Below are 144,179 nucleotides of genomic sequence, written 5' to 3'. Positions count from 1 at the left end.
CATTCTCTGCTGACCACTGCCTGATGACTTTGTGGTTAAATGTGTTTGTCTATGAAACCGTTCCCAGAAGGTGAAGGGCAAAGTCCTGCTGACTGGAACATTGTGCAGCACCAGGGCCAGGCCAATCTTTCGCAACACCTGAGCCAGGTAGAACCTCAGCACATAGCAGCATTTGGTGCCCTTGCACTTTGGTTGCAAGCACAGCCACACACAATTATGGCCATGCTGGTTACACCCTTGTCCCCATTGATTGACGATGTACACGGTCCTTCTCCAGACTCTGTCCATTTTGGACCCCCACATGAATAGAAATTTGTTTTGGGAATTGACAGGGTTGTGGTGTGGGGATGGGCCAAACCTGGCCCAAGTGCAGCAGGACCGAAATTTCCTTGCACATTGCACCTGATAATCAGGTTTTACCCGAATGACAGAGATGGGTATCTCTGTGGTTCTCCGGTCTCCTGGACCTGGGGGTCTTTGTACTGCTCCCCATCTCCTTAAGATGGTGCTTTGTTCTCCACCACCCCCACAAGAAATCCAAGACCCCTGGATGGAGGGGAGAGGCGCAGAGAGATCAGTGAGAACACGGGCAATTTCACAGGGTAGGGTACATCCAGGCGCCTGATAACAGGAAGAACCAAGTGGGAAGGAGGATGCAGGGCATTCGATAGCAGGACATTGCGAGAGAGTGGATTCCTCGAACTCTTGAGGGAGAAGGCGCTGGTCCGATCCATCGGTTTAGGTGGGGCAGGGTATAGACATGGCAGCTGACTGGAATTGTCAGCGGGTTACTGAGACCTGGGAAAGGAGGGGAAGGAGGGTGCAGTAGTGTTCTGAGAGTGCTGAGGGAGAGGCAACATGGGTGCCACCTCAAGGCAACGGTCCCCTGATTGTTTGCAGGGATGGGCTCTGTAAATAGACTCATAGATATCCAGCACAGAGCATCTTTGTCGCCCTGCCATCAGGAAGGAGATATGGAGGAATAAAGCAGAGCAGCCAGGGAGGGAAATAGCTTCTTCCCACAGGCCGTGCGATTGACAAGGCAACATGAGCTGTATGGGAGCTAAGAATGAAAAGGGTGAGAGGAATATGGACTGATTACAACAGCTCAGCTAGCAGGAGAGAGGGGCTGAAGGGCCTGTTTCTGTTTTGTTTATCTGCGCCAGCCTTTTGAGTTCAAGCTTTAAAAAACCCAATCATTTTAAAATTAATATCAATGGTACAGAATGAATCAAGAGACAAGATGTCTGTCCAGCAGCAAGCGTCGAAGGCACTTCCTGAAACGGAGGCTCTGAAACCACAGGGAGGTTCTGGACGGAAAGAGGCCCAGCTTCTTCTGGAAGGAGGAGAGGAGAGGCAGGGGAAATGCAGGGGAAGGGAAGGGGAGGGGAGGGGCTAGGGATGCCGTCCACCGTTCACCTCCCTTTCCTCTACCCCGTTCCCCTCCCCTTTCCACTGCCCGTTCCCCTCCCACATCCCCTCTCCCTTCCCTTCCTCAGTTCCCGTCCCCGCTCTCCTCACCCATTCCCCTCCCCCTTCCCTTCCTCCTACTCCTAACCCTAACCCCTAACAAAATCCTAAACCTAACCTTAACACTACCGATACCCCTACCACCACTCCACATCCCCTAAATCTACCCCACCCCATCCACTAACACTAACTTTATCCCTACCCCTATGCCGTCCCCTAACCCAACCCTAATGCTACCCACCATCCCCTAGCCCCAAACCTCACTCCTCCTCTACCTCCCTGCTCCTACCCCCTTCCCCTATACCTAACTCAAGCCCACTTCCCCGAACTATAAACCTAACCATAAACCAAGATATAGCCCTACCCATGTCTCCTAACACTAACCCTAATGCTACCTCTACAATGCTCCTAACCCTAACACTAACTCTACCCAACTTCCCCAACCCTAAACTAAACCCTACCCCTATCCCTTACAACCTACCCCCTTCCCCTAACCCTACCTCCTACCCCTTCCCCATACCCGCACCCCCTACCACTACCCCCTACCCTACCCCTTACCCTTCCACTACCCCCTTTCTCCTACCCCCTTCCCCTCCCCCTCCTTCCCCTAGGTTAGGGGTAGGAAGGGGAAAGGGAAGGGGGAGGGGAAGGGGAGGAAGAGAAGGGGAGGGGAAGGGGAAGGGTTAGGGGAGGGGAAGGGGAGGGGAAGGGGAGGGGTTAAGGGGAAGGGAAGGGGAGAGGGGAAGGGGGAGGTGAAGGGTGGAGGGCTGGGGTTAGGGCATAGGTATGAGGGCAGGGGAAGGGGAAGGTGAGCGGGAGGGTGTTGGGATGGAGGAGGGGTAGAAGAGAAGAGGGGAAGTGGGTGAAGGGACATGGAAAAGGCAGTGAATGGGGTTGGCAGGGCCAGAGGGAGAAGAAGGGGAGGGATTCAGGCCATCATGATGTTGTCCATCCTCTGTTCAGCTGGGATGCGAGGTTCTTCTGGACTCGTGTCTTGTCTCTGAGATTGCTCCTTCTCCTGGGAAGAGAAATACGAGTGATAGAGATACTGTCTCTGAGGCCTGATCACAATGACTTTGGAGGGTCCCAACTCTTCCCCCATCATCCCCACTACCCCTGAACACTGGAGCCTTTCCCCTTCCTCTGCTTTACCTGAGGAAGTGTGTTTTGGCGAAAACCACAATCTCTCTCTGCAGAGGTCAGAGCAACGTGTCTCCATCAGGCAACACCCTGGTTCTCCACGATATGGCAGCAAGATGCTAGACAAATCATGGATGGATCGGTCGAGACCGTTCAGTTGATCCATCTGAACCTACCCCACAACAATGTTACCCTCCCCTCCCTCACACCAGTACCCTCCATTTTTCTTTTATTCCTGTCCATATTAAAATCCTTTTCATGCCTTTTTTGGACCAGACTCCGCTACTACCCCGGCAATGCATTCCAGCCATCCACTACATTCTGTGTGAATAAAATGTACCTCTCACGTCTTGCCTAAAGTTCCCTCAGCTCACCTTATTTAGACGTCCTCTGGTATTCTCGCCCTAGGAATGCACACAATATTCCAAGTGTGGTCTGACGAGAATTTTATACATCTGCAACGTTACCTCTCGGTTCTTGAACTCAATCCCCTGACTCCTGAAGGCCAGCACACAATACACCATCTTAAACTCCCTCTCAATTTGCACAGGAACCTTGAGTGATAATGGCAAACCCCCTGAGGATGGATGTAGGCCAGGCTCTGCTACAGCTGGTACATGAACATCTGGCAACACAACGATATAACATGATCCACTCTGCCTCCACACTGGCCGGGTCTGGATCCTGAGGGTAAGGGGAGGTGGGTGAAGGGCCCCTCCCTGCCAATCAACATCCATCCTCATCATCCTCTCCACCCCTCTCCCCTCACTACCCTTTCTCTCCTCACCAATACCCATTGAGACCCTCATGCACCCTTCATCGATATCCAGTCCCCAGTGAGACTCAGCCAGTAAACCCCTTCATATCCTCCAACCCCACCATCCAAGCTTGCCCCAGTGGACAACTTGACCACCCAGACCCACAACCACCTTGATGTAGATCATGGGAATGGGCTGCTTGGCCTTGTTGAAGTGCTGGGCCATGCAGTGAACCGTCTCAGGAACATAGTCCAGACCCAGATTCAAATAAACCTCCTCTTTCTCTTGGACACAATACAAACATGTCAGCTGGATTTACCCTCCAACACCCAGAGCCTCTCCCAACAGGAGTGCCAGCCCCTCCTGATATCTGTAGGCCTGATGCCCCCAGTGCTCAACACAACGTGGCATGAATCCAAGGGCTCAGCGAGCAGAGCGTCAACAGGCCGTAGTGGACCTGTCCGCTACCCCATCATTCGGCTTCTGGTGAGACTGCACAAAATGTGCGGCTCTGACCGCCCTCCCTCATGAGGCAAGGATTCAGCGGGAGAGAAAAACCATTGACGTTTCGAGATGGGAAATGTTTGCAGCCGGGTGTTGGCTGGGGTCGAACATGTGGAGGCTGAGTTGTTGGGATGATTCAGAGCAGGCGTTGATTTGGAAGGGCACCAAAAGGTTCTGGGGAAGTGAGTTATGGGGGAAAATACATTCTTGAAATGATTTGTGGAAACAGACTGGAGGGGCTGAGTGGCCGAATTTGGTGACCTTTTCTTGTGGTCTTGGCTGCTGCTGTCTGGAGTTGAAATGGCAAGAGGTCATGAGTTAATGGGTGAGGAGCAGGGCAGCCAGCGTCAAGGAGTCGGCACTGGTCAGAGGGGCAGGATGGAGGCAACAGAGAGGCTGCAGCGAGACAGATCGATTGAAGGAATGGGGAAGGTAGCAGCAAATGATATGCATCAGAGTGGGGGTGGGGTGGGTGCAGGTGGATCTTACCTTGACTACAGAGGAGTAGAAGTTGAGAAGAGGGTCGATGATGGTGTGATCCAACTTTCGCACGATCTGCAGTTTGCGGTTCTATGGCGAGAGAGGAACATCAGCAAAGCTGGGCGATGGGTCGGGGACCTGAGGGGCAACTTGTCCAAGTTGAGTGGGGAGGCGGGGAGGAGATTCGTCAAGAGGTCAGAGGTGGGGAACTCCTAGGGAGGCTGAAGTGGGGGACTCATCGAGAGTCGGTGGGGGGGACTTTTCGTGTCGCTACAGCGGGGACTCGTCAGGGGGTTCAATGAAGTATCACTTCAGTTTTTATGATTGTTTTCCCAGCTTCTACTAAACAATGAATTTGCAGAAAATCTCTGATATTTGCCAGGTGTGTGTGTGTGTGTGTGTGTGTGTGTGTGTGTGTGTGTGTGTGTGTGTGTGTGTGTGTGTGTGTGTGTGTGTGTGTGTGTGTGTGTGTGTGTGTGGGGTGGGGGGTGTGTGTGGCGAGTGGGGGGGGCTGTTGTGGGTTTGTGTGACTTTCTCTGTTTCCAAACCCCATGGCTGCCTTGGTCTCTGTCAGATGCTCCTCTGTCCACCCACCCTTCAAAAATGTGTTTGGGGTGTTTGTTAATTGGGTGAAATGGGCTCATGTGTCGCAAGGGCCTGTGAACGTGCTGTAGGCCTAAAGTTAAATATCAGGGTTTTCCATTTCCACACAACTGCTCCTCCCCCTCACCTTGAATCTCTTGTCCTGCAAGATCTTCTTGATGGCAATCAGCTCTCCGGAGTCCACCAGCCTTGCCTGGTACACCACACCGAAAGATCCATTGTCGATGATTTTATCATCTGTGCAGGACACCACCTTGGGGACGTTGGGTCCATGACACGGTGTGGCCACCTCTGTTGTGACCTTATTGCCATGTCCTCTGGGGCAGAAGCAGCAGCATTTACACACCCAGAGGGTACACAACAGGTCATTTATCCCAACCCAGCCTTGCTGTCCAAGTTAGTCTCTACCCCTCCCTCTAACTCCCTTCCAAGGGTCACCTAAATGTCAGAATTGATCCTCTGGTGGTTCGTTCCAGCCTCTCAGTAGAAATATTGCCACCCCAGGTCCTTCTTTGATCACTCTCCTCAGACTGAGGCCAGTTCCGCAGCCGTTCGCTTTGTCTACAACCCTCCCTCCATGAGAGGATCGGGACATCCTTGACCTTCAGCATGTCCCGGGGAGATGAACCACTCTGAACCCTACCACGGGTTTAGCAGAAGCCCTCCACATTCCCAGAAGCTCAGCAACATCGTGATCTTCCATGATGCAAGCGAGACCTCGTCGCCTGAGGGAGCAGGTGGTGCGGAGAGAGCCCCATGCTTCACCGCTCAACTCTGCTGGGTCCGCCGCAGCAGAAACACTTTCTAGCACCTTGATCCAGGTCCACTGGGGGAAAGAATCCTATCCCGGTTGGGGGGGGTGTGGGGGTCTATGCAAGGGTGGAAGGGATCTTGTAACCCGGGGGTGGGCGGGTGGAGGAGCGGTCCTGTCTCTCAGTGGACAGATCCCATTCCAGGTGGAGGGGGAGCTCTGTCCCATTTCTGTTGAAAGGTCTGCCTTCCATCCCCCTCGCAACTTCTCTTCTCCCTCAGACACCTCACACTCTCCCCTGCCCCGAATCTTCTACCACACTCTCATCCCCCACCCAACACCACCCCCATGGTTTCCCCAGTGCTTTCTGTCCCCTCGCACCCCATCCCCCCAGCTCAACCCTATGTCCCCTATCTCTGATCCAATCTCCCTTGACATTAGCCTGTGGTGCTACCCCGTTCCTTTGTTCTCCCCTCCTGTCCTACAGACCCCATCCCTTTATCCCCTCACATGCCATTGTTCTCCCCTCCCCAGTCCCCTCCAGCTGCCTCATAAAGTGACCTGCACTCAGGATGGGGAGAGGGGATTAAATGTAGCCTCCATTCTCTCCGCCCACACTGGGTAAAGGATGGTGCCAGAGGAAGCTCTGTCCCAGTAGGGGAGCCTGTAACAGGCTCTTTATCTCACCCATGGGCGCAGGGTGCTTCCAAACACCACCCTGTAGATCAGAGGGTCCCTGGGTTGAGACAGCGTCCTACTCCGACATGCGGGCCAGAATCCCCTTCCAGGAGAGGCATCTTTCTCGTGTTGCTGTGCCATGGCACGACTCAGCTATGGCTGCCCCATGCAGTGACATCATCACCCCCTCTGTGTCATCATCTCCCCCCTCTGTGACACCTCCCCTCTCTGTGACACCACTAGTGTAATGGGCAGGGACATCCAACCATTTAAATCCTCCTCAATTTCCCCAAGCAAGGGGAGAATAATTCAGCTGGTCTAAATTACTCGTTGTTATCTATTCTAACTCCTAGATATTTGATTCCATTTTGCCGCCACATTTGTTGACTATTTTCTTGACATTGGCTCTAATCCCCCTTCCTAAGTGACATGATTTTGCACATATCCCAAAAGAATTTATACCCAGAGATCTCCCCATAGTCCTCCAGGGTGGAGCACAACTTGGGCAATGAGTGTGTCGGGTCTGTCAGATATATCAGAACAACTTCTGCAAATAAATTGATTTCATGCTCTTCCTGACCTGTTCTGAAACCTTTAATGCCTGAATCCTGGCAAATGGCCTCAGCTAATCGCTCCATGGCCACTACAAACTCACTCACTGGGGATGTGGGGGGGGGGGGGAGTCTGACCTTGATTGGCATGCCTGTTGGCTACCTCTGTCCCTCTCATCTCGACATCAGTGGCTCAGGTTGGGGGAGTCTGTGCTGCCTCCTGCAGTGCACAGCAGCACTGCTGGACCACCTTTATCTCCTTATTTTCCTGGGCCCTCTCCAAATCTTTCCTTTCTATGATCTCACATTGGTTTCTAAGGAGAAACACTGGCAGCCAAAAGGCACCCTCTGATTCCCCTTAGATTTTGGGAACCCCGACTTCTTGAAGTGGGACAACACATGGTGACCTATTTTCTCAAGATGTGGATCCAGGAGCTTGGACCAGTCTACCAGTTTGCCGTGGTCCGCCAGCATGCTTGCCAAGCTCCCGAACCCTGCACTCTCGTCAGTCCACCCCCAGATCTTGTTCTCCCTGCCTGCACTAGATTTCCTGCCCCGATTCCAAAGCATCTCCACTGCAGCTGTGTTCAGTCGGAACTCGAAGGACCCTGCTCACTGCACCAATTATTATGTGTGTGAAACTGATTCGAGGGGTCCCAAGGGTGGCGAATTTGAACACAGTTGTCTTTTATTGACACATGTAGTGAAGTCGCATGAGGAATAAAAGTCACACACAGACACAAACTCGCCGGATTAATCGATACACTTGCAACCACTCGTGGATAGAAGACTTGACAATCAACTTGTCACATACGATACCTTGAACAGGTCATTCATTCACTCATTGATCTTGGATGCCTCTGGGTGGTAGGGGATATGCAGGTGGCCCCAAATACTTGGCATCACCACCCATTGCTGGTTGGACGTTACCCGATAGGGCATTCCACATATCTTTTCTTTCTTTGGCTTGGCTTCGCGGACGAAGATTTATGGAGGGGGTAAAAAGTCCACGTCAGCTGCAGGCTCGTTTGTGGCTGACAAGTCCGATGCGGGACAGGCAGACACGATTGCAGCGGTTGCAAGGGAAAATTGGTTGGTTGGGGTTGGGTGTTGGGTTTTTCCTCCTTTGCGTTTTGTCAGTGAGGTGGGCTCTGCGGTCTTCTTGAAAGGAGGTTGCTGCCCGCCAAACTGTGAGGCGCCAAGATTCCACATATGGAGCATGCTTAAATGGTGCTTGATCGGCCCGCTGGCAGGACATCCGAGTATGTGCTGACCATCGTGAGAACATATCACTTTTTATTTTGACAGGGGAGAGGCCTGATATGGTCAATTTATCAGACTTGGCCAGCTCCCGAACTCCAGCGAATGTGGCCCTTGGTTTTAATTGCTGACAAATAGGGCATTTGGCCATCACAGTTCTTGCAACATCATGAGACCCCCAGATCCTCTGTCCATCATAGTGCCCCCATATGCCCACATTTATGATGCACCAATGCTGCCAAGGCTCCAGGGTCTTTCTGCTTGGGGAAAATAGTGGCAGAGCATATTTGAGCAGCTCAGTCCACAGTGGCATTGCGTCAGCTTCAGCGGTTTTCCTGGAGGTGTGTCCATCCACGTGGTGGACCCTGACTATTCTTTTGTTGTTCCACCTCTCAGAAGATCTGCCAGTGCTGTTGTCCTCAGAGCAGGCAGCCATGGATCTACCTCCCTGTCTCCTGACGCCGACCCATCCACACTGACCTGCTGTTTGGCACAGCCCAGAAATCCTGTTGCACTGATCGGAAAAGAGGCTCCTGGGCCCGCCTGGTTGTCCCTTTTCGTATCAGTGCCACAGCTGCCAGCTTGGACATTTGGCTCTCCCTTCCACCACACCCTCTTCTGTCAGTACTTTATCTGTGGTGGGCTGGAGCGCTCCCACCTTACACCGCTGTTTTCTGCACCTCCACCAGCCCGAGCCGTCAGTAAACCAAGCTTTTTCCTGCTGTCCAGCATCAAGGGTGATGAACGGTTTGCCCCAGGCCATGGTGCCAAGCTCTTCTCGGGGGTCATTCAGGTGGGAGGCTGTCACTTTCGGGCAGGACATGATCTGTTCTTGCAAGTGGCTCAGCCCTTCGGGCCCGGCCTCTGTGTGGTCTGCCATGTACCACTTCTTCGGTCCGCTGTGAGTGGCATCCGCAGATTTAACCCATCACATGTTGGGGAGGTGTGGCTGGAGTGTGACTGTCTCTGCTGTCATCTGGTTCTCTGTGGTGAGCAGGCGAGCATCTGACACTCAGATGGGGAGTCGCGTGAGGCAGCTTCCAGGAGGGAATTGAACCAGAAGCTGTGGGGACTCGGCAACCTTGCCTCTTTCGCTCGAGGCTCCACTAGGCCATTTTCTTCATGGCAGAGACAAGTAATTCAAAGGGTGTTCCAGTTTTGAGGGGTTGGGGGGTGCTTGTGTTCAGTGGCAGTGGTGTTCAACAGTGTGTTTTGCCATTTAAGAAGCCATTTGTTGTTCAGGTCATCAATGAAGCGGAGATTTTTTTTTCTGGGCAACATTGTACAGTAGATGGAGGGGCTGGGTGAGATGGGGAATATGTTGGCACCAGTAACCCAAAAGACCCACAAAACTTTGTGCCTCAACTTGTTGGTGGGCACCGCAATGAGGATTTTGCATTGAGCAACCATTGATATTTCTCTGCTGCCTGGATGCTCAGGAAAAGGACTGTTGGACTAGGACCCTGGACCTTTTCCAGGTGGTGCCTCCCTGGTGCCAGTGTCTGGGGTGTTGCTGCTGGTGTCCAAGACATCCTAAAGTGGGCCAGAGGGTGTTGTACATGGAGATACCAATGACATAGGGAGGAAGAGGGACGAGTTCCTGAAAAGTGGGTCCAGGGCGATGGTGAGAGCTGAAAAGAAATAGCACGAAGGGAGTCATGTTGGGATGACTGTCTGGGCCATGCGACAGTGAGAGCAGGAACAGAATGAGGTGGAGGATGAAGGCGTGGCTGATGTCGGAAGTCGATGAGCCTTGTTTCATGAGATACATTCTCCAATCCAGGAAAGCTCCTCTGTACCCGTTCAAATTTAACCTGAGGAAACTGTGTTCATGGTGGAAATCTCTGCAAACACACAACCGGTGTCCTGATGAGCAAGAACATCATGGAGGAGTAATGGATGTCATCAGCGGTGATCTCTTGGAGGTGGAACTGTTCCTTGGCCTGTTTGAACCCCACGTGTGGCTGCGACATCCAGAACGTTGACAGCTTCAACCAAACCATCTGAAGAGCCACCTGGACCGTGATCTTCATGTCCAACTGAAGGGCTGGGTCTTGCTGAGGTCACCACTGTAGCAGGCGTGCTCCCGCGAAGTCTGGAAAGAATGACATGCACCCAAGTAGTGGAAGTGGAAGATAAGTTGCTTGAACATGCAGCTCCAGCCTTGGGTCGGAAGGCGATCCTCCTGTTGCTCATTGTTTCCCACCATGTGGGTCATCCCCTGGGATGAAGGGCATTGGCCCCAACGAGGTCTGCGCTGTCAGTGTGTTTGTCGGCTCTCTAGTGTAGTGGCTCATGTCTCGGTTAACAGGCCACTCCAACTCGATATGTCAGAAGAATATGGAGCCCATATTTACCAAGGGTGGGTGTGCATATTTACATGAAACCCTGACACTCCCTTTCACCTGAAGGCCTCTGTTAATTCAATGAAACTTTAAAGTAACAGACACTTCTGTTGAGGCGAGAAGGGGAGGGGTTAGGATATTGGGAATGGGGGTGGGGGGTGGTTTGTTTATTCTTTCTTTTATAGATGCCACACATTAGATGAGCATTATTATTAATTGTGTGAATTTGTTGTGGTTTTAAGTTTATAAATATATTTTAAAATGATCGGCAGGACCACGAGTAGCAGATAGGATCATGGGGACTCTCTCCCCCCAACCCACCCACCCAAAATATCAACCGGGTTCATTGTCGTTGTCAACGTCGTCGAGGATCCATTCCACCTGCCCACAGCATTTGGCAGCTCTTATCATTAGGAAAGAGGTCGATGAATTTCGGAGCCAGTAGCACCAGGCCCAGAAACAGATTCTTCCTGCGAGCTGTGAGAATGGAGAATGATGGATGACCGGCTCAGACAAAGACTCCATGACTCTGCGATTGATTCAACAGAATTTATTTCTTTTTTGGGAGGGACTGCACGTGTATCATTTGTCTCTCTGTGCGTAGGTCCCGTTGTGTGTTTGCAGAGGTTTCCACCATGAATACAGTTTCCTTGGGTTAAATTTGAATGGGTACAGAGGAGCTTTCCTGTATTGGAGAATGTATCTCATGAAACAAAGTTGACTGAGTTCGGGCTTTTCTCTTTTTCACCCCAAAATTAACTTTATTCTAAAATTATTGACCAAGAGGACAACTGTTCCATGTCTTTTCTCATCCTCGTGTTGCATGCCTATATTCCCTTCACTGCTCATGTTCTCTGTTTAACATCATTCAAGCACTTTGACACCTTGTGGTTACTCCCTGCACTCTGTGGTTGAAGGGGTTCCCCTTAGTTTCCGCCCCTCAAGACCCGGAGGATTAGAGTCCTTCCCCACAGCGCCCTCGTGTTGGCTGCGCCAAGCCTCAGTGCATCTCTCAGCAACCTGGAATAGGCTGGTGGGCAGCGTTCCCTCACCCACATCTCCATGTGGTAAAAGACCAGCAGGTTAACGTCGAACAGTTATGCCCTTCGGACCTCGATGTTGTGCTGACCTATCAATTCCAAGCAAAATAAAAACTAGACCCTTCCTCCTTCATAACCCTCCATTCTTGCAATGGAGGGAGTGCAGAGGCAATTCACCAGGCTGATACCTGGAATGGCAGGAATGACTTATGAGGAAAGATTGCACAAATTGGGATTGTACTCGCTGGAGTTTAGAAGATTGAGAGGGGATCTCATAGAGACATATAAAATTCTGGCAGGACTGGACAGAATGGATGCAGATGGGATGTTTCCAATGGTGGGAAAATCCAGAACCCGGGGCCATGGTTTGAGGACAAGAGGCAAACCATTTAGGACCGAGATGAGGAGGAATTTCTTTACCCAGAGGGTGGTGAATCTGTGGAATTCATTGCCACAGAGGGCAGTAGAGGCAGGTTCATTAAATATATTTAAGAGGGAATTAGATCTATTTCTTCAGTATAAGGGTATTAAAGGTTACAGAGAGAAGGCGGGGACGGGGTACTGAACTTTAAAATCAGCCATGATCTCGTTGAATGGCAGAGCAGGCTCGAAGGGTCGAATGACCTACTCCTGTTCCTATCTTCCATGTTTCCTTCATTCATGTGTCCAAGAAGCCCTTAAATGCCGCTAATATTTCAGCCTGCACCACCATTCCTGGCAAGGCAGTCCTGGCACCCACAACTCTGTGTAAAAACAAGTACCCCTGATATTGCCCCTAAACATTTCTCCCTTTGCTTTGGGCTTCTAGTGTTTGCTTCTCTTATCTGGGTTTCAGGCAGACCAAAGGGCATCTTTCACTGAGATTCTGGTCTTCCAGCAGTTCTGGATGTCTGTCTCTGGATGCTCTGCTCAGGGGACCACCCCACAGTATCTCATCAAGTCCTAGTCTCTGTGTCAGCAGGAATTCCATGCTGACCACTGCCTGATGGCCCTGTGGTCAATAGTGTTTGTCTATGCAACCATTCCCATGAAGGTGATGGGGCAAAGTCCTGCTGACTAGGACATTGTGTGGCATCAGGGCCAGACCAATCTTTCGCAACACCTGAGCCAGGTAGAACCTCAGCAAATAGTGGCTTTTCATGCCCTTGCACGTTGTTTCCAAGCACAGCCACACACAATAGCCATGCTGGTTAGGGTTATGCCCCCATTGATTGACGACGTACATGGTCCTCCATACTCTATCCATTTTGGACCCCCACATGAATAGGAAATGTGTTTTGGGAATTGACAGGGTGGAGGTGTGGGGATGGGCCACACCTGCCTCACGTGCAGCAGTACCAAGAGCTCCTTGCACCTGATTACCAGGTTCTACCGGATTGAGAGAGTTGGGCATCTCTGTGGTTCTCCCTGTCTCCTGGAACTGGGGGTCTCCTTACTGCTCCCCATCTCCTTGAGTTGGTACTTTGTTCTCCACCATCACCACAAGACAACCAAGACCCCTGGATGGAGGGCAGACGTGCAGAGAGATCAGTGAGAATACGGGTAGTTTCAACAGGGTGCGGTCCATCCTGATGCCTGATAACAGGAGGAAACCAACGGGGAAGGAGGATGCAGGGCATTCGATAGCAGGTGGGGCAGGGTGTAGACATGGCAGCTGACTGGAATTGTCAGGGGGATACTGCGACCTGGGAGAGGAGGGGAAGGAGGGTGCAGTTGTGTTCTAACGAGAGAGTGCTGAGGGAGAGGCAACATGGGTGGAACCTCAAGGCAGGGGACCACTCAATTTTTTGCAGGGATGGGCTCTGTAAATAGAATCACAGGTATCCAGCAAAGACCATCTTTGTTCCCCTGCCATCAGGAAAGAGATATAGAGGAATAAAAGCAGAGAAGCCAGGGAGGGAAATAGCTTCTTCCCACAGGCCATGAGATTGACAAGGCAACATGAGCTGGATGGGAGCTAAGAATGAAAAGGTGGAGAGGAATATGGACTGATTACAACAGCACAGCCAGCAGGAGAGTGGGGCTGAAGGGCCTGTTTCTGTGTTGTCTATCTGGACCAGCCTTTTGAGTTCAGCTTTAAAAGACCAAACCATTTTTAAATTTAATATCAACGGTATAGAATGAATCAAGAGACAAGATGTATGTCCAGCGGCAAGCGTCGAAGGCACTTCCTGAAACGGAGGCTCTGAAACCACAGGGAGGTTCTAGCCGGAATGATGCCTGGCTTCCTCTGGAAGGAGGAGAGGAGGCAGGGATAATGTGGAGGAAGGGGTGGGGAGGGGAGGGGGTAGGGATGCCTGCCTCCGTTCACCTCCCATTTCCTCTACACTGTACCCCTCCTAATTCCCCTGCCCATTCCCCTCCCCCATCACCTCCCCATTTCCCGTGCCCCGCTCGCCTCCCCCGCTCCCCTCCCCAACCTAACCCTAACAAACCCTAACCTTAACGTTAACACTACCGATACCCTTAAACACTACACCACGTCCCCAACCCTAACTCTTATTTCCACCCTGTCCCCTAAACCTATACCTACGCTGTCCCCTAAACCCAGCCCTAATCCTACCCACCTTCCCCAAACCCCAACTCACACCCCACCTCTACCTCCTACTCCTACCCCCTTCCCCTAAACCTAAAACAAGCCCACTTCCCCAAACTCTAAACCTAACCCTAAACCTCGACCTAACCCGAGCCCACATCTCCTAACTCTAAACCTAACTGTACCTCTACCCGTCCCTGACCCTTATCTTAGTTCTACCCACCTTCCCCAACCTTAAACTAAACCCTACCCCTATCCTCTATACCTACCCCCTTCCCCTAACCCTACCCCATACCCGCACCCCATACCACTACCCCATTACCTACCCCTACCCTCTCACTACCCACTTTCTCCTACCCCCATCCCCTATCCCTCCTTCCCCTAAGTTAGGGGTAGGAAGGGAAGGGGATGGGAAGGGGAGGAGGGGAAGGGGAGGAGGGGAAGGGTAGGAGGTGAAGGGGAGGAGGCGAAGGGGAGGGGGAAAGGAGAGGGGAAGGGGAGGTGCAGGGAGGAGGGCTGAGTTTAGGGCATAGGTGTGAGGGTAGGTGAAGGGGAAGGTGAGTGGGAGGGGGTTGGAATGGAGGAGAGGTAGGGGAGAAATGGGGGCTGGGGGGGAAGTGGGTGAAAGGATATGGAAGAGGTGGGGAATGGAGTTGGCAGTGTCAGAGGGAGAAGGGGAGGGGTTCAGGCCATCATGATGTTGTCCGTCCTCTGTTCAGCTGGGATGTAATGTTCTTCTGGACTCGTGTCTTGTCTCTGAGATCGCTCCTTCTCCTGGGAAGAGAAATACGAGTGATAGAGATGCCGTCTCCGAGGCCTGATCACGATGACTTTGGAGGGCCCCAACTCTTCCCCCATCACCCCCCTCCCTACCCCTGCACACTAGGGCCTTTCTCTTCCTCTGCTTCACCTAAGGAAGTGTGTTATGGAGAAAACCACAATCTATATCTGCAGAGCTCAGAGTACCGTGTCTCCATCAGGCAACACCCTGGTTCACCATGACATGGCAGCAAGATGCTGGACAAATCATGGATGGATCAGTTGAGTCCCTTCAGCTGACCCATCTGAACCTACCCCACAACAATATTACTCTTCCCTCCCTCTCACCAGTACCTTCTGTTTTTCTTTTATTCCTGTCCCTATATTAAAATCTTTTTTGTGCCTTTTTTGGATGAGCCTCCAGTACCACCCCTGGCAATGTATTCCAGCCACCCACTACATTCTGTGTGAATAAAATATCCCCCTCACATCTTGTCTAAAGTTCCCTCATCTCACCTTATTTAGACGTCCTCTGGTATTCTCGCCCCAGGAATGCACAAATATTCCAAGTGTGGTCTGACTAGAATTTTATACATCTGCAACATTACATCTCAGTTCTTGAACTCAATTCCCTGACTCCTGAAGGCCAGCACACAATACACCATCTTAAACTCCCTCTCAATTTGCACAGCAACCTTGAGCGATTTATGGCGCAGGATCTAAATATATCTCAGTCCTGCACACTGTTCATAATCCTGCCATTAACCAAGTGCTCTGCCCTCACGTTCTTGTAATCCGCATTCAATAAAGATATTGGTCTATTTGAAGCTAAGTTTAATGGGTCTCCAACCTTCTTTGGAATAACTTTTATTCATGCCCTTGAAAATGACTATGGAAATAAACCTGTACCAGTTGCTTGTTTAAGTACATCTGTATTTACAGGATTCAACTCTATCTGTCACTTCTCTGCAAACTGGATGACCTATGACAACCTTCTACACTGTCTACAACATCTCTACCTCTGTGTCATCCCCTGACGTACCCACCCTTCCACTCCCATCATCATTCATAAAAATCACAAAGAGCAGGGGTCCCAGAGCAGATCCCTTTGGAGCGCCACTAGTCATTGTTCCATCTACTACTACCCTCTGTTTTCTGCAGACAAGCCAATTCTGAATCCACACAGCCAAGGCTCCATGGATCCCATGCCTCCTGACGTTCTAAATGAGGCCACTGTGACGACCTTGTCAAGCACCTTACTAAAATCCACGTGCAGCACATACAGACCTTGACCTTCATCTATTTCCTTTGACACCTTCTCGAAATACTCAATTTGACTCGTGATGCAGGATCTGCTCCTCACAAAACTATTCATGAGTTTCCCCAGCATGTTTGTGCATTGCCCTCGGACCCAGCATCTGCAGACTTCCTGGCCAGTCCCTCCCTTACCCCTTCCCAGAGCTTCCGCATCCATTACAACATTAAGCATTGCTGCCCAGTATTGCCCAGTACAGACCTTTGTTAACGTTCTCCACAACCAACTAACCCTTACCCGTACCACACCCATAACTATGGGTGGATTAAATATCCAATTAACTTCTTTCTGAATTAATGCATCAGGAATTTGATGTTGATTCCAATTTTGAATAACTTTTCATAATTCTCGTTCAGCTCCTTTCAATTTAGATCCATTATCAGAACATAATTCTTTTACTTGACCACGTCTAGGAATAAAACACCAAAGAACATTAATAAAAGAGTCTGTATCAAGCAATGACGCTACTTCAATATGAATTGCTCTCATAGTCAAACAAGTGAAAATAACTCCATATCGTTTTTCAACACTTCGTCCTCACTTTACTTGCAAAGGACCAAAATAATCAATGTCCACGGATGTAAATGGGAATTCATCAGGTGAAACTCTGTCCTGTGGTAAATCTGCCATTTGTTGTTGTCCAGGTTTTCATTCTCTCTGTTAGTCACAAAGAGATGAAACCTCATGATTTCATTATTAATATATTTAAGCACTGATGTTCTATCAGTCCAAAACACAGGATCTGCTAACTCCATCTGTAATTCTCTTCTTAACATAGCGTCCATTTTGCTCACCACAGTAGCAACAGTCAATTCCATTCAAGGTCTTGTGACTGACTTTAATGGAGCCACTCTGGCTTTTCCCTTTACAAATCCACCATCTACTCGCACCTGGTTATTTCACAGGACTCAGTAACTGACAGGATCAAAACCATCTTCACTTACATCAGAAAAATGGTGTAACTGAGCAAATGTGGCCACTCCAAAGTCTGTTGACGTCAAAACTTCCAAGTATTTGAAGACGCTCAATCTAATTTTTCCAATCTTGTGTAATGGATTCTGGATTAGTTTCATCCCATCCAAATTTTCTTCTGCAGAAAACTGGTATTTGGCAAGGCTGATCATTAGGCTGAATTCGGCCAGTCGGGAGAAGAAGGTGTGCAGGTGAGACTTGTGTTGTGCCCAGTCTCTGCTGGCGACAAGAATGTCATCCAGATAAATGAACACGAAATTCAAATCCCTGCGCACCGTATTCATGAGGTGCTGGAAGGTCTGGGCGGTGTTCTTGAGCCTGAAAGGCATGCATAAAAATTCGAACAAGCCAAAGGGGGTGATGATGGCCGTTTTGGGGATGTCCTCGGGGTGCAATGGGATTTGATGATACACGCACACCAGATCGACCTTGGAGAATACTCTCACACCATGCAGATTGGCCATAAAGTCCTGAATGTGAGGGATGGGGTAACGGTCAGGTACTGTCGTGTCATTAAGCCGTCGATAATCTATGCAGGGTCGCCAGCCATCGGAGGCTTTTGGGAAAAGGTGGAGCAGCGAGGCCCAAGGACTGTCGGAGCGACGAATGATCCCCAGTTCCTGCAGATGCGAGAACTCCTCTTTCGCTATCTGGAGCTTATCTGGCGGGTTCAACAGTAATGTACGATAAACTGTATCAGACACTGTTACACCAGGTTCACAGTTGGGAGAATATTTAACGGTGATATACAGTAGACTTTGGTAGATACTGTGACACCAAGTTTTCAGTAGTGAGAAGGTTTAACAGTGATGTACAATAAACTGTGGAATATACTGTGATTCCAAGTTTACAGCGGGGAGAAGGCTGAACTGTGATGTACGATAAATGGTGGCAAAAATAGTGATGTACAGTTGACTTTGGCAGATACTATGACACTGTGTTCACAGTCCTGAGAAGGTTAAACAGAGATGTATGGTAGAATAAGGCAGATTCTGTGACTCCAGGTTTACAGTGGTGAGAAGGTTTAAAAATGATGTACAATAAACTGTGGCAGATACTGTGAAACCTGGTTCACAGTGGGGAGGAGGTTAATGGTGATGTACAGGAGACTACGTAGATACATTGATATTGGGCTCAGAGTGGGAAAAAAAAGCTTTATTGGCGATGTATGGGAAACTGAGACAGTTACTGTACACCGGGTTCATAGTGGGGAAAATATTTAACAGAGTTGTACGATAACCTTTGGCGAATAAAGTGACACCAGCTTCATATTGGGGAGAATTTTTAATGATGATGTACACTAAACAGTGGCAGATACAGTAACACCAGGCTCACATTGAGGAGAAGGTTTACTGGTGATGTACGGGAGACTGGCAGGCTCTGTAACACTGAGTTCACAGTAGTGAGAAGGTATAATAGTGATGTACGATAAACTGTGGCAGATACAGTAAAACTGGACTCACAATGGGGAGAAGGTTTAATGGTGATGTGTGGTAAACTTAGGCTGATACTTTAACACCAAGTTAACAGGGGGAGAAGGTTTAACGTTGATGAACGCTAGATTGAGGCATAAGCTAAGAGACAGCATTCACAGTAATGTGAAGGTTTAACAGTGATTTACTATAAACTGTGTCAGATACTGTGACAAGATGGCGCAGAGGGTAGACGTGTGGTTCCACCCATCCCCAGTTAGACTATTAAATGCTCGATTTTAAAAGTTGTAAAAGTGATTAAAAATACTGTTTATAGGCTTTGGAATTGTGGAGGATCAAAATAGCTACAAATGTGAAAAAATCGAAAACTCAGTTCCAGAAGAAATTACCTTACAAAAGAGTTGAAGAATTGAGGCCGAATTCAAGTTGAAGCAACGGAGTTGTCGACTGGAGTCCCCAAGCCTCAGACGACTCCTGCCCGGCTAAGTATTTCGTCGGCGCCAGCTTAGCGATGAGTTCAGCGGTTTCGACTTGTGCACTCGTGAACACAGGCGTGAGGGCGAGCCAGCTGAATGAGGACAGGCACGTGAGCCTGCAGCATTGCCTGGTGGTCAGGAGAGGTACAGTGTAACATCAGAAGACGCACCTGTGCAGTCGGTGGCCCTACCGGGCATGCACAGTGTGTCGAGGGTCCACAAACCTTTGGAGAAGGTGTGGGATGTGGGGGAGCCTGAGCGACGGTGAACTGACGAGGTCGGCACACTGTGCCAGGTGTCCAGACCTGCAGCAGCTCCAGAAGAGGACCTATTGCTATGGAGGAAGAAGATGCTCAACTTCATTAGAATTTGAAGAACTGGGGACTGTGGCAAAAGAAGGTCAGCCTCAAATGGAGGTGATGGATCCTGGACTGGATTCTGTGTTTCCAATTCTGGAAGGGATTGCTCAGCTCATGGAAGATATGTCAAATATATCAATGCAAATGACTCATCAGATGACTCAAGGATTTTCAGAAATGAAAACTAAAATGAACACTGTGTGTGAAGAAATAACTTTTATGAAGCAAGATATTAATGTAGTTAAGAGTGATGTTACGAGATGGACACGATCAGTGGATACTGTGCAAAATCATTTTAAAAAGATTGAGGAGGCTTTCTTGAATGCAAGAGTCAAGTGGAGCGTAATAGAGAAAAAATGGAAATAGTGGAAGATCCTTTTGTAGATTGGGGGATTCAGAAGAAGGAATTATTGAAGAAGTTTGACTCATTAGAAAACCAAAGTCGTAGAAATAATGTTAAGATAGTAGGTTTTCCAGAAGATATGGAAGGTTCGGATCCAGTGAAGGTTTTGAAGAAATGGATCCCAGAAGTGTAGGGCAGCTAATTTGTTCCAGATGGACTGGAATTAGATCGAGCGAACAGAGAGTTAAGGAAGAAACCGTTTCCAGGCCAATTACCACGAGCAGTTTAGATTCGCTGTTTTAAATATCAAGACAGAGAGATGATCCTCCGATTGGTGGTGCAGAAAACACGGCAAAATCAGGCTCCAATAATGGTTCAAAATAATAGGGTTTTTTTAATGCAGATCTGAGTCAAGAAATTATCAGAAGAGATTGAGAATTTAATTCAGCCTCAGAAGAATTGTGGCAAAAGGGATAAAAATTTGCTTTTCGTTATGCGGCAGTATTGAAAGATTTTTATGGGAATTTTCAATCTCTGTTTTTTGATGATGACCATGATCCTTTAATATTTGCTAATTCATTGTCAGATGTTCGAGGAAATGGGTGATCGTCACCATTGTCACCGAAGAGAAGGGTCAATGGGAATGAAAATGGAAAGATTGGAAAATATGGAAAGAATGGGAAAAAAGTTGAATTGACGCAAAGTCTTCTCGATATTGAAGATCCTGAACAATCAGTGGGACTGGAATCACTGGGTTGAATGTTTTTGTTTCAGGACTTTGTGAAAGTCTGACTGGGGGTGGGTGACACTGAGTCCTTTAGTCACCTGCCACTTGTGGACTTTACCATACCCAGATTTTTAGGGGGCTACTACTTTTGAGTAATTTGTTTTGGGATTGATTTTTCTCTTTTTTTTGGAATTTTTAAAATAGGTGGGATTTGAATACAGCGAGACTTAGAAGGGGTGCATTATTTTATAGTAGGATTCACAATTGTGAGAAGGTTTTACAGTGATATACTATGAACTGTGTCAGATACTGTGACACCAGGTTCACATGAGAATAAGGTTTAATGGTGATGTACGGTATGTTGAGGTAGATAAAGTGATACCAGGTGCACAATGGGGATAATGTTTAACGGTGATGTATGGTAGACTGAGGCAGATACAGTGACACCAGGTTCACATTGGGGAGAAGGTTTAATGGTGATATACGGGAGACTGAGGCAGATACTCTGCCACCAGGTTCACAGCTGGAGAATGATCAACAATGATGTATGGTAGACTGAGACAGTTACTGTGACTCTGGGTTCACAGAAGTGAGAAAGTTGAAAAGTAATGTCCGATAAACTGTGTCAGATACTGTGATACCAGGTTCACATGGGGAGAAGGTTTAACGGTGATCTACGGTATGTTGAAGTAGATAATGTGACACCAGGTGCATAGTGGGGATAAAGTTCAACGATGATGTACGGTAGACTGAGACAGTTACTGTGACGCTGGGTTCACAGCAGTGAAAAGGTTTAACAGTAATCTACGATAAACTGTGTCAGATACAGTGACACCCATTCACAGATGTGTAAAGGTTTAACGATGATGTATGGTAGACTGATAAGAGATAATGAGACAATGGGTTCACAACATTAACAAGGTTCAACAGTCATGTACGATAAACTGTGTGAGATACTGCGACACCAGGTTCAGAGTGGGGAGATGTTTTAACGGTAAAGTACAGTTGACTTTGGCATATACTGTGACACTGAGTTCAGGGCAGTAAGAAGGCTTAATGGTCATGTACATTAAACTGAGGGAGATACTTTAACACCAGGTTCACAGGAGGAAAAGGTTTAATGTTTATGAACGGTAGACTGAGGCAGAAAATGTGAGATGGATTCCACAGGAGTAAGAAGGTTTAACAGTGATTGACTTAAAACTGTGTCAGATACTGTGACATCATGTTCACATTGGGGAGAATGTTTAACAGTGATGTACGGTAAATTGAGATGGATACGGTGACACCGGGTGCACAGTGGGGAAGAGGTTTATCAGTGATATACGATAGACTGAGATCAATACTGTGACACCAAGTTCACAATAGTGAGAAGGTTTAACGGTGATGTACGGTAGACTGAGGCAGATACTGTGACACCAGGTTTACGGGGAGAATGTTTAATGGTGATATACTGTAAATTGAGATATATACCGTGACACCAGGTTCACAGTGGGGAGAAGGTTTAACGGTGATGGACTGTAGACTGAGGCAGATTCTATTACACCAGGTTCACAGGGGGGAGAAGGTTTAACGGTGATATACTGTAAATTCAGATATATACCGTGACACCAGGTTCACAGTGGGGAGAAGGTTTAACGGTGATGGACGGTAGACTGAGGCAGATTCTATTACACCAGGTTCACAGGGGGGAGAAAGTTTAACAGTGATGTACGATAGACTGAGGCAGAAACTTTGAGACAGGATTCACATTCGTGAGAAGGTTTAACATTGATGTACGATTAACAGTGTCAGATACTTTGACATCAGGTTCATATTGGGGAGAAGGTTTAACGGTGATGTACAGTAGAGAGAGGCAGATACTGTTATACCAGGCTCATTGATTTGTTCATTTATCGTAATTATAAACATTAACTTCCAAACATTCCATAAACTTCAATTCTAATCAGATTTTGTTCATTTAAATAGGTCACCACTAAAAGCCCAAATCGTTTGGTCTCTTAAGTAGACTGCACAAAATGAAATTCTTTACCTGGGTTTGGTTCAACAGCACTTCAGTCTGCTTCATTATTTTTTCAGCCCCTCGTTTTGTGTTTAATGCTTTGCCCACCCGATTCGCCAAATGGGCATCCAACTCTGTCTTCTCAGCTTGACCCAACGTCTCCTCTGTAAACTTAAGCAAACCAAGGAGACCAAAGTTAAAATTTTCACATTGGCATTTTTAAACACAAAAATGACGCTGTGAGTTGCAATTTCACATCAAAATCCCACTTGCTAAACTTGCAAGCAACTGAATTGCATCGAACAGCTGGAAAATTGCAAGAGAACTGCTTGGTTAAAGCAAAAATTCCACCCAGTCACCCCATTAAAGGCCTCCAAGTTAACAACAGATAGCAACCTGAAAGTTAAATACAAAGATCTGTATCAGGAATATTAACAGGCTTTTAAAAAAAAATCATTTCCACTATTGAAAGAAAACTCCTCAGGGAACACCAGGCTCTTGTTGAACAATTCCTGTTGTATTCCTCAAAATGGTTTGAATCTTGATTTCAAGCAGAGTCATTTGGTGAGATTGTTGGTCCAGAACAAACCCTGCCCACACACTCCCTTAAATACCTGCAAAGTCGTGGCTCAGCTCTGCTCCATGCTAAAGCTATCAAGCTTTTCTGAAGAGATAACAGACTTCAGATGCTGGTACGTTGAATCACAAAAACATTAATTCTTCCCTGAACAACAAACCTCTATCTGAAAACCAACAAGAACCTTCCCGAGTGGTAAATATCAACAAGACATAATATCATGTAACCGTACATGTCTTTGACTGTACTAGTTGGAGTACAGAAGGATAAGGGGGACCTCAGAGGCATTTAAAATGCTGGAAGGCCTGGACAGAGTACATATGGCAAAGATGTTTCCATTGGTAGGGGATTCTAGGACAGGAGAGCATAATTTCTGGATAAAAGGGTGTCAATTTAAAATAAATGTGGAAAAATTGATTTTGTCAATGGGTCGTGAAACCCATGTGAGGTCATTGGATGTATTTAAGGCAGAGATTAACAGGTATTTGATATGTCAAAGAATTAAGGGTAACGGGGAGAGAGCTGGGCAGTGGGGCTGAGTGGAAGAATGGTGGAACAGACTCAACGGGCCTACTTCTGCTCCTATATCTTGTGATCTATATCCTGCTGGAGACCTAGACAACCCTCCTCTTGCATTCCATTCTTAGAAAACAGTCTGCATCTTGGTTTTATGTCACATGAACCCATTTCCGATTGAATCCCATGTTACAAATAACCCAATGGAAATTCTGCATTGAGAGGACTGCAGCTTCCTCATTTTAAAAATTGTTATGGAGCAGCTCAAATGAGATTTCTTGCTTCTTTATTTGAAAGGGTTAAAATAGAATCAAATAAAATAGGAGAGGGAAAAGCAGAAGAATTTATGTACAACTGGGAATCAAAATTAATGGTTGGTGATAAAGATACACAATTGTTGAAACATTTGATTAATATATGGAATAAAATAAATGATGTAATTGGTGTAAGTGGATGTACATCACCCAGAATTGCTTTGATTCAAAATCCTCATTTCTTTTTCAAAGGATCATCAATTTCTGGATAGCGGGTTTCGTAAGGGAATTATAAATGTTGAAGATTGTTATGAAAGGGGTCAATTAATGTCATTTGAGCAACTGAGAAATAAATATCGTATACTCATCGCAAGTTTTTTTGCTATTTCCAACTTAGAGCATATTTGAAGGATAAGTTAGGACCAACCATGTTGTACTGAAATAGAAATTCTTTATAAGAGGAATTGTTAAAAAAAAATATTTGATGATGTCATCTTTATTACAAGTAGGAACTTTTAAATGAGGAGTTCATAAGTTGAGACAAAGGTGGGAAATGGATCTGAATAATTTAATTGATTGGCAAATATGGGGACATCCGTATAAGGATCTCAATGCAAGACATAAATTAGTTCAGTATAATTGTTTTTACATCAGTCATGTCAGCAGATGTCAGCAAGGATTTTATCTGAAAGCTGCACCTCGAGTCAGGTGATTCAGGCTATTGGATTTGAAAAGCTCCTCAGGAAGCTGATTTCCAATAGAGATCACATGATCCAGGGGAGTTGCATTAATTCACTTCAACTCAGCAGTCTGGAACTATTGACCAGAGTTCCACACTGCAGCAGTGAGGAAGGAATTCACAACTAGTTTTTTTTCCACAGTTACTTCTTTCACCAGTGAAATTGAATAGAATAAAATCAGAATTATCAGATCAATGTTTTAGGTGTGGTGAAGATGTTGCAACTTTCTTGCATTCAACTTATCTTTGTCCTAATGCAAGATCTTTTTGGGGAGAATTACAATATTAATGGAACAAGTTATAGGAGATATTTTTCCGCAGAATCTGACCTTATTTTTATTCGGAAATATTGAAGGAACAAGGTTCATCAGTGATGTACGATATACTGTGGCAGATACTGTAACACTGGGTTCACAGCAATGAGAAAGGTTAACAGTGATGTACAATAAACAACAGCAGATGCTGTGGCATCAAGTCAACAATGGGGAAAAGGTTTAATGGTGATGTACGATATAATATGGCAAATACAGTGTCACTGGATTAACAGTTGAGAGATAGATCAACGGTGATGTACGGTAGACTGAGCCAGATACTGTGACACCAGTTACACAGTGGGGAGAAAGTTTAACAGTGATATACAGTAGACAGAGGCAGGTACTGTGACACCGAGTTCACAGTAGTGAGAAGGTTTAAGAGTGATGTACAATAAACTGTGGCAGATACTGTGACAACAGGTTCACAGTGGGGAAGAAGTTTAACGATGATTCACGTCACACTGTTGCATATTCAGTGACACTGTGTTCACAGTGTGGAGAACGTTTAATGGTGATGTACGGTAGACTGGGACAGAAACTGTGACACTGGGTTCAGAGCAGTTAAAAAGTTTAACAGTGATGTATATACAGGATCACAGTGAGGTGTAGGTATAATGGGGATAGAAACATAGAAACATAGAAGATAGGAGCAGGAGTAGGTCATTCGACCCTTCAAGCCTGCTCCGCCATTCAACGAGATCATGGCTGATCTTAAAGTTCTGTACCCCGTCCCCGCTTTCTCTCCGTAACCTTTAATACCCTTATACTGAAGAAATATATCTAATTCCCTCTTAAATATATTTAATGAACCTGCCTCTACTGCCCTCTGTGGCAATGAATTCTACAGATTCACCACCATCTGGGTAAAGAAATTCCTCCTCATCTCGGTCCTAAATGGTTTGCCTATTATCCTCAAACCATGGCCCCGGGTTCTGGATTTTCCCATCCTTGGAAACATCCCATCTGCATCCATTCTGTCCGGTCCTGCCAGAATTTTATATGTCTCTATGAGATCCCCTCTCAATCTTCTAAACTCCAGCAAGTACAATCTCAATTTGCTCAATCTTTCCTCATAAGTCTTTCCTGCCATTCCAGGAATCAGCCTGGTGAATCGCCTCTGCACTCCCTCCATTGCAAGAACATCCTTCCTTAGATAAGGTGACCAAAACTGCACACATTACTCCAGGTGGGGTATCACCAAGGCCCTGTACAGCTGCAGTAAGGTATCCTTGTTCCTGTACTCAAACCCTCTTTATATGAAGGCCACATACCATTTGCCTTTTTAACCGCCTGCTGTACCTGCATGCTCGCCTTCAGAGACTGGTGTACAAGTACCCCTAGGTCTCTCTGCACTTCCCCATCTCTTAATCTATTGCCATTCAAATAGTAATCTGTCCTCCGGTTTGTATTACCAAAGTGGATAACCTCACATTTATCCACATTATAGTGCATTTGCCATGTATCTGCCCAGTCCCTCAATTTATCCAAATCACACTGGAGCTTCCTGACCCCCTCTTCCGTGCACACAACCCCTCCTAGCTTAGTGTCATCTGCAAATTTGGAGATATTAAAACCAATCCCCTCATCCAGATCATTAATGTAAATTGTGAACAGCTGGGGTCCCAGTACAGATCCCTGTGGCACCCCACTGGTCACCGCCTGCCACTCAGAAAACAAGCCATTTATCCCAACTCTCTGTCTTCTACCTGCCAGCCAGTTCTCAATCCACATCAATACTTTGCCCCCAATCCCATGAGCCTTGATTTTGGAAGCCAGTCGTTTATGCGGGACCTTATTGAAGGCCTTTTGGAAGTCCAGGTACACCACATCCACTGGCTCTCCCCCATCTATTTTACCTGTCACCATCTCAAAGAATTCCAATAGATTTGTCAAACACGATTTACCTTTTGTAAATCCATGTTGACTCTGTCCGATCCCTTCTCTGCTAGTCATATGCTCCGCTATTACCTCCTTAATAATGGATTCCATAATTTTGCTCACTACTGAAGTAAGGCTCTACGGCCTATAATTCCCTGCTTTTTCTCTACCCCCCTTTTTAAATAGTGGGGTAACATTAGCTACCCTCCAATCCATGGGTACTGATCCTGAGTCTATTGAGTTCTGGAAAATAATTCTTAAAGCATCTGCTATCTGAATGGCCACTTCCTTAAGTACCCTAGGATGTAGATTATCAGGCCCTTGGGATTTATCTGCCTTCAATCCCATCAATTTCCCCAAGACCATGTCCTTAGAGATACTGATTTCTTTCAGTTCCTCCCTTGCATTAGTCTCTATGTTTCCCAACATCCTTGGGAGATTATTTGTATCCTCTCTTGTGAAAACAGAATGATTTCTAGAATTGATTATTTTTTAATTTCAGCACATTTGCAGGATAGGGTTACATCTGTGGATTATAAGGCAAGACTGGTTTCGGACCATTCATTATTATTATTAGAATATCAGAGTTGACAGGATGTTCAGAGAGCTCCAAGATGGAGATTCAATACTATGTTACTGCAAAAAACGGAATTTATTAGTTATTTAAAACAACAAATTGAGGTTTTTATTAGTAATAATACTAATTCTGTTTCTAGTCAATTTGTTTTATAGGATGCAATGAAAGCTTTTTTACGAGGTCAAATTATTAGTTATGCTTCTAAAGTAAAGAAAGAGAGAATTAAAGAGATTGAAGATTTAGAGAAAAAGATAACTGTTACCTAAAAAGAATTTCAAAAAAAATGCTACTGAAACGCAAAAGAATCAGTTAACTAATTTAAAATTTAAATATAATGAATTACAAACTTATCGGTTTGAATGTTTAATGAACCGAACTAAACATAAATTTTATGAATGGGGTGAGAAATCTTATAAAGTTTTGTCATGGCAGTTAAAAAAGGAACAATTATGTAGAATTATACCAGTAATTAGAAAGAAATCGGGTATTAATTTTAGTCAAAAGGAAATTAATGAGGAATTTTGTAATTTTTATTAAAAATTATGTACTTCAGAATGTAAAGATGTAACTGAGGATGCTATAGATTCTTTTTTGAAAAATATTAAATTGCCACAATTGAATCAAGAAGACAGACAGGAGTTAGATAAATCCTTTACAGAAAAGGAAATAGAAACGGCCATAAGAGATATGCCAAATGGAAAGGCACCTGGTGAAGATGGGTTTTCTATAGAGTTTTATAAATCTTTTTATGCTGATATATTTCCTATATATAAGGATGTTTTACAACAAATTTATGACACTTTTCGATTACCCAAGTCTTGTTCCAATGCAATAATTACAGTTATACCAAAAAAAGATAAAGTTCCTTTACAGGTTTCTTCTTAGTTTTGCCAGGGTGGGGTCCATACAGGAGCCTGATAACAGCAGGGAACCCGTGGAAGGGGATGGAGGGCATTCGATTGTGCACCAGCAGGACACTGCTGAGGGTACGGATTCCCTCGGGCTCTCGAGGGTAGAAGGCGCTGGTTATTCCAATGGTTTAGGTGAGGCAGGGTCCAAATTAGAGCTGGCGCAGGTCATCAAGGGTCGACATAACAGGTGCCTGGAACTGTCATGAGGATACTAAGGGCTGGTAGAGGTAGGTAAGGAGGGGGTAGTTGTGTTCCGACGAGGGATTGCTGAGTGAGAGGCCACATGGATGGGACTTTGAGACAAGGGGCCTCTGACTGTCCAGGGATGGGGCCTGTAATTAGACCCGCAGACATCCAGCACACAGCATCTTTGACCCACTACCATCAGGAAGGAGATATGGAGGAACAAAATCAGGCTGACAGGCAGGGAAATAATTTCTTCCCACAGGCCGTGAGATTGACAAAGCAATGCGAGTTGAATGGGTCCGTGGAATGAAAAGGTTGAGAGGGATATGGACTGTTTGCAAGCAGCTTGGCCATCAGAAAAGATGGGCTAAAAGGACTGTTTCGGAGTTGTCTATCTGGACCAGTCTTTTGAATTGAATATTTAAAAAATTCATGACAGGCTGGACTATCATTTTAGATGGTGATTTTAGATTGACACATGCAGCCCGGAAACAGGCCTTTTCAGCCTATGAGCCACAACCACTCAATTACACCAATGACCTACAACCCCCGGTACATTTTAAATGGTGGAAGGACCAGGAGCAACTGGTGGAAATGCACGCAGACACAGGAAGAATGTAGAACTCCCCAGAGACAGTGTCAAATTTGAACCCGGCTTGCTGCCCCCTTAACAGCGTTGTTCTAACCGCGACGCTAACCTTGCCACACTCAATGATTCCCAGGATTCTTCCTCCTACTTTCCATGAGCTGTGATTGCTACCAAATCCAGGGCCCTTGTTTCCCTGAGGCTCTGACCCCTCCCCAGTGACTCTGTCCCCAATGCCTCTCATTGGCCGGATGATCATCACTCTCTTTCCTGGCTCTCACCCAAACTTTTTCACCCCAATTCCACCACCTACAACTCCCTTGTCATGTTCCACCCATTTACCCATAGGACCAAGTGTAACGAGGTGGGGGCAGGTCCAGGCTGTAGTCACATAGCTTGTCGAAGGACAAGTGAGAGCAGGAGTCCTGAGGCAAGAGGTGGAGAGCAGTGTGTACTGTGGCAGCCAGCTGTACAGGGGCACAGTCTCCAGGGTGTGGGGAGAGAGAGAGGACTCGCTCAGATGGGACAGATGTCCCAGTGCAAAGGTTTAGGGAACTCCCCAGCTCGGTGAAGGACTGGGATGCTGCCACTGGCAAGGAGATTGGACCTCTGCCCTCTCCATATCTCCACCGTCTTGGGGTCCTAGGAGTAGCACAGGTTCTAAGGCCTGTCGGTGGGGGAAGGGGAGGTGCAGGAACTGGGGTGAGGCAGTTCTGATGCGTGATCGATTTGAGATGGGCCAAGTGAGAGTATCGGTTCAGTGGGAGGACAGACATGATGGGGAATGGGCCTTTGGGACAGGCCCAGGGGAGGGCTGGGGCTTCAGGATGAGTCTTGTGGGGAGGCGGGGGCTTTGGGGACCAGCCAGTGAAGGACAATGGCTTTGGGAATGGACCTGGCGGGGGTCAGGGGCTTTGGGGAGGGAAAAGTGGGGAATAGGGTTTGTGGGAGGACCTGTTGGACAAAAGAATTAGTGACAGACCGAGTTGGGAATGGTATTGTGGACGGACTCAGAGGGAGATTGGATTTTGTTTGGACCCGGTGGTGATGCGATTGGTAACGGATCCAATGGGGGATGGTATTGGGGACTGATCCGGCGGTGGACGGTATTGGGGTTGGACCCAGTGGGGGAAGAGATTAGGGATGGATGCAGCGGGGGAATGGATTGGGGATGGACTTGTCGGGTGACGGGATTTTGGATGGACCCAGCGAGGACAGGATTGGGGATGGACCCGGCAGGGAACGGTATTTGGGACAGATCCGGCAGGGGACGGTATTGGGGTTGGACCCAGTGCAGACATGATTGTGGATGGTCCCGGCGAGGGATAATATTGAGGATCGACCTGGTGGAGAGTTTTGGAGATGGACCCGGTGGGGAATGGACCCGGCAGGGGACTGCATTGACTCCGTCTTCAATGCCTGACACAATCTTTACCGGATGATCACAGCCGGCTGATCACCGCTCTCTTTCCCAGGTTTCACCCAAACTTTCTTACCCCAATTCCATGACCTACAACCCCCTCGTCATGTCCCACCCACTTACCCACAGGGCCAAGGGTAATGAGGAGGGAGAAGCTCCTGGCTGTAGTCACACAGCTCATTGAAGGACAAGTGGGAGCAGGAGTCCTGGGACAAGAGTTGAAGGGCAGTGTGTACTGTAGCAGCCAACTGAATTGGGCCACATTCTCCAGGGTGGGGGGAGAGAGAGGCCTGGCTCAGATGGGTCAATTGACCCAGTGCCAAGGGTCAGGGGATTCCCCAATTTGGTGAAGGTATGGAATGCTGCCACCAGGAAGGAGATGGATCACTGCCCTCCCCACATCTCCACTGTCTGGGTGTCCCAGGAGCAGCTCTGATTCCAAGGCCTGTGGGTGGGGAAGGGGGAGGTTCAAGAACTGGGGTGGGGTAGTTGTGATGGGTGATCGATTGGAGAGGGTCCCAGTGAGGGAACCGGTCTGGTGGGAGGACAGACCTGATGGCGATGGGCCTTTGGTTGCAGATCAATTGGGGTGGGGGTGCGGGGACGGGCTGGGAATGTTGAGGAACAGTGGCTTGTTTAAGGTCTTGGTGGGAGACAGGAGCTCTGGGGACAGTCCAAGCAATGGGCGGAGCATTGGGGACAGGCCCAGTGGGGGACAGAGGCTTTGGGGACGGGACTGGTGGGGGATAGGGACTTTATTGACAGGATCGGGGGTGAACAGGGTTTTGGGGACGATCTCAGCAGGGGAGGGGTTTGGGGATGGGCCTGGTGGGAGATGGGGGCTTTGGGGATGGGCCTGGTGGGTGACAGGGGACAGTATTGAGGATGGACCCAGAGGACGGAGACCACCCCTGGATCTCCAGTTCACCATCGGGTCACTCATCTTGGCCCACGAACCTGCTTTGATCTGCGGGAACCTGAATTCGATGCAGTTGAGGTTCATCTCCCAGATATGCTCCTCGGCTGAGAAACCACCTTCACCTCTGGCTCGGGGTGGGGGCAGCAGGAGGGTGACAAGGGGAGGGGATACAGTGTATGCCTACCAGGTCAGGGACATAGGATGAGCCCAAGAACTGGGGTGGTGGTGAAGGCTGAAACCTTCGGGGCATTTAAGAGTCTCTGAGTCACATGGATGAAAGAAGAATGGAGGGTTATGAGGGAGGAAGGGGTTAGTTATTTTTATTTTGGTTGGAATACATCGGTCGGCACAACATCGAGGGCCGAAATGCTTGTACTGTGCTCTCGTGTTCTACGTTAAACCTGTCAGTCTTTCAGCAAGCGGAGATGTTGGGGAGGGAACGCTGCCAACTGGCACATTCCAGGCTGCAGGAGTACATGCTGAGGGATGGATGGAGGCTTGGCACAGCCAAAACGAAGGCACTATGGGGATGGATCATAACCCTCTCATTACCGGGGCATTGAGAGGCTGAGACCAAGGGGAACTCCTCCAACAGCAGAGGGGAGCTGTAACCACACGGTATCAAAGTGGTGGCAATGAAGGTAAACAGAGACGTATGCAGCAATATGTAGTGAAGGGAATATCTGGATACAACAGGAGGAGGAGAAAAGACTTGGAACAGCCTTCCTCTTTGGAAATAATTTGTGAATAAAGTCAATTTCGCTGAGTGGTGGGGGGTGGGTGGTGGTAGTGGGATGAGAAAAGCCCTACTCAGTCAACTTTACTTCATGAGATACTTTCTCCGATCCAGGAAATCTCTTCTGCACCCACTCCAAAGTACAACCTCAAATTTATTACCCTTGGATAGCACAAGTACGACCTGATAAAACAGAGTTCTTGGGGTAAACACACGCAAACACACAACCAAGCCCTCACACAACAGACAAATAATACATGTGGAGCATGTCCAGAAAAATAACTCACTATTGTTGAATATATAGCAGAGTGGAGGAGTATTTGTATGAGCAGCTCATCAATTGTTCCACGTTCTCCCTGTTTGGAGGAAGCAGCTGTTCCTGGGCCTCGTGGTACCGGCTCTAAAATTCCTGGATCTCTTTCCCAACAGGAATAGCTGGATGATGCTGTTGGCCGGGTGAAGGGGTCCTCGATGATTTTGTCAATGATCGTAGTGGATCACATTGATATTTGGGGTGGTGGGGGGGTGGGCGGCAGGAGGGTGTCCCCAGTGTTGCTCTAGGCCTCTTTAGGTCCAGTGGAATGTCTTCTGATCATTTAAAAAAAATATTTGTAAATCCACAAAGAATTCACACAATTAATAATAATACAAATCAAATATAAATACATGTTAAAAGAAAGAATAAAGAAATCCCCCCCCCCCATAAACCACCCCATCCCCCCTCTATCCCCGTGCCAAAAGAAAAAAAGAAGAAAAATGAGGACAAGGGACCCCCCAAACAGGAGCGCCGATTACTTTAATGTTCCTTTTCATAAACTGAGGCCTTAAGGAGAAAGGGAATGTCAGAGTTTCATTTAAATATTCACACCCACCCTTTGTAAATATGGGCTCCATATTCTTCCACAATATATGGTTGTTGCGGCTCACTAACCGGGATGCAAACCAGTACACAAGATGGCTGACGAACGCAGTGACTGAGCAGATCCCACGAGAACCAACAACCTTCGTCCCAGGTGACATCCTGCACGGCGGGAAGCAATGAGCATTGGTGGGAACACCCACCAATCCGAGGCTGGCTCTGCCGTCTCAAAAGACCTGTCCTCAGCAGTGGGAGAGTATATAAGCAGAGCTGCCAGTTCAACAAACCAGTCTTTGACTTCGACTTCTTGGGTGTGTATCGTTCATTCCACACTTCACGGTAAGTGTGCTGGATATTGTTGCGAAGCAAGAGACTTTAACCATCGACCACCTCAAGCCAGCAAATTGGTCTCCACTCAGCCCCCATGACGCAGATATAGGCGATCAAAAGCAGCGAACAGCGCTCCAATCACTGGTTCTGGGGAGGTGGGGGATCATGCTAACTGGGATCCCCCCTGTGCACAAGATGACTGACGAACCTGATGACCACGCAGAGTCAACAGGGACCAACAACTTTCGACCCAGGGGACAACCCGCACAACAGTAATCAACAAGGACAGGAATACTGACTAATTGGAGGCCGGCGCTGATATGACATAATTCCAGTCGACAGCAGCAGGGAGAGAATAGAAGTAGAGCTGCCAGTGTAATAAAGGAGTCTTTAACTTTGATTTCTTGAGTGTGTGTCCTTCTTTCCACCCTTCACAGTAGCGCGCACACTCCAATTTCACATCGAATGGTCTTGCTCATCTTACATCGGGAGTCATGTGTCCAGTTTCCTTATCTGAAGAATGAGAAGTGCACAAAAATTATCAGATTTGTTTCTGGGATGTTTTAACCGGGTGATAGGAGGAACGTTTGAATATGGATCTCTTTCTCATTGGAAAAAAAGAAGATGGCCTTACAACATTATGAGGGGACACAGCAGCACGGATCGAGAGAGGATAATGCAAAGGAGCTGAACACCAAGTGTCACAATTTCCCAATAACTGATCAGCTGCTTGGACTTTAAGAAATGTCTTTAATGAAAATGTAATATCCTTGGAATTCTCTACCCTGTTGAAGGTTCATTTAAAATTGGGATCCATGGACATGTGATGAGTTTACTGTCATACACATTCGTAGAGGGATCAGATGCATCGAACTGAGATGCAGATACTTTGAAAAAAGTAACAGACATTAAATTGGAAGCGGTAATTAATTTGAAGGAAAGATTGAGAATAAATAGTCTCCCTTGTATTTCTTCAGATCAGAGGAATCCTGGAGCCAGGACAAAGTGATCTTATGAAATCTAAGGTTTTGATTGTTGTTGGGGTAGTTGTAAATGGATGGGCTGAAGGGGCTCCTGCTCCTTCGACTGCCTGTTTTCTGTCTTGCGAAGCTGATTGGGTGCACCTGTGTGTTCGCTCGCTCACTGATTGGTTGCTTCAGTTGCGCCAGCCAATGGGATGATTCGGAGGGGCTGCTATCTGATTGGACGCTGAAGTCGGGTTGGATTGATGGGCAGGTTCGCGGGTTGATTGGCTCGTGCAGTGGGGAGGCGGGACGTTGGCGGCGTCGTCGTCTGCTCGGGATCCATCGCGTCTCCGCGGGCGCTAAAGAGAAGTTGGCGACGGCGCCGGGATCATCCTCAGCCGCGCGGTCCAGGGAAAACGGGCAACCAGCAGCCCGCTGGGCCCCACCTGGGAGTGGCCGGTACCGGCCAGGTGTTTGAGTGGAGCCGAGGCGTCGGTGCGAGGCCTGATGGCGCCGACAGGGCGAGGCCGGAGTCCGCGAGGTAACTTGCAGAGGGAGGGGGCGGGGGCAGGAGCTTGGCAAGTCTGGTTGGCGCATGCGTGGTGAGTTCGCGCATGTGCGGCTGATTTGCATGTGCCGACGGGGCAACTCAGCGAACCGTTTGCGCAAGCGCATGCGCACAGAAATTAAGATGGTTGCCCCCAGCAGATGGACCCCGAAGCGTTGAGTCGATCCGCACATTTTGGGTCTTTCGTGTCCTGTGTCTCTGTTCTCGTTTGTCAAATCATTTGATTTTAAAAATAGGCTCTAAGACTTCAGGGCTCCTCGCACTGGGTCAAAACCCCGACTTGCGACCATTGTGGAATCTGATGATCATTTGGACTCCACTACGGTCGCAGGTCGGGGAGGACTTGTCGGGGGCATTGGGTCGCTAAGGAAGGGATGAAAAACCAATCTATTTTTCTTTGCTTCCCAATGCTCATAGAATGTGTCTGATTCCATCCGTTTTTCCTGTTGTAGCATCACATTCTTCATCAAGTTAGATGTTATTTTTTTTAAGTTGTGTCACTTGAACAATAATGCTCCAACCCTTATGATCCTGACGTACCATGTGTCTAAAATGTAATGTTTCTCAGTTACTTGTCCGAATGCCTTGAAAAATATAGGGACTTTGGTGTTAATAATACAGAGTCAAGATTTCACCAATCCTTTTGAATTTATGATCTCTGGGATTTCTGGTCATGTTTTCTGTTTAGTTTGGTGTATCTTGCAGACCTGTTTGGTTGCAGCAATAAGAAGTTATCGATTTGTAGCGTCCGCTGCAGCAGTGCTACCAAATAAAGAGACGTCCACACAAGGTGAGTGTAAAACAAAGACTGGGTTTACTGTTTTAAATTCCCTACGTCTGCTCGCTGGCCCGGCCACTTCTGGTGACGTACCCCTGACTTCCAGCAGTGACGTTGTTGCATCATTCTCTGGCCAGCTGGCAGCTACGCAGAAGTGAAGGGCTCCTAAGCCCATACATGGTGCTGGGCATGGGGTCCTTCTCGGTAGTGAAGGGGAGTGCGTGCCATCTTGGACTGTCCAAGTGTTGCAGTGATTTGGCTTTTTTTCCTCGCCCCGTCACTTGGTACACTACAATCTCAATGTTTTAAAGGGGGAAATTCTTTCAATGTTTCATTCACCTTTATTACAGAATTCTTCCTTGATTATCTGTGTAACATTGAATGTTAGGGTTTTCATGAACAGGGATCATGATTTTACTCATAAGTTGGTGAGCAAATTGATGGGACATTTTTTACTAATGCCCCATGGGAATCAAAATAAAAATGAAGTTATATAATTAGGAAGGTTTGTTGACTCTTTTTTTTAAGCAGGATGTCAGAATGATTTTCATCTTGCTTGCTTAATTAAAATGTGATTTGTCAGTTCTTAATGGCAACTGCCATATTGGCATTGCAAGGAGAGATGGGAAATGGGTCAGGTCCTTGTTGGTCCCAGTAATGCAACGTAGAAAGATGTCATGGGACTGAATGTGGTTTAGGGAGGGAGAGGGCATTAATTTTTAGGAAATGTATGTGGCCAGCCACCTATCAATATTTTCCTGAAATAGAAACTCCTGCTGGTAGAAGCCATTTCCTACTTTGAACAGGCCCAATGTCATTATCCACGAAGATATTGTTACGAGTCCAAAGGTTCCCAAAACCGAGAAGCAATATTCATTCATCAAGAAAATTGGTTTTTAAAACAGAAGATATTTTTAATCAAATTTAATCATGAAAATAGAATCAAACTTTAACTTAACTCTATATTTAACAAACCCAAATTAACCCCCTTCTAATTGTAAGTGCACAGGTTTGTAATGTGTTTAAATTTAAGAAAAGTTCTTTGGTTCACAGTTCAATCTCACTTCTCCTGCTTCCAAGTTTTCTGGATGCAGGCAATTCTGCTGTGCACAGAATGGAATGTGTATAAATTTCACCAGGATTTGGTGCTCGAAAGGTAAATGTTTACCACTCAGAATGGTTATTGTAGGGTTTTTAGAGAGAGATTTGTTGTTCCAGGATTTCCACAACTGAAGAACCACCATTAGTCACCTCAGTGTCTCACTGATGAACCTTGCCCCGTTAGGGTTTTCCAGATGGTAACTTCTTTCTCAAAGCTACTACAGAGTTCTATTTCTCTTATTCGAAACAACAGGAGTTCTTTCTTCTGCTCAAGCTATTGTTAGATAAACAAAACCTAGGTATAACTTTCCTGTAAGCACCCTGCAGATATGCACTTGTAGTCATCGTGGCTCCATTTACAAACAATGGTCATTCATTTTATGACATCAGTTTGATTAACACCTACTTGTGAATGTGAATAACATTCTCCAGAGATCTTCAATATTTCTTCAGTCTTTCAAATAAGATGGTTTAAAATGTATGTGTGTATGTATGTAACCTACTCTAAATCTTACTAAAATCCCAAATATTACCAAATTCTCCAAATATATTTATCTATTACAATATCACGAAATGAGCATTTAAGAGACTCTGAGACAGGCATACAAGGGTGAAAGAAAAACAGGGTTGTAGCGAACGCATAGCGCGGTATTACGAACCACCACCATCAGTTCACAGACTTACCTGACACATCACGGGCTAACAATGCTGGGCCCAAAAGTACAGTCAATGGACAAGATGAAGCCCCTGCTGAAAGGCACGGGGCGCTATTGGCTCGTAGCTTTAACCAGCTGGTCCTGTGGACCAGAAAGTTTTCACTAATATTCTCATTGACAGGCAGGGAATAAAAGGTCTGTGTATGTCTGCAATAAACCAGCCTTGAGTTGACTACCTTTGTGTGTGTTTGCCTTTATTGAGTAGCATCTACTGCAGTAGCTGCTACAGGGTATTATTTTTTTCTTAGAAATATCAAGATCAACACATTGTAGGCCAAAGGGCTTGTACCGTGCTGTAATATCCTGTTATTTCTGTTATTGCTTGACTTTGAATATCTCTTGTAAGCTCTGTGAAACTTCAATAATGTAGCAAATGTGCACAGCAACATTGCAGTCAGGAGTTTGTATCTCCTGGTTGACTTGAGCTTTTCTCTTTTTTACACAATGCTTTATAGTTCTGGTCAGTAAGAAAAGAAATATTGTGCATGTTGAATATGTCATTATGTCTGCAAGTAACACTGGAAAAGAGTCAGTAACACCAAGGTAAATAGCACCCTGAAGTGGCTGGTGCAATTTTCTGATGGGCACAAGTTATCATTCAGTGGCTACAGTGATGTGAAAATGTGGGTAAATTATTTTGTATATGATTTATACATGGAAAAATTAGCTGTTGTTTCTTCCAATTTCAGGTAGGTGTAGTTGCAAAGTGGGTAAGGATAGAAAATAGTTGGGGATCAACAACTGGGGCTTGCATTTGATTGTGTGAAAGTAGAAATGGAAACTCAGAATAAGGCTAATCTGATTTAGCAAGCCATTGGCTCTTATATTTCCACCAGAAGTGAATTTCGAATTGAATTTTGAGTCATCTACACTGGTTAACTTCAAAGTCTTTTGATTGTAAGACTAAATTAAGAGCCCTTTTGCCTCTGGCTGTACTGAAAGATTGTTTTGTTTATGACATAAATCTTTCTGAGAGGGAGAATAGACTGAAGCTGCTTTCCTCGTCATTGGTGATGAATCTTGCAGTAAGATCTTTCAAATAATTACAGACTCCTAATTCCTCCCCATCCTCGGGCATTTTCTCCTGCAATCTACATCAGTTAACACCATCCAGGGATTCTCATGCAGGGTAAAGTTTCGAAGTCTCCTACTCCAACCATGTCCGTGCCCTCTGTGGCAAGAAACCCAATGCAGAGTAAATGACAGATTGGCTGAGCACCTCCACTTTGATCACAATGGCCATCTTGGCTCATGGTCACAAGCTGTTTTAAGTTCCATTCCATTCCCACACTGACCTTTGTCTTCTGCCTCCTCCATTGTCTGGGTGAGGTCAAATCCAGAGGATCCATCTCTTATTGCATTTGTGACTCGATGGTATGAATATGGAATTTTCCAAGTTCATGTAACCTGCCCACACCCCACCCCCCAAGTTTTTCTCTCTGACCTGTTGATCCACCCAGTTCCCCTCATATTATCCCTTCCAAACCAGATGACTTATAAATGTGGGCAGAAAAATGGCAGATGGAGTTTAATCTGGACAAGTGTCTTGCACTTTGAGAGGACTTGTAGTTGTGTTGCAATGAGGGATCTTGGGGTGCAAGCGCGAGCTCCTTGAAAATGGCAATTTCGATAGTTTTCTCTGGAGCTTTGGAGGCTGAGGGATGACCTGGTTGAAATTTATCCAATTATTGTAGTCCTGGAGAAGGTCAATGTCTTCTCCCCCCACCCCCATAGGAAATGTAAAAATACTATGATACTTATATTGAACATGAGAGGGGAAAAGGAGAGAAGTGAGGCAGGTTTTTGCACAGTGCGGTGGGGGTCTGGCCCACGCTGCCAGGATAGTGGTGAAATCGCCACGATTTAAGAGGCATTTGTTTGGGCACATGAACAAGAGGGAATAGGTGATGTGTATGGACCATGTGCTGACAGATGGGATTAATTTAATGAGTATCATGGTCACCCCAGACATTGTTCACCAAATGGCCTATTCCTGGGCTGCTCTATGGGTGATGATTCATCTCTTTTCAAGGATTGTTGCCGATGGGCAGTAAACTTTTCACAGAGGTCTATCTCCAATGAATGTATTTAGAACATTTCCATGAGGTAATTCCCTGTAGAAACACCAGTTTATCATTCAAGCAGTGTAGCCATAGCAATAATGAAAAATTTGAAGGCCATCGTTACTGAATCCACTTTAATCAGCCTTCACCTTGTACAATGTTCAGTTGAGACAAGAAAATCAAAATGCAACTTTTAACCTCTAGGAAAGATGAGTAATCTTCTGTACCACAGAATTATTGCTGAAAAAATATTTGGAAAATTTTGTGAATTCAACTTGCAAAGAGGGGATGAAGAGGAGCCACAACGAGATTTTAAAAAATTAAATCCAGAACATTTATTAGAAGATGTTTACCACAATAAACATGTTCAGGTTCAGTAATGATCAATTTTAGAATGGCATGTGGCCGTAATAAAAGGAATTCAGGATAGATATATTGCCAGGAAATATAAATTAATGATTTGGATTGTGGTTTAAATGGTTTTGTGGCGAAATTTGCGGAGGTCACCAAGATAGGGGACAAAGTAGGAAGTGTAGAAACTGTAAAGTTGCAAAAGGATATTGACAGATAAGGAAACTGGGTAAAATTATGGCAGATGAGATTTAACATTGAGAAATGCTTAGTTGTACATTTTGGCAGTGGAAATAAACAGGAAGCATACAATTTGGATGGGATGAAAATTCAGACCTTGGATGTGCAAAGGGACTTGGGTGTCCTTGTGCAAGGAAACCTAAAAGTTAATGACCAGGTGAAATTGGTAGTGAAGAATTCAGTGGAGTACAGGAAATTAAAGAAGTAATTTCATGGAGGCATTTTGTATATTGAAAGGTTTAGATAGGGTGGATGCGGGTAAGATGGTTCCCTTGGTGGGTGAATCGAGGACAAGAAAATTAGAGGTTATCCATATAAAACAGAGATTAGGAAGAACTTCTTTAGCCAGAGGGTCGTGGATCTGTGGAACCGCTGCCGCATACAGCAGTGGAAGCCAGATCACTGGGCATATTTAAACAAGAAATAGACAAGTATCTCATTAGTAAGGGCATTAAGGGATATGGGAAAAGTCCGGAAATTGGAAGGAGTGCAGAGTGGTTTCGTGTTGGTTTATGGAGCAGACTAGACGGGACTTGTGGCCTGGTTCTGTCCTTTGTCTTGAGATCTTGTTCTCATTTGAGAGAGTTTATTGAACGCAACTGAGAAAAATGGAAAAAATCTTGGCAGTTGTTAGAGTAGGTTATTAGTTTGACATCTCTATGTAAAACTCCAAAACTATCTGTCACTTTGGAGTGGTGCCTGTCCCTCCAACCCATGAGGAACATAGACTTTCTAATATGTCATGTGTTCTTTCAGTGACAAATGATTCTCTTATTCAAACATGGCCAGAGGTCACTCGCATTTCATTTCAGCTTCACAATCGTTTTGGGTGGGTTTTCAGTTGTAAATGTGGCAAATTCCTTTTCTTGTCACATTTTTCAGTGATGTATTTGGAAAAAAATGCTGTTGTGTGGACTGCAGCTCTTGAATGCAAGTGAGCTGCATTTGTTGTCCTTCCAATGCCATCTGCTGCTTGACAAGCCTTCAACCTGGCTCCTGCCCTTTCCAAGCCTTGCTCAAGTGTTTTCCTCACCTCGTGACCCCATCATAATGGTGTGCAGACATGCAATAAGCCACCATTTAAAGGCAGGGTCCATAAGACGCAGGCTTGTAAAACCCCCGGATTATCTTAAAATCGCAAAATTGGAATGGCAAGAATTGGGCATAGCCCACAGATCTGATGGCTGCTGGGCTTCAAGGTTGTAAATGGTTCTGAAAAAAACTAGGGATTGGCGGCCTTGCAGAGATAATTGTGCCCTGAACAATTCCACCATGCCTGACTGATACAATATTTCAAATTTACAAGACTTCTCAGCCAACCTCCACGGCAAATATGCATTTGTCAAAATAGATCTAGTACATGCTTACTATTAGATTCCATTTGAGTCTTCGGATGTCACGAAGACAGCAGTGATGCTCCCGTTCGGCATGTTTGAGTTTCTGAGAATACCATTCGGTCTATGGAATGCAGCTCAGACATTCCAGTGGTTCATGGACCACGAACTCACTGGCCTTGGATTTTTTAGTACTTAAGTTCATCCAGGAGATTCTGGTTGTAAGTGTGGATGAAGAGAAGCACAAGAGCCACCTTATCTCATTGTTTCCGAGGCTTGAGGAATGTGGCATCGTGATCAATCCCAGGAAAGTGTTTCTGGTGCTTCTGATCTTGTATTTTTGGGACCTAGAGTTATGCAACATGGTATTTTGCCTGTTGAATGGAAAGTGCATGGAATTTGATAATTTCCTCCCCGCGTTAGGAACGTTTGGCCAGTTGTGATGGTTTTTAGGTACGAGGAATTTTATTGTTATTCCCTGGTGAATACCGCAGCATCTCTATTACCTCTTGCTGAACGACTCAAAGGATATGATGTCTGCTTCAAAAAGACATTAACTTTGGGAGATGATGCTGTGTGAGCTTTCCATGATGTGAACACTGTTCTTACAAATGCTACTAAGCTTGTACATCAAATGCCCAAGGCCTTGCTCTCTTACCACAGATGCATCTTTCAGTGATGTGGGGACCAGTGTTCGAACAACGAGTCTGTGGGCAATTAGAACCTCTGGCATTTTTTTTTTAAGCCAAGCGGTCACCGGCTCATGCAAAGTATAGTACAATTGGGCAAGAACTCTTAGCTATCTATCTCGCAGTGAAACATTTCAGCATTTAAAAAAAATATTTATAGTTTTGTATACAGTTCAATATAATAATAGAATCATATCCAAATGATACATACAATTATCAAAATAGAATAAAAAATAAATGTTGTACTGTACATAAAAGTGAGAAGAGAAAAAAGTATAAAAGAAAAAAATACAGATCTAGGTGCAAAGCTCCTGTGATAACTATTCCTTCCCAAAAGGAAAGGCAGGATATTAATAAAATATTAGAATTAGACCAACATGATAAGGTTCAACCATTAAGATTAATGAAAAGTGGTGGTGGGGTGGAGAAGTGAATACATTAGATATAGAAACCTATTTTTAAATATGGTTTCCATATTTTGAATTATGTAACATACCCAGTTCTAATATTATTAGTCACTTTTGCTAAGGGAATACAATTTTGCATTTCCCCACGATCAATTTTAAAATGGGATTCAGATTTCCATGGAATTGTTATACATCTCCAGGCCATTTCCAATGCAATTTATAAAAATAATTAATGTTTTTTTTTAAGAACTTGAATTCGGCTTCCAAATCATATACATTTCCCAAAAGTAAAAGCTCAGGTGTTAATGATAAACATTATTATAATTTGTTCCAAAAACTTGGTCACATCTTTCCAAAATGATGTCATCTTGAGACATCTCCAGAGACAATGTATAAATGTACCAATTTCTGTGCCACATCTAAAACATGAATTTGAAAAATTAGGAATAAATTAATTGATGTTGCATTAAATATAATTGATGAATAAATTTGTAATTAACTAATCTATTGAAAACATTAATTACTGTCCCAACAAATGTCAGACAAGCAAAAAGGGTCAATTTCAGTTCCCAAATCCAATTCCCATCTTTCTTTTGATTTATTCAAGTCTGGGTTTGGAGATTCCTCTTGAAATAGAAGATACAATTTTGAAATAAATTTCTTTGTAATTCTCTCATGAATCCCAATTTCCAATTCGATATTTCAGCTTTTTATTGGAAGGTCAATCTTTGACCATTTGTACAGACCACCAGCCTCTTCTGCATACTGCAAGTAGAAGCACACATCTCTACTTGCCCAGAGAGATTCAGCACTTGGACTTCATCCTACAATTTTCATCAGACACACAGCACATCTGAGGATGCTGTGGCTGGTGCCCTATTCAGGCTCGACATTACATACAACTACTGCCATCGATTTCAGTGCCATGGCTCATGCACGGCACATTGATCCCGATTTCATCCGGTGAAAACAGATCAACTCTGGTCTCCATCTTCAAGTTGTGACGCTGGATGAATCGGGTGAAAAGTTGGTCTGTGATGTTTTTCCCCCAACAGGAAGGACTTGGCCGTTTGTGTGGTGGCTATGAGGCAGGAGATTTTCTCTTCACAATCTATCTCTTCCTGGTAGAAGAACATCAATCAAACTGGTTAAGGAACATTTTACCTGGCTTTATGTTAAACAGAATGTTGGAATATCGGCAAGGACTCGCTTGCTGGTTCAATGGCCTAAAGTCTCCAGGCACATGAAATTCAAGCTGGGGGATTTTGTTGTTTTGGATTCCCATTTCCAGCACGTGCACCTTGTGGCTTGCAAGGTCCACTTCCGCCATCTCGGCAATGTACAAATCTGCTCACGTGTGAGGACTGGACTACCAGGTGGCAGGATGAAATTCCTAACATTGGCATCTCTGCGGAGACAAATGCCTGTGCTTTTGTGGATTCCATCTTTTGGTGTTCTGGGCACTATTACAACAGATCGAAGGTCTCAGTTCGAGTCGGTATAGGTCCGAGCTCTCACTGATCCTCTTGGCACAACCTGAATTACCGCTGAGCATTTCAGGCGAACAGCTTCTTTGAGCGTTTCCATTGACAATCGAAAGCAGGTGGTGATGCATCTCCATGGAGCGAACATTTGGCCATGGTTCTCCTTTGCATGCCTACTGCTGTTAGGGCAGATCTTGGATGTTTAGTGGTAGAGCTTGTCTATGGCTGTATGCTGACCTTGCCAGATGAGTTTGTGAATCTGAGTCCAGGCACAGTGCTCCATGAACAGGTTAGTTATCTTGATTGTCTTCAAGAAAATGACGTGGCAGAGAATGATTCCAACTGAAACGGTACCTTCTTATGAACCAAAGTAGCAACACCTCGAGCTTTTGAATTAAATGAAGATGAAAAACATGTCCGACCCAATCTCTTTTCAATGTCATATGTTCTTTCTCAGACAAATGAGTTTGTTGCAAAAAAGCAAGATCAACCTTCATTTTCTTTAATATTTCCTTCCTTTCAATCGGATTATTAAGTTGTTTAACATTAAAGATCACAAAATTTAAATGAGCCATAACTTAATTTCCTCCTGAGATTGACACTTCTCACAGCAATTACAACTATATATATAAAAAAATCCCAACATCCCCCCCCCACCTTTGAAACAATAAGAAAACACTATAAAAACAAGAGTACAAGAGTCAGACCCCCCCTCTGTGAACCAGGTGCAGTTAATTCCACAAGTGGCAGATGACTTTAGAAGTAGCAGAGACGACCATCACCCCCCAACCGATTATTAAAACCCATCAGTCATCCCAGTGATAACACCCACATTGAGCTTGAGCTTGATCTTCAACATCAATCACCGATTCTGATTCCAATTCTTTTCCCCGTTCCCTTCCCAATCTTAACCTCAGGCATTTTCCCCATCGATTCCTTCAAATCAGGGAAGGAATTCACAAAAGTTAATACACCATAAGGACTCTCAAAACATTGAGACTGATCTGGCCCATAAATCACCTTAAATACCGAAAGTAAACTTATACCCTTTCTTCCACAGCACTGCTTTGACCAGATTAAACTCTTTCCATCACTTAATAATCTCCTGACTTAAATCAGCATAAAATAAAACCCTATTTCCTTGATACATCGTAGGGCTTTGATCAAGGCGAGCTTTCTGAACCACAAGCCGCAAATTCATTTCTCTATCCTGATATTGCAAACATCTTAAAAGAACCGCTCTTGGCATTTGACCTGGAAAAGGTTTTCTCCTTAAAGCCCTCTGAGCCCGATCTAAAAAAATTCAACTCCCAATATCTCTGGAATCCATTTCCAAAAATAATTTTACAGGATATGAACCTTCAATATCTTCCGGCAGACCAACTCTCTTAATGTTATTACGACAAATTTGATTTTCCAACGAATCAATGTTTATAACAAATCTCTCTTCTGGACATCCCAGCCTTGAAATAAATCCTCAATATGATCCATTCTCTCCGCATAATGGTCCTCACAGTCAATAAAAACTTCTATTCTCTTAAATTGAACTTGTTCAGTGTCTACTGCTGTTAAGCTCTTATTAATATCAACTTGAATAAATGTAATTTCTTCACACATACCAGCCATTTATTTCCTCCATAACAGCAAATTGATCATTTAAAGTTTCAAAACCTTAGTTCACAGAAGACATCATCTTTTCATTTGGTTGGATCAGTTCTATAGGCATGAGGTTGACTTCCATCCCTGTTACAGGTGCCTTGAAGTCTGGAGAAGGTGTCTGTGGTGAAACAACAGCTTTCATTGGAGAAGGAGATGTTCTTCAAGCCTTAGGCCTCCCTTCATTGAGTCCAACTGCAGCAAGTAGTAATTCTTGCTCTTCTTCTTCTTGAACCTCTAAGTTGTCCTCCTCCACCTCTTCTCTTCCACATCATACCTGGCAGCCGGACTGTAGATCGGATCCAGAATTTCCTGAAAGTGAGAACATCTCCAGATGCTCCGCTGCATACAGGCAGTCCCCTTCCCAGAAACGTGCTCGCATTCGGGCACTCACCCCCCCCCCCCCACACTCTCCTTCGTCAAGCCCGGCTGGTGTCGAATTCCATGCTTGCACTCCTTCTGGCCCGGCCAAAGATCTCGGCACTATCTTGCATCTCCAGATTTGCAGAAAATGCAGACGTTTATTCCAGCTGGTCCTGACTGACATGTTGAGGCTTCAGATCCATGTCTAACTGATCCCGAGGTTCCTTCTGGGAGGTTGGCCTTGCTTCTTCTGCACTTTTCACAGGTTGAAAAACTAGGTTTTTTCTAAGTTGCTTGTTTTGATATGGTGTTGTATGTACTGACCAGTACAGGCATGGGCTGATCCCCCCCCCACCCCCTGATGTCATCCTCTCCTGGACTCCTCCCCTGTGACCCAGGCCATGAAGGTCGAGCCACATCTTCCATCCCTTCACTTCCCTCACTTGGACCCAGGTGCCTGCACTGTTGTGTTTAATAAAGCCTATCGTTCCCCTCAGTCTTTGTCTCCGTGATTATTGGGCCTTTGTCTCTGTGATTTTTGGGCCACCTGGTCGTGCCCAACACTGTTTTTTCCCTTTCTTCATTTCCAGAATCCTACTGTAGTAAATTACTGTTCAAAACATTGATAAAGTCAAAGAAGTCACTACAGTTCGAGTATTGAACAGTTCAGTCAGGGAAAGATGTCTTCTCATGTCTTTTTCCTACGCCATCTTGCCACAACCACCCTCCCTCCCCCCTCTCAGTTGACTCCTTGAACACCATCCAATCCACGGACTCTAGGCAGCCCTGCAGCTGTCTTCCCTCACGTGACCACCTTCTGGTTGTCCTGATCTCGTAAGTGTTGTGAGCAATTTTAGGCCCCATTTCTAAGAGAGGATGTGATGGCCCAGAGGTGGTTTACAAGAATGATCCTGGGGATGAGCGGAATAATGTTTGAGGAGCATTTGAAGGCTCTGGGCCTGTACTCACTTGAGTTTAGAATGATGACCTCATTGAAATCTGATGAATAGTGAAAGGACTGGATAGAGAGGATGTTGCCAGTAGTGGAAGAGTTTAGGACCAGTGGGCACAACCTCATAATAAAAGGATGTCTGCTTAAAACGGAGATGGAGAAACCTTTTCATCCAGAGCAGTGATTTTCAAACTCCTCCTCAACACCCCACTCCCACCCCCCGGATCATATTCTACTTAATCCCTGTGCCAGAAGTGCTCTGTTAGTAAGGGATTACTTGAGGTGGAATGTGATTGGAAAGAAAAAGTTTGAAAACCTCTGTTTTAATTGTACGTCATTGATATGTTCTGTGCGTGGTTTCAAAACTCCAGAGGAAATGGACCATTGACAGTTTTTCTCAGGCAAAATATTTCCTTCACATTTGGGTCGACTGCAGTCTTTCTCAGCCTTTTTTCCCATTCATATGCCACTTTAAGCAATCTCTTACTCTTTTTCGACTCTCCAAGGAATAAAGTCCCAACCTGTTCAACCTTTCCCTGCAGCTCAACTCCTGAAGACCTGGCAGTGTCTAAGTAAATCTTCTCTGCACTCTTTCAATCTTACTAATACCCTTCCTGTAGCTAGGTGACCAGAACTGCACACAATACTCCAAATTTGGCCTGACCAACATCTTATTCAACCTCACCATAACTTCCCAACTCCTATTTTCTTTTTGTTAATTAATGAAGGCCAAGATGACAAAAGCTGTCTTTAGAACCTTGTCTTCCTGTGACACCACTTTCATGGAATTATGTAACTGTGTTTTATCTCTTGGTGCCGATTTCTATAACTTGGCTGTTCAATTTCATAATGTTGGCTTCTGGACTATTTTATTGTGCCCCTTGATCTAGAGAGTTCTGGCAGAGCAAAGCAATTTTGTTTTCTTTTGTCAGGTCAAATTTTGATCCAAAATTGATCCAAAAACAAGTATTGATCCAAAAACAAGTATTTTCACCATACCTTCATTTCAGATTCTCTGCAGCTGTCGTATTGAACCTCACAGTGACGGCATCATGTTTGTCTTGTTTATCCTTTACCCCTCCATCCAGACAGATGTGCTGATCAACGAGTCGACTCCACTCATCCAGCACCACTGCCATTTCTGCTGCTCGGGCTTTTCATCCCACGTAGTCAGTTTGTTATTTCTCCTCTTCTTTTTCTTAGCAAAGAGAATCAGGTTTGTTAGATCATCTTTCTGAATCCCAGTGAAAGGTTATCGACCTGAAGGTTTTAACTCCGATTATTTTTCCAGTAGATGACCTGCTGAGTATTTCCAGCATTGAGTTTTTATTTTATTGCCTTGATGTATTACTGAGTGCTTTGAATGGGAGAAGAAATGTGGGTTGGGTTAAGTTGAGATGTCTCGATCATGGAGTGAATTTAGAAAAATAGACGTAAAAGTGGAGGGTGCATGGAAATTGTTAATTCATCTTTTGAAATTGTTTTCTGATGTACGCGCAGTGTTCAGAATTAAAAATTTATTTTGATGAACATGTCTCAAAATTTGTCATATTGTGGCAACAAAGCAGGTGCAAATATTGTTCTAAATTACATTTTTAAAAAAGAAATCAATTTGTGCAAAATGAAGAGTAAGTGAGAGTGACTGTGGTTCCTTGTCCATTTGGAAATCTGATGGCAGAGGGGGAGAAGCTGTGTTTGTACCATTGGGTGTTATCTTCAGGCTCCTGGATCTGTTTCCCTGGTGATAGCAGTGTGAAAAAGGCCTGGCCGAGGTGGTGAGGGTCCTTGAGGATAGAGGTTGTTTTCTTGAGACTCCGCCTCTTCGAGAAGTCCTTGATGCATGGGCCAGAAAGCGCGGGATACTCACATGGCTTAATTTAAACCTGCTGGCAGCAAACTCTTAATGATGTCCCACCTTTTCCCGTGGAGCCTGGCACACTATACACATATGACAGTTTACAGCACGGTAGCAGGCCATATCGGCCCTTCGAGTCCGTGCCAGTTCACATGAACAACTCCACTAGTTTCCCCCCTCCCACACTCCGCCCATATCCCTCCAACCCCCTCATAGACATGTACACATCCATCCTTCTCTTAAGTGACAGAATGGACACTGCTGCAATTATCTCTTCTGGAAGATCATTCCATTTTGCCACCACTCTCTGAGTGAAGAAGCATTCTCCAACATTTCTCCTAAAGCTTTACCCCTTACCCTTAACTCATGCCCTCTTGTTCCAACCTCCCCTGCCCTCAGGGGAAAGACTCTACTCATATCTAGTCTATCTATTCCCTTCAAAATGTTAAATACCTCTATCATAACCCCCTTCAACTGTCTACATTCTAATGAATAAAGTCGCAATCTCCTTAATCTTTCTCTGTGCTCTTGATGTTGTAAGTCAGGCAACATTTTTGTAAATCTTCTCTGCACCCTCTCCACCTTATCTATATCCTTCCAATAAATGGAGATCAGAACTAAACACAATTCTCCAAACCTGGCCTCACCAATGCCTTAAACAGCTATACTCTAGTCGATGCTATGATTTATGAAGGCCAGCATGCCATATGCCTTCTTAACTACCCTGTCAACATGGGAATTCACCTTCAAGGAACTCAGTACCATAACTCCAAGATCCCTGTTCCTCTTCATTCCTCGACGCCCTCCCCTTAACTGCATAGGTCATATTTTGATTATTTTTTCCGGAATGCAGCACCTCACACTTGTCAAAATTAAATTCCATCTGGCATCTTTCAGTCGACTATTCCAAACAAACCAAGTCCTGTAATCCAAGAAAACCTTCCTCACTATTTTCGTATCTTCTGCATATTTTCTCACCCAGTTAACCACCCCCTCATCCAAATCATGAATATAAATGATAAACAACAGGGGACTCAGCACCGATCCCTGAGGCACCCCGCTAGTCACAGGCTTGTATCCTGACAAGACAATTGTCCACCATGACTCTCTGCTGTCTGTTTCACAGCCACCTCTGTACCCATCTCACTATCTATTAATCCGTAGTGACTTAACCTTCCTAACTAACTTTACATGCGGAACATTATCAAAAGCCTTACTAAAATTCAAATAGATCTTGTCACCTGATCTACTTTTCTCATCACCTCTTCAAAAAATTCAACAAGATTCATCGAACATGATTTTCCCTTCACAAACCCATGCTGGGTGCCCGTGATCCATCCCTGCCTATCCAGATATTTGTACATACTATCTCGAAGAGTACCCTCCATAACTTTTGCCACCACCAAACTCAAACTTATTTGCTGATAATTACTTGGCCTACACCTTGTGCTCTTTTTAAAACAGCGGAACTACATTTGCAACTCTCCAATCCCACAACACCACACCTTATTCCTGTGATCTTTGTAAAATCACCGTCAGAGCCCCGGATATTTGCTCCCTGACCTCCTTTAATGTCCTGAGAAAAGTACCATCAGGACCAGGAGACTTATCCACCTCCATTGACCCTGGAAGATCCAAAACCCTCTCTTTAATAATCCTTATCCTTTCCATAACTAAAGCATTCATCTCATTTATCTCACGTAGTCCAGTGTCCCTTTCCCTCGTGAATACAGAAGAGAAAAAAATTGTTCAATATCTCCCCCATCTCATACAGCTCCTCACATACACATCGTCCACCGTTACCATTTTCCAGTGGACCTACTCTATCCTTCAACCTCCTTTTACTGTTCATGTATCTGTAAAAACCCTCAGAATTCACATTCACCTTATTAGCTATTGACACCTCATACCATCTTTTTGCCTTTCTATTTCCCTCTTGAGGTTCTTTCTGCAATCTAAGTAAGGATCAATCTTTTGCTTCTTGTATTTAGCATGGGCCTCCCCCTTATCATGAACCGTTCCTAATATTTCTAGAAAACCACGGCTTCCTTGAATTTTGAGTCTTGCCTTTCGGCCGATCTGTGACATAAAGATGCCTTACTCTCAAAATCTCACTTTTAAATACCCTCCAATTTTATTCTAGATCATTTTCGGCTAAAGAATCAGCCCACACAACTCTCTGCAAATCTCTTCTCATTTCTTCAAATCTGGCCTTCCCCCACTCGAAGATCTTCAACTTTGAACTCGACCTATCCCCTTCCATAATTAAGTTAATCTAAAGGACCCATGATCACTGGATCTGAAGTTCTCCCGAACGCTCACCTCTGCCACCTGCCCCATTTCATTCCCTTCCCACAGATCGAACACTGACCTCATCTCCTGGGCATCTCCACATACTGCTGCAAAAAGCAGTCCTGAACACGTTATCTAAAGTCTAAACCATCCTGACCTCTCACTGACTCTGTTTCCCAATCGATGTTAGGACTTCACTTGCCTCCTTTCTGGACCCATCAACCTTGCGTATGACTTAATCAGGCTGAAACCTAGTTTTGTGTTGTGGCATAATGGCAGAGGACATGACATTCTGGTACATAGTAGGTGCATTGGATGCTGCTACAGCATCTCAAGTAAGAGAATTTGTTGCCAATCCCCTGGCGGAAAACCAGTACACCAGGTTTAGCCAATTTCTCCTGGACACACTGGAATTGATTAGACATGAGCGCAGCTTGCGGCTTTTAAATATGGAGGGCTCGGGTGAGAGGAATCTATCTGATCTAATGAATGAGATGGTTGCATTAGCAGATGGTCATTCTCATTGTATACTTTTTGAGACTCTATTCCTGTCCAAACTCCCAGGTCATGTCGCAATACCAATCATTAACATGGATTTCCATGTAGCGCGGGAGGCTGATAGACTCCATCATACTCCAATGCAAGAGTCTGCTCACGTCCAGACTGTTTTTGCAGCAGATCTATATCCCGTGTCCTATGAGCCTCCTGTATCTGCAGTTCAGTCAAAGAAGGATGAACACACTGACGGGCGGCAAGAATGCTGTTTTTACCATCGCCAATGGGGATAAAGGCCCATAAATGTGTCCTGCATGTACCTATTACAGAAAAAAGGTAGGAAATGAAAAACCCGGCTCCCATTAATGGCCTCGGCATCTGGCACAAGTACGGGCCCATTGTGTCTTCAAGACGACACTGGTAAGCACAAGTTTCTTGTAGACACGAGTGCTGAGGTCCGTTTGCTCCCACCCAACCTATTTTGAAATAAGAACCACGTAAATAACAACACCTGGCTCTTCAAACAGCAAATGGGATGAAAATTCCCTGCTTTGGCACATGACGAGTCACAATTTGGATAGGAGGTGTGACATTCCATTGGAATTGTGTATTGGCTTCCGTTACACGGCCCATTATGGGTGCAGATTTTTTAAGGTCCCATGACTTTCTAGTGGACGTGAGGTGGAGGAAATTGGTTCATGTTACCACTTTTCAAACATACCCACTGGTCTGCAGCAAAGGGAGTGTTTCCCATCTCGGGGTCCAGACCCTGCACAAAGATGCACATGCTGCTCTCCTCAATGAATTTCCCTGTACTCTCTCCCCAAATTCCAATCCCTCCTAAATGGCCCAGGGTGTGTCCCATTACAGAGACACTTCAGGCCTGCCGAGTTACACCAGGACTCGCCCTCTTCCACCTGATAAACTGCGCAGGCTTTTTGAATTTCATAGGATGCCACTTGGGTTGAAGAATGCCGTTCAAACCTGCCAGCAGCTGATAGGCACTTTGGGCAGAGATTTAGAGTTCCCTGACATCTACTTGGATAATGTCCTCATAGCCAGTCAGGATATCACCAACTGCATTTACTCCGTCTGTTCCAAGGGCTGGGGGAATTTGGTCTTCCCATCAACCCTAGCATATGTCAATTTGGCAAATCCACCATCAGCTTCCTGGGACACAAGATCACAGCCAATGGTGTCTTTCCCTTATCCAGCAAGGTAAAGGCAGTCCCTGCTTTTCCAACACCTACCACGGATCAGGGCCTGCAGAAATTCTTGGGCAGGAGAAACTTCCATCACCGGTTCATTCCAGCAGCTGCTGACATTCTTTGCCCACGGTTTCCGATCCTCACCACAAAGCACAGGGACATTCCCTGGACAACAGAGGTTGAATTTGTGATGCTCAAGATGCTTTAGTCAATGCAGCAACGCTCCCCCATCCTAACCCCGACATTTCCTTGACATTTAGTTCTGATGCCTCGAGTACGGCCCTGGGTGTGGTTGTTGAGCAGTACGTCGATGGCCATTGCCAACCCCTCGCATTCTTTAGCCGACATCTATAGCCATTGGAGATGAAATACAATGCATTGTATCAAGCGACACGGCACTTCCGATTTGTTTTGGAGGGTCAGTATTTCACTGTGTTCACAGACCACCAGCCACTCATTTTTGCCTTCATCAAAATAACGGATCCATGGTCGGCAAGACAGCAGGGTCACTGTCATACAATTCAGAATTTACCATGGATGTGCACTATATTTCTGGTAAAAACAATGGCGTCACGAATATGCTGATCAGACTGACTGTAAATCATATTCAGGGTGACGTTGATATTCCGGAATTAGCCAGTGTCCAGGCAATGGACCCCGATGTTCAGGCATAGAGTACGGCCATGACTAACCTGGACATACAGCAGGTGGCAGCACAACTGGGCTGCCAACCTTACTTTGTGACATGTCTTTGGGCTACACTAGACCAGTGATTCCGCCATCTTGGAGGCAATGCCTTTTTGACCAGATACACAGCTTGTCTCATCCGTCCATCAGAACATCTGTCAAGCTCATGTCAAATAAATATTTATGGCATGGTCTGAAAAAAGGCATTGCGCAATGTGTCTGCACATGTACCTCCTGCCAGACTGTCAAAATTCAGTGCCACACTAAGGCACCTCTTCAACCTTTCCTGGCGGTACACAGGTTGTTGTAACACGTGCAAGTGAACCTGCTCGGGCCATTGCCAGTATCTCAAAACATGAGATAGATTCTAACAGTCATAGAACGTTTCACGCGCTGGTCAGAGGCCATCCCATTGCCATCCAGTGTCACTGAGACAAGGGCCAGAACATTCATCATCAATTGGATGTCGAGATTTGGTTTCCCGACCCACAATTACATCAGTCCGCAGAACACAATTTACCCACAGTACCTTGTGGAACATTTCCACCGGCAACTGAAGGCCCAATTCACCGGTCTAAATTAGGTCGATGAGTTGCCATGGGTCCCATTGGGAGTGCTCCCGGCTCCAAAGGAAGACATGTCTGCATTGTCCAAAGAGTTGGTTTATGGTACTGTCCTTACAGTTTCTTGGGACATTCATTTCACAACCAACTCTGATCTGAACGTTCTTCAGCAGCTTCGACGTGGTGTCGCGATCACCTTTTCCTACCCACTGGAATGGAACCTCTAAACAGAATGTGCCCCCATCACTCCTGGACACTGATTTTGTTTTTGTGTGCAGACAGGTCCCACGAATGCCGTTACGACCGTATGAGGGCCATTGTCGTGTGGTGAAGAAGGATGGGGTTGTGCATTGGGGGACATTGTAGCTGTTTCATGTGGACAGACTCAAGCCTGCCCATGTGGATCCCACTTCACCCATTCAGTGCCCCCTGCGCAGACGGCGAGGGCGTCCACCTAAGGTGCATGCAACAGGTGCTTTAGTTTCTGGTAACGGTTCTTGGGGGGCGGGTAGTAGCTGTATAATGGGCTGAGTGGGAACTGTTCTTTGGCGGGCATGTGAAATAATAAGACAAACAGGCGTCCATTTAATTGACCATCCTCGCATGGTGCTGCGTGCCGAGGAACGACACGTTGATCTGTGGATTCTCCTGACAGAAGGCGCGGGACACTCACAGGTCTTAATATAAACCTGCGGTCCCGTGGATCGGCAGCAAACACATAATGATGTCCCATGGAGCCCGGGACATGCTGTAAATAAAATAAGCCTGTAAAGTCTGAATAAAGCAATCTTGTGTTGACTAACCTGGTGTGTGTGTGTGTGTGTGTGTGTGTGTGTGTGTGTGTGTGTGTGTGTGTGTGTGTGTGTGTGTGTGTGTGTGTGTGTGTGTGTGTGTGTGTGTGTGTGTGTGTGTGTGTGTGTGTGTGTCTTGCTTTAGTAGCTCTATGGAAGTAGCTGCTACATATATAAATATTTTGGATGATTATTGCACTTACAGCATACTTTTCATCCATCTCACAGCCTGTGGGAAGAAACAATTACCCAGCATGGCGGTCCTGATTTTGATGAAGGACCTGGTACAAGATGCTGTGCATTGGATGGAAATGGTCTTTTTACAATTCCTTGAACCCTATTTGAACAACACTCCCAGTAAATGTCACATACAGGAGAAAGGGAGACCCCAGTGATACTCACAACTCTTTGCATCATTCCTGTCTGATGCTTGCCAGCTACTAGACCATCGAATGATGCAGCCAGACAGGAGACTCAACTGCACTCCTGTAAAATCTCAGGAATAGAGCTGTTGGCCTTGACCTCCTCAGCCTCCTTTGGAAGTGTAGGCACTTCCTGACCAATAAGGAGGTGTGCTGTATGGATGGGAATTTTATGTGATTATATTGTCTATTCTTGCTCTTTAACAATCTTTAGTGGATAGAAGTAGTCATTGTACTTTAGGATGTACAATCATGTACAGATTGTCCTTAAATAGCCATTTGGCCCAGATGTCTATTCAGTCCAAGAATACTTTCGATCACAGGCAGATTTTGAACAATAACACCATTCATTTTGCAACAACTGCCACTTAATTTTGCCAGTTGTTCAATGGTATGGGGAAAACACCACTGTCAACTCTTCTACCTTAAAGGAGTAATTATATTCAAATGGGCAGTAGATCAATAGATGGAAACAGTGAAATCAGACAGAGGTGAGTGGCTGCTTAAAATTAGAAACATTTGTGTTCATGCTATAGAGTTTAAGGCTGCCCAGGAGGAATATAATGTGTTTTCTTTAAGATTGTTTGCCCTCACCCTGGCGAAGGATGGTGCCAACAGATATGTTGCTGGAAGGGTTCGAGAATTGATATGGTAGGTCACAGGAAGCTCAAGTTTAGATCCACAGAGCGCATGTGTTTAGCAAAATGGCCACCCAGTCTGTATTGGTCTTGCTGATAATGAGGTCAGCTGAGTCTACCAAATGTAGTAGATTAGGTTGGATGGGGTGCATGTGAAACACTGCCTCACCTGGAAGGTCTGATTGTAGCCTTGGATAGAGGTGCCAGGAGATGTAGGGACAAGTTTGGCAATATCTGCAGTTCCAGTGGGGCTACATGAGGTGGTGATGGGTGGAGAGGGAAGTGCCATCGATGGAGTCACAGAAAGACGTGTCCCTGTGAAAAGAGGATATGAGTGGAGCGGGTTAGATGTAACAGGTTAGAGGATGGTGCTGAAGTTGGAAGTATTCAAGGATAATATGTCAGATGTGGCAGCTGATGGGTGGTAAGTGAGAAACCTGAGGGATTCTGTCCTTGTTCTGCCAGTGAGGAGGTGGGGGAAGGGCAGAAAAAGAATTGGAGATAAGGGTGTAGGCTTTATCAAAGACAGTATGGGGGAATCTGCATTTATTGAAGAAATAAGACATTTTGGGTATCCTGGAGTAGAAGACCTCATCCTGGGACTGTTACAGGCCCTGAGGACCCCAAACCTTAGCAGCAATAGTAAATCATCAAGACAAATGGTTATTTAAACAAACGTTGTTTTTAAATTTCTTTAACCAAAAAAATAGATTCAAACTTTAACTTATCACTATTAACTTAACAGCCTTACATTGCCCCATTCCAATTCTAAGCACAGGTTTATTTAATATGTATAAAGTTCTTTGACACAACTCCAAGTTCACCGGTGTCTATCAATTCTTATACTGTGCACAGATTCAACATTTATGAATTTTCACCAAGCTCTGGTGCTTAAAAGTAAATGTTTACCCTCCAGGAAGGTGCTTGTTGGTTTCAGAGAGGGATTTATTGCTCATTGGACACACAAAATCTCATTCCCTCTGATCATTCACTTTGGAGTCTTGCCAAAGAAACTAGCCCCATCAGGGTTTTCCAAATGATAACCTCTTCTGCATGTCACCATTGAGTTCCTTTTTTTTCCCTTATTTCAGGTGAAACACCATTTCTAGCCAGCCATCTCCTCTTGTATGGGCCACAAGGTTTTTCAACAGGCTGAACTGAGAACTCACAACCCGTCTTCAAAATGGGGTTTCAACAAGATGTCAGCTTGCCATCTCTCCCTCTCTCTTTTAGAAAAAAAGCCTATTTGGCCTCTCCTCTCTGCTTGCAAAACCACATGACCTTCTTAGAACAGCAAACTGGAACCAGCCAGATGACTGCACCTGACCCAAACTTCTGAGTCCATTCATCTGTTGCTTTAAAAACAATAATCCATTTTTACCTAATTTTGAAATTATAGCAAAGCAGTCTCCTTGTTTTGTCTTTGCAAAGGCTCTCGGTGCCTGCATGACTCACTCTCAGCAAAGCTCTTGCAATTTAAATAAGAGCTGTTTTGTGAAGTGTTTGTGTTTGTTTGTGACCTCCATGACTCCTACAATCCATCTCTTTCAAAAACATATCTATATACAATGTAAAATATATAATCTGTCACAGGACAGATGCAGCAGAGGAGTTGTGATAAAATCAATGGTGTCCTTGCAAAAAAAAATGGGAAGAGGTATAATCCAGGTAGCTCTGGTGAGTGGAGTTTGTAATAGTTTGAAAGTTGAACCTCTCTATTTCAGGAGACAATTTACTGTCATGTAATTTAAAAGTGTCATATCACACAAAATTGTTTTTTTCCTGCTTTAAGGCAGACATTCGCCATTGGTAGGAATTGCCTGAAATGCCTCTTGCAGTGAGAGAAAGAAGCAAAAGAGAGTCGTGCTCTCTCTCTCCCAACCCCATCATCCCAAACCCTGGGCCAAGTCACTGAGGGTCTGTGGATTCTCTTTCAATGGTCACAGACCATCCAATTCATTGGCAATGTGAGCTCCAGTTTTGAACCTCTGACACAATTAGGAACCATTTAGCACCCATTTATCCCAAGTCTGATACCTGATACCCTTTTAGCCAGTTTTGAACCTGTCTCTAGCAATCCACAGCCTAGTGTGAGTTCCTTGACTGCTTTCTCCAGAAGCCCACAGCCTGCGTGGGTTTCTCTCCTCAAATTACCAACAGCCTATCAGATATGTGGGTCCTACAGATGCAGGACCCCTCACTGTTCTGCTTTCATGGTTACTGACCCGTGGAATGAATCCTCTGCTTCTCAGATGTTGATGGTGTGTGGTCTTCCTGTTTTCTGGTCCCCTGTGTTAGTCCTCCGCTTCACCAGAGTTCGTGGTGGCAAGGAAATCTAACACACCTAATTAAAAAATTTACAAATTAGAGGAGAATCTCGCATGTCTTGAGGGATGGAAAGGGCATTTTTACAAATTGAAGCCTAATATTTGAAAATTCAGGCGCCAAATTTGCAAAAGCAGAGAGTATATATTTCTCAAGCTTTAAGTAATTTTTTCTAAAGGAATACAACTTTGAATTTTTGCATGTCATCTTGGCATCCCTAAAATTATATCTGATATCCAATAAGTGCAATACATTTCCTCATCACCACTAACATTAATTAAACAAATTTCAATTGATACTTTAATAGTTTTAATTTGGGCCTTGTTCCTTCAATATTTCCTAATAAAATTAAGGTTGGATTTTATGGAAAAACAGCTCCTATAACTTGTTCCAAAAAAATTGTAATTCTCCCCAAAAAGATCTTGCATTAAGACAAACCTAAGTTGTATGCAAGAAAGTTGCTACATCTTCACCACACCTCAAACATTGATCTGATAATTCTGATTTTATTCTATTCAATTTCTCTGGTGTAAGAAGTAACTGCAGAAGAAAAACCAGTTGTGAATTCCTTCCTCACTGCTGCTGCAGTGGGGAACTCTGGTCAATCGATCCAAAATACTGAGTTGAAGTGAATTAATACAACTCCCCTGGATCACGTGATCTCTATTCCCAAATCAGCTACCTGTTGAGCTTTTTAAATCCAACTGCCTGAGTCACCTGACTCCAGATGCAGCTTTCCGATACAATCCTTTCTGACATATGCTACATTACGGATGTAAAGAGAATTATACTGAACTAATTTATATCTTACATTGAAATCCTTATATGGACCTGCCCTTATTTGCCAATCAATTAAAATATTCAGATCCATTTCCCACCTTTGTCTCGACTTCTGAACTCCTCGTTTAAAAGTTCCTACTTGTAATAAAGAGGACATCATCGAAGTAAATTTTTTAACAGTTCCTCTTGATAAGGAATTACTATTTCAGTACTACATTGATCCTAACTTATCCTTCAAATATGCTCTTAGTTGGAAATAGCAAAAAAGATTGCGATGAGTTATACGATATTTATTTCTCAGTTGCTCAAATGACATTAATTGACCCCTTTTATAACAATCTTCAACATTTATCATTCCCTTACGAAACCAGCTGTCCAGAAATTGATGATCCTTGGAAAAAGATACGAAGATTTTGAATCAAAGCCATTCTGGGTGATGTACATCCACTTACACCAATTTCATCATTTATTTTATTCCATATATTAATCATATGTTTCAACAATGGTGTATTTTTATCACCAAACTTTAATTTTGAATCCCACGTATAGAAATTCATCTGCTTTCTCTCTCCTATTTTATTTGATGGCAATTTGTCCCTTTCAAAAAAAGAAGCAAGCAATCTTATTTGAGCTGCTTGATAACAATTTTTAAAATGAGGAAGCTGTAGTCCTCTCAATGCAGAGTTTGCATTGGGTCACTTGTATCATGGGATTCAATAATAAATGGGTTCACATGACATAAGCTCATGATGCAGACTGTTTTCTGATAATGGAATACAAGAGGAGGGTTGTCTTGGTCTTCCACAGGATATAGATCACAAGATACAGGGGCAGGTAGGCCCATTGACTCTGTTCAACCATTCTTCCACTCATCCCCACTGCCCAGCTCTCTCCCCTTAACCCTTGATTCCTTGACTAATCAAATGTCTGTCAATCTCTGCATTAAATACACCCAATGACCTCAGTTCCACAGATTGACGACCCACTGAGAAAATAAATTTTTCCACATCTGTTTTAAATTGACACCCTTTTATCCTGAAATTATGTCCCTTGTTCTAGAATCTCCTACCATGGGAAATATCTTTGCCATATGTACTATGTCCAGGCCTTCCAGCATTTGAAATACCGCTGAGGTCCCCCTTATCCTTCTGTACTCCAACTAGTACAGTCGAAGAATCGACAATTGTTCCTCATACACGAACCCTTTCATTCCTGATATCATTCCAGTAAATGATCTCTGACCTTCTACAACACCAGCACATCTTTTCTGAAATACGGCATCCAAAACTGTAATTCTGATTGAATGGAAAGGGAATTCTCCAATGACACAAACACAACAGTGGAATGATATTATGTCTTGTTAATATTTACAATAATTATTGAAGAGTCAATTAATAATTTTCAAAAGATGCCGGGTCCCTTTTTTGGACTATTATCATAACCTGAAGCTTGGTGCTGTGTTACGAGACCAGAGGATCCCAAAACACAGCAGCAATAGACATTCACCAAGACAAATGGTGACTTAAACAAAAGCTGATTTTAATTCTCTTTAAACATGAACACGGATTTGCACTTTAACTTATCACTATTTTACTACTTTAACTTAATTTACTTAACTTACCCCCCTTCTAATTCTAAGTGCATGTGTGTTTAATGTGTGTGTAAGTTCAGAAAAGTTCTTTGGTTCACAGTCCAATCTCACTTCTCATTCCTCCAAGTTCACTGGTTGCAGGCCATTCTTATACTGTGTACAGAATTTAACATATATATATATATATATATATATATATAGATATATTTATATATAAAAATATATGTATAAAGTTCACCAGGCTTTGGTGCTTGAAAGGTAAATGAGCACTGCTCAGGGAGGTTCTTTTTGTTTTTCAGAGAGAGGTGTGTTGTTCAGTGAAGCATTAGGGTGTTTTTGACTCAATATACCAGGATCTGAAGTCCGTTATCTCTTCAGAAAAGTTCAGATAGCTTTAGCATGGAGCAAAGCTGAGCCAGGACTTTGCAAGTATTTAAGGGAGTGTACGGGCAGGCTTTGTTCTGGACCAAAAATCTCACCAAATGACTCTGCTTGAAATCAAGATTCAAACCATTTTGAGGAATACAACAGGAATTGTTCAACAAGAGCCTGGTGTTCCCTGAGGAGTTTTCTTTCAATAGTGGAAATGATTTTTTTTTAAACCCTGTTAATATTCCTGATACAGATCTTTGTATTTAACTTTCAGGTTGCTATCTGTTGTTAACTTTAATGGGGTGACTGGATGGCATCTTTGCTTTAACCAAGCAGTTCTCTTGAAATTTCCAGCTGTAGGATGCGGTGCAGTTGCTTGCAAGTTTAGCAAGTGGGATTATGATGTGAAACTGCAAGTCACAGTGTCATTTTGGTGTTTGAAAATGCAAATGTGAAAATTTTAACTTGTGTCTCCTTGGTTTGTTTAAGTTTACAGAGAAGACAGATTTGGATGCTCATTTGGCGAATCGGCTGGGCAAAGCAGAAAGCACAAAATGAGGGACTGAAAAAATAATGAAACAGACTGAAGTGCCGTTGAACCCAAACCCAGGTAAAGAATTTAATTTTGTGCAGTGTACTTTAGATACCAAACAATTTGGGATTTTAGTGGTGACCTATTTAAATGAACAAAATCTGATTAGAATAGAAGTTTATGGAATGTTTGGGAGTTGCCACAAAAAAAAATGGAGATATAAATTAGATGTTGTTATTAAGATAAATGAACAATACAATGAGCTTGGTGTCACAGTATATGCCTCTCTCTACCGTACATCACCGTTAAACCTTCTCCCCAATATGAACCTGATGTCAAAGTATCTGACACAGTTCATCGTACATCACTGTTAAACCTTCTCACGAATGTGAATCCTGTCTCATAGTTTCTGCCTCAGTCTATAGTACATCAGTGTTAGACCTTCTCCCCACTGTGAACCTGGAGTAATAGTATTTGCTTCAATCTACCGTCCAGCACCGTTTAATTCTCCCCACTGTAAACCTAGTGTCACAGTATCTACCTCAGTCTCCCATACATCACCCTTAAATCTCCTCCCTACTCTGAACCCAGGGTAAATGTATCTGCAATAGTGTAATGTGGATCACTTTTAAACATTCTTCCCCCTGTGAACTTGGTTTCACAATATCTGCCACATTTTATTGTACATCACTTTTAAACATTCCCTGTACTGTAAACCCAGGGTCACAGTACCTGCCTCAGTCTACTGTACATCACCATTAAACTTTCTACGCACTGTGAACCTGGTGTAACAGCACGTGCCAGAGTTTATTGTACATCACTGTTAAACATTCTCACTAATGTGAACTCAGTGTCACAGTATCTTCCACAGTTTAGCGTACACCACTGATAAACTTTCTCCCCTTTGTGAATCCAATGTCACAGTATCCGCCTCAGTCTTCGTACATCACCGTTAAATATTCTCCCCACTGTGATCCTGGTGTTACAGTACCTGCCACAGTTTATTGTACATTCTTTGGCTTGGCTTCGTGGATGAAGATTTATGGAGGGGTATGTCCACATCAGATGCTCGTTTGTGACTGACAAGTCCGAAGCAGGACAGTCAGACACGGTTGCAGCGGTTGCAAGGGAAAATTGGTTGGTTGGGGTTGGGTGTTGGGTTTTTCCTCCTTTGTCTTTTGTCAGTGAAGTGGGCTCTGCGGTCTTCTTCAACGGAGGTTGCTGCCCGCCGAACTGTGAGGCGCCAAGATGCACGGTTTGAGGCGATATCAGCCCACTGGCAGTGGTCAATGTGGCAGGCACCAAGAGATTTCTTTAGGCAGTCCTTGTACCTCTTCTTTAGTGCACCTCTGTCTCAGTGGCCAGTGGAGAGCTCGCCATATAATACGACCTTGGGAAGGCGATGGACCTCCATTCTGGAGACGTGACCTATCCAGCGCAGTTGGATCTTCAGCAGCGTGGATTCAATGCTTTCGGATTCTGCCACCTCGAGTGCTTCGATGTTGGTGATGAAGTCACTCCAATGAATGTTGAGGATGGAGCGGAGACAATGATTATGGAAGCGTTCTAGGATCCGTAGGTGATGCCGGTAGAGGACCCATGATTTGGAGCCGAACAGGAGTGTGAGTATGACAACGGCACTGTACATGCTGATCTTTGTGGGGTTTTTCAGGTGGTTGTTTTTCCATACTCTTTTGTGTAGTCTTTCAAAGGCGCTATTTGCCTTGGCGATTCTGTTGTCTATCTCGTTGTTGATCCTTGCATCGGATGAAATGGTGCAGCCGAGATAAGTAAACTTGTTGACTGTTTTGAGTTCTGTGTACCTGATGGAGATGTGGGGAGGGGTGGGGGCTGGTAGTCATGGTGGGGAGCTGGGTGATGGAGGACCTCAGTTTTCTTCAGGCTGACTTTCAGGACAAACATTTTGTCAGTTTCCGCAAAACAGGACGTCATGCGCTGGAGACCTGGCTCTGAAAGGGCAACTAAAGCAGCATCGTCTGCAAACAGTAGTTTATGGAGAAGTTGCTCTTGTGTCTTGTTGTGAGCTTGCAGGTGCCTCAGATTGAAGAGACTGCCATCCGTGCGGTACCGGATGTAATCAGCGTCTTCGTTGTTGAGGTCTTTCATGGCTTGTTTCAGCATCATGTTGAAGAAGATAGTAAAGAGGGTTGGTGCAAGGACGCAGCCTTGCTTCACGCCGATGTCAACGGAGAAGGGTTCGGAGAGCTCATTGCTGTATCTGACCCGACCTTGTTGGTTTTTGTGCAGTTGGATAACCATGTTGAGGAACTTAGGGGGGCATCCGAGGCGCTCTAGTATTTGCCAAAGCCCTTACCTACTCATGGTGTCGAATGCTTTGATGAGGTCAATGAAGGTGATGTAGATTCCTTTGTTTTGTTCTCTGCACATTTCTTGGAGCTGTCTGAGGGCAAAGACCATGTCAGTCGTTCCTCTGTTTGTGCGAAAGCCACACTGTGATTCTGGGAGGACATTTTTGGCGAGACTGGGTATTATTCTATTAAGGAGAATCCTAGCGAAGATTTTGCCTGCAATGGAGAGCAGCGTGATTCCCCTGTAGTTTGAGCAGTCTGATTTCTCACCTTTGTTTTTGTACAGGGTGATGATGATGGCATCACGAAGGTCCTGGGGAAGCTTTCCTTGATCCCAGCCGAGCTTGAAAAACTCATGCAGTTTGGCATGCAGGGTTTTGCCGCCAGCCTTCCAGACCTCTGGGGGGATTCCGTCCATACCTGCACCTTTGCCACTTTTCAGTTTTTCAATTGCCTTACATGTCTCTTCCCGGGTAGGGACGTCATCCAGCTCTAGCCTTAAGGGCTGTTGAGGGAGCTGGAGCAGGGCAGATTCTTGGACTGAGTGGTTGGCACTGAAAAGAGATTGGAAATGTTCTGACCATCGGTTGAGGATGGAGATCTTGTCACTGAGGAGGACTTTGCCGTCTGAACTGCACAGTGGGCTTTGGGGTGAGGGGCCATACACAGCTTTAGAGCCTCATAAAAACCCCTGACGTTGCCAATGTCAGCGCTAAGCTGGGTTCGTTTCGCGAGGCTAGTCCACCACTCATTTTGGATCTCCTGGAGTTTGCGCTGAAGATGGCTGCATGCGAGACAGAAGGCTCATTTTTTCTCTGGCCAGGATGGCTTTGCAAGGTGAGTCTGTTGGGCAGCTCGCTTCTTTGCCAGCAGCTCCAGGATTTCCTGGTTGTTTTCGTCAAACCAGTCCTTGTTTTTCCTGGAGGAGAAGCCCAGTACCTCTTCAGTGGATTGCAGTATGGCCGTTTTCAGCTGATCCCAGAGGGTTTCAGGGGACGTGTCCGTGAGGCAGTTTGCACCCTCTAGCTTTGCTTGGAGGTTTGCCTGGAAGTTTCCTCTCACCTCGTCTGACTTCAGGTTTCCAACATTGAACCTCTTTCTGGGGGCTCTACTCTTCCTGAACTTTGGCTTGAAGCGAAGGTTGAGCTTGCAGCGGACAAGCCGGTGGTCAGTGTGACATTCCGTGCTGAGCATGACCCTGGTGTGGAGCACATCTTGTTTATCTCTTTCTCGCACCAGGACGTAGTCCAGGAGGTGCCAGTGTTTGGATCGGGGATGCATCCAGGTAGACTTCAGGCTGTCCCTCTGCTGGAAAAGGGTGTTTGTAATGACAAGCCACTGTTCTGCGCAGAGCTCCAACAGGAGGCGCTCGTTGTCATTGCACTTGACGACACTATGCTTGCCAAGGATTCCTGGCCAGGTTTCTGAGTCTTTGCCGATTCGAGCGTTGAAGTCGCCAAGGATGACAACCTTGTCGGCTGTCGGGGTGTGTTGGATGAGGTTGCGCAGATCAGTGTAGAACTTGTCCTTTTCTACTGGCTCCGCCTGGAGGGTTGGGGCATAGACCCCGATGAGGGTGATGCGTCACTTGTTTTGAAGGGGGAGTCGCATGGACCTGATCCAGTCAGAGTGGCCTGTCGGGAGGTTTTTGAGTTTGGAGGCAATGGAGTTCTTGACCATGAAGCCTACACCAGATAGGCGTCATTCAGCCATAGGCTTGCCTGACCAGTAGAGCGTGTAGCCCGTGCCGCGTTCTTGGAGGCTGCCTGCATCTGCAAGGCGGACTTCGCAAAGAGCGGCTATGTCAATGCCAAGTCTGAGGAGTTCTTGAGCGATGAGGGCAGACTGACATTCAGGTCGGTGGCTGTCAGCCTTGTCTAGCATGGTTCTGATGTTCCAGCATGCTAGCTTGAGCTTGTGTGCATCTTTTGAGGGGGAGGATGTGGACATGTCCTCGGGACTGCGCAAAAGAGCTTTTAGGTGGAGTGCAGTGTGCGCAATACTGGCCCCACCCTTTACACCCATGGTTCGATGGCGGCGCCCGTGCGGCCGTCCGTGCAGGTAAAGCAGTTTGTATGGCCTTAAAACCTTCCCTGTGCCGGGAAGGAGGCGACGGCCCCGGTCCGGGCGAAGAGTAGGAGGCGGCGGCCCCAGTCCGGGCACAGGGAAGGTGGCGGCCCCAGTCTGGGAAGAGGGGAGGAGGAGGCGGCGGCCCTGGCCTCGGCAGAGGGAAAGCTGGCAGAGGCCCCGGTTCAGGCAGAGGGAAAGAGGCGGCAACCTTGGTCAGGGCAGAGGAAAGGCGGCGGCCGCAGTCCGGGCTGAGGGAAGGCGGCGGCCCTGGTCCAGGAAAAGGGGAGGAGGAGGCGACGGCCCCGGCCCCAGCAGAGAGGAAACAGGCGGAGGCCCCGGTCTGGGTGCAGTGAAAGGCGGCGGCCCAGGTCCGGGCAGAGGGAAGGTGGCGGCCCCAGTCCAGGCAGATGGGAGGTGGAGGCGGTGGCCTCGGCAGAGAAGCAGGCGGAGGCCCCGGTCCGGGCAAAGAGAAGGAGGTGGCCCTGGTCCGGGTAGAGGGGAGGAGGAGGCGACGGCCCCGGCCTCGGCAGAGAGGAAACAGGCGGAGGCCCCGGTCCGGGTGCAGTGAAAAGCGGCGGCCCTGGTCCAGGCGCAGGGAAAGGCGCCGGCCCCGGTCCGGGTAGAGGGAAGGCAGCGGCCCCGGTCCAGGCAGAGGGGAGGTGGAGGCGGTGGCCTCGGCCTCGGCAGAGAGAAGCAGGCAGAGGCCCCGGTCCGGGTGCAGTGAAAAGCGGCGGCCCTGGTCCAGGCGCAGGGAAAGGCGCCGGCCCCGGTCCGGGTAGAGGGAAGGCAGCGGCCCCGGTCCAGGCAGAGGGGAGGTGGAGGCGGTGGCCTCGGCCTCGGCAGAGAGAAGCAGGCAGAGGCCCCGGTCCGGGTGCAGTGAAAAGCGGCGGCCCTGGTCCAGGCGCAGGGAAAGGCGCCGGCCCCGGTCCGGGTAGAGGGAAGGCAGCGGCCCCGGTCCAGGCAGAGGGGAGGTGGAGGCGGTGGCCTCGGCCTCGGCAGAGAGAAGCAGGCGGAGGCCCCGGTCCGGTCAAAGAGAAGGAGGTGGCCCCGGTCCGGGTAGAGGGGAGGAGGAGGCGGTGGCCCCGGCCTCGGCAGAGAGAAGCAGGCGAGGCCCCAGTCCGGGCAGAGAGAAGGAGGCGGCAGCCCCGGCCCTGCCATCTTGCTCATTTAATTCCTGGAACACGAAGCAGAGCCAATATAGATTGGAAGCATAGAGCAATCAGGCTGAGCCCAGGGCGCTCCACCCCATGACTGAGGATAGCGGCCGTGGATCTCCAGGTATGGTTCAGCCTAAGAGGGGAGGCAGGCCTCTCCAGCCCGGTCAAGCAACCTGCATAGGAGAAGGATACTCCGATATAAAACCTACGACCCAAGGATTGTACATTAATGTTAAACCTTCTCAGTGCTGTGTGCCCAGTGTCACAGTATCTTCCACAGTTTATTGTACATTACTGTTAAAACTTCTCACTGTTGTGAAGCCATTATCTTAGTATCTGCCTCAGTCTACCATACATCATTGTTAAACCTTCTCCCCCTTTAAACCACTAAACCTGGTGTCACAGTATCAAACAGCTTATCGTATATTACTGTTCAAATATCACAATATCTGACACAGTTTATCGTTCATCACTGTTAAACCTTATCCCCACTGTGAACCGTGTATAAGTGTATATGCCAGAGTTTATTTTGTATCACTGATAAACCTTCTCCCCATTTTAAACTGGTTTCACAGTATCTGCCACAGTTTATCGTACATCACTGTTAAACCTTTTCTTTGCACTGAACCCGGTGTCACAGTATTTGTCTCAGGACATAACGTTAAACCCTCTCCCCACTGTGAACCCGATGTAACTCTTTCAGCCTCAGTCCCCACTTTGATCCTGGTGTCACAGTATATGCCAAAGTTTTATGTTCATCACTGTTTAACCTTTGTATTGCTCTGAACCCGGTGTCACAGTTTCTGTCTCACTCTACCGTAAATCACTGATAAACCTTCTCCCCACTGTGAACACGGTGTAACAGTATCTGCCTCAGTCTGCCGTACATCACCATTTAACCATCTCCCCACCATGAACCTGAGTGTATCGTATCTGACACAGTTTTTCGTCAATTACTATTAAACCTTTCATTACTGTGAACCCAGGGTCACATTACCTGTCTCAGTCTACCGTATATCACCATTAAACCTTCTCTCCACTGTGTACCTGTTTTCACAGTATCTGATATAGTTTCTCATACAGCAATGTTATACCGTCTCACTACTGTGAACCCGATGTCACACTATTTGTCTCAATCTACTGTCACATCAAAAATAAAACTTCTACCCTCTACGAACCCGGTGTTACAGTACATGTCACAGTTTATTGTATATCACTGTTAAACCTTCACACTACTGTGAATCCTGTCTCACAGTATCTGCCTCAGTCTCCTGTGTATCACCGTTAAACCTCCTTCCCACTGTGAACCTGTTGTCACAGTATCTTCCCCTATTTATCTTCTTTCTTCTTTGGCTTGGCTTCGCGGACGAAGATTTATGGAGGGGGTAAAAAGTCCACGTCAGCTGCAGGCTCGTTTGTGGCTGACCAGTCCGATGCGGGACAGGCAGACACGATTGCAGCGGTTGCAAGGGAAAATTGGTTGGTTGGGGTTGGGTGTTGGGTTTTTCCTCCTTTGCCTTTTGTCAGTGAGGTGGGCTCTGCGGTCTTCTTCAAAGGAGGCTGCTGCCCGCCAAACTGTGAGGCGCCAAGATGCACGGTTTGAGGCGTTATCAGCCCACTGGCGGTGGTCAATGTGGCAGGCACCAAGAGATTTCTTTAGGCAGTCCTTGTACCTTTTCTTTGGTGCACCTCTGTCACGGTGGCCAGTGGAGAGCTCGCCATATAATACGATCTTGGGAAGGCGATGGTCCTCCATTCTGGAGACGTGACCCATCCAGCGCAGCTGGATCTTCAGCAGCGTGGACTCGATGCTGTTGACCTCTGCCATCTCGAGTACCTCGACGTTAGGGGTGTGAGCGCTCCAATGGATGTTGAGGATGGAGCGGAGACAACGCTGGTGGAAGCGTTCTAGGAGCCGTAGGTGGTGCCGGTAGAGGACCCATGATTCGGAGCCGAACAGGAGTGTGGGTATGACAACGGCTCTGTATACGCTTATCTTTGTGAGGTTTTTCAGTTGGTTGTTTTTCCAGACTCTTTTGTGTAGTCTTCCAAAGGCGCTATTTGCCTTGGCGAGTCTGTTGTCTATCTCATTGTCGATCCTTGCATCTGATGAAATGGTGCAGCCGAGATAGGTAAACTGGTTGACCGTTTTGAGTTTTGTGTGCCCAATGGAGATGTGGGGGGGCTGGTAGTCATGGTGGGGAGCTGGCTGATGGACCTCAGTTTTCTTCAGGCTGACTTCCAGGCCAAACATTTTGGCAGTTTCCGCAAAGCAGGACGTCAAGCGCTGAAGAGCTGGCTCTGAATGGGCAACTAAAGCGGCATTATCTGCAAAGAGTAGTTCACGGACAAGTTTCTCTTGTGTCTTGGTGTGAGCTTGCAGGCGCCTTAGATTGAAGAGACTGCCATCCGTGCGGTACCGGATGTAAACAGCGTCTTCATTGTTGGGGTCTTTCATGGCTTGGTTCAGCATCATGCTGAAGAAGATTGAAAAGAGGGTTGGTGCGAGAACACAGCCTTGCTTCACGCCATTGTTAATGGAGAAGGGTTCAGAGAGCTCATTGCTGTGTCTGACCCGACCTTGTTGGTTTTCGTGCAGTTGGATAATCATGTTGAGGAACTTTGGGGGACATCCGATGCGCTCTAGTATTTGCCAAAGCCCTTTCCTGCTCACGGTGTCGAAGGCTTTGGTGAGGTCAACAAAGGTGATGTAGAGTCCTTTGTTTTGTTCTCTGCACTTTTCTTGGAGCTGTCTGAGGGCAAAGACCATGTCAGTGGTTCCTCTGTTTGCGCGAAAGCCGCACTGTGATTCTGGGAGAATATTCTCGGCGACACTAGGTATTATTCTATTTAGTAGAATCCTAGCGAAGATTTTGCCTGCAATGGAGAGCAACGTGATTCCCCTGTAGTTTGAGCAGTCTGATTTCTCGCCTTTGTTTTTGTACAGGGTGATGATGGTGGCATCACGAAGATCCTGAGGCAGTTTACCTTGGTCCCAACAAAGCTTGATAAACTCATGCAGTTTGGCATGCAGAGTTTTGCCGCCAGCCTTCCAGACTTCTGGGGGGATTCCATCCATACCTGCTGCTTTGCCACTTTTCAGTTGTTCGATTGCCTTATATGTCTCATCCAGGGTGGGAACCTCATCCAGCTCTAGCCTTAGGGGCTGTTGAGGGAGCTGGAGCAGGGCGGAATCTTGGACTGAGCGGTTGGTACTGAAAAGAGATTGGAAGTGTTCTGACCATCGGTTGAGGATGGAGATCTTGTCGCTGAGGAGGACTTTGCCGTCTGAGCTGCGCAACGGGCTTTGGACTTGGGGTGAGGGGCCGTACACAGCCTTTAGAGCCTCGTAGAAACCCCTGAAGTTGCCAATGTCCGCGCTGAGCTGTGTTCGTTTGGCGAGGCTAGTCCACCACTCATTTTGGATCTCCCGGAGTTTGCGCTGAAGATGGCTGCATGCGCGACGGAAGGCTTGTTTTTTCTCTGGACAGGATGATCTTACATCACTGATAAACCTTCTCCCAAACACGGTGTCACAATATCTACCTCAGTCTACTGTATATCACTGCTAAATCCTCACCCCTCTGTTTACCCGGTTTCACAGTGTCTGCCTCATTCTACCATTCATCACCGTGAAACCTTCTCCCGACTGTGAACCCGGTCAAATAATATCTGCCTCAATCTCCCGAAATTCACCATTAAAATTTCTCCCCACTGTTAACTCCGTGTCTCCGTTTCTGCAACAATGTATCGTGTGTCACCTTAAATCTCCTCCGCACTGTGAACCTGGTGTCACAGTACCTGCCACAGTTCATTGAACCTCACTGTTAAACCGTCTCACTAATGTGTACCCGGTCTCACAGTATCCGTCTCAGTCTACCATACATCACGGTTAAACCTTCTCACTACTGTCAAACCGGTGTCACTGGTTCTGCAACAGTGTATCCTGTATCACCGTTAAACCTTCTGCCCACTTTGAACCTGGTGTCACAGTATATGCCAGTTTCGCGTACTTCACTGATAAACCTCCCCACTATGAACCCGGTGTCGTACATCACCGTTGACCCTTCTCCCCACTCTAAACTTGGTGTCACAGTATCTGGCAAAGATTGCCGTACATCACCATTAAACATGCTCCCCACTCTGAACCTCGTGTCACAGTATCAGACTCAGTCTGCAGTCCATCTTCCCATTTTGTACCTCGTGTCACAGTCACTGCCGCACGGAGACCATAGCCTCTGACAAATTGTGTGGACTCATCTGATTGATCCTCAGGGAACCCATTGTGCTCTCCTCGGTCTCCTCAAGATCTCCATCATGGTGGTGTTCCTCCTCTGGATCCAAGGTTCAAGGTAGCTGCTCCCTCTGGGTGCACATGACATTCCTTCCTGGCTGACCTGAGGAAGAACCAGAGCTATCCTGCCGCCTATTTACATGACAATGTGTCTTGGTGGTCGCCCATGGGCTCCTGCAGACCCGAGCATAATGGCTTTGTTTTCTACTTTTCGAGCAGTCCGCGTCTATTGCTGGGCAGCGTCCTAGGGGTGGGGGTTTTGGCCACAGAACTGGCATCTATAGGTCACATCTAGCTGAGCTGCCATTGCTGCAGCCGTTGTCATCTCCATATTCTCGGCCCGATCTTGGCGGGGTGTCAGCGAATCTAGCAGAGTTGGAATGATGTGCTTGGCGTTGTGGTTGGGAAGGTATTCCCCAAGGTTGTTTCTAGCCATCTCCCATTGCCTTTGCCACCCTAAAAGTCTCTTCCAGGGACACCGTGCTTTGTTCTAATAGCCGCTGGCGGATTTTGTTTGACCGGACCCCTGCCACCAGAGTGTCCCTCATCAGGTCCTGTGCTATTTGCTGTGCTATTCTAGCACAGAAGTTGTATGCCCGTGCTGGGGCTCTTACTGAGAGCATGAAATCCCGGAAGGACTCCCCTGGTTGCTGTCTTCTGGTTAGGAGACAGTGTCTCGTGTGAACTTCACCTCCCCCTTGGAGATAGTGGGACTGGAGCATGTCCATAGCCTCCCTGTATGAGGCGCAGTTCTGGACTAATGTGTACAGGAGGTCTCCCAGCTGGGCCACCAGCTGCATGAAAAGGTCTTCTGGGTGGGCAGTGGGCATCAGCACGTGACTGTGATTCAGGAAACAATGTCTGCAGTGACTGAAATGCGTGCGTATGCAAGGGTCTCAGGGGTCTAGTTCCAGGCTTTCCGGCCATAGCATCCAGTGCTGCCGTTGATTCATTTCTAAGTGCCCCGATTGTGCTGGGGCTGGGGACTGTCGCTTCCACTGATGGATGTGGGACTCCCTGGTGACTGGCGTTACCTGGTAGATGTCCACTGAGGGTCTGGCGTCCTCACTCTCATCCCTGTGTCTGAGCCAAACTCCACCAGGTTTGGGGGAGGGGGGCTCGCACACATCTGAACCATGAAAGGCTTGACCTCCTCCTCGATCTCCTCGTCGTGCTTGGGTGTAATCACCCAAATTTTATGTGAGTGGAAAAAATTGTGGCAGGATGCATCAAAGGAAAACACAGGCACAATAGTGTTTGGGGCCACACAGCTTTATTTCACTCACATAAAGATGTAGTTGGCTGCTTGCTGTGTTTACAGTGGTCCCGGGGGTCGTGAGATAGAGGGAGGGGGAGAGAGAGAGAGAGAGAGAGAGAGATGGATGTCATTAGGCCGGGTGCCGAGTCTCTGCGCCACCTAGTGGCCGAGTTAGGTACTGCAGCATATCATCAGACAGGTCACCACACTATTCCTTTTGTGTTTCCCTTATTTCAAGTGTAACATTATACAGCCAGACATCTCCTCTTGTGTGGACCACAAGGGCTTTGACCAGGCTGAAGTCAGGACTCCAAACCCATCTTCCAAATGGGGTTTTCCACAAGCTGCCACCTTGTCCTGTTCCAGTCCCAGCTACTGCAGAACTGGAGAACTCAAATCTCTCTCTGTCTCTGTCTCTGTCTCTGTCTTTCTCTCTCTCTCTCTCTCTCCCTCTCTCTCTCTCTCTCTCTCTCTCTCGCTCTCTCACTCTCTCTCTCTCTCTCTCTCTCTCTCTCTCTCACTCACACAGAGAAAACCACATGATCCTCTGGGAACAGCCAACTGCACTCAGACTGCGGCACCAGAGCTAATCCTCTGAGTTTGTTCATCTGCTGCTTTCCAAAACAAGAATCCATCACTCCACAGCAGGTCGAATTAACCCGTACTTGTGAAATCCTTATAGCCATTCTTCAAAGTTTTTGCAAAGGCACCCGAAGCCTGGACTGTCTGCCTTGAGGAGAGCTCTGGCATTTTAAATGAGATCTGTTTTGAAGTGTTTGTATGTGACCTCCACTAAAAAACCTGCCACAATTTATCTCATTTTAAAACATATCTATAACCAATATAAAATATAGCATAATCTCTCACAGTATAAACTTTTTGCAGATAGCACATGATTTGAACCCTGGGCCCAATCGCTGGCGATGAAAAGAGTTGTGATAACTGCTAAGCCAACCATGGCACCCAAAGAATATCTAGATCCATCGCCCTCTGGGTTGTGGGCCCAGCACGCTTCCGCTGCACTGTTCTGCTTACATGGACACAGAATTCTGAGCGATGTAGATGGAACAAATGCAAGCAGGCTTTTTATCCACTGAGTTAAGGTGAGATAAGAACCAGAGGGCATGGGTCAAGAATGAAAGGTGAAATGTTGAAAGGGAACATTTGGGGGGAACTTCTTCACACAGAGAGTGGTGGGAGAATGGAACCAACTGCCAGCTGAAGTGGTGAATGCCGGCTTGATTTTAATAGTTAATAAAACTTTGGGCTTGTACCTTGATGAGAGGGCTATGTTCTAGGTGCAGGTCAGTTTGATCTGTATAAAATAATAGTTCAGCACAGACTAAAAGGGCCAAAAGGCCTGTTGTTCTGCTGGAGTTTTCTATGGAAGAGATTGTGCAGTCACTGATATCAGAGACTCGTGGAATTGTAATCCACAGAGACCAACCCTTCAGACCAGCTCGACCCTGAAACCCAAGTTGTCTTCTTCAACTGGTTCCATTCACCTGCATTTAGCCCGTATCCGTCTGAATCTGTACCTGGGTAAATGTCCTTAAAACATTACAATAGTCCCCGGCTTTACCACTTCCTCTGGCAGCTCGTTCCACTTGCCCCGCCGCCCTCTGGGTGAAAATTATGCCCCTCAGGTCCTTTTTAAATCTTTCCCCTCTCAATTTAAATCTATGTCCTCTGATGTTACATGTTGGGGAAAAAGGTGAATTAACATAAGATTTCAAGATCTCTGAGGTCCCCCTCATCCTCCTACACTCGAAGGAGAACAGTCCCAGTCTATCCAACCTCTCCTTTAATTCAAAGCCCCAGTGTCAGGAACATTCAGATTTCAGAATTATTGTCCGAGTACATACATGACATTACATACAACCCTCAGATCATTTTTGTTGTGGGTCAGGCAGAATTACCACTTATTGGTCGTGCAAACACAACTGGACTCAATGTTCTCATGTAAAGAACTAAAGGTTGCAAAGAAAGTTTTGGCATTCTTGGCCTTCATAAATCAAAGTATTGATAGAGGAGTTGGGAAGTTATGATGAGGTTGTATAATATGTTGGCGAGGTCAAATCTGGAGTACTGTGTGCAGTTCTGGGTCGTCTAACTACAGGAAGGATATCAGTAAGATTGAAAGAGGGCAGAGAAGATTTACTAGGACGTTGCCAGGTCTTCAGGAGTTGAGTTATAGGGAAAGATTAAACAGGTTAGGACTTTATTGCTTGTAGCGTCGAATAACGAGGAGAGATTTGATCGAGGTTTACAAAATTCTGGGGAATAGACAGTAAATGAGAGTCGGCTCTTTCCACAGATTAGGAGAAGACATGGCTTTAGGGTGAAAGGAGAAAGGAATTTGGGGAACATTAGGGAGAACTCAGAAAATGGTGGGAGTGTGGAATGAACTGCCATCTGTCATGGTGAATGCCTGCTCACTCTTGAATAAATTGAATAGATTCACAGATGGGAGAGATCTGGAGGGTTATGGACTGGGTGCAGGTCAATGGGACTAGCAGAATAATATTTTGGAACAGACTAGAGGGGCTGAACAGCCTGTTTTCTGAGCTGCAGTGTTCTATGTTTCTAACTGTAAGCAAATAATAAATGTAAACAAACTGCAATCCAGAGAGAATAAAAGAAAAACTCAATAAAGTGCACAATTAAGAATTCTTAAATGAGTCCCTGATTGAGTTTGTCGTTGAGGAGTCTGATAGTGGAGGGGGAGCAGCTGTTCCTGAACCTGGTGGTGTGGGGCTTGTGGCATCAATACCTCTTTCCTGATGGTAGCAGCGATTAAAGAGCGTGTGCTGGGTGGTGCGGATTCTTGATGATTACTGCTGTTCTGCGAATTAGGACAGATTAAAGCAAATCTCGTGCCATATTACAACAAAGGAATCTTGAATCTGAAATGGGACAGGAGAACTGTTTAATGAACAGAGGGATTGAGTGAGAGCAGCCACAAGTGTAAATGAAAGGACAGAGTGAAGAGTGACGTGGGCAGAGTTTGTGTTGTGTCCCCTGGTTAGGCTGTGAAGGGTTTGTATTTTCTCCCCATGACCTGTGTGACTTTTTGCCAGGTGCTCTGGTTTCCTCCCACCCTTCGAAACATACAGGGTTGGCAGGTTAATTGGGTGTGATTGGAGTCAAGTGTGTCATGGGACACCAGACTGTAACGTTCATATTAATACATTACATTTCTCTATGCTTGGCACATGTCCTTTCTATTTTCTAAGCCTCTCTCAAGTCACCCCCCAGCCTCTGTCATTCCAGGGCGAACAGTTCCTCTCGACCCAGCCTCTCTGTTGGCACAGCCCCAGTCCAGTCTAGAAATGATTTCCATTGACTGAAATGCAGCAGGAACTTCACAGCCTAAAGGGTAACAAAATCTCTCTGAAAATCAAAACAGAACTCCAGAATCTGGTAACTGCATGCATTAAATCTTATGGTCTAACCCTATCAAAGATATTCCCCAACTTCTACCCATCTCACTCCCAGATAAAGCATCCATGAAAGAGCTGACATGCCAGAAGCGCAGCCAGTTTCAGCTGCGGAAGAAAGGGACCCTAAGCATAAGTGCGTAAGGCCAAATCTTACCCTTCCAGTGCTTCATGTGAACAACGGCCATCGCCAACTTGGACTGTGTCACCTCTGGTCCCATTTCTAGTCGTGGAAAATAGCATAGTGGGGGCTCGAGCACGACGGATAGGGTTAACGTCAACTCCAACGGCGACTGCGTGCAAACCATGGGGATAGCCATTTTGGAAGTTGACGACACACATACAATAGCAACTGAGACAGACAACAAACTTACACTGGCATCCGTCATTCGAGATCAGAGTAGTGTACAACAATAAGCAAAGTCCACCAGACACAAATGGAGCATGTATCTCTACTCTATTAATTAGACCTTGTTTTGGAACAATGCAGAATCCAGATCCGAATTTATTCTCATGAACATTTCACGCAATTTATTGTTCCACAGCAGTATCATAGGTGCAAATATTGCTATAAATTACATTTTCAAAAGAAGAGAATACGAGGTCGTGTCTATGGTTCGTTGAACATTCGGAAATCTGATCACAATGTAAAGGGACAGAAGCAGGTCATTAGGCCCATCGAGTCTGTTCCATGACTCTACACTCAGCTGAACACCTGATTTCCAGCCTTTTCCCCAGGTCCCTTGATACCCTTACTAATGAGATACTTATCTATTTCCTACTTAAATTCTCCTCGTGATCTGGCCTCCACTGCCTTGTGCGGCTGTGAGTTCCACAGATCCACGACCCTCTGACGAAAGAAGTTCTTCCTCCTCTATGAATAATTTCTAATTTTAAGACGATGACCCTTGTCCTCAATTCACCTATCAAGGGAAACATCTAATCTGCATTCTCTCTGTCAAAATCTTTCAATATTCAAAAGATCTCTATGAGATTCACCTATACTCCAACGTATACAACCCTTGTGGTGCCAAATGTTCCTCATACGCCAGCCCCTGCATTCCAGGAATCATCCTAGTAAATCTCTGCACCATCTCCAACAACATCACATCCTTTCTGAGAAAGAATCTCATTAACACTTCTCTGTCTTCTGGTATTTGACCCTCTCACCCCAGGAAAATGTTGCCGCCTGTCCACCCTACCAATGCCCTCATAATCTTGTAGGACTCTATTGTCACCACTTATCCTTCTTCACTCCAAAGGGAAAAGCCCTAGCTCTGTTAAGCTTGCCTCATTTTTCAGTTCAGGCAACCTCCTATAAATCTTCTCTGCACCCTAATAACCTGAATATGCCTGAGATTGCCTGATCTTGGAAGCAAAGCAGGCTCAGGACTGGTCAGGACTTGGAGGGGAGACTGCCTAGGGACACCCGGTGCTGTAGGATTCTGAGGGGCACTGGAGAAATGGGCAACACTCTGTCCGCCTTCCGGTAGAAAAAAGTTAAAGAATTTCATGTATGTTACATTCTAAATGTAGTGTTACATGATGATAGTGAAACATTTACATTTACCCTCTCCAAAGCTTCCAGTAATAAGGAAACCAGAACTGAACACAATATTCTAATTGTGGTCTAACCAGTTTTCTCGAGCTGTAACGTGACCTCTCAACTCTTGAGCTCAATCTCCAACTAATGAAGGCCAGAATACCATAAGCCTTCTGAACGATCCTATCAACCTGCAAGGGCAACCTTGAGAGATCTGGAATTGAGGGAACCACTCAGAAGTGGATGAAGTTGCATCCTGTAAAAATATGTATCAGGAGTCGGCAAGGCAGCCAGAAGGAACCAGAGGCTTTGAAATGATGCAGGCTCGCAATACTGTTGCCTTCTTCATAGATGTTATCAGTTTATTGCCTTGTTACACAGAATAAAACACTTTGAATATGCCAGCCACTGAGGTGACAACTGACAAACCTCTTCAAGAGTCAACTCTCCCTCATGCAGCATCTCTGTTTTGAGTAGAAGGCTGTTCTCACAAAAATAGCCATCACAGTCGGCACTTTGTTGCCCTTAGAATGCCTGGCACTGCTCCCAGCATGCACGGTGCTGCTCCCAGCATGCTCCAACCATGGCCAACCCCACGCCTGACAGCACTGGCACAGTGAGGGTCACAAGGCCATGTCTCAAGGTTGCAGGTGGTCGTAGTTCACAAACCTTCTGCCTGACACCACCTCCCCCCACCCCAAGCTTCAAGAACAGTGTTAATTAAATAGCTATCGGGCTCTTGTGAGCAGAGGGGAAGAAGCTGTCCTGTTCTGTTGGGTGTTCATCAGGCTTCTGTTCCTCCATCCCGATGGTAGCAGTGAGAAGATGGCATGGCCCAGGTGGTGGGGATCCTTGAGGATAGTGGCTGGTTTCTTGAGACACCGCCTCTTGTAAATGTCCTCGATGGAGTGGGGACTAATGCCCATGGTGGCACTGGCTGAGTTCACAACATTCTGTTGCCTTTTCTTGTCTTGTGTATTGGCAGCTCAGGTGATGCAAACGGTAGAAATTGGCAAGTCTTTGGTGACATCTCAAATCTCCTCAGACTCCTCACTCTGTTGCTCAGGCAGAGTTAACTCTTGGGGAGGGGGTCACCTGTTTTTCTTTAATTTTTATAATTAGACAAACAGCACTGTAACAGGCCACCAATTCGGTCCTACAAGTCCTTACACCCCATTGACCTACACCCCAGTATGTTTTTGAAGGGGACGTGTTATTCAGATGTCATGTGTTGTTCAGGGGTCACCCGTTGTTCCGAGGTCACCTGTTGGTCAGGGAGAGGTGATCTGTTCATCAGGGGTAACCTGTTATTCAGAGAGTGGTTGCCAGTTGGTCAGGTTGTCACCTGCTGGACAATGGTCATGAATTGGTTAGGGACAGGTCATCTGTTGGTCAAGTGGACATCTAGGTCAGGACAGGGCATGTGTTGGTCAAGGAGTAGTTAGTTACCTGTTGGTCAAGGGTTACCTGCTGGTCAGGAAGAGGTGACCTGCAGGTCAGGGGTCACCTTTTGGCTAGGTAGAATTCTGTTTGGTGAAAAGTCACGTGTTAGTCAGGAAGGATTCATCTATTGATCAGGAAGGAATCACCTGTGGGTCAGGGCCACCTGTGGGTCAGCAAGATGTCTTCTATGAATCAGGAGTCACCTGTTGGTTATGGGCCACTTGTGGGTCAGGGCAGGCTCAAAGGTGGATCCGGCATCACCTGTTGGCAGGTTATAGTCACCTGTTGGACAGGGGCCCCGTTTGGGTGAGGGAAAGGTTTTCTCTTGGTTATGCAGTGGATCACTTGGTCAGGGGTTATCTGTTGGTCAAGGGTCACATATTGGTCAGGGAGAAGTCACCTGTTGGTCAAAAGTCACAATGACCATTTTTGGAGGACCTTAATGATTGCTCTGTTCAATTCTTAGTGCATGCCTCAACCCCTCCAAACCAGATCCCCAGTACCTTCAGGTAGTCCATTGTGACTGTAAAAGGGATGGGGGATAGGTTGGGCCAGTTAACCCTGGCGACCAACGTGGACTCAAATGGCCTGCATATGGTGGTCACCTATTGGTCAGAGAGAGATCTCCTGTTGGGCATGTGACAGAATATATAGAAATATTTTTGGGAGATAAATTGGGAAACATAGAGCAGGTTATGTACATACACACACTTTAAAGCAGATCTTATTTGAAATACTGAAGAATTTATATCCACAGTGACTTTGCAGAAGTTGTAAAGAACAGCACTGGAGATTTCACAAGTTGGTGTTTACTGAATTGACGTTAAGGTTGAATAGACTATTGTCTTTAAAGCAACAGCAAGAGACATACTGTCTCTTGATTCCTTTTGCAAGGCCTTTGAAGAGTGCACAAAAAAGTCATTAAAGGGTTCTTGCTTACCTAAAAACAACAGATGAACCGGCAGACGGACTTTGATGGTTTGCTGGAGAAGGTCAGTTGTTTTTATACATGAGAGAGGGACCACATATTGACCATGGGTTACCAATGGGTCAAGTGTCAACTGTTGGTCAGTGGTCAGATGTTGATGAGGGAGAAATGAACTGTTGGTCAGGGAGAGGTCTCCTGTTTGTTAAGGGTCACCTGTTGGTCAGAGATCAGCTGTTGTTCAAGGTCAGCTTTTGGTCAGGGGTCATCTTGTTCAGGAATCAACTGTTAGTCAGGTGTCACCTGTTAGCCTGGGGTGATCCATTGGTCAGAGAGAGTCACTTGTTGGTTAGGAAGGAGTCTACATTGGTCAGGAAGGAGTCTACATGTTAGTCAGGGAGACATCACCTGTTGGTCAGGGTCATATGTTGGTCAAGCAGTGGTCACTTGTTGGTCAAGTCACCTGTTAGTCAGGGGGTCATCTGTTGGTCAGGAAGGTGTTACCTGTGGTCGAGGGGTCTCCTGTGGGTCAGGGAGAGGTCTTCTTTTGGTCAGGAGGTCATCTATTAGTCATGGGTCACCTGTAGGTCAGGGAGATATCTCCTGCTGTTCAGAGGTCACCTGTTGGTTAGGGACAGGTAATTTTTGATCAGAGAGTGGTCACCTATTGGACAGGGGTCACACGTAGGTCAGGGTCGATTCACCTGTTGGTCCGAGAGAGATCACCTGTTGGTCAGGGAGTAATTAACCTCACTTTGATGTGACTGTGAGGATAGAGAACTGCAGATTCCATCCATCATCTGTCCCACCCCCTCTATCCCCATCTACCATCATCCATTATAGGAAGGATGTGGAAGCTATGGAGAGGGTGCAGAACAGAGTTCCCAGGAATTTGCCTGGATAGGAAAGTAAGTCTTAACCAGAGCTGACACTTTTCTCTTTGGAGTGAAGATGGATGAAAGGAGACTTAATAGAGGTCTACAAGATTCTAGGAGGCAGAGCTAGGATGAATAATATTCCTCTCGCCCTTTCTGCCCCAAGATTCCAACTGTGCAGCCCCCACATATGCTGATGTCCTCAGCCACTAGGTTTGGCCACTGATTTCACTATCAGCTCTCTACAGTGTCTATCCCTTGTCTCTTGGGATCAGATATCACTGGCAAACTGTGTTGAGAAATGGCAACGTTGTCACTTGTACAAATCTAGCGTGTTCAGCCAGTGGAGACACAGTGCTCTCCCACATGGTACTGCTGCCTAGTCCTGCTACCAACTCCTCCGAGCTGTCTTTAAACAGTTTGTTAAAGGATGGCAGAATATAGTTTTCATGGGAAGACTCTTGGCAGGGTAGAGGATGAGAGGGATCTTGACGTCCGAGTCCATAGGAGACTCAAGCAGCTGTGCAGGTTGATTTTGTGATTAAGAAGCTGATCAGTGTATTGGCCTTGATTAATCGTGGAATTGGATTTAGGAGCCACGACGTAATGTTGCAGTGATATAGGGCCATGGTCAGACCCCAGTTGGAGTAGAGTGCTCAATTCTGGTCACCTCACTACTGGAAGGATGTGGAAACCATAGAAAGTGTGCAGAGGAGATTTCCAAGGATGTTCCCTGATTTAGAGAGCATGCCTAATGAAAGCAGGTGAGTCAATTCGGGCTTTTCACCTTGGACTGACAGAGGATGAGAGGACATGATGGAGGTGTTTAAGATGATGAGAGGCATTGATGATGTGAATAGTGAGAAGGTTTTTCCCAAGATGGGAATTATCGCAACAAGAGGACCCGGGTTTGGAAATCTACTTACTGATCTGAGGTCGTCTAAAAGGTAACGCTGACACTAAAAAGAAGCTAAGGAATTATTCTGGACAGATTTCAATTCCAAATCTACCCAGAGTGGACGATCAAATTTATCCAAGTCATAAACCCAAAAAATCATACAGTGAATATTAAGTGCCCGATAGCAAAATCTCAAATTCCATAAGGCCAGACCTCCCTCCTTCTTAGGTTTCTGCAAGTGAAGCTGATTCAGTCTGATGCCCTCACCATTCGAAATATAATAGTGTGGTAAACCGCTGTCGTGCTGTGATTGGGTGCTGCTGACAGGAAATGCCTCCCGAGACCGATCCTACCCATAATTCTTTGTTTGCCTTGATCAGTCAATGAGGTTGACGGCTGTTCCAGTCTATAGTTAATAAAAGCCCATCAGTTTCATTAGTCATCAAAGATTAATTCTTCAAATCAATATCATCAAATTAAGATTTCGGAATAAAAATTGGGACAGCTGAAATAGGTATATGACAAAGTAATGTTATCATTTCAACAGCATTAATACGGCCAACCAAAGACAAAGTCAACAGGGTCCATCGAGTAAAAGATTGCTTCACAAAAGTGAATAAAGGAGCAAATTTTAATTTAAACAAATCTTTAAATTTCCTGGTGATTTTAACACCTAAGTATGTACTATACTCTTTAACAATCTTAAATGGTATATTGTCATAAATAGGATCATGTGAGTTGATTGGGAATAATTCAGTTTGATGAAAATGTAGTTTATATCCAGAAAACCCTCCCAAAATGTGATAGAAAAGCGAGCATCGCAGGGATAGAACGAGCAGGATCTCAAATAGAGACTAGAAGATCATCTGCATCTAGAGAGACGATGTCCTTTATCTCTTCCTTGAATCTCATTTGAATTACGGAGTGCAATTGCAAGGGGTTCTAACACCAGATTAAAAAGTGAAGTGTGAGGAGACGGCCTTGTCTAGTACATCGAAACAATGTGAGTGGCGAAGATTTGAGATCATTCGTAATAACTACTGCAGTTGGTTTAAAATAAAGTAACTTAATCCAGGAATTCAGTCCAAAACCAAAATTGAACCTTTCCAAAATTTCAAACAAGTATCTCCATTCAACTCTATCAAAAGTAAGGTGGACGAGCTGAAGGTGGGATAGACACTTGGCAATATGATGTGGTGGATATTAGTGAGATGTGTTTGTATGAGGGATGTGATTGGCACTTATATATTCCAGGATTTTGCTGCTTTAGATGTGAGAGAATTGGAGGGGTAGGGGGGGGAGGGTTAAGGGGGTGTGTGGCATTACTTGTCAGGGAAAATATTACAGCAGTGGTGAGGCGTGATAGATTGAAGGGCTCGTCGAGGGAGGCGGTGTGGGTGGAATGAAAACATAGAAAAAGTGAGGTTACAATTATAGGGGTGTATTATAGACCACCTAGTGGGGAGTGAGAACTAGAGGAGCAAATGTGGGAGGAAATAGCTGAGGTGTGCAATAAGCACAGAGTTGTGTTAGTTGGGGATTTTAATTTTCCTAATATAGATTGGGAGACGCCGTCAGTGAAAGGCCTGGGTGGCTTAGAATTTGTCAAATGTGTGCAGGATAGCTTGATGCAGCAATATGTTGAGGTATCCACGAGAGAGGGGGGAGTGTTGGACCTACTGTTGGGGAGCACTTTGGATCCAGTGATCATGGTACCATTAGTTTCCGCATAATTATGGAAAGGGATAGGTCTGGTCCGATGATGAAGGTCCTTGAGTGGGGGAAAGCCAGATTTGATGAAATGAGAAGGGATTTGGAGGGTGTGGTTTGGGCTGATTTGTTTTTTTTTGTGAAGGAGGTGGAGGAGAATTTAAAAGTGAGATTTTGAAGGTGTAGAATCTTTATGTTCCTGTAAGGATAGAAGACAGGGCCAGATGTTCAAGAGAGCTGTGGTTTTCAAGAGAGATTAGGAAGTTGGTTCAAGTCAAGAGGGAGGCTTACATTAAATACGGGAAGCAAGGGATGGACGAGATGCTTGAAAGATACAGAGATTGTAGAAAGAAGCTTAAGAAGGAAATTAGGAACGCGAAAAGAAGTTACAAGGTGGGAAAAGCAAATAGAGTGAAAGTAAATCCGAAGGGTTTATGCTATGTGAATAGCAAAAGGAGAGTGAAGGATAGAATTGGTCCACTGGAGAATCGGAGCATGTAAGGAGCCAAATGAGATTAGAGAGATATTGAATGAGTTCTTCTCATCGGTATTCACTAGGGAAAGGGCTATGGAATTGTGTAGGATAAGTGAGGCAAAAGTGGTAGTTATGGAAAACATAGGGATCAGCAAAGAGGGGGTGTTCGAACCTCTGAGGTATATAAAGCTGGATAGGTCTCCAGATCCCGATGGAATTTTCCCCAGGACCTTAAGGGAAGTCAGGGAGGAAATAGCAAAGGCTCTGACAGTGATTTTTCCACAGTCACTGGAGGAGGGTGTGGTGCCGTGGGATTGGCGTGTTGCAAATGTGGTTCCTCTGTTTAAAAAGGGCTTAAGGTGTAGGCCCAGCAATTATTGGCCAGTAATTTTGACATCGGTGGTGGGTAAACTAATGGAAAGTATTTTTAGGGATAATATGTATAAGTATCGAGAGGGGCAGGGATTGATCAGCGCCATCCAACATGGGTTTGTGATGGGAAGTCATGTTTGACAAATCTTGTTGAATTTTTTGAGGAAGTGAATAGAAAAGTTGATGAAGGTAGAGCAGTAGACGTGGTCTGTTTAGATTTCAGTAAGGCTTTCGATAAGGTTCCACATGGTGAGGTAGGTTCAGTCACTAGGGATAGATGTTGAGGTAGTCAGATGGGCACCAGAGAGTCATGGTGGACAACTGTCTGTGAGGATGGAAGTCAGTGACCAGCGGTGTGCCTCAGGGATCGGTTTTGGGTCCTTTATTGTTCATCATTTACATGAATGATTTGGATGATGGTGTGGTAAATTGGGTAGTAAATATGTGGATGATACAAAAGTGGGGGTGTTGTGGATAGTGAGGAGGGTTTTTGTGGACTGCAGAAGGATTTGGACGGCTTAGAAGAGAGGGCTGAATGGTGGCAGATGGAGTTTAATGTAGAGAAGAGAGATGTACTTCATTTTGGGAAAAATACACAAAATGAAGTGAAGGGGAGGGGGTGTTGATGAATGCAGAAGAACCAAGAGATCTTGGAATAACGGTTCAGCGTTCTTTGAGGGTGGCGACTCATGTAGATAGGCTGGTGAAGAAGGCTTTTGGTATGGTGGCCTTATAAATCGTAGCATAGAATATAGGAGGTGGGAGGAAATGTTGAGGCCAGGTTTGGAATATTGTGTGCAGTTCTTGTCTCCAAATTATAGGAAGGATATCAATAAGGTAGAGAGGGTGCAGAGAAGATTTACTAAAATGTTTCCTGGATTGCAGTATGTAGAATACGGAGAAAGTTTGAGTAGACTGGGTCTTTATTCATTGGAATGCAAAAGGTTGAGAGGCGATTTGATAGAGGTATATAAATTTATGAAGGAAATAGATAGAGTAGATGTGTATAGTCTCTTCTTTTTTTAATTTTTTTTAAATTTTTCACACCATAAACCACATTGACCAAGATACATACATTTTCCTTTTCAAATATATACAGTACCATTTTCTCCCCCCTCCCTCCTCCCATCCCTCCCTCCCTACCTCCACCCCCATCCATTTAAAGTACAAAATCTAAGATACATTATACCATTCAAACAATGTTGTCATTCAATAAAAATAAACAAGAAATTCCACTGAGTCAATTCTTTTCATTTCCTTCTCCTTTCGTTAATGTAGGTAGTGAATGTCCCCAGTAGGTTTTCTCTATTGTGTTTCATGTAAGGCTCGCATATTTGTTCAAATATTTCAATATTATTTCTTAAAATATATGTTATTTTTTTCTAATGGAATACATTTATTCATTTCTATATACCATTTTTTTTTTGAAATTATCTTCCAATTTCCAGGTTGACATAATACATTTTTTTGCTACGGCTAGAGCTATCATAACAAGTCTTTTTTGTGCACCATCCAAATCAATTCCAAATTCTTTCTTCTTTATGTTACTTAGGAGGAAGATCTCTGGATTTTTTGGTATATTGTTTTCTGTAATTTTATTTAATATATGGTTTAGATCTTCCCAAAATTTTTCTACTTTCTCACATGCCCAGATTGCATGAATTGTTGTTCCCATTTCTCTTTTACATCGAAAACATCTGTCAGATACTGTTGGGTCCCATTTATTTAACTTTTGAGGTGTAATGTATAGCCTGTGTATCCAGTTATATTGTATCATACGTAACCTCGTATTTATTGTATTTCTCATCGTTCCAGAACATAACTTCTCCCATGTTTCCTTTTTTATTTTTATATATAAACCTTGTTCCCATTTTTGTTTAGTTTTACCATTTATTTCTTCATTCTACTGTTCTTGCAGTTTAATATACATATTTGTTATAAATCTTTTGATTATCATTGTATCTGTAATCACATATTCAAAGTTACTTCCCTCTGGTAACCTCAGACTGCTTCCTAATTTGTACTTCAAGTAGGATCTCAATTGGTAATATGCCAGCACTGTATCTTGAGTTATATTGTATTTATCTTTCATTTGTTCAAAGGATAATAATCTATTTCCTGAAAAACAATTTTCTATTCTTTTGATCCCTTTTTTCTCCCATTCTCTAAAGGAAAGGTTATCTATTGTAAAAGGGAGTAACTTATTTTGCGTCAATATTAGTTTTGGTAATTGGTAATTTGTTTTATTTCTTTCTACATGAATCTTTTTTCCAAATATTGAGTAGATGATGTAATACTGGAGAACTCCTACGTTGTACCAATTTTTCATCCCATTTATATAATATGTGTTCAGGTATCTTTTCCCCTATTTTATCTACTTCTAATCTAGTCCAATCTGGCTTTTCCCTTGTTTGATAAAAATCTGATAGGTATCTTAATTGTGCGGCTCTATAATAATATTTAAAGTTTGGCAGTTGTAAGCCTTCTTGTTTATACCATTCTGTTAATTTATCTAGTGCTATCCTCGGTTTCCCACCTTTCCATAAAAATTTCCTTATTATGTTCTTTAATTCCTTGAAGAATTTCTCTGTCAAGTGTATTGGCAATGCCTGAAATAGGTATAATATCCTTGGGAAAATGTTCATTTTAATACAGTTTATCCTTCCTATTAGTGTTAATGGTAAATCTTTCCAATGCTCTAAATCGTCTTGTAATTTTTTCATTAGTGGATAATAATTGAGTTTATATAGATGGTTGAGAATTTTATTTATTTGTGTACCTAGGTATCATATTGCTTGCATTTGCCATCTGAATGGTGATTCCTTCTTAAATTTTGAGAAATCCGCATTATTCATTGGCATTGCTTCACTTTTATTTACGTTAATTTTGTAACCTTCAATTTCTTTTATAATTCTGGTTCTGTTAAGTATACTATAATATCATTCGCAAATAAACTGATTTTATATTCCTTGTCTTTTATTTTTATCCCTTTTATTTTATTTTCTGTTCTTATCAATTCTGCTAGTGGTTCTACATCCTGGTGCGAGAAAGTGACAAACAAGATGTGCTCCACACCAGGGTCATGCCTAGCGCGGAATGCCACACTGACCACCGGCTGGTTCGCTGCAAGCTCAACCTTCACTTCAAGCCAAAGCCCAGGAACAATAAAGCCCCCAGAAAGAGGTTCAATGTTGGAAAACTGCAGTCAGACGAAGCGAGAGGAAACTTCCAGGCAAACCTCAAAGCATAGCTCGACGTTGCAACCCGCCTCACGGACCCGTCCCCTGAAACACTCTGGGATCAGTTGAAGACTACCATACTGCAATCCACTGAAGAGGTACTGGGCTTCTCCTCCAGGAAAAACAAGGACTGGTTTGACGAAAACAGCCAGGAAATCCAGGAGCTGCTGGCAAAGAAGCGAGCTGCCCACCAGGCTCACCTTACAAAGCCGTCCTGTCCAGAGAAGAAACAAGCCTTCCGTCGCGCATGCAGCCATCTTCAGCGCAAACTCCGGGAGATCCAAAATGAGTGGTGGACTAGCCTCGCCAAACGAACACAGCTCAGCGCGGACATTGGCGACTTCAGGGGTTTCTACGAGGCTCTAAAGGCTGTATACGGCCCCTCACCCCAAGTCCAAAGCCCGCTTCGCAGCTCAGACGGCAAAGTCCTCCTCAGCGACAAGATCTCCATCCTCAACCGATGGTCAGAACACTTCCAATCTCTTTTCAGTACCAACCGCTCAGTCCAAGATTCCGCCCTGCTCCAGCTCCCTCAACAGCCCCTAAGGCTAGAGCTGGATGAGGTTCCCACCCTGGATGAGACATATAAGGCAATCGAACAACTGAAAAGTGGCAAAGCAGCAGGTATGGATGGAATCCCCCCAGAAGTCTGGAAGGCTGGCGGCAAAACTCTGCATGCCAAACTGCATGAGTTTTTCAAGCTTTGTTGGGACCAAGGTAAACTGCCTCAGGATCTTCGAGATGCCACCATCATCACCCTGTACAAAAACAAAGGCGAGAAATCAGACTGCTCAAACTACAGGGGAATCACGTTGCTCTCCATTGCAGGCAAAATCTTCGCTAGGATTCTACTAAATAGAATAATACCTAGTGTCGCTGAGAATATTCTCCCAGAATCACAGTGCGGCTTTCGCGCAAACAGAGGAACCACTGACATGGTCTTTGCCCTCAGACAGCTCCAAGAAAAGTGCAGAGAACAAAACAAAGGACTCTACATCACCTTTGTTGACCTCACCAAAGCCTTCGACACCGTGAGCAGGAAAGGGCTTTGGCAAATACTAGAGCGCATCGGATGTCCCCCAAAGTTCCTCAACATGATTATCCAACTGCACGAAAACCAACAAGGTCGGGTCAGATACAGCAATGAGCTCTCTGAACCCTTCTCCATTAACAATGGCGTGAAGCAAGGCTGTGTTCTCGCACCAACCCTCTTTTCAATCTTCTTCAGCATGATGCTGAACCAAGCCATGAAAGACCCCAACAATGAAGACGCTGTTTACATCCGGTATCGCACGGATGGCAGTCTCTTCAATCTGAGGCGCCTGCAAGCTCACACCAAGACACAAGAGAAACTTGTCCGTGAACTACTCTTTGCAGATGATGCCGCTTTAGTTGCCCATTCAGAGCCAGCTCTTCAGCGCTTGACGTCCTGCTTTGCGGAAACTGCCAAAATGTTTGGCCTGGAAGTCAGCCTGAAGAAAACTGAGGTCCTCCATCAGCCAGCTCCCCACCATGACTACCAGCCCCCCCACATCTCCATCGGGCACACAAAACTCAAAACGGTCAACCAGTTTACCTATCTCGGCTGCACCATTTCATCAGATGCAAGGATCGACAATGAGATAGACAACAGACTCGCCAAGGCAAATAGCGCCTTTGGAAGACTACACAAAAGAGTCTGGAAAAACAACCAACTGAAAAACCTCACAAAGATAAGCGTATACAGAGCCGTTGTCATACCCACACTCCTGTTCGGCTCCGAATCATGGGTCCTCTACCGGCACCACCTACGGCTCCTAGAACGCTTCCACCAGCGTTGTCTCCGCTCCATCCTCAACATCCATTGGAGCGCTCACACCCCTAACGTCGAGGTACTCGAGATGGCAGAGGTCGACAGCATCGAGTCCACGCTGCTGAAGATCCAGCTGCGCTGGATGGGTCACATCTCCAGAATGGAGGACCATCGCCTTCCCAAGATCGTATTATATGGCGAGCTCTCCACTGGCCACCGTGACAGAGGTGCACCAAAGAAAAGGTACAAGGACTGCCTAAAGAAATCTCTTGGTGCCTGCCACATTGACCACCGCCAGTGGGCTGATAACGCCTCAAACCGTGCATCTTGGCGCCTCACAGTTTGGCGGGCAGCAGCCTCCTTTGAAGAAGACCGCAGAGCCCACCTCACTGACAAAAGGCAAAGGAGGAAAAACCCAACACCCAACCCCAACCAACCAATTTTCCCTTGCAACCGCTGCAATCGTGTCTGCCTGTCCCGCATCGGACTGGTCAGCCACAAACGAGCCTGCAGCTGACGTGGACTTTTTACCCCCTCCATAAATCTTCGTCCGCGAAGCCAAGCCAAAGAAAAAAGTGGTTCTATAGCTAATGCGAACAATAAGGGTGTTTGTGGGCATCCCTGCCGTGTTGACCTGCTTAAGTTAAATTGCTTTGATATATATCCATTTACTGTCACTTTCGCCAATGGCCCCTTATATAATGCTTTAATCCAATTAATATACTTCTCTTTTAAACTGAATTTTTGCAATACTTTAAGTAAATAATTCCATTCTACTCTGTCAAAGGCCTTCTCTGCGTCTAAAGCAACTGCTACTGTTGGCGCTTTACTCCCTTCTACTGCATGAATTAAGTTAATAAATTTACAAATATTGTCTGTTGTGCGTCTTTTTTTAATAAATCCAGTTTGGTCTAGATTTACCATTTTAGGTACATACTCTGCCAATCTGTTTCCTAATAGTTTAGCTATTATCTTATAATCTGTGTTAAGTAATGATATTGGTCTATATGACACTGGTGCGAGTGGATCTTTCCCTTGCTTTAGTATTACTGTAATTATTGCTGTTTTACATGAATCTGGTAAGCTTTGTGTTTTATCAATCTGGTTGATTACTTCCAGGAGGGGAGGAATTAATAAATCTTTAAATGTTTTATAGAATTCTATTGGGAATCCATCCTCTCCTGGTGTTTTATTATTTGGTAATTTTTTTATTATCTCTTGTATTTCTACTATTTCAAATGGTTCTGTTAATTTATTTTGTTCCTCTATTTGTAATTTTGGTAGTTCAATTTTAGTTAAAAATTCATCTATTTTCCCTTCTTTCCCTTCATTTTCAGTTTGGTATAATTGTTCATAGAATTCTCTAAAGTTTTCATTGATCTCCGTTGGATTATATGTGATTTGTTTGTCTTTTTTCCTTGATGCCAATACCATTTTCTTAGCTTGTTCTGTCTTAAGCTGTCATGCTAGAATTTTGTGCGTTTTTTCCCCTAGTTCATAATATTTCTGTTTTGTCTTCATTATGTTCTTCTCCACCTTATACGTTTGTAGTGTTTCATATTTTATTTTTTTTATCTGCCACTTATCTTCTTTTAGTTGTATCTTCCTTCATTGCTAATTCTTTTTCTATATTTACTATTTCCCTTTCCAACTGCTCTGTTTACTGATTATAGTCCTTCTTCATCTTGGTTACATAACTTATTATTTGCCTTCTGATGAATGCTTTCATTGCATCCCATAGTATAAACTTATCTTTCACTGATTTCGTATTTATTTCAAAATACATTTTAATTTGTCTTTCAATGAATTCTCTAAAATCCTGCATTTTAAGTAGCATGGGGTTTAATCTCCCTCTGTACATTCTTGGAGGGATGTCCTCTAACTCTATTGTCAATATCAAGGGTGAATGGTCCGATAATATTCTAGCTTTATATTCTGTTTTTCTTACTCTATCTTGCATACGAGCTGATAACAAAAATAGGTCTATTCTTGAGTATGTTTTATGTCTAGCCGAGTAACATGAATATTCCTTTTCATTTGGGTGTTGTTTCCTCCATATATCCAAAAGTTGCATTTCTTCCATCGATTTAATTATGAATTTGGTTACTTTGTTCTTTCTGTTAATTTTTTTCCCAGTTTTGTCCATGTTTGAATCCAAATTCAGGTTGAAATCCCCTCCTATTAATATGTTCCCTTGCATATCTGCTATCTTCAAAAAATATCTTGCATAAACTTTTGATCTTCTTCGTTAGGTGAATATACATTGAGTAGATTCCAAAACTCCGAATATATCTGACATTTTATCATTACATATCTCCCTGCTGGATCTATTATTTCCTCTTCTATTTTAATTGGCACATTTTTACTAATTAATATAGCTACTCCTCTTGCGTTTGAATTATATGACGCTGCTGTTACATGTCCTACCCAATCTCTCTTTAATTTCTTGTGCTCCAATTCAGTTAAATGTGTTTCTTGCAGAAATGCAATATCAATTTTTTCTTTTTTCAGTAAATTTAGCAGTTTCTTCCTTTTAATTTGGTTATGTATTCCATTAATATTTAAAGTCATATAGTTCAGCGTTGCCATTTTATACTTTGTTTATCTTCCCTTTCCGTTTCTCCATCATCACCTTTCCTTCTTATCCATTTCTGCTTTCTTGTTTTGAACACTTTATAAGACAACATTTCTAAAACATCAAACATTTTCATTATTCTCCTATTTAAAACTTCTTTAACCCCATTCTCCCCTCCCCCTCCTGAGTTGTCCTTTATCCCTTGTCGGACAACCACATCTCCCCTCTCCATTTGGATTTGCGAATTCACTCGCAAACGTCAGCTGATTTTGCAGTGACCGTAATTCCTCCCCACCCAGCCCCCCCCAGAAAAGATTTCAATTTTCATATGTAACAAAGGTCACTCTTTTAATTCCCTCCTTATTCCCTCTATTCCATTTCCCTCCCTTATTAATTCTTGTCTATACTCTATATATTTTCTTCTAAATACGGATACATTCATGTATGCATACTATATATATACACACATATACCCCTTTACACACATACATATAGATCGTGGTCATTTTTACTCTTATTACATGTCTTCATCTCTCTGCTTGTTTTGTAGTTGTTCTGCAAATTTCCTTGCTTCCTCTGGATCCGAGAATAGTCTGTTTTGTTGCCCTGGAATAACTATTTTAAGTACCGCTGGGTATTTTAACATAAATTTATATCCTTTTTTCCATAAGATCGTTTTTGCTGTATTGAACTCCATCCTCTTCTTCAGGAGTTCAAAACTTATGTCTGGATAGAAAAAAAAATTTTGACCTTTATATTCCAGTGGCTTTTTGTCTTCTGTTACTTTCTTCATTGCTTTCTCCAATATATTTTCTCTTGTTGTATATCTTAAGAATTTTACTAAAATGGATCTTGGTTTTTGCTGCGGTTGTGGTTTCGGGGCTAGTGTTCTATGTGCCCTCTCTATTTCCATTTCTTCCTGTAATTCTGGTCGTCCTAGGACCCTGGGGATCCAATCTTTTATAAATTCTCTCATATTCTTGCCTTTTTCATCTTCCTTAAGGCCCACTATCTTTATATTATTTCTTCTAATATAGTTTTCCATTATATCTATCTTCTGAGCTAACAGCTCCTGTGCTTCTTTAGCTTTTTTATTAGATTCTTCTAATTTCTCTTCTAATTCTTTTACTTCCATGTCTACAAATGTTTCACATTTTTCCATATTTTCCACTCTTTTTGCCAATTCTGATATGGCCACTTCCATTTTATTTATTCTTTCTTCTGCGTTTTTATTCTTCTTTTTATCTCATCAAATTCTTGTAATTGTCATTCTTTCACTGATTCCATATATTCTTTAAAAAAAGGTTCATCCATTGTCTTGCTTTTCTCTTCTTCTTCCACTTCTTTCTCTTCTTCTTCTTCTTCCTCTGGATTGACCATCTGTTGTTTCCTTGTTTTCTTTTTACCCTCTTCTTTCTTGTTGTCGTTATTGTCTGTGTTCTGCACCTGTTGCTGTGTTGCAGGTGTCTCTCTCAGCTGTGGAGATCGACTCCGCAGCTGTTCCCCCCTCCCGTCAGTGTGTTTTTTTTCATGCGCATTGCGCATGCGCGACTCCTCGCGCATGCGGGGTTGCGCACTTTTACTCGGCTCTGCAAGCCATTTTTGTAGTCCCGAGCACGGGACCTCCACTGACCTGAGGGAGCGGGCTTCTCTCTCCGCGACGGGCCTCCTCGGACAGGTAAGGCCTTCACCTTCTTCTTCCGACATTCTTTCTTCCTCTTCTTCCCGTTGTTTTCGACTTTTCTCTCTTCGCTGCCATTTTCTTCTCACCTTTATTTTTACTTTATTGTAAATTTTAATCTTGTACCTTTGTGTTTTGTGTGTTTTTTTTAAACTTTTCCGGAGAGGGCTGGAATTCCCTGACCGGCCACTACTCCATCACGTGACTCCTCCACCATTTAAGATTGTTAAAGAGCATTTTATTTATTTAGGTGTTAAAATCACCAGAAATTTTAAAGATTTGGTTAAATTAAATTTTGCTCCTTTATTTGTTTTTGTGAAGCAATCTTTTACTAGATGGGCCCTGTTGACTGTCTTTGGTTGGCCGTATTAATGCTGTTAAAATGATAACATTACTTTGTCATATACCTATTTCAGATAGTCTCTTCTCCTTGAGGGTAAGAGAGATTGGAACGAGGGGTCATAAGTTAAGGGTTAGATGGCAAAATGTTAGAAGTAACACAAGAAGAAGCTTCTTCACTCAGAGAGTGTTGGCTGAGTGGGATGACCTTTCGGAAGAGGTCGTTACAGTAGGGTCAATTTTGTCATTTAACAGGAGGTTGGATGAGTACATGGATGTGAGGGTTTTTGGCAGTGAGCAGGTAGGTGGAACTAGTGGAGTTCACTTAAATCAGTGCGGCCTAGAATGGCCCATGTGGCCTGTTTTCATCCTGTAATTGTTATATGGTTATAAAAGGCTGAGGAACAGTTCCTTCCCACAGGCGGTGAGAATGGTGAATGACCAAAGGATCTGCTCACACTAACATCCAAGGCTCTAATTTGGACAAAATAGTATTTCCTTCAGAGAAAAATACTTCTCCTGCATATGTATTGTTTGTTTTTATGTGTGATATGTCTGGTTTTGTGTCGGAATGTTTGCACCGAGGACCAGAGAATGCTGTTTCGTCGGCTTGAGCTTGTACAGTCAGATGCCAAAAAACTGGACTTGACTTAATCCTGGCGAACTACGGCATGGAACAGGTCCATCCATCTAATTTGTTCCCCTCGACCAACTTAGGATTAAGGGCTTGTCCCATTTCCTGCATTTGGCCCAGATTCTTCCAAGCTCTTCCCATCCATATATCTGTCTAAATATCTATTAAAATCATAATTGTACTTGCCCCCACAATTTCCTCTAGCAGCTTGTTCCAGATATGGATCGCCCTCTCAGTAACAAATTGTTCCTCAGGCACTGCAAATGTTCATTCCCATCTTAAAGCCATGCCTCAGTGACCAACACTGATTCCTGTGGCACAGCATTGGCCACATCTCTCCCAACCACCCTGTCTCCCACCATGTCATCAAAGGTTCGAATGCTACCTCCCTCCATTTGGACCTCTTTACCACATCACTGACATGAATTATGAACAGTTGGGATGATACCAGCTGCCCTTCACCGGTTTGCAAAAGACTGGTGAACAGCCATACTGTCCATATTCTGTCCATGAACTAACCCACACTCCATGTCAGTATATAGTCCTAAATCACAATCACCCATTCTCCAATTTTGTTTCATCGTCTCTCGTGAAGCACCTTTCCAAATGCCTTAAAATGGATCAACACCCAATCTGGCTCCCACTCATCTAATCTGACAATGACATCCTCAAAAGGGCTGGATAGATGAATCCAACACCATTTCCATTGCCTCTATCTCATCCCACCATCACGTTAGATGGCCTGCTATCACTTCCTGAATGATTCATTCCAGACATTCCCCACTTTTCTCTTGCCTCGCTGACCATCTTGTTACTCTGTACCAAGAACAACGGCTGATCACCCATCTCCTGGCTCCTCACCACAAAACCTCTCGAAGGAAGAGAGGAGACTTAATAGAAGTACATAAGATGACGATGGGCTTAGATAGGATGGAGAACCAACACCTCTTCCCTGGGGCAGCAACAGCAAAAATCAGAGGGCACCTGTTGAAGGCAAGTGGAGGTAAGTTAAGTGGAGATGAGAAAGGCCAGATGTTATTTTCCACAGAGTGTGGTGGGTGCCTGGAATGCATTGCCAAGGGTGGTCCTTTGTCTATAGGACCCTGGTCAGACTCCAGTTGGAGTACTGTGCTCAATTCTGGTCACCTCATTACTGGAAGGATGTGGTGCAGAGTAGGTTTACAAGGATGTTGCCTGGTTTAGGGAACGTGCCTTGTGAAAGCAGGTGAGTGAACTCAGCCTTTTCTCCTTGGACTGACGGAGGATGAGAGGCGCCTGATAGAGGTGTTTAAGATAATGAGAGGCATTGATTGTTGGATAGTCAGAGGCTTTACCTCTGGGTTGAAGTGGTTGCAACAATAGGACACGGGTTTGGAAATCTACTTACTGATCTGAGGTCATCTAAAAGGTCATGCTGACCCTACAAAGAAGTGAAGGAATCATTCTAGACAGATTTCAATTCCAAATCTACCCAGTGTGGACGATCAAATTTATCCAAGTAATAAATCCAAAAAAAATCAGACAAGAAATATTAAGTGCCCAATAGTAAAATCAGACCACCATCCTTCTTAGGTTTCTGGAAGTGAAGCCCAATCTGATGCCTTCACCATTCCAAATATAATGGTGTGGTAAACCGATGTCGTTCTGTGATTGGGTGCTGCTGACAGGAATTGCCTCCCAAGACCGATCCTACCCATAATTCTTTGTTTGCTCCCCAATCCACTCTGTCTCGATCAGTCAATGAGGGTGACGGCTGTTCCAGTCTATAGTTAATAAAAGCCCATCAGTTTCACTTCAGTCTTATGCGATTATTGATGGTGCATCAAAGATTAAATCTTCAAATCAATATCATCAAATTAAGATTTCGGAATTAAAATTTGGACAGCTTGAAATAGATTTCAAACTTTAAATAATGTTATCATTTTAACAGCATTAATACGGCCAACCAAAGACAAAGTTTACAGGGCCCATCTAGTAAAAGATTGCTTCACAAAAACAAATAAAGGAGCAAAATTTAATTTAACCAAATCTTTAAAATTCCTGGTGATTTTAACACCTAAATAAATAAAATGCTCTTTAACAATCTTAAATGGTGGAGGAGTCACGTGATGGAGTAGTGGCTGGTCAGGGAATTCCAGCCCTCTCTGGAAAAGTTGAAAAAAAAAACACACAAAACACAAAGGTACAAGAATAAAAATTAAAACAAAGTAAAAGTAAAGGTGAGAAGAAAATGGCAGCGAAGAGAGAAAAGTCGAAAGCAACGGGAAGAAGAGAAGAAGAAAGAACGTCGGAAGAAGAAGGTGAAGGCCTTACCTGTCCGAGGAGGCCCGCTGCGGAGAGAGAAGCCCGCTCCCTAAGGTCGGTGGAAGTCCCAAGCTCGGGACTACAAAAATGGCTCGCGGAGCCGAGTAAAAGTGCGCAACCGTGTATGCGCATGAAAAAAAAAACACACTGACGGGAGGGGGGAACAGCTGAGGAGTCGATCTCCACAGCTGAGAGTGACAGCTGCAACACAGCAACAGGAAGAGAACACAGAAAACAACGAGAACAAGAAAGAAGAGAGCAAAAAGAAAACAAGGAAACAACAGATGGCCAACCCAGAGGAAGAAGAAGAAGAAGAAGAACAGAGAAATGGAAGAAGAAGGAAAAGGCAGGAGAATGGATACATTTTTTTTAAAGAATATATGGAATCAGTAAAAGAATGTCAATTACAAGAATTTAATGAAATAAAAAGAAGAATTAAGAGTGCAGAAGAAAAAATGAATAAAATAGAAATGGTCATATCAGAGATAGGAAAAAGGGTGGACAATGTGGAAGAACGAGAAATAATCGTAGAAATGGAAGTAGAGGACTTAAAAGAGAAATTAGAAGAATCTAATAAAAAAGTTAGAGTCACATGAGCTGTTAGCTCAGAAGATAGATATAATGGAAAACTATAATAGAAGAAATAATATAAAGATAGTGGGCCTTAAGGAAGATTAAGAAGGCAAGAATATGAGAGAATTTATAAAAGATTGGATCCCCAGGGTCCTAGGAAGACCAGAATTACAGGAAGAAATGGAAATAGAGAGGGCACATAGAACACTAGCCCCGAAACCACAGCCGCAGCAAAAACCAAGATCCATTTTATTAAAATTCTTAAGATATACAACAAGAGAAAATATATTGGAGAAAGCAATGAAGAAAATAAGAGAAGACTAAAAGCCACTGGAATACAAAGGTCAAATTTTTTTTTTCTATCCAGACATAAGTTTTGAACTCCTGAAGAAGAGGAAGGAATTCAATACAGCAAAAACGATCCTATGGAAAAAAAGGATATAAATTTATATTAAAGTACCCAGCGGTACTTAAAATAGTTATTCCAGGGCAACAAAGCAGACTATTCTTGGATCCGGAGGAAGCACGAAAATTTGCAGAACAACTACAAAACAAGCAGAGAGATGAAGACATGTAATAAGAGTAAAAATGACCACGAACTATATGTATGTGTGTATATGAGTGTATCCGTATTTAGAGGAAAATATATAGAGTATAGATAAGAATTAATAAGGGAATGAAAGGGAACAGAGGAAATAAGGAGGGAATTAAAAGAGTGACCTTTGTTATATATGAAAATTGAAAACTTTTCCGGGGGGGCTGGGTGGGGAGGAGTTACAGTCATTGCGAAATCATTTGATGCTTGCGAGTGAATTCGCAAATCCAAATGGAGAGGGGAGATGTGGTTGCCCGAAAAGGGATAAAGGGCAACTCAGGAAGGGGAGGGGATAGAGGGGTTAAAGAAATTTTAGATAGGAGAATAAGGGAAATGTTTGATGTTTTAGAAATGTTCTCTTATAAAGTGTTCAAAACAAGAAAGCAGAAATGGATAAGAAGGAAAGGTGATGATGAGGAAACGGAAAGGGAAGATAAACAAAGTATGAAATGGCTACGTTGAACTATATGACTTTAAATATTAACGGAATACATAACCAAATCAAAAGGAAGAAACTGCTAAATTTACTGAAAAAAGAAAAAATTGATATAGCATTCGTGCAAGAAACACATTTAACTGAAATGGAGCATAAGAAATTAAAGAGAGATTGGGTAGGACATGTAACATCAGCGTCATATAATTCAAAAGCTAGAGGGGTAGCTATATTAATCAGTAAAAATGTACCAATTTTAATCGAAGAGGAAATAATAGATCCAGCAGGGAGATATGTAATGATAAAATGTCAGATATACTCAGAGTTTTGGAATTTACTCAATGTATATTCACCTAACGAAGAAGATCAAAAATCTATGCAAGATATTTTTTTGAAGATAGCAGACACGCAAGGGAACACATTAATAGGAGGGGATTTCAACTTTAATTTGGATTCAAATATGGATAAAACTGGGAAAAAATTAACAGAAAGAACAAAGTAACCAAATTTATAATTAAATCGATGCAAGAAATGCAACTTTTGGATATATGGAGGAAACAACACCCAAAGGAAAAGGAATATTCATATTATTCGGGTAGACATAAAACATACTCAGCTCGTATGGAAGACAGAGTAAGAAAAACAGAATATAAAGCTAGAATATTATTGGACCATTCACCCTTGATATTGACAATATCCAAGAATGTATAGATGGAGATTAAACTCCATGCTACTTAAAAGGCAAGATTTTAGAGAATTCATTGAAAGACAAATTAAAATGTACTTTGAAATAAATACAGAATCAGTGAAAGATAAGTTTATACTATGGGACGCAATGAAAGCATTCATCAGAGGGCAAATAATAAGTTATGTAACCAAGATGAAGAAGGACTACAATCAGGAAACAGAGCAGTTGGAAAGAGAAATAGTAAATATAGAAAAAGAATTAACAATGAAGGAAGACACAACTAAAAGAAAAGAATTGGCAGATAAAAAAAATAAAATATGAAACACTACAAACATATAAGGTGGAGAAGAACATAATGAAGACAAAACAGAAATATTATGAACTAGGGGAAAAAAACGCACAAAATTCTAGCATGGCAGCTTAAGACAGAACAAACTAAGATAATGGTATTGGCATCAAGGAAAAAAGACAAACAAATCACATAAAATCCAACGGAGATTAATGAAAACTTCAGAGAATTCTATGAACAATTATACCAAACTGAAAACGAAGGGAAAGAAGGGAAAATAGATGAATTTTTAACTAAAATTGAACTACCAAAATTACAAATAGAGGAACAAAATAAATTAACAGAACCATTTGAAATAGTAGAAATACAAGAAATAATTAAAAAACTACCAAATAATAAAACACCAGGAGATGATGGATTCCCAATAAAATTCTATAAAACATTTAAAGATTTATTAATTCCTCCCCTCCTGGAAGTAATCAACCAGATTGATAAAACACAAAGCTTACCAGATTCATGCAAAACAGCAATAATTACAGTAATACCAAAGATAGGGAAAGATCCACTCGCACCAGCATCATATAGACCAATATCATTACTTAACACAGATTATAAGATAATAGCTAAACTATTAGAAAACAGATTAGCCGATTATGTACCTAAAATGGTAAATCTAGACCAAACTGGATTTATTAAAAAAAGACGAACAACAGACAATATTTGTAAATTTATTAACTTAATTCATGCAGTAGAAGGGAGTAAAGTGCCAACAGTAGCAGTTGCTTTAGACGCAGAGAAGGCCTTTGACAGAGTAGAATGGAATTATTTATTCAAAGCATTGCAAAAATTCAGTTTACCGGAGAAGTATATTAATTGGATTAAAGCATTATATAAGGGGCCATTGGCGAAAGTGACAGTAAATGGATATATATCAAAGTAATTTAATTTAAGCAAATCAACAAGGCAGGGATGCCCACTATCACCCTTATTGTTCGCGTTAGCTGTAGAACTACTAGCAGAATTGATAAGAACAGAAAATAAAATAAAAGGGATAAAAATAAAAGACAAGGAATATAAAATCAGTTTATTTGCAGATGATGTTATAGTATACTTAACAGAACCAGAATTGTCAATAAAAGAATTACATAAGAAATTGAAGGAATATGGAGAAGTGTTGGGTTACAAGATTAACGCAAATAAAAGTGAAGCAATGCCAATGAATAATGCCGATTTCTCAAAATTTAAGAAGGAATCACCATTCAGATGGCAAATGCAAGCAATAAGATACCTAGGTATACAAATAAATTAAAACCTCGGCCATCTATATAAACTCAATTATTATCCACTAATGAAAAAATTACAGGACGATTTAGAGCATTGGAAAGATTTACCACTAACACTAATAGGAAGGATAAACTGTATTAAAATGAACATTTTCCCAAGGATACAATACCTATTTCAGGCATTGCCAATATACTTGACAGAGAAATTCTTCAAGGAGTTAAAGAAAATAATAAGGAATTTTTTATGGAAAGGTGGGAAACCGAGGATAGTACTAGATAAATTAACAGAATGGTGTAAACAAGGAGGCTTACAACTGCCAAACTTTAAAAATTATTATAGAGCCGCACAATTAAGATACCTATCAGATTTTTATCAAACAAGGGAAAAGCCAGATTGGACTAGATTAGAACTAGATAAAATAGGGGAGAAGATACCTGAACATATATAAATGGGATGAAAAATTGGTACAATGTAGGAGTTCTCCAGTATTACATCATCTGCTCAATATTTGGAAGAAGATTCATGTAGAAAGAAATAAAACAAATTTCCAATTACCAAAACTAATACTGATGCAAAATCAGTTAATCCCTTTTACAATAGATAACCTTTCCTTGAAAGAATGGGAGAAAAAAGGGATCAAAAGAATAGAAAATTGTTTTTCAGGAAATAAATTACTATCCTTTGAACAAATGAAGGATAAATATAACATAACTCAAGATACAGTGTTGGCATATTACCAACTGAGATCCTACTTGAAGGACAAATTGGGAAGCAGTCTGAGGTTACCAGAGGGAAGTAATTTTGAATATGTGATTACAGATACAATGATAATCAAAAAATGTATAACAAATATGAATATTAAACTGCAAGAAAAGGAGAATGAGGAAACAAATGGTAAAACTAAACAAAAATGGGAACAAGATTTAAACATAAAGATAAAGAAGGAAACATGGGAGAATTTATGCTCTGGAACTATGAGAAATACAATAAACACGAGGTTACGTATGATACAATATAACTGGATACACATTACACTGGATACACATTACACCTCAAAAGTTAAATAAATGGGACCCAACAGTATCTGACAGATGTTTTCGTTGTTAAAAAGAAATGGGAACAACAATTCATGCAATCTGGACATGTGAGAAAGTTGAAAAATTTGGGGAAGATCTAAACCAGATATTAAATAAAATTACAGAAAACAATATACCAAAAAACCCAGAGATCTTCCTCCTAAGTAACATAAAAAACAAACAATTTGGAATTGATTTGGAGGATGCACAAAAAAGATTTGTTAAGATAGCTCTAGCCATAGCAAAAAAATGTATTATGTCAACCTGGAAATTAGAAGATAATTTGTGAATACAACAATGGTATATAGAAATGAATAAATGTATTCCATTAGAAAAAATAACATATAGTTTAAGAAATAATATTGAAATATTTGGACAAATATGGGAGCCATACATGAAACATAATAGAGAAAACCTACCGGGGACATCTACCACCTAAATTAACGAAAGGAGAAGGAAATGAAAAGAATTGACTCAGTGGAATTTCTTGTTTATTTTTATTGAATTACTACATTGTTTGACTGGTTTAATGTATCTTAGATTCTGTACTTTAAATGAATGGGGGGGAGGTAGGGAGGGTGGGATGGGAGGAGGGAGGGGTGGGGTAGAAAATGACACTATATATTTGAAAAGGAAAATGTATGTATCTTGGTCAATGTGGTTTATGGTGTGAAAAATAAAAAATTTTAAAAAAAAAACAATCTTAAATGGTATATTGTCATATATAGGATCATGTGAGTTGATTGGGAATAATTCAATTTTATGAAAATGTAGTTTCAGAGGAAAGTTTAGTGGTGATAACAGAGGCCAGATGTTATTTTCCACAGAGTGTGGTGGGTGCCTGGAATGCATTGCCAAGGGTGGTGATGGAGGCTGGAACAAGAGGGACATTCAAAAGACAACATGGAATGTCCAGGGAAGTTCTAATTTATTCATCACAATCCCACCTGAAATCACCATTATTGACGGATTGCGATGAAGGCCATTGGTCATCCTGATGAGTTCTAGAACATTCCATTCTGTTATAAACAGGGTGAATGCGATGTTGGGATTCATTTCCAGAGAGACAGCAGGCAAGAGCAGGGGTGTGATGTTGAGACTCCATCAAGCTCAGGTAAGGCCTCTCTTGGAGTATTGGGGACAGTTTTGGTGCCTTATTTGAGAAACAAAGTGCTGGCTTCGGAGAGGGTTGAGAGAAGATTTACTGGAATGTGACCAGGATTGAAAGGGTTAACATTATGAGGAATGGTTTTCAGCTGGATTACAGAGGATGAGGGGAAACATATCGAGGCAGTTCAAATGCTAAAGGCCTGGCCAGAGTAAATGGGGAAAGGATGTTTCCCATGGCCTGGATTTTAGGACGAGGGTATAATTTCTGGAGAAAAGATGCCAATTTAAAAGAGAGATTCAGAAAAATTTCTTTCGCCAGAGGTTCATGATCTGTGGAGCTTGATCCCACAGGCGGCTGTGGAAGCGAGGTCTTTGGGAGTATTTAAGGCAGAGATTGCTATGCTTTGTATTAGTCTGGGAATCTTGGTTTAAGGGAAGAAGCCAGGGAATGTGTTCAATATTCGACCAGCAGCAATAGAAATTCACAAAGGCAAGGGTATCTTCACAACAATCATTTATTTATTAATAATCTCTTACTTCATTTGAAACTTAAATCTAACTTATCCACATGATGTGCAAATGTGTGTGCATGCGCGCATGGGGAAAAACCCAAACTATTAAATTATAAGCTTAATTCTGAAGAGATGATTTTAATGTTCAGTCTCAGAAATTTTTGTGTTGAAAATAGTCTTTACTGCTGTTCAAAAGCAATTATGGAGGAAGCGTGAGGCATCAGACCTCAAAACTCACAAATTTCTTGTCAAGTTGCTTCCAAAGAATTGTTTCTTCATATGACTGATTTTCCACTCTTGCATGGAAATTTCAGGACGTTTTTCTTCCCCAATGATTTAAAAAACCCAAGCAAGGGTTACACGAAGTCCCATGAAGAAAGAGACGCAATAGAACTACCCTTGTATCATTGTGCCTCCTGTGAGGTTCAAAAATCCCAGCACAACCACAAAGTACAAGACACGGCTTTAATTCGAGTCACACCAGCGGGAATAAGTAGTATTAATGTCAGGTGGACAGTGTCACCTGGCTAATACAAGAATCTCATTGGAATTTTACCATGGGGAGGTACAATATTTAAGGCATATTCTTGAATACAAATTTGATGGACATCCCTTTAAACTTGTTTGAGGTACATTGTTTCATGTCTCAGCTTTTCACATTTCTGGATGCACTTTCTTAAGAAATGGAAATGATAGACGTCAAACAAGACTTCACATGAACAAGTCAACTCGAATAGATGTCATTTCTCATGTACAAATGAGTTGCTGTCTGAGATGCTGGATTCCAATCACTTTAACATCCACGTTTTGTAAGCCTTGGGCTTTGAAGACTTCCTCACTGTGCTGTAGGTTTGGAACGGGCCACGATTTGAACTGAACAGGAGTCTGGCAGAGGCTGCGGGAGCATCGGAGACAAATCCACGGTCACCCAATGACTGTGAAGGGACTCTCTTTGACCTCCCTTTGCCTGACTGTAAGGGGAGCCAGTCAATGTTCAGGCTCACAGTGAATCTTTGTCTGCATTATTGTCAGACTGAGGGCAATGATTTCAGATTCAGATTTATAGTCAAGGTACATGAATGATCGCACATACAACCCTGAGATTTGTTATCTTGTGGGCCAGGCCAAATGACGACTTCTTGGAATTGCAAGAAAAAACTGGACACTGCGGAAACAAATAAAGAAATGGAAACAAACTGTGCAATAAAGAGAAGTAGGAAAAATCAATAAAGTGGCAAAGTAAAGTCCTTAAATGAAGCCCTGATTGAGTTTGTTGTTGAAGAGTCTGATGGTGGAGGGGGAGCGGCTGTTCCTGAACCTAGTGGTGTGAGTCTTGTGGCCCCTACACCCTATCCAGTGAGAACAGAACATGTGCTGTGTGGTGTGGATCCTTGATGATAGCTGCTGTAATATTGTTGATGATGTGTAATATTACATTTCTGTTTGATGACATGACAATAAATCGTATCTAATCTGATCCGAAAGCAAGTATTTACCACTCAGCTTTGGGGAGTGTGGGGCTGAACTGCCTTCTTGAACTGCAGCCATCTTTCTGGTGAAGCTGCTTTTAGGCAGGAGGGTGTGGGAGGGGGGTCTTCCAGGATTAAAATCCAAGGATGATGAAGGACCAGCAATATATTTCCAAGTAGGAATGGTGCAGGACTTGGAAGCTGTGGGAAAACTAACAGCCTGGTGCAACAAGTGTGTGGGATACATGGCATGAGGAACGTTTGCTGGCTCTTGGCCTGGATTCGTTAGAATTTAGGAGAATGTGTGAGGGGGAAGGTCCTCATTGAAACATTTTGAATGTTGACAGGCATAGTCAGAGTGGATGTAGAACAGTTGTTTCCAATGGTGGAAGAGTTGAAGAGAAGGAACAACTTCAGGATTGAAGGAATTCCACTTAGAGCAGAAATGTGGAGGAATTTCTGTAGCCAGAGGGTGGTGAATCTGTGGAATTTGTTGCCACAGGCAGTTATGGAGCCAGGTCATCGGCAGAGATTCTTGATTAGTCAGAGCATCAAGGGGAGAAGGCCAGGTAGTGGGGCTGAATAGACTATTTCTGCTCCATAGTCTTGCATTCACCTGGACAGGAGCGATATTTTCTTATTTTAATTATCTAAACCTTGGTGAGACACCAGGATTGCTTTGATCTCCTTACCATCACATTTTAAAATTGGAGCCAGTTTGAGGTGTGTGGTTTGCTGCAGGTGTTCATCCCACTTTTCTTTGTTCTTTTGACTGATTATGTTCCCTATTTCTTGCCAATCCAGCTGAAAGTTGTTAACCATGAGGACCGAGCAATTCTGGCCTCTCGGTGATATAGAGGGGCAACTGATTCGATTAATCCTTGTACTTAACGTGTAAATGGCACTTGGCAAGAACTTGTATTTCCTCCCCTATAACTGTTTTTAAGATGGAGCATCTGTGTGTGGTAGCTAGCCCTCCTTCATTGTTCTGGGCCTGAGGGAAACCGCTCTTTCTGTATTGAGTTCCATCCATATCATTTTGTTGTTCATGTGGACATGGATGTAAAAATTTGGCTCTTTGTGGCCCACGGATGGATAACATGTTCACTTTGGTTTGGTTCCACTTATGATTCATTGGTATCTGGATTTCAGTGTCTGGCTTTTCCCGTCTCTTGGTCAAAATGTACTTTTCAGGAGGCTGGCTGGTAATCTTTCCTCAGTTTAATCAATGGGCATCTTGCTTTGATGTGCCCCTTCACATTGCATTTGTGGCATTTGGCTTTTTGAAATAGCAAATATTGGGACTTTGATTCGTCTTCCCACAGCGAAAACATTTTTGGCGGGCAGGTTCCTGGCGGGAAGAATCTTGGCGCCAAGATTTATTGATAGCCAAGTCTCTCGGACAGACATCTGCATTGCTTCCCACTGTCTCGGCGGCAGTCGCAATGTCTAACTCCAGTTCAGGTGTCAGATTTTGTGTTGCAATTTGTTTTCCTCGGGTCGTTTGTTCAGCTAAACCCATTATGAATTGATCTCTTGACGTCTTTGATCTGTCCAACTGCATTGTATCTAGAGAGTTTACATAATGCAGCCATGAAATTGGGGACAGACTCTCTGTGTTGTTGTTGATGTCGGTAAAATTTATGACTTTCTGTCATCTCTGGAGGTGGGGAGTTAAGGTGCTGAGCGATCACTTGACAGATTTCAGCAGATGTTTTTGTTGAAGGCATATGTGAGCTCGTCAGCGATCTTAAGAGCTCAGGTGCCTCCTCCCATTAGGGTTAAAAACAATGCCCGTTTTTATTGGATGTAGGATTTTCAGTCATATCATGTGCAATACAATGATCATCAAAACCTTCTACATAAGCTTCCCACGTGTCTTCATCTTCATTGGATTAGTCTAAGGGAGCTGCAGGAACTGCTGCCGTCATCTCACTGTCTTCTGGAGTAGAAATGATAAATGTGTCATGGTTGAGTGAGTTCTTGAATCCTCGTCGCCACTGTTATGTTCGAGCCCCCCATTGTAAATAATGACAGTCATATCGTCAATGCCAACTAACTCAATGCTTTATTCATTACATACTACAGAAATGACTACCAAATGTTCAGTATAAATCATTTCATACACGTAATGGTGTCATATCCAACAGAGAGGTGAGCATTGATGATGTCTGTGGGAAAGGAGAAAGGGAAAGGGGAGAGAGACAGATCTTGGGGAAGGTGATGGGGGAGAATTGAAGTGGGGAGCTTAACGACAGCCAGAGAAGTCAATATTAATGTTATTCAGTTTCAGCAAAATTTGTGACACATATTCTTGTCAATCTCTGATTCCGAGCATGAGATTCAGCTCCCTTCCCAGCACAGGACATGTCGGACAGGCCTTGATCCTGCTGACACAGTGGTGGAGATAAGTGGGGGTGTAGGAGCAGATTTGTTCAAAAGTGGCGTGTATTTTTGAACTGTAAGACCACGACATCATCAAGACATTCTACAAGTGGGTGAAGAGCAAGAGGATAAGACGTGAAAGAATAGGACCTATCAAGTGTAACAATGGGAAAGTGAGGAAATAGCAGAGGGGTTGATGAAGACTTGACGATGGAACAGGATCTTGGTGATTGAAGTGATGACCTGCAGCAAACTGAAAAGCTTGAGCCTGGAGATAAAAGAGAGAGGATGTGGTGGAGCTTTTGGAAAGCATCAAGTGGGAGAAGTGGCTGGGACCAGATGAGATGGATCCCAGGCGACTGGAGGAGGTGAGGGAGGAGATCGCTGAACCTCTGGCAACGATCTTCGAATCATCGATGGGACGGGAGAGGTTCCGGAGGATGTTGATTCTTTATTCAGGAAAGTGAGTAGAGGTAGCCCAGGAAATGATCGAGCAGTGGTTGGTCAATTGATGGAGAAGATGATGAGAGGCAGGATTTATGAACATTTGGAGAGGTGGAATACAATGAGGAAGAGTCAACGTGACTTTGTCCAGGGCAGGTTGAGCCTTACGAGCCTGATTGAATTTCTTTGAGGCTGTGACTGAACCCATTGATGAAGGAAGAGCAGGAGATGTTGGGTATATGAATTTCTGCAAGGCATTTGATAAGGTTCCCTATGCAAGTGTTATTGAGAAGGTATGGAGGCAAAGCAACCAAAGGGGCATTGCATTGTGGATGCAGAATGAGCTTGACCACAGATGGGAGAGAGTGGTTGTGGACGGGTCCTATTCTGCATGGAGGTAGGTGCCCAGTGGTGTTCCTCAGGGATCTGTTCTGGGAACCATTGTGATTTGGATCAATGACCTGGATGAGGAAGTGGAGGGATGGGTTAGTCAGTTTGCAGATGACACAGTGATTTGGGGTGTTGTGGATAGTGTGGAGGCCTGTCAGAGGTTACAGCAGGACATTGTTTGGAAGCAAAACCCCGGCTGAGTAGTGGCAGTTGGAATTCAATCCAAAGAAATGCAAACTGGTTCATTTTGGTAGGTCAGATATGATGGCAGAATTTAGTTTTAATGGTAAGACTCTTGGCAGTGTGGAGGATCACAGGGATCTTGTGGTTTGAGTCCATAGGGGGCTCCAAAAAGCTGTTCAGGTTGATTCTGTGATTAACAAGGCATACTGTCTATTGGACCATTAATCGTAGAATTGCATTTAGGAGACGAGAGGGTTAAGAGATGATTGACTGGAATGATACCAGGATTCAAAGGGTTAGCATTTGAGGAATCGTTTTAAGCTTTTTGGCTGTTCTTGATAGAGTACAGAGGATGAGGGGAAATTTATTGAGGCAGTTCAAATGCTGGAAGGCCGAGCCAGAGTAGATGTGTCAAGGATGTTTCCCATGACAGTGGATTGTAGGATAAGAGGGCATAATGTCAGGATAAAAGGGTGTCAATTTAAAACAGAGATGCAAAATATTTCTTTAGTCCGGGGCTCACGAGTCTGTGAAGCTTGTTGCTAAAGGCGATTGTGGAAGTGAGGTCATTGGGAGTAATTAAGGCAGAGATTGAGATGTATAGGATTTGTCAGGGAATCATGGTTTATAGGAAGAAAGCCAGGGAATGTGTTAAATACGAGACCAGCAGCAATAGAAATTCACAAAGAAAACAATATCTTCCAAACAATCGTTTTATTTATTTATAGTTTATCATTTGTTCCTTAACTCTAAACATAAATTTAACTTAACCCCACAATGTGCAAATGAATGTGTGGGTGGGTGGGTGGGTGGGTGGGTGGGTGGGTGCGTGCGTGCGTGCGTGCGTGCGTGCGTGCGTGCGTGCGTGCGAGGAGGGGGTGCCCATTATAGTTTAAGCTAAATTCTGAAGAGATGATTTTAAAGAGAAGATTTTGTTCCTTTTTTTTTCTCTCACTCTTCTCTGAACTTTTTAGTGAAGAAGTCTAACATATGTTTTCTGATTCAGAATCAGAATTTATTGTCAAGAACAAGTAATGAATTTCAGTGATTTGGGGTAGCAGAATAGTGCAAACATTCATGTTATAACCATCTTTTAACATTGCTTTAAAAAATGAAGTTAACAGTGGAAAAAAACAAGGCAGTGTCTTTGGCTCATTGATTATTCAAGAATTTGGTGGCATCGGAGAAGAAGCTGTCCTCGTGGCATGCGCTGCTTGTCCTTAGGCTCAAGTACCTTTCTCCGAAGGGTAGCAGAGTGAAGACATTATGGTCTGGGTGGTGGGGGTCTTTGCTGATACAGGATTCTTTTTTAATATAACGCCTCACGTAGATGTTGTCGATGAAGTGAATTCTGCCGCCGATGATGTGGCAGGGTGAACTTCCTGAGAGTTGGCGCCTCTATACCAGGCAGTGATGAAACCAGCCAGAATGCTCTCCAAAGTTCACCTGTGGAGGTTAACCGGTGTCTTGGATGAAATACCAAAGCACCTAATACACCTCAGAATGTATAGCCACTGGCGAGCCTTCTTTCTGAATAGATTCTTGATCATCTCCACTGCTGAATCCTCCATGAAGATCGAATCGTGGTCTGCAGACTTCACCCTGATATCCATAATTATCTCCTCTGTTTTGGTGTCATTGAGGGAAAGGATGTCGTTGTTACACAGTAGCCGAGCTGATCTATGTCCCTCCTGTACACTTTGTCATTCCATTTGTTATTTGGCCGAGATTTGTCCTGTCATCGGGAAACACGCAGAAAGCAATGGAAATGTGCCTCGCCACATGGTCACGTGTTAACAATAATGAGAGCGATGTGGGCAAAGCACAAATTCTTAGAGTGGGCCTGTGCTGAGAAACTGTGGGGAGGAGACGTAGTTTCCGATTCATACTGGCTGTTGTCTTTGGTTGAGAGAGTTAAGTATCCAATTGCAGAGTGAGGTACAGGGGGGTGAGAGATTTTACTTCTTGACCAGCACTGAGTTGATAGCAGTTTTGAAGGACAAGCTGTAGTCAATGAAGAGCACACTTTAGTTCTCAGGGTCAATCTGATATTTACAATAGACAATAGGAGCTGGAGTGGGCCCTTCGGCCTGTCGAGCCAGCACCACCATTTTACAAATCCTGGCTGATCACTACCATCAATACCCCTTTCCAGCCTTATCCCCATAACCCTTAACTCCTTTGCCCTATGATTTCCCTTTTTGGATCAACAAAGACGACCTAAATGAATTGAATTATGAATTAACCACATGTCGTCTCTTTTGCCTCCCTTGTTGCTCGACGTTCAATATTAATGAATTGGAAAGATGCTGTTGCCCCTAAAAACACTCAATTACTCCGTGATATGGTGGCAGGCCTAACTTTGAATTAATCAGATGTTCTTCCACAGATTCACATTTAAACATTCTATGTCCATGGGCACCTTTAATTCAACATTTTGGTAACAATTAATCACTTGGGCCTTGCTTTATATGTTTGTTTTCTTTAATGGTAGTGAAATTTTATGTTCTCACAAAAGAACTTCAGAAGGGAAGGTGAAGGAATTTGGAGTATCGTATACTCTTTAAATCATGTTCTATTAGACATATGTTATAATTGTTTAAATGTTTATCACTTTATTTCTGTTTGTTATGATATAATGGTTAGAAATGATCAATTATTTTTATAATTTGTATTTTATCTGAATCTTCCTTTTTATGTATTACCATTGATTAATGGCTTCTGTTTGTTTCCTGTTTCTTAAAGGCCACTGGAAATATTTTAAAAGAGAGCCTCATGCCTTTGAAGCAATGGGCCTCCTGCCGGGTACCGGATATGAAATGGGCCACCAGCCGGATGTGGAAAGGGCCTCCTGCCAGATGCCGGATGTGGCTTAGTCCTCCTGCCGGATGTGGAATGGGCCTCCATCAGGATGCCGGATGTGAAATGGGCCTCCTGCCGGATGTGGAATGGGACTCCTGCCGGATGCTGGATGTGGAATAGTCCTCCTGCCGGATGTGGAATGGGCCTCCATCCGGATGCCGGATGTGAAATGGGCCTCCTGCCGGATGTGGAATGGGACTCCTGCCGGATGCTGGATGTGGAATAGTCCTCCTGCCGGATGTGGAAAGAGCCTCAATCCGGATGCCGGATGTGCAGTGTGCCTCCTGCTGGGAAGGTAATTGTTTACATATTTTTTGGTCTCTTGCACCTATTTCCACTTTTTGTGAAGATACCTTTCATATCTTGTCAGGTTCAGAATCAGGATTTATTGTCAAGAACATGTTCTAATATTTGGTGATTTGGGGCAGCAGGATGGAGCAAACATTCATCTTATAACCATCGTTCAGAACTACTCTTAAAAATAAAGTTAACAGTGCACAAAAAAGCAAGGCTGTGTCTTTGGCTCATTGATTATACAGGATCTGGTGGCATCAGGGAAGAAACTGACATTGTGGCATTGACCTCTATTCCTCAGGCTCCAGTACCTTATCCAATGATAGTAGAGTGAGGAAGTTATGGTCTGGATGGTGGAGGTTTTCCATGATAGAGACTTTTATTTTAAGACAGCATGTCATGTATAGATTCTGACTGGAGTGAATTCTAGTGCCTGTGATGTTACAGGGAGAGATAAAAACCCTCTTGAAATTATGATTTTCCTGAGATATGGCACCTCCAAGCCAGGCAGTGATGCAACCTACCAGAATGATCTGCATAGTACACCTGTGGAGGTTAAGGAGTGTCTTCATTGCGATAATGAATCTCCTCAGGCACCTCACACAATAGAGCCAATGGTGAGGCTTTTTTGTGAAAGCATCACCATGGAGGCTCCATGACAGATCCTCAGAGTTTTAATGCTTAGGAATTTGACGTTCGTGAACATCTGCACTCCTGAGACCTCCATGAAGACTGGGTCGTGTTCTTTTGACTTCCTGCAGAATCCAAAATCTTGTCCTTTGTTTTTTTGACATTGAGTGAAAAGTTTGATTTGTTAGCATTCAACCAGCTGATCTATGTCCTTCCTTCCTCGCTTCATCATTGCCATTTATTGTTTGCTGACAATTGTGGTGTCATCCGCCAACATGTCGATAGCAATGGAATTATGGCTCACCACACACAGTCATGGGTTTACAGAGAGTAGAGCAGGGGCTAAGCACACATCCTTGGACTGCACCTGTGTTGATGATCAGTGGGGAAGAGACCTTGTTTCCAATTCGTCCTGACTGTGGTCTTCCAATGAGAATGTCAAAGATCCAATTGCAGAGTAAAGTACAGAGGGATAGAGTTAGTTGATTTTTGACCAGAACTGAGGAAACAATGGTATTGAAGGACGTCCTGATGTTGATAACTCATCCAAAATTGCTCCTTTTGGATCAACAGAGACAACCTAAATGAATTGAACTATGAATTAACCACATGTCGTCTCTTTTGCCTCCCTTGTTGCTCGACGTTCAATATTGATGAGTTGGAAAGATGCTGTTGCCCCTAAAAACACTCAATTCCTCTGTGATATGGTGGCAGGCCTAACTTTGAATTAATCAGATGTTCTTCCACAAATTCACATTTAAACATTCTGTGTCCATGGGCACCTTTAATTCAACATTTTTGTAACATTTAATCACTGGGACCTTGCTTTATATGTTTGTTTTCTTTAATGGTAGAGAAATTTTATGTACTCACAAAAGAACTTCAGAAGGGAAGGTGAAGGAATTTGGAGTATCGTATACTCTTTAAATCATGTTCTATTAGACATATGTTATAATTGTTTAAATGTTTATCACTTTATTTCTGTTTGTTATGATATAATGGTTAGACATGATCAATTATTTTTATAATTTGTATTTTATCTGAATCTTCCTTTTTATGTATTACCATTGATTAATGGCTTCTGTTTGTTTCCTGTTTCTTAAAGGCCACTGAAAATATTTTAAAAGAGAGCCTCATGCCTTTGAAGCAATGGGCCTCCTGCCGGGTACCGGATATGAAAGGGGCCACCAGCCGGATGTGGAATGGGCCTCCTGCCAGATGCCGGATGTGGTATAGTCCTCCTGCCGGATGTGGAATGGGCCTCCATCCGGATGCCGGATGTGAAATGGGCCTCCTGCCGGATGTGGAATGGGACTCCTGCCGGATGCTGGATGTGGAATAGTCCTCCTGCCGGATGTGGAAAGAGCCTCAATCTGGATGCCGGATGTGCAGTGTGCCTCCTGCTGGGAAGGTAATTGTTTACATATTTTTTGGTCTCATGCACCTATTTCCACTTTTTGTGAAGATACCTTTCATATCTTGTCAGGTTCAGAATCAGGATTTATTGTCAAGAAGATGTCCTAATATTTGGTGATTTGGGGCAGCAGGATGGAGCAAACATTCATCTTATAACCATCGTTCAGAACTAGACTTAAAAATAAAGTTAACAGTGCACAAAAAAGCAAGGCTGTGCCTTTGGCTCATTGATTATACAGGATCTGGTGGCATCAGGGAAAAAACTGACATTGTGGCATTGACCTCTATTCCTCAGGCTCCAGTACCTTATCCAATGATAGTAGAGTGAGGAAGTTATGGTCTGGATGGTGGAGGTTTTCCATGATAGAGACTTTTATTTTAAGACAGCATGTCATGTATAGATTCTGACTGGAGTGAATTCTAGTGCCTGTGATGTTACAGGGAGAGATAAAAACCCTCTCGAAATTATGATTTTCCTGAGATATGGCACCTCCAGACCAGGCAGTGATGCAACCTACCAGAATGATCTGCATAGTACACCTGTGGAAGTTAAGGAGTGTCTTCATTGCGATAATGAATCTCCTCAGGCACATCACACAGTATAGCCAATGGTGAGGTTTTTTTGTGAAAGCATCACGATTGAGGTTCCATGACAGATCCTCAGAGTTTTAATGCTTAGGAATTTGACATTCGTGAACATCTGCACTCCTGAGACCTCCATGAAGACTGGGTCGTGTTCTTTTGACTTCCTGCAGAATCCAAAATCTTGTCCTTTGTTTTTTTGACATTGAGTGAAAAGTTTGATTTGTTAGCATTCAACCAGCTGATCTATGTCCTTCCTTCCTCGCTTCATCATTGCCATTTATTGTTTGCTGACAATTGTAGTGTCATCCGCCAACATGTTGATAGCAATGGAATTATGGCTCACCACACACAGTCATGGGTTTACAGAGAGTAGAGCAGGGGGCTAAGCACACATCCTTGGACTGCGCCTGCGTTGATGATCAGTGGGGAAGAGACCTTGTTTCCAATTCGTCCTGACTGTAGTCTTCCAATGAGAATGTCAAAGATCCAATTGCAGAGTGAGGTACAGAGGGATAGAGTTAGTTGCTTTTTGACCAGCACTGAGGGAACAATGGTATTGAAGGATGTCCTGAAGTGGATAACTAATCTAATATTGCTCCTTTTGGATCAACAGAGACAACCTAAATGAATTGAACTATGAATTAACCACATGTCATCTCTTTTGCCTCCCTTGTTGATCGACGTTCAGTATTGATGAGTTGGAAAGATGCTGTTGCCCCTAAACACACTCAATTACGCTGTAATATGGTGGCAGGATTACTTTGAATTAATCAGATGTTCTTCCACAGATTCACATTTAAACATTCTGTGTCCATGGGCACCTTTAATTCAACATTTTTGTAACATTTAATCACTGGGACCTTGCTTTATATGTTTGATTTCTTTAATGGTAGTGAAATTTTATGTACTCACAAAAGAACTTCAGAAGGGAAGGTGAAGGAATTTGGAGTATCGTATAATCTTTAAATCATGTTCTATTAGACATATGTTATAATTGTTTAAATGTTTATCACTTTATTTCTGTTTGTTATGATATCATGGTTAGACATGATCAATTATTTTTATAATTTGTATTTTATCTGAATCTTCCTTTTTATGTATTACCATTGATTAATGGCTTCTGTTTGTTTCCTGTTTCTTAAAGGCCACTGAAAATATTTTAAAAGAGAGCCTCATGCCTTTGAAGCAATGGGCCTCCTGCCGGGTACCGGATATGAAAGGGGCCACCAGCCGGATGTGGAATGGGCCTCCTGCCAGATGCCGGATGTGGTATAGTCCTCCTGCCGGATGTGGAATGGGCCTCCATCCGGATGCCGGATGTGAAATGGGCCTCCTGCCGGATGTGGAATGGGACTCCTGCCGGATGCTGGATGTGGAATAGTCCTCCTGCCGGATGTGGAAAGAGCCTCAATCTGGATGCCGGATGTGCAGTGTGCCTCCTGCTGGGAAGGTAATTGTTTACATATTTTTTGGTCTCATGCACCTATTTCCACTTTTTGTGAAGATACCTTTCATATCTTGTCAGGTTCAGAATCAGGATTTTTTGTCAAGAGCATGTTCTAATATTTGGTGATTTGGGGCAGCAGGATGGAGCAAACATTCATCTTATAACCATCGTTCAGAACTACTCTTAAAAATAAAGTTAACAGTGCACAAAAAAGCAAGGCTGTGTCTTTGGCTCATTGATTATACAGAATCTGGTGGCATCAGGGTAGAAACTAACATTGTGGCATTGACCTCTATTCCTCAGGCTCCTGTACCTTATCCAATGATAGTAGAGTGAGGAAGTTATGGTCTGGATGGTGGAGGTTTTCCATGATAGAGGCTTTTATTTTAAGACAGCATGTCATGTATAGATTCTGACTGGAGTGAATTCTAGTGCCTGTGATGTTACAGGGAGAGATAAAAACCCTCTCGAAATTATGATTTTCCTGAGATATGGCACCTCTAAGCCAGGCAGTGATGCAACCTACCAGAATGATCTGCATAGTACACCTGTGGAGGTTAAGGTGTGTCTTCATTGCGATAATGAATCTCCTCAGGCACATCACACAATAGAGCCAATGGTGAGGCTTTTTTGTGAAAGCATCACCATGGAGGCTCCATGACAGTTCCTCAGAGTTTTAATGCTTAGGAATTTGACGTTCGTGAACATCTGCACTCCTGAGACCTCCATGAAGACTGGGTCGTGTTCCTTTGACTTCCTGCAGAATCCAAAATCTTGTCCTTTGTTTTGTTGACATTGAGTGAAAAGTTTGATTTGTTAGCATTCAACCAGCTGATCTATGTCCTTCCTTCTTCGCTTCATCATTGCCATTTATTGTTTGCTGACAATTGTGGTGTCATCCGCCAACATGTCGATAGCAATGGAATTATGGCTCACCACACACAGTCATGGGTTTACAGAGAGTAGAGCAGGGGGCTAAGCACACATCCTTGGACTGCGCCTGTGTTGATGATCAGTGGGGAAGAGACCTTGTTTCCAATTCGTCCTGACTGTGGTCTTCCAATGAGAATGTCAAAGATCCAATTGCAGAGTAAGGTACAGAGGGATAGAGTTAGTTGATTTTTGACCAGAACTGAGGAAACAATGGTATTGAAGGATGTCCTGAAGTGGATAACTAATCTAATATTGCTCCTTTTGGATCAACAGAGACAACCTAAATGAATTGAACTATGAATTAACCACATGTCAACTCTATTGCCTCCCTTGTTGATCGACGTTCAATATTGATGAGTTGGAAAGATGCTGTTGCCCCTAAAAACACTCAATTACGCTGTAATATGGTGGCAGGCCTTACTTTGAATTAATCAGATGTTCTTCCACAGATTCACATTTAAACATTCTGTGTCCATGGGCACCTTTAATTCAACATTTTTGTAACATTTAATCACTGGGACCTTGCTTTATATGTTTGATTTCTTTAATGGTAGTGAAATTTTATGTACTCACAAAAGAACTTCAGAAGGGAAGGTGAAGGAATTTGGAGTATCGTATACTCTTTAAATCATGTTCTATTAGACATATGTTATAATTGTTTAAATGTTTATCACTTTATTTCTGTTTGTTATGATATAATGGTTAGACATGATCAATTATTTCTATAATTTGTATTTTATCTGAATCTTCCTTTTTATGTATTACCATTGATTAATGGCTTCTGTTTGTTTCCTGTTTCTTAAAGGCCACTGAAAATATTTTAAAAGAGAGCCTCATGCCTTTGAAGCAATGGGCCTCCTGCCGGGTACCGGATATGAAAGGGGCCACCAGCCGGATGTGGAATGGGCCTCCTGCCAGATGCCGGATGTGGCTTAGTCCTCCTGCCGGATGTGGAATGGGCCTCCATCCGGATGCCGGATGTGAAATGGGCCTCCTGCCGGATGTGGAATGGGACTCCTGCCGGATGCTGGATGTGGAATAGTCCTCCTGCCGGATGTGGAAAGAGCCTCAATCCGGATGCCGGATGTGCAGTGTGCCTCCTGCTGGGAAGGTAATTGTTTACATATTTTTTGGTCTCTTGCACCTATTTCCACTTTTTGTGAAGATACCTTTCATATCTTGTCAGGTTCAGAATCAGGATTTATTGTCAAGAACATGTCCTAATATTTGGTGATTTGGGGCAGCAGGATGGAGCAAACATTCATCTTATAACCATCGTTCAGAACTACTCTTAAAAATAAAGTTAACAGTGCACAAAAAAGCAAGGCTGTGTCTTTGGCTCATTGATTATACAGGATCTGGTGGCATCAGGGAAGAAACTGACATTGTGGCATTGACCTCTATTCCTCAGGCTCCAGTACCTTATCCAATGATAGTAGAGTGAGGAAGTTATGGTCTGGATGGTGGAGGTTTTCCATGATAGAGACTTTTATTTTAAGACAGCATGTCATGTATAGATTCTGACTGGAGTGAATTCTAGTGCCTGTGATGTTACAGGGAGAGATAAAAACCCTCTCGAAATTATGATTTTCCTGAGATATGGCACCTCCAAGCCAGGCAGTGATGCAACCTACCAGAATGATCTGCATAGTACACCTGTGGAGGTTAAGGAGTGTCTTCATTGCGATAATGAATCTCCTCAGGCACCTCACACAATAGAGCCAATGGTGAGGCTTTTTTGTGAAAGCATCACCATGGAGGCTCCATGACAGATCCTCAGAGTTTTAATGCTTAGGAATTTGACGTTCGTGAACATCTGCACTCCTGAGACCTCCATGAAGACTGGGTCGTGTTCTTTTGACTTCCTGCTGAATCCAAAATCTTGTCCTTTGTTTTTTTGACATTGAGTGAAAAGTTTGATTTGTTAGCATTCAACCAGCTGATCTATGTCCTTCCTTCCTCGCTTCATCATTGCCATTTATTGTTTGCTGACAATTGTGGTGTCATCCGCCAACATGTCGATAGCAATGGAATTATGGCTCACCACACACAGTCATGGGTTTACAGAGAGTAGAGCAGGGGCTAAGCACACATCCTTGGACTGCACCTGTGTTGATGATCAGTGGGGAAGAGACCTTGTTTCCAATTCGTCCTGACTGTGGTCTTCCAATGAGAATGTCAAAGATCCAATTGCAGAGTAAAGTACAGAGGGATAGAGTTAGTTGATTTTTGACCAGAACTGAGGAAACAATGGTATTGAAGGACGTCCTGATGTTGATAACTCATCCAAAATTGCTCCTTTTGGATCAACAGAGACAACCTAAATGAATTGAACTATGAATTAACCACATGTCGTCTCTTTTGCCTCCCTTGTTGCTCGACGTTCAATATTGATGAGTTGGAAAGATGCTGTTGCCCCTAAAAACACTCAATTCCTCTGTGATATGGTGGCAGGCCTAACTTTGAATTAATCAGATGTTCTTCCACAGATTCACATTTAAACATTCTGTGTCCATGGGCACCTTTAATTCAACATTTTTGTAACATTTAATCACTGGGACCTTGCTTTATATGTTTGTTTTCTTTAATGGTAGAGAAATTTTATGTACTCACAAAAGAACTTCAGAAGGGAAGGTGAAGGAATTTGGAGTATCGTATACTCTTTAAATCATGTTCTATTAGACATATGTTATAATTGTTTAAATGTTTATCACTTTATTTCTGTTTGTTATGATATAATGGTTAGACATGATCAATTATTTTTATAATTTGTATTTTATCTGAATCTTCCTTTTTATGTATTACCATTGATTAATGGCTTCTGTTTGTTTCCTGTTTCTTAAAGGCCACTGAAAATATTTTAAAAGAGAGCCTCATGCCTTTGAAGCAATGGGCCTCCTGCCGGGTACCGGATATGAAAGGGGCCACCAGCCGGATGTGGAATGGGCCTCCTGCCAGATGCCGGATGTGGTATAGTCCTCCTGCCGGATGTGGAATGGGCCTCCATCCGGATGCCGGATGTGAAATGGGCCTCCTGCCGGATGTGGAATGGGACTCCTGCCGGATGCTGGATGTGGAATAGTCCTCCTGCCGGATGTGGAAAGAGCCTCAATCTGGATGCCGGATGTGCAGTGTGCCTCCTGCTGGGAAGGTAATTGTTTACATATTTTTTGGTCTCATGCACCTATTTCCACTTTTTGCGAAGATACCTTTCATATCTTGTCAGGTTCAGAATCAGGATTTTTTGTCAAGAGCATGTTCTAATATTTGGTGATTTGGGGCAGCAGGATGGAGCAAACATTCATCTTATAACCATCGTTCAGAACTACTCTTAAAAATAAAGTTAACAGTGCACAAAAAAGCAAGGCTGTGTCTTTGGCTCATTGATTATACAGGATCTGGTGGCATCAGGGTAGAAACTAACATTGTGGCATTGACCTCTATTCCTCAGGCTCCTGTACCTTATCCAATGATAGTAGAGTGAGGAAGTTATGGTCTGGATGGTGGAGGTTTTCCATGATAGAGGCTTTTATTTTAAGACAGCATGTCATGTATAGATTCTGACTGGAGTGAATTCTAGTGCCTGTGATGTTACAGGGAGAGATAAAAACCCTCTCGAAATTATGATTTTTCTGAGATATGGCACCTCCAAGCCAGGCAGTGATGCAACCTACCAGAATGATCTGCATAGTACACCTGTGGAGGTTAAGGTGTGTCTTCATTGCGATAATGAATCTCCTCAGGCACATCACACAATAGAGCCAATTGTGAGGCTTTTTTGTGAAAGCATCACCATGGACGCTCCATGACAGTTCCTCAGAGTTTTAATGCTTAGGAATTTGACGTTCGTGAACATCTGCACTCCTGAGACCTCCATGAAGACTGGGTCGTGTTCCTTTGACTTCCTGCAGAATCCAAAATCTTGTCCTTTGTTTTGTTGACATTGAGTGAAAAGTTTGATTTGTTAGCATTCAACCAGCTGATCTATGTCCTTCCTTCTTCGCTTCATCATTGCCATTTATTGTTTGCTGACAATTGTGGTGTCATCCGCCAACATGTCGATAGCAATGGAATTATGGCTCACCACACACAGTCATGGGTTTACAGAGAGTAGAGCAGGGGGCTAAGCACACATCCTTGGACTGCGCCTGTGTTGATGATCAGTGGGGAAGAGACCTTGTTTCCAATTCGTCCTGACTGTGGTCTTCCAATGAGAATGTCAAAGATCCAATTGAAGAGTAAGGTACAGAGGGATAGAGTTAGTTGATTTTTGACCAGAACTGAGGAAACAATGGTATTGAAGGATGTCCTGAAGTGGATAACTAATCTAATATTGCTCCTTTTGGATCAACAGAGACAACCTAAATGAATTGAACTATGAATTAACCACATGTCAACTCTATTGCCTCCCTTGTTGATCGACGTTCAATATTGATGAGTTGGAAAGATGCTGTTGCCCCTAAAAACACACAATTACGCTGTAATATGGTGGCAGGCCTTACTTTGAATTAATCAGATGTTCTTCCACAGATTCACATTTAAACATTCTGTGTCCATGGGCACCTTTAATTCAACATTTTTGTAACATTTAATCACTGGGACCTTGCTTTATATGTTTGATTTCTTTAATGGTAGTGAAATTTTATGTACTCACAAAAGAACTTCAGAAGGGAAGGTGAAGGAATTTGGAGTATCGTATACTCTTTAAATCATGTTCTATTAGACATATGTTATAATTGTTTAAATGTTTATCACTTTATTTCTGTTTGTTATGATATAATGGTTAGACATGATCAATTATTTTTATAATTTGTATTTTATCTGAATCTTCCTTTTTATGTATTACCATTGATTAATGGCTTCTGTTTGTTTCCTGTTTCTTAAAGGCCACTGAAAATATTTTAAAAGAGAGCCTCATGCCTTTGAAGCAATGGGCCACCTGCCGGGTACCGGATATGAAAGGGGCCACCAGCCGGATATGGAATGGGCCTCCTGCCAGATGCCGGATGTGGTATAGTCCTCCTGCCGGATGTGGAATGGGCCTCCTGCCAGATGCCGGATGTGGCTTAGTCCTCCTGCCGGATGTGGAATGGGCCTCCATCCGGATGCCGGATGTGAAATGGGCCTCCTGCCGGATGTGGAATGGGACTCCTGCCGGATGCTGGATGTGGAATAGTCCTCCTGCCGGATGTGGAAAGAGCCTCAATCCGGATGCCGGATGTGCAGTGTGCCTCCTGCTGGGAAGGTAATTGTTTACATATTTTTTGGTCTCATGCACCTATTTCCACTTTTTGTGAAGATACCTTTCATATCTTGTCAGGTTCAGAATCAGGATTTATTGTCAAGAACATGTCCTAATATTTGGTGATTTGGGGCAGCAGGATGGAGCAAACATTCATCTTATAACCATCGTTCAGAACTAGACTTAAAAATAAAGTTAACAGTGCACAAAAAAGCAAGGCTGTGTCTTTGGCTCATTGATTATACAGGATCTGGTGGCATCAGGGAAGAAACTGACATGGTGGCATTGACCTCTATTCCGCAGGCTCCAGTACCTTATCCAATGATAGTAGAGTGAGGAAGTTATGGTCTGGATGGTGGAGGTTTTCAATGATAGAGACTTTTATTTTAAGACAGCATGTCATGTATAGATTCTGACTGGAGTGAATTCTCGTGCCTGTGATGTTACAGGGAGAGATAAAAACCCTCTCGAAATTATGATTTTCCTGAGATATGGCACATCCAAGCCAGGCAGTGATGCAACCTACCAGAATGATCTGCATAGTACACCTGTGGAGGTTAAGGTGTGTCTTCATTGCGATAATGAATCTCCTCAGGCACATCACACAATAGAGCCAATTGTGAGGCTTTTTTGTGAAAGCATCACCATGGACGCTCCATGACAGTTCCTCAGAGTTTTAATGCTTAGGAATTTGACGTTCGTGAACATCTGCACTCCTGAGACCTCCATGAAGACTGGGTCGTGTTCCTTTGACTTCCTGCAGAATCCAAAATCTTGTCCTTTGTTTTGTTGACATTGAGTGAAAAGTTTGATTTGTTAGCATTCAACCAGCTGATCTATGTCCTTCCTTCTTCGCTTCATCATTGCCATTTATTGTTTGCTGACAATTGTGGTGTCATCCGCCAACATGTCGATAGCAATGGAATTATGGCTCACCACACACAGTCATGGGTTTACAGAGAGTAGAGCAGGGGGCTAAGCACACATCCTTGGACTGCGCCTGTGTTGATGATCAGTGGGGAAGAGACCTTGTTTCCAATTCGTCCTGACTGTGGTCTTCCAATGAGAATGTCAAAGATCCAATTGAAGAGTAAGGTACAGAGGGATAGAGTTAGTTGATTTTTGACCAGAACTGAGGAAACAATGGTATTGAAGGATGTCCTGAAGTGGATAACTAATCTAATATTGCTCCTTTTGGATCAACAGAGACAACCTAAATGAATTGAACTATGAATTAACCACATGTCAACTCTATTGCCTCCCTTGTTGATCGACGTTCAATATTGATGAGTTGGAAAGATGCTGTTGCCCCTAAAAACACACAATTACGCTGTAATATGGTGGCAGGCCTTACTTTGAATTAATCAGATGTTCTTCCACAGATTCACATTTAAACATTCTGTGTCCATGGGCACCTTTAATTCAACATTTTTGTAACATTTAATCACTGGGACCTTGCTTTATATGTTTGATTTCTTTAATGGTAGTGAAATTTTATGTACTCACAAAAGAACTTCAGAAGGGAAGGTGAAGGAATTTGGAGTATCGTATACTCTTTAAATCATGTTCTATTAGACATATGTTATAATTGTTTAAATGTTTATCACTTTATTTCTGTTTGTTATGATATAATGGTTAGACATGATCAATTATTTTTATAATTTGTATTTTATCTGAATCTTCCTTTTTATGTATTACCATTGATTAATGGCTTCTGTTTGTTTCCTGTTTCTTAAAGGCCACTGAAAATATTTTAAAAGAGAGCCTCATGCCTTTGAAGCAATGGGCCACCTGCCGGGTACCGGATATGAAAGGGGCCACCAGCCGGATATGGAATGGGCCTCCTGCCAGATGCCGGATGTGGTATAGTCCTCCTGCCGGATGTGGAATGGGCCTCCTGCCAGATGCCGGATGTGGCTTAGTCCTCCTGCCGGATGTGGAATGGGCCTCCATCCGGATGCCGGATGTGAAATGGGCCTCCTGCCGGATGTGGAATGGGACTCCTGCCGGATGCTGGATGTGGAATAGTCCTCCTGCCGGATGTGGAAAGAGCCTCAATCCGGATGCCGGATGTGCAGTGTGCCTCCTGCTGGGAAGGTAATTGTTTACATATTTTTTGGTCTCATGCACCTATTTCCACTTTTTGTGAAGATACCTTTCATATCTTGTCAGGTTCAGAATCAGGATTTATTGTCAAGAACATGTCCTAATATTTGGTGATTTGGGGCAGCAGGATGGAGCAAACATTCATCTTATAACCATCGTTCAGAACTAGACTTAAAAATAAAGTTAACAGTGCACAAAAAAGCAAGGCTGTGTCTTTGGCTCATTGATTATACAGGATCTGGTGGCATCAGGGAAGAAACTGACATGGTGGCATTGACCTCTATTCCGCAGGCTCCAGTACCTTATCCAATGATAGTAGAGTGAGGAAGTTATGGTCTGGATGGTGGAGGTTTTCAATGATAGAGACTTTTATTTTAAGACAGCATGTCATGTATAGATTCTGACTGGAGTGAATTCTCGTGCCTGTGATGTTACAGGGAGAGATAAAAACCCTCTCGAAATTATGATTTTCCTGAGATATGGCACATCCAAGCCAGGCAGTGATGCAACCTACCAGAATGATCTGCATAGTACACCTGTGGAGGTTAAGGTGTGTCTTCATTGCGATAATGAATCTCAGGCACATCACACAATAGAGCCAATGGTGAGGCTTTTTTGTGAAAGCATCACCATGGAGGCTCCATGACAGATCCTCAGAGTTTAATGCTTAGGAATTTGACGTTCGTGAACATCTGTACTCCTGAGACCTCCATGAAGACTGGGTCGTGTTCTTTTGACTTCCTGCAGAATCCAAAATCTTGTCCTTTGTTTTGTTGACATTGAGTGAAAAGTTTGATTTGTTAGCATTCAACCAGCTGATCTATGTCCTTCCTTCTTCGCTTCATCATTGCCATTTATTGTTTGCTGACAATTGTGGTGTCATCCGCCAACATGTCGATAGCAATGGAATTATGGCTCACCACACACAGTCATGGATTTACAGAGAGTAGAGCTGGGGGCTAAGCACACATCCTTGGACTGCGCCTGTGTTGATGATCAGTGGGGAAGAGCCCTTGTTTCCAATTCATCCTGACTGTGGTCTTCCAATGAGAATGTCAAAGATCCAATTGCAGAGTGCGGTACAGAGGGATAGAGTTAGTTGATTTTTGACCAGAACTGAGGAAACAATGGTATTGAAGGACGTCCTGATGTTGATAACTCATCCAAAATTGCTCCTTTTGGATCAACAGAGACAACCAAAATGAATTGAACTATGAATTAACCACATGTCGTCTCTTTTGCCTCCCTTGTTGCTCGACGTTCAATATTGATGAGTTGGAAAGATGCTGTTGCCCCTAAAAACACTCAATTCCTCTGTGATATGGTGGCAGCCCTAACTTTGAATTAATCAGATGTTTTTCCACAGATTCACATTTAAAATTCTGTGTCCATGGGCACCTTTATTTCAACATTTTTGTAACATTTAATCACTGGGACCTTGCTTTATATGTTTGTGTTTCTTTAATGGTAGTGAAATTTTATGTACTCACTAAAGAACTTCAGAAGGGAAGGGGAAGGAATTTGGAGCATCGTATACTCTTTAAATCATGTTCTATTAGACATATGTTATAATTGTTTAAATGTTTATCACTTTATTTCTGTTTGTTATGATATAATGTTTAGACATGATCAATTTATTTTTATAATTTGTATTTTATCTGAATCTTCCTTTTTATGTATTACCATTGATTAATGGCTTCTGTTTGTTTCCTGTTTCTTAAAGGCCACTGAAAATATTTTAAAAGAGAGCCTCATGCCTTTGAAGCAATGGGCCTCCTGCCGGGTACGGGATATGAAATGGGCCACCAGCCGGATGTGGAAAGGGCCTCCTGCCAGATGCCGGATGTGGCTTAGTCCTCCTGCCGGATGTGGAATGGGCCTCCATGCGGATGCCGGATGTGAAATGGGCCTCCTGCCGGATGTGGAATGGGACTCCTGCCGGATGCTGGATGTGGAATAGTCCTCCTGCCGGATGTGGAAAGAGCCTCAATCCGGATGCCGGATGTGCAGTGTGCCTCCTGCTGGGAAGGTAATTGTTTACATATTTTTTGGTCTCATGCACCTATTTTCACTTTTTGTGAAGATACCTTTCATATCTTGTCAGGTTCAGAATCAGGATTTATTGTCAAGAACATGTCCTAATATTTGGTGATTTGGGGCAGCAGGATGGAGCAAACATTCATCTTATAACCATCGTTCAGAACTACTCTTAAGAATAAAGTTAACAGTGCACAAAAAAGCAAGGCTGTGTCTTTGGCTCATTGATTATGCAGGATCTGGTGGCATCAGGGAAGAAACTGACATTGTGGCATTGACCTCTATTCCTCAGGCTCCAGTACCTTATCCAATGATAGTAGAGTGAGGAAGTTATGATCTGGATGGTGGAGGTTTTCCATGATAGAGACTTTTATTTTAAGACAGCATGTCATGTATAGATTCTGACTGGAGTGAATTCTAGTGCCTGTGATGTTACAGGGAGAGATAAAAACCCACTCGAAATTATGATTTTCCTGAGATATGGCACCTCCAGACCAGGCAGTGATGCAACCTACCAGAATGATCTGCATAGTACACCTGTGGAGGTTAAGGAGTGTCTTCATTGCGATAATGAATCTCCTCAGGCACATCACACAGTATAGCCAATGGTGAGGTTTTTTTGTGAAAGCATCACGATGGAGGTTCCATGACAGATCCTCAGAGTTTTAATGCTTAGGAATTTGACATTCGCGAACATCTGCACTCCTGAGACCTCCATGAAGACTGGGTCGTGTTCTTTTGACTTCCTGCAGAATCCAAAATCTTATCCATTGTTTTGTTGACATTGAGTGAAAAGTTTGATTTGTTAGCATTCAATCAGCTGATCTATGTCCTTCCTTCTTCGCTTCATCATTGCCATTTATTGTTTGCTGACAATTGTAGTGTCATCCGCCAACATGTTGATAGCAATGGAATTATGGCTCACCACACACAGTCATGGGTTTACAGAGAGTAGAGCAGGGGGCTAAGCACACATCCTTGGACTGCGCCTGCGTTGATGATCAGTGGGTAAGAGACCTTGTTTCCAATTCGTCCTGACTGTAGTCTTCCAATGAGAATGTCAAAGATCCAATTGCAGAGTGAGGTACAGAGGGATAGAGTTAGTTGCTTTTTGACCAGCACTGAGGGAACAATGGTATTGAAGGATGTCCTGAAGTGGATAACTAATCTAATATTGCTCCTTTTGGATCAACAGAGACAACCTAAATGAATTGAACTATGAATTAACCACATGTCATCTCTTTTGCCTCCCTTGTTGATCGACGTTCAATATTGATGGGTTGGAAAGATGCTGTTGCCCCTAAAATCACTCAATTACGCTGTAATATGGTGGCAGGCCTTACTTAGAATTAATCAGATGTTCTTCCACAGATTCACATTTAAACATTCTGTGTCCATGGGCACCTTTAATTCAACATTTTTTTAACATTTAATCACTGGGACCTTGCTTTATATGTTTGTGTTTCTTTAATGATATTGAAATATTATGTACTCACTAAAGAACTTCAGAAGGGAAGGGGAATGAAATTGGAGTATCGTATACTCTTTAAATCATGTTCTATTAGACATATGTTATAATTGTTTAAATGTTTATCACTTTATTTCTGTTTGTTATGATATAATGGTTAGACATGATCAATTATTTTTATAATTTGTATTTTATCTGAATCTTCCTTTTTATGTATTACCATTGATTAATGGCTTCTGTTTGTTTCCTGTTTCTTAAAGGCCACTAAAAATATTTTAAAAGAGAGCCTCATGCCTTTGAAGCAATGGGCCTCCTGCCGGGTACCGGATATGAAAGGGGCCACCAGCCGGATGTGGAATGGGCCTCCTGCCAGATGCTGGATGTGGTATAGTCCTCCTGCCGGATGTGGAATGGGCCTCCATCCGGATGCCGGATGTGAAATGGGCCTCCTGCCGGATGTGGAATGGGACTCCTGCCGGATGCTGGATGTGGAATAGTCCTCCTGCCGGATGTGGAAAGAGCATCAATCCGGATGCCGGATGTGCAGTGTGCCTCCTGCTGGGAAGGTAATTGTTTACATATTTTTTGGTCTCATGCACCTATTTCCACTTTTTGTGAAGATACCTTTCATATCTTGTCAGGTTCAGAATCAGGATTTATTGTCAAGAACATGTCCTAATATTTGGTGATTTGGGGCAGCAGGATGGAGAAAACATTCATCTTATAACCATCGTTCAGAACTAGACTTAAAAATAAAGTTAACAGTGCACAAAAAAGGAAGGCTGTGTTTTTGGCTCATTGATTATACAGGATCTGGTGGCATCAGGGAAGAAACTGACATTGTGGCATTGACCTCTATTCCTCAGGCTCCAGTACCTTATCCAATGATAGTAGAGTGAGGAATTTATGGTCTGGGTGGTGGAGGTTTTCCATGATAGAGACTTTTATTTTAAGACAGCATGTCATGTATAGATTCTGACTGGAGTGAATTCTGGTGCCTGTGATGTTACAGGGAGAGTTAAACACCCTCTCGAAATTATCATTTTCCTGAGAGATGGCACCTCCAGACCAGGCAGTGATGCAACCTACCAGAATGATCTGCATAGTACACCTGTGGAGGTTAAGGTGTGTCTTCATTGCGATAATGAATCTCCTCAGGCATATCACACAGTATAACCAATAGCCCTTTTTTTGAATGCATCACCATGGAGACTCCATGACAGATCCTCAGAATTTTAATGCTTAGGAATTTGACATTCGTGAAAATCTGCAGCCTCCTTTGTTTATTTGGTGTTGCTTCTGGTATATGTGAGTTGGTCATTTCCCCAGTTGTCCCTTCCTCCTGCTTGATGTGGAATCCTCCAAATCCCAGTTGCCGGATGTGGAATGTTTCTGCTGCAAGATGCCGGATGTGGAATGGTCGGCCTGCCAGATGTGGAATAGTCCACCTTTCAGATGCCGAACGTGGAATGTTCCTGCTGCTAGATGCCAGATGTGGAATAGCTTTGCTGCCATATGCCAGATGTGGGATGGTCCTCCTGCCAGATGCCAGATGTGGAATTGTCCGCCTACCAGTTGCCAGATGTGGAATGGTCCGCCTGCCAGGTGCCGGATGTGGGATGGTCTGCCTGCGAGATGTGGAATGGTCTGCCTGCTAGATGTGGAATGGTCCACCTGCCAGGTGCCAGGTGTGGATAGTCCATCTCCCAGATGCCAGATGAGGATTGGTCAGGTGCCTGTTGTGGGATGGTCTGTCTGACAGGTGCCGGATTTGGACTGCGCCTCCTGGCGGATGTCAGCTGTGTAATAGTCCTTCTGGATGTGGAAAGGGCCTGCTAAAGGAAAAGATACTTTGGGGAATCTCCGATGTTCTTCTACCTTGATCACATTTAATCTATCTCTGCTTATGGGCTCCTTTTATTCAATATTTTCGTAATTTATGAGATCACGAGAAACTTGCTTTATTATTTTGTGTTTTACTTTAATGGTAGTGAAATGATTTGTACTTACCCGAGAAGTTCAGAAGGTGAGAGGATAGAATTTGTCGTATTATATAATTTTGTGACTTTTTACAATTCGCCATGTTATAATTGTTGAAGTAATTTACAACCTTGTTGTCATTGGACTGTTATGATATTGTGTTTATATAATAGTTTGATTTCTCTTCTCTAAGTCTTTCTTCTTTCTGTTTCCAGGTGCTCAATCATTTATCCAACATCCTGTGGACCAGACACTTTCAGAATTTGGAATTTTTTAGAATGTAAAATAATAATATCAGTGGTATTTATAAGTACATTTAAGCTGTTTTCAAATGATCAAAAACAAAAGCACGTCCCAACTAGAAATGCCACTGCACAGGGTGGGGTTACAGTGGCTCTGGGTAGTGGGGGTTACGGTGGCTCTGGGTAGTGGGGTTACGGCGGCTCAGGGTAGTAGGGTTACGACGGCTCTGGGTAGTGGGGTTACGGCGGCTCTGGGTAATGGGGTTACGGCGGCTCTGGGTAGTGGGGTTACGGCGGCTCTGGGTAGTGGGGTTACGGCGGCTCTGGGTAGTGGGGTTACGGCGGCTCTGTGTAGTGGGGATATGGCGGCTCTGGGTAGTGGGGTTACGGCGGCTCTGGGTAGTGTGGTTACGGCGGCTCTGGCTAGTGGGGTTACGGTGGCTCTGGGTCGTGGGGTTACGGCGGCTCTGGGTCGTGGGGTTACGGCGGCTCTGGATCGTGGGGTCACTGTGGCTCTGGGTCATGAGGTTATGGCGGCTCTCAGTCGTGGGGTTACGGTGGCTCTGGGTCATGGGGTTACGGCGGCTCTGGGTCGTCGGATTATGGCGGCTCAGGGTTGTGGGGTTACGGCGGCTCTGGGTCGTGGGGTTATGGCGGCTCTGGGTCGTGGGGTTATGGCGGCTCTGGGTCGTGGGGTTACGGCGGCTCTGAGTCGTGGGGTTACGGTGGCTCTGGGTCGTGGGGTTACGTCGGCTCTGGCTAGTGGGGTTACGGCGGCTCTGGGTCGTGGGGTTACGGCGGCTCTGGGTCGTGGGGTTACGGCGGCTCTGGATCGTGGGGTCACTGTGGCTCTGGGTCATGAGGTTATGGCGGCTCTCAGTCGTGGGGTTACGGTGGCTCTGGGTCATGGGGTTACGGCGGCTCTGGGTCGTGGGATTATGGCGGCTCAGGGTTGTGGGGTTACGGCGGCTCTGGGTAGAGGGGTTACGGCGACTCTGGGTAGTGGGGTTACGGAGGCTCTGGGTAGTTGGGTAAGGGCGGCTCTGGGTTGTGGGGTTACGGCGGCTCTGGGTATTGGGGTTACGGCGGCTCTAGGTCGTGGGGTTATGGCGGCTCTGGGTAGTGGGGTTACGGCGGCTCTGGATCATGGGGTCACAGTGGCTCTGGGTCATGAGGTTATGGCGGTTCTCAGTCGTGGGGTTACAGTGGCTCTGGCTCGTGGGGTTACGGCGGCTCTGGGTCGTGGGGTTATGGCAGCTCAGGGTTGTGGGGTTACGGTGGCTCTGGGTAGAGGGGTTACGGCGACTCTGGGTAGTGGGGTTACGGCGGCTCTGGATATTGGGGTTACGGTGGCTCTGGGTAATGGGGTTACGGCGTTTCTGGGTAGTGGGGTTACGGCGGCTCTGGGTAGTGGGATTACAGTGGCTCTGGGTAGTGGGGTTATGGCGGCTCTGTGTAATGGGTTACGGCAGCTCTGGGTAGTGGGGCTATGGCGTCTCTGGGTCATGGGGCTACGGCGGCTCTGGGTCATTTGGTTAAGGCAGCTCTGGGTCGTGGGGTGACGGCGCCACTGGGTGGTGGAGCTACGGCGCCTCAGGGTGGTGGGGTTACGGCAGCTCAGGTTAGTGGGGTTATGGCGGCTCTGGGGAGTGGGGTTATGGTGGCTCTGGGTAGTGGGGTTATGGTGTCTCAGGGTCGTGGGGTTACAGTGGCACTCGGTAGTGGGGTTACGGTGGCTCTGGGCCATGGGGGTTACGGTGGCTCTGGGATGTGGGATTACGGTGGCTCTGGGTCGTGGTGTTTCGGTGGCTCTGTGTAGTGTGATTAAGGTGGCTCTGGGTAGTGGGGTTACAGTGGCTCTGGGTAGTGAGGGTTACGGTGGCTCTGGTTAGTGGGGTTACGGTGGCTCTGGGTCGTGGGCTTACGGTGGCTCTGGGTTGTCGGGTTACAGTGTCTCTGGGTTGTGGGGTTATGGCGGCTATGAGTGGTGGGGTTACGACACCTCTCGGTGGTAGGGTTATGGCGGCTCTGGTTAGTGGGTTTACGGCGGCTCTGGGTCGTGGGGGTTACGGTGGCTCTGGGTCGTGGGATTTTGGTGGATCTGGGTCGTAGGGTTACAGTGGCTCTGGTTAGGGGGATTAAGGTGTCTCTGAGTAGTGGGGTTACGGTGGCTCTGGGTAGTCGGGCTACGGTGACCCTGGGTAGTGGGGTTACGGTGGCTCTGGTAGTGGGGGTTACGGTGCCTCTGGATAGTGGGGTTACGGTGGCTCTGGGTCATGGGGTTACAGTGGCTCTGGGACGTGGGGTTACGGTGGCTCTGGGTAGTGGGGTTACGGTGGCTCTGGGTAGTGGGGTTACGGCGGCTCTGGATTGTGGAGTTACGGCGGCTCTGGGTCGTGGAGTTACGGTGGCTCTGGGTAGTTGGATTACGGTGGCTCTGGGTAGTGTGGGTACGGTGGCTCTGGGTAGTTTGGTTACGGTGGCTCTGGGTAGTCAGGTCACGATGACTCTGGGCAGTCGGGTTATTGTGGCTCCGGGTAGTGGGGTTACGGTGGCTCTGGAGAGTGGGTTTACGGTTGCTCTGGGTGGTGGGGTTATGGTGGGTCTGGGTAGTGGGGTTATGGTGGCTAGGGTAGTGGGGTTACGGTGGCTCTGGGTAGTGGGGTTATGTTGGCGCTGGGTAGTGGGGATTACTGTGGCTTTGGTTAGTGGGGTTACGATGGCTCTGGATAGTGGGGTTATGGTGGCTCTGTTTAGTGGGGTTAAGGTGATTCTGGGTAGTTTGGATATGGTGGGTCTGTGTAGTGGCGTTATGGTAGCTCTGGGTAGTGGGGTTATGGTGGCTCAGGGTGGTGGGGTTGCGGCGGCTCTGGATGGTGGGGTTATGGCGTGGTGGGGTTACGGTACCTCTGGGTGGCGGTGTTATGGCGGTCTGGGTCATGGGGTTAAGGCAGCTGTGAGTAGTGGGGTTACGTTGGCTCTGGGTCGTGGGGTTACGGTGGCTCTGGGTAGTGGGGTTACGGCACCTCTCGGTGGTAGGGTTATGGCGGCTCTGGTTAGTGGGTTTACGGCGGCTCTGGGTGGCGGTGTTATGGCGGCTCTGGGTAGTGGGGTTAAGGCAGCTGTGGGTAGTGGGGTTACGTCGGCTCTGGGTAGTTGGCTTACGGGACTCATTTAAGGACTCTTATGTTTAGACTTTAACGATTTTTTTCAAATGTATTGTACACTTTGTTTACAGTTCTTCATGTGTTTACATGTATATGTTGTGTACAGTTTTTTAGACCTCCAATAAGTGGTATTTGTGTCTGTCCAGAGGAAAAATGAATCTCTGAGTTTTTATGTGTGTACTTGACAATAAATCGGAATCAATATGGCACCATTTGTTCCCAGTTGTTCTTTATTTGTTTAGCTGCGTAGGTTGAGTTGGTTCTTTTTGGCATGACCAAGAAGTGGTAACTCTGCCTCGCCTACAGGAACAAGAATCTCAGGGTTGAATGTGACGTCATGCACTGAACTCTGACAGTCAATCTGTAGTTGGGCCAAAGGGCCTGTTTCTAAGCTGGGAAACTTTATGACTCTGTGAAAAGATCTAAGTGGCGGGAAATAATTTTTTTCAGGGAATGCCACAGTAAAGTCTGGAAATTCAAACTGTGTTTAATTGTAATGATTCAGCAAAAATATGAGGAGAATTAGGATCAGTTGTTGGGAGAGAACAGGGAAGCAGAGCTCAAGTCCCCTCCTTTCCTGTCACAAGGAAATACAAGACCATGAGAGAAGGTCCCACGGACATTGAGCCATGTACACGGTGCACAGGCTTTGTTGGGAAGAGTTGGAGCTGAAGCAGGGGCCCTCAGCAAAGCCACATCTGTCCCCATCTTTATCACCATCCTGACTGGGACTGTTGGAACCCTCCTTATTTGCTCAACAGCATTGAACACAGAACATTGCAGCACAGACCGGCCGTTCAGTCCACAATGTTGTGCTGACCGACGTAAACCGACTCCATAACGATCTAACCTACCTTACATCCGTCACCCTTTATTATCCTTACATCCATCTGCCTGTCAAAGAGTCTTCAATGTCCCGGTTGTCCCAGCCTCGATCACCACCCTCGCCAATACATTCCAGGCAGCACCACTCTCTGTGTGGACAAATGAAAGAGTCAGATCTCTCTCACATTTCCAAGAGTTAAGATTCAATTTATTGCCATGTAATAAAGACAGTGCAACATTACACAAAATTTGTTTTTCATCTGCTGTAGGGCAGACAGATTTGACATTGGCAGAAATTGCTTGAAGCACCTCTTTAAAGTCAGAGAAAGAGAAGCAAATGAGACCTTCCCAGAGTCACTGAGCGTCCGTCAATTTGCCTCCAACCCTCCCATAGCCCCTGTCACCACACAGAATCTAGTCCAAACCATCAGCAGCTTGAGCTCCAGATCTGAGCCCCCAATCACGATGAGGAACCCTTCAGGGACCTCGGCCCCCTCTCTCATCCTGCTTCAGATCCCTGGATCCCCTTCGGCCAGTCTTGAGCCAGTCTCCTGCAGTCCTGTGAATCCCTCAACTGCACTTGTCAGCAGCTTCCCTCGAATCGCCCACGCCCCCCTGCCTGTGGGTTCAACGACAGAACCCCTCTCTGGGCTGCCGCTGTGATCCTGTCCCAGGGGTCACCTCCTCTGCATCTCCTTCTTAAACCGGGGTGGGCTCCCCATTTCCTGGTGCCCTGAGCCAGTCCTCTGCTTCCCCGAAGTCTCTCACCTCTCCTGGCTGCTGCCAATCATAGGCCCTGCTATCCTGGAGGCGGCCCCCACGGCTGCAGTATTTTTCAAATAAAACCAGCATCAGGTCAATCTACAGGTTTTTAAAGCCTGTCCGGATCCAACAGCATTCAGACTGGATGGTAGGAGCCCACAACGGAGCCCTGGGTTTCCGCTCTCCATGGGTCTGCAGCTCCGCCAGTGCTGCCATGTTCTCCCAGTCCCAGCTCTCTGAACAGTCAGGGTACCAAGGCTGTGTGGAGAAGCAGGGGAGTGGGGCGGTGGGAGAATGGATCAGTTCATGATGAAATGGTGGAGCGGACTCGATGGGCTGAATGGCCGACCTGCTCCTAGGTCTCATTGTCTCATCTTTTGCAAAGTACAGACATGGTTTTTAAACCAAAACACACAATTTGTAAATCACAGTTTGGGCTTTTTAAATGAAAACTGCCCACATTTTGGCCCTGCAAAGTTGTGGTTTTTGACCCCAAAACACCACACATTTTGACAAATACAACCTTATCTTTTGGAAAAAAAAATCACTGTGCACTTTCCTGCAAAACACAGCACAGGCCCTTTGGCCCTCGACATTGTGCTGACCCATATATTCCAATACAAACATTTCCCGACCCACTACCAGTGAATCCCAATTCACTGCATTCACTCCTTCTTGTAGAATTTAGGGTCTGTGAATGAAGACAGAGATCATGGGTTCAGAAGAAAAGTTGAAAAATATACGTTTACAAATTTACAGAATTAAGCGATGCGGGGACCTGGAGATCCTGGTGGAGCACCTTAGCACTGGGGGGGGGGGGCCCTTAGGCTCCTTGGGTCTCCTGATCCCCTTGTGAGGGAGGAGAGGTGGGCTGGTGCTCTGGCTCAATGGTGGAGGGGGATGCACTTTCCTCCTGAACTGGATCCCCCGAGGCCCTGACTGGGGGCTGTGAGAATGAGCTCCGTGATTTGCAGGGCACCTGAGGCAACAAACCCTTTGATCTGGTGGTTGCCAGGTCCTGATGTAGACCGTGTTCTCCCTCCCATCCGGGTATCCACAAAGGCATACGTGGGATTGGTGTGGAGCAGGTTTGCCCTTTCCACCAGGGGGTCGGTTCTTGCTTCTCCTCACGTGCTTCCTGAGAAGGACTGGACCCGGAGTGGTGATCCAGGTTGGGAGTGTTGTTCTTGATGTCGACCTACTTTCCAAATTGAGTAAGAGCTTGTGACGAGTAGTGTTGGTCATGGTACATAGTAGCAACTGGATGGAATGGAGCGCCATAGGGAGGACTTCCTGTTACCCCTCACCAGCAGGTGGCTCGTCACTCATAAAGGATGAATATAGCTGGGACACCTGAACAGTGCTCTAAACCTTTCCCAATTGATCTCCCAAAAACATATCTATATACTCTGTCACACATTGCTGAAGTCCACAATCAGCTCTTTGACGCAGACAGTGGGTGTTATATTGCTTCAGCCAAGATTTCTGTCTCCGTCCTGTGTGCTGACCCATTGACCCTTTTTATACAGTGCACTGCTGTGGTATCATTTGCTAATAAGTGATTGGAAAATGTAATTTCTGAATCAGTCATAGGTGCAAAGAGAATAGACCAGGAGATGGAATTGGCCATCCTGTGACTCTCCGCTCCTGATTGTGGAGGAGATGAGTTTACCAATCCGTACTCTTTGGGGTCTGAAGGGAAGGAAATCCAAGTGGTCAAGTCACCTTTATTTATCATTCAAACCATTGCCATTAATATCACAGGAAAGATGAGAGAGGGTTTCTCCAGGAACAAGGAGCATATTGACATAAATTGGAGTGAACTATTAAGTCATAAGACAATTTTTTTTAAAACCCACGAAAACAAACCCATGATATACGAGTACACATATGTTCTCGAAATAGAGGAGCCTGATGGCTTGCGGATAAAAGCTGTTACACAATCTGGATGAGTGGGCCCGAACGCTCCTTCCAGATGGAAGAATGGAGACCATTTCCAAGAAGGGTGTGTGAAGTCTTTCACCATATTATTTGCCTTCCACGTGGATCTTGCCTTGTAGATGTCCATCATGGCAGGAAGAGAGCCCTCAATGATATTCTCCGCTGATTCCACTATCCTCTGGAGGGTTTTAAGGTCTGAGGTGGTACAGTTTCCAAACCAGAGTGTGATGCAATGGCTCCGAATCCTCTCAATACATCCTCTGTAGGATGTCGTGTGGATGGAGGGTGGGAGATGAACTTTCCTCTGCCTTCAGAGGATGAAGAGATGCTACTGGGCTTTCTCGATAATGGAGCTGGTGTTGAGGACCAGGGGAGATTCTCCACCAAACGCACACCAAGAAACCTGGTCCTTTTCACAACCTCAACGGTGGAGCCGTCAGTGGTCAGTGAAGAGTGATCCTTCGGGCCTCCCTGAAGTGGACAACCATCTCTTTGGTTTTATTAACATTCAGATATAGACTGTTGGCTCTGCACTAGTCTGTTAGCAACTGCACCTCAACACTGACTCATCATTCTTGCTGATAAGGCCCACCACGGTCACATCATCAATGGACTTGAGGATATGGTTTGAGCTGAGTCTAGTTGCACAGCCATGGGTCAGCAGAGTCGACAGCAATGGACAAGCCCACAGCCCGGGTGAGGTGGGGAGGGGTGATGATCTGGGAAGTCCTGATTGTGACCCAGAATGCTTGAGATCTCCCCCACAGGATGTCAAGAATCTAACTGCAGAGGGAAGTGTTTAGGCCCAGCAGGTTCAACGTCTCCATCAGGTACTGAGGTCTGATTGGGTTGAAGGCTGAAGTGAAGTCAATGAACAACATTCCAACAGACCTGTGTTTGCTTCCAGATGGGTGAGGCTAAATGGAGGGAGGTGGTGATGGCATAATCCATAGAGCAGTTTGATCAATATACGAATGGCAGGGGGTCCAGTGAGGGGAGCAACAGGAGGTTTATGTGCCCCATGATGAGACTCTCAAAGCACTTCATGATGGTAGATGTAAATGGAGCAGGACAGCCGTCACTGAGGCAAGAACTGATGACTTCTTCGGCCCAGAGATGATGGTGGCGGCTTTGAAGAAGTAGGAACTGTGCCCCTGTAGAAGCACAAGGTCGACTGGTGCTCCTCCATCTTCTGTCTGGGCTGTGGTCATTCAGGCACAGGGCTTGTGACCTGGTTTATGGTGGCCTCGTTCTCTCATTGTCCGCCAAACACATCGGCATGGGCTGCGACTGTCCTGGGATTTGAGAAGTCCTCGTCTGCTTGCAGGAACGGGATGTCCTCTGGCATTTGTTCGAGGTAGGCTTGCTCAAGCATCAGGCAAGGTCTGTGACCTTCTATCAGTGCAAGCATCTCGTCCATCAAGGCCAATTTTATCAATACAGTCATCTGTTCTAGGAATAATATAACCATCTGTTTTAGTTACTGAATTAACCTTCCTGTAATCTGTACAGAATCTAATAATTCCATCTGGTTTCGGTACCAGAATACAAGAAAAAAAACCTTCTGAGTTTGAAGGTCTAATAATGTAATTTCTCAACATATATTCCACCTCCTGATCCATGATTTTACTCCTTAATGTATATACTATATAGGTCTGTCCCCTAGGCCATTGAGGTGCATCAGCCTGGCTGCGTGCTGCCGACAGGAGAGTCTTTCTTTTCTTTTTCAATCTTTTTATTATTATTATAATTTATAAACACATACAGTTCAAAGAGATATAAAAAAAATACATAGTAAGTAATGAATTAATACAGAGATATTAAACAATAATATTACAGAATAAAAATATATCATAAAAAAATTTTGATCAGTTTAGGGTGTGAACTATCTCTAAAAAAAAAGATATAATTAATAACAATATATGAAAAAAGAGAAAAAAAAAACCCCAAAAAAGAAGAAAAAACAAATCTGAATTTTAAAAAAACTTTAAAAATAGACAGAGTTTCTAATTTTCTCTAAATTTAAACATAGTATGGTTTGGGTAAACCATTGGAAAACAGTGGGAGGATTTACCTCTTTCCAATTTAATAGTATAGATCTTCTAGCCATTAGTGTAAGAAAAGCAATCATACGATCCGCAGGAAGAGATAAATAAGTCAAATCTATCATAGGTAATCCAAAAATTGCAGTAATGGGATGTGGTTGTAAATCAATATTCAAAACAGTAGATATAATGGAAAAAATTTCCTTCCAATAATTCTGTAAAGAGGGACAGGACCAAAACATATGTGTAAGGGAAACTATTTCCAATTGACATTTATCACATATAGGATCGATATGAGAATAAAAGCGATGGAGTTTATCTTTAGACATATGAGCTCTATGAACAACTTTAAACTGTATTAGTGAATGTTTTGCACATAGAGAAGAAGAGTTTACCAGTCGCAGAATTTTATTCCAATTTTCATTAGAAATATGAAGGTTGAGTTCTCTTTCCCAATCATTTTTAAACTTTTCAAAAGTCCCAGAATTTATTTTTGTAATTATAATTTAGATATCACACCTTTTGGAGGGAATTTTGAATATAGTATATCCTCTAAAACAGTCGTAGTCTCCCGATTGGGAAAAGAGGGTAAAGTCGAAACTAAGAAACTCCTAATCTGCAAATATCGAAAGAAATGAGATCGAGGTAAATCATATTTCATGGATAATTGTTCAAATGACATGAAAGAGTTATCCAAGAATAAATCCGAAAAGCATGTTATACCTTTAACTTTCCAGAGTAAATAAGCTTGATCAATTAGAGAGGGATGAAAAAGGAAATTTAGTACAATAGGAGTTTCCAAGATAAAATGACTTAGGCCAAAAAATCTCCGGAATTGAAACCATATACGTAGTGTATGTTTAGCCATTGGATTATCAATTTGTTTATATAATTTAGTAAGTGTAAAAGGGAGAGCAGCTCCCAAAATAGAGCTAATTGAAAAATTTTGTATCGGTTTAATTTCTAAATTTACCCAATGGGGATTTAGAGATAATTCTGAATAATTCAACCAATACCTTAAGTAATTAATATTAATTGCCCAGTAATAAATTCTAAAGTTGGGTAATGCCAACCCTCCCTCTAGTTTAGATTTCTGTAAATATTTTTTCCCCAATCTAGGATTCTTGTTTTGCCAGATATACGAGGACAATTTAGAATCGACCTTATCAAAAAAAGATTTAGGAACAAAAATAGGTATAGCTTGGAATATATATAAAAATTTAGGTAAGATCATCATCTTAATAGCATTAATTCGGCCTATCATGGATAGGGATAATGGTGACCAAGGAGAGTCTAAAGATGCTGAGGAGGAGGGTTTTGAGGGCAATGTACTTGTCCTCCTCAGAGGGATCATGGATCAGATCATCAACTCTGGCTGCTGTTTCCTTGTTGAGGACACTCACCATGTGGTAGAACACACATGGTGATCTGCCGGAGTTGAAGCTTCGCCTCCACCTGCCTGATCCATGTGCGGGGCCGGTGGGTCCAGAATGGGGGAGCTTCACAGAGACAGTGCTGATCGCCGAGGAATCCATGATTTGAGACCAGATGTCATCTGGGCTCTGCAGGGTCACCAATGTAGTGGCCGCTACACACAGAAAACACCACAGGACTTGATGGAATTTCCAGGACAATTGTTTAATTGAATTTGGAGCGCCCCAATTTAAGGCCAACGTTTGTTCTGCCCCACGCAGTGGTGACGTCATTAAGTGGCCCGGGGCACAAACTGAGGCCACGAGGCAATAAGCAAGCCCTGACAGCGCCATCTTCTTCAGCTGCCCCGCCAGCGCAGCGGTACAAACAGGGCCGGTTCATTCACAGAGATGTGCACCACCCCCAAACCTTATGATGAGGATAAGGGGAGTGGAGAACCATCTGTTTCAGAGGTGTTTGCTGTTGAGAGGGTTGAAGAAGTTATCGATCATAAGATTATGGCAACAAAATCTTGTGAGGGTAACCTTAAAGAAACCATGGTTCCTGAGCGCCTGTCGAACTCAGCAATTTTGGAAAATTTGGAGGAAAAGTTAGGTCAACTTAAATCACAAGAAACAGATGCAATTGAAGGAAGTAATTTTGAAATTTACAGATTTGTTCCTGATGTGCCAAAATAAACATATCAGTGATTTATCATGATGTAGACGTGGGAGAAGCAAGTCCCATGAATAAACACCCATATAGTATATACATTAAGGAGTAAAATCATGGATCAGGAGGTGGAATTTACATTGAGAAATGACATTATTAGACCTTCAAACTCAGAAAGATTTTTTTTCTTGTATTCTGGTACCGAAACCAGATGGAATTATTAGGTTCAGTTCAGATTACAGGAAGGTTAATTCAGTAACTAAAACAGATGCTTATCCTATTCCGAGAACAGATGACTGTATTGATAAAATTGGCAAAGCTAAATTTCTTACTAAGTTGGATTTGTTGAAAGGTTACTGGTGTCTGTCTTTAACTGGGAGAGGAAAGATAATTTCGGCTTTTGTAACTCCATCCGGTTTATATGAGTATAACGTGTTACCTTTTGGCATGAAAAATGCCCCTGCTGCATTCCAAAGGATGATTAATTTGGTAATCCAAGGGTTAACTCATACAGATGCTTATATTGACAAAGGGGGTGATGTGGCCATCTTGGGTCTGTCCTCAGGGTGCACCGGGATCTGGTGATATCCGCACACCAGGTCAACCTTGGAGAAAGCCCTCGCACCGTGCAGGTTGGCCGTAAAGTTCTGGATGTGAGGGATGGGGTAACGGTCAGGAATGGTTGCCTCGTTGAGTCGTCGATAGTCTCCGCAGGGACGCCAGCCGCCGGAGACACACTAACCTGACAGATTGACACTGTGGAATCCTTGATGAAATTGAAACTTAAATGCAAATTTCCCTAACTACATTCTGGTTTCTGGTTGAAAAGTACATATTTCAACTTCTTTAACTGTTTTACAAGTGCTATTAATATTTAAACATGACAGTTCATAGATGTCAAAACAATGTTTAATCATTTCCCAAAAAAGCATTTATTTTAATGTTTGTAGTTTCATTTTAGCATTTATATTATGTTTTTTAAAATAGAAATGAGGATGTGAATTTCCTGATCTACATTTTGTTTCTTGTAGAAAAGTATTTTTTTCCAACCTCTGAGAACGTTTCACATATGAAATTAATTTATATACAACACAGTTCATAGTTTGTGAAAACAAAGATAAAACTTTTCCCAAAATAGCATTTATTTTAGTGTTTGTAGTTACATTTTAGCACATATTTAAAATTGAAATGTAGATGTGAATTTCCTGATGTACATTTTGTTTTCTTGAAGAAAAATCGTTTTACATTTGCTGTTAATTTATACACAACACAGTTCATAGCTTGTGAAAACAAAGATTAAACATTTCCCAAAATGCCATTTATTTTAGTGTTTGTAGTTCCTTTCCATTTTAACATCCCAATTTTATACTCTGAGACTCAGGAACTTTACAGGTTGATACTGTGAAGTTCACTTCCATAAAAATGTCACACTTTGAAACTCACTCACATCACCAGGTCACACTGTGAAAATTATTCACATACCAAGTTTACACTGTGGGACTCACTCACATAACATTTACAATGTGGGATTCACTAAGTAAACAAGATTATACTGTGCAAATCTCTCACATAACAAGTTTACACTGTGGGACTCACTCACATAACATTTACAATGTGGGATTCACTAAGTAAACAAGATTATACTGTGCAAATCTCTCACATAACAAGTTTACACTGTGGGACTCACTCACATAACATTTACAATGTGGGATTCACAAAGTAAACAAGATTATACTGTGCAAATCTGCCACATACCAAGTTTACACTGTGGGACTCACTCACATAACATCTACAATGTGGGATTCACTAAGTAAACAAGATTATACTGTGCAAATCTGCCACATACCAAGTTTACACTGTGGGACTCACTCACATAACATCTACAATGTGGGATTCACTAAGTAAACAAGATTATACTGTGCAAATCTCCCACATACCAAGTTTACACTGTGGGACTCACTAACATAACGTTTACAATATGGGATTCACAAAGAAAACATGATTATTCTTTGGAACTCACTCACATCACAAGGTTACACTGTGGAACTCACTAACAAAACATTTTCAATGTCGAACTCCAATGAGAAAAGAAGGTCAAAAAGAGGGACTCACTCACTTACAAGGTTCTTTGGCTTGGCTTCGCGGACGAAGATTTATGGAGGGGGTAAAAAGTCCACGTCAGCTGCAGGCTCGTTTGTGGCTGACCAGTCCGATGCGGGACAGGCAGACACGATTGCAGCGGTTGCAAGGGAAAATTGGTTGGTTGGGGTTGGGTGTTGGGTTTTTCCTCCTTTGCCTTTTGTCAGTGAGGTGGGCTCTGCGGTCTTCTTCAAAGGAGGCTGCTGCCCGCCAAACTGTGAGGCGCCAAGATGCACGGTTTGAGGCGTTATCAGCCCACTGGCGGTGGTCAATGTGGCAGGCACCAAGAGATTTCTTTAGGCAGTCCTTGTACCTTTTCTTTGGTGCACCTCTGTCACGGTGGCCAGTGGAGAGCTCGCCATATAATACGATCTTGGGAAGGCGATGGTCCTCCATTCTGGAGACGTGACCCATCCAGCGCAGCTGGATCTTCAGCAGCGTGGACTCGATGCTGTCGACCTCTGCCATCTCGAGTACCTCGACGTTAGGGGTGTGAGCGCTCCAATGGATGTTGAGGATGGAGCGGAGACAACGCTGGTGGAAGCGTTCTAGGAGCCGTAGGTGGTGCCGGTAGAGGACCCATGATTCGGAGCCGAACAGGAGTGTGGGTATGACAACGGCTCTGTATACGCTTATCTTTGTGAGGTTTTTCAGTTGGTTGTTTTTCCAGACTCTTTTGTGTAGTCTTCCAAAGGCGCTATTTGCCTTGGCGAGTCTGTGTCTATCTCATTGTCGATCCTTGCATCTGATGAAATGGTGCAGCCGAGATAGGTAAACTGGTTGACCGTTTTGAGTTTTGTGTGCCCGATGGAGATGTGGGGGGGCTGGTAGTCATGGTGGGGAGCTGGCTGATGGAGGACCTCAGTTTTCTTCAGGCTGACTTCCAGGCCAAACATTTTGGCAGTTTCCGCAAAGCAGGACGTCAAGCGCTGAAGAGCTGGCTCTTAATGGGCAACTAAAGCGGCATCATCTGCAAAGAGTAGTTCACGGACAAGTTTCTCTTGTGTCTTGGTGTGAGCTTGAAGGCGCCTCAGATTGAAGAGACTGCCATCCGTGCGGTACCGGATGTAAACAGCGTCTTCATTGTTGGGGTCTTTCATGGCTTGGTTGAGCATCATGCTGAAGAAGATTGAAAAGAGGGTTGGTGCGAGAACACAGCCTTGCTTCACGCCATTGTTAATGGAGAAGGGTTCAGAGAGCTCATTGCTGTATCTGACCCGACCTTGTTGGTTTTCGTGCAGTTGGATAATCATGTTGAGGAACTTTGGGGGACATCCGATGCGCTCTAGTATTTGCCAAAGCCCTTTCCTGCTCACGGTGTCGAAGGCTTTGGTGAGGTCAACAAAGGTGATGTAGAGTCCTTTGTTTTGTTCTCTGAACTTTTCTTGGAGCTGTCTGAGGGCAAAGACCATGTCAGTGGTTCCTCTGTTTGCGCGAAAGCCGCACTGTGATTCTGGGAGAATATTCTCAGCGACACTAGGTATTATTCTATTTAGTAGAATCCTAGCGAAGATTTTGCCTGCAATGGAGAGCAACGTGATTCCCCTGTAGTTTGAGCAGTCTGATTTCTCGCCTTTGTTTTTGTACAGGGTGATGATGGTGGCATCACGAAGATCCTGAGGCAGTTTACCTTGGTCCCAACAAAGCTTGAAAAACTCATGCAGTT

At 44.3% G+C, this 144,179-nt stretch overlaps 2 long non-coding RNA genes across 2 annotated transcripts; one reads left to right on the top strand and one right to left on the bottom strand.

Moving 5' to 3' along the window:
- Window positions 1-22,586: 22,586 nt before the first annotated feature.
- LOC138750843 (uncharacterized) lies at window positions 22,587-34,822 on the bottom strand. Its single transcript, XR_011349542.1, has 3 exons — window positions 32,988-34,822; window positions 32,403-32,703; window positions 22,587-22,673 (listed from the first exon to the last, which is right to left on the bottom strand). It is a non-coding gene; the product is annotated as an uncharacterized lncRNA (long non-coding RNA).
- Window positions 34,540-87,717, top strand: LOC138750844 (uncharacterized). Its single transcript, XR_011349543.1, has 3 exons — window positions 34,540-34,810; window positions 61,480-61,600; window positions 87,338-87,717. It is a non-coding gene; the product is annotated as an uncharacterized lncRNA (long non-coding RNA).
- Window positions 87,718-144,179: the final 56,462 nt, after the last annotated feature.

This window comes from Narcine bancroftii, unplaced genomic scaffold, assembly GCF_036971445.1.
Source record: "Narcine bancroftii isolate sNarBan1 unplaced genomic scaffold, sNarBan1.hap1 Scaffold_283, whole genome shotgun sequence".
In the NCBI taxonomy this organism is placed as follows: domain Eukaryota; kingdom Metazoa; phylum Chordata; class Chondrichthyes; order Torpediniformes; family Narcinidae; genus Narcine; species Narcine bancroftii.
This window is presented reverse-complemented; position numbering and strand designations above follow the sequence as displayed.